General features: G+C 39.6%; 2 protein-coding genes across 3 annotated transcripts in view; both read left to right on the top strand.

The window, feature by feature from the left end:
• The first annotated feature begins 7,996 nt into the window (after positions 1 to 7,996).
• TMCC3 (transmembrane and coiled-coil domain family 3) lies at positions 7,997 to 119,779 on the top strand. 2 transcript variants are annotated; one of them, XM_058805108.1, is made up of 5 exons: positions 7,997 to 8,123; positions 8,408 to 8,482; positions 109,303 to 110,201; positions 111,678 to 111,813; positions 114,476 to 119,779. In XM_058805108.1, exons 1-5 carry the CDS (start codon positions 8,094 to 8,096, stop codon positions 114,776 to 114,778), a joined length of 1,443 nt encoding a protein of 480 aa, XP_058661091.1. In that variant the 5' UTR covers positions 7,997 to 8,093; the 3' UTR covers positions 114,779 to 119,779. The 2 variants fall into 2 exon arrangements, with proteins under 2 accessions (XP_058661091.1, XP_058661092.1); XM_058805109.1 differs by lacking the exons at positions 7,997 to 8,123; positions 8,408 to 8,482 and adding an exon at positions 74,905 to 75,126.
• An 11,384-nt stretch (positions 119,780 to 131,163) lies between these two features.
• Positions 131,164 to 144,179, top strand: part of CEP83 (centrosomal protein 83) — a 19,652-nt gene continuing 6,636 nt past the window's right edge. The window contains exons 1-11 of the mRNA XM_058805407.1: positions 131,164 to 131,386; positions 131,745 to 131,895; positions 133,112 to 133,204; positions 133,479 to 133,610; positions 136,015 to 136,266; positions 137,523 to 137,654; positions 139,317 to 139,431; positions 140,874 to 141,018; positions 141,150 to 141,299; positions 141,950 to 142,025; positions 143,140 to 143,297. Of these exons, the coding sequence (XP_058661390.1) occupies positions 131,238 to 131,386; positions 131,745 to 131,895; positions 133,112 to 133,204; positions 133,479 to 133,610; positions 136,015 to 136,266; positions 137,523 to 137,654; positions 139,317 to 139,431; positions 140,874 to 141,018; positions 141,150 to 141,299; positions 141,950 to 142,025; positions 143,140 to 143,297 (1,553 nt within the window). The 5' untranslated portion in view covers positions 131,164 to 131,237. The remainder of the gene's footprint in view (positions 131,387 to 131,744; positions 131,896 to 133,111; positions 133,205 to 133,478; positions 133,611 to 136,014; positions 136,267 to 137,522; positions 137,655 to 139,316; positions 139,432 to 140,873; positions 141,019 to 141,149; positions 141,300 to 141,949; positions 142,026 to 143,139; positions 143,298 to 144,179) is intronic.

Raw genomic sequence — 144,179 nt, forward strand, 5'->3', positions numbered from 1 at the left:
AACATGGGCTGGTCAATTTGTAAAATGTTTGGTTATCCCTCAGACTTTGGCTGTGTGTCTTACAGAGAGTGTGTTGCCTCACAAGTACTGTTGTGTACTTCTGTGTTTGGGGTAAACACATGGGATTGAATTCATATTGGGAGCTTCTGTGTAGTCCTCACCAGTGTCTAGAAAATGAGGTATGTGAATTCACATGCTGAACTTACTCTGTTTAAGTATCCTGCATTGCTACAACAGACTAAGAATTAGCATCTGCATGTCACATTTTTGTAGTAGTAGTTTAAACCAGTTGAGCTGTGTATGATTTGCCTTCTGGACTTTTCCTCTTGCTAAAAACAGGTGATGATTAGTGCCCAGTGTAAGTTAGACATGAGTTAAATGTTGTTCAGCTAAACAGCTTGAATAAACAGTGCCATTTTGCATGCCTGTTTGGAGCACAGAAAATGAATCTGCTTCCAAAGCTGAATCCCTACCACTGGATTTGTGGGTTTCTAGAAGTTTCTGACCTAAAGCCCAGTTTACTGTATAGTTACCATAATCATGCTATCCAGCCACGAGCATGTAAACTGCACAGATTCTATTTGGGAATTACATTGTGGAAATACAGACAGATCTGTTTAATGAGGTATAAAACCTGTTTTGTAGGAAATGTATAAATTTCACTTATCCATGAGACACAAAGAATGAAGGATAATTTTGATAATCAAGCTTTCTGAATATGGCAGGAATATTCAATATTCAATAGGAGCATTAAGAGTCATGACCTCATCTGGGATGACACAAAACTTGTATAATCAAAGTGCTTCTGTATTGGATTCAAAGGATTTAATAGTGTTTAATGTTTGGGCTCCAGTTTGGTAACTGTTGTTAGTATCCAACTCAAAAAGATCAAGCAGGTCCAGGAGCTTCTCCCTGCCATTGCTAGTATTCAGTTAGCTATGACTGGGGACAGAAGAGGAGAATTTGGTAGCCTACTTCTTAAAGAGAGCCAGTGTGCCATTCCATAGTGTACTTGCAGACTTAAAAAAAAAAATCTTGCTTTCTCTAAAAGTTGTATTTTAAAGTTTTAAAGATAAATCTCTTTTTTGTTAAGGTTCAAAGCTCAGAATGTTTTGAAATGTTTTTCTTGCTCATTTAGAGAAAATCCCACTTAATTTGAATTAATTACTGCTCCTATGGTGATATTTGAAATAAAGACTATCTTGGATGATCAAAATAGGAAAAAAAATAGACTAAAACTCATCATATGAACTTTACTGGTAGAATTTTATTAACTCTGAATTCTGATATTCACAAGTTCATCCATCCTCCTGTCTCCCACTATTGTTGTCTTTTGGTTTTTAAATCAAAAGGTTTTTCAGCCAACTGCAGTTGAAATAAACTTCCCATTACCTTGCCAGAATGGTAGGGATCAGCTCAAAGTCATCTGAGTCACTGCACTCTGATGGGATCTGTGTTTACATTCTTGACATGAAATAGTCTATTCTCCCATTTGAAATGCAAGTAAGGTAATAATAAGTGAGAACATCCTCGTGTAGATATGTGTGGACAGTTGTGGTGTCTCTCCAGCTGTTTAACTGCTGTGCATTGTGCCAGACTGTGTATTGAGTGTGTCTTCTGCTCCATGGGCAGAGGGAATGTATGACTCCAAAGAGATGCATCAATGAATAGATGTTTGTCTGTCAGCACACAGCCTGGGTCAGCTCCTGGCCATTGCACATCCTGAAGTCAGCTGTAGGCAGATGCTGGTTTATCATTCTGCCACGTGGTTAACTTGGAATGGGGTCTGTGGCCTGTCCATCACCTCACTGGCTTTTTGAACACTTTGGTTCGTTGGTTGAAAGGGTGCCAGTGCAAGGTCACTACTGGGATGCAAAGCTAGATCAAAAGTACCTGCAAGAAAGAAAATATCTAAAGCTGAGCTCAGGTAGTTCTGCTATCTCTTCCTATGTGTTCTTCTGCATAGCATGTGGTAGCTGGAGGTGGGTGAGCCATACTTTGTGGTAGAGACTGCAAAAATAACAGTGGTTTAAAGACCTTGCATTGTTCACAGCAAAGGACTGCCTGAAAGCTGAGGAGTTCTTTGCAGGGCAGGAGACTGGCTGGATACGGAAGATCAAGGGGGACCTGAACTCATGGCCTTGTTATTTTCAGATCAGTTAGGCTCTTACAGGACAACCCAACAGAAGGTTCTGCAGTTGGTGAGCATTTACTTTCTGACCCATTTCTTTTTCTTGTGCTATGTAAAACTGATACTGTACCCTGGCACAAAAACAGCAGCTGGTTCTCTGTGCCCATGGGATTTGGAGATTCAGGAGGGTCCTTATTTTTGCATTCAGGAAGTTTGTTAAGAATCACACATCACACTCCTACTATTCTCTCAGACTGACATAGTCTCCTTTCTGTAGGTGGCTTTATGTCCCTTTCACCATTCATTTCAAATGGTGGCCAGGTCTAATATAGCAGCAAATCAATAGACACAGGGTGTCTCTGTAGTTCATTTTACCATATCCACTAGGAACTTCCTGCAACTCCACTTGCAAAGACTGCATTTATCGGACAGCTTGTCCTGTACATTAGATGTGAACTAGAAAATAACTTGTCAGAAGTGGCTTTGTTGGCTCTTGCCATGCTCAGAGAAAGAGCAGAATCTTTATGGTCTTACATGTCAAAGGTTGTATAAAGAGAAGACAGGTTACACACAAAAACATAAATTTTGAAATGGGTGTTGCAGTGCTTGAACAAAGTATCTGAGACATTTTGGTTTTCAGAACAAAACGTAGCAATTTCTGAGAAAATAATACATGTGAAAGTACAAATGCCAATGATCTATGCTTCACTGTATCACTGCAGTTTCTGTAGAATGACTTGATTCACTTAAATTAAAAGTGAGAACTCTGTGGAGTTTTGTAGAGCATAGAAAATGTCAGGGGAAATTTTCTCAGGTAATGTTTTAAAGCAGTGCCACCTTATGGTTCATTTCAGAACAGGGATGTTTGGTGTCCCACCCTTGCAAAACACTGCATGCATCTGGCTAGGCTTTCTAACTTTCTTAAATGGTCACTGTCTGTGTTTCTGATGGGGGGGGTGATGGACTATACCTTTCACTATCAGGACTAATTACAGAGAAAAAAATGGGATTATTGGCTTGCTTCTCAAAGAAGAGCTGTTCCTTCTGTACAACTACTCAGCACATTGCTCTCACAGGCAAAAAAATCTTCCTTCAAGCCCATTCCTCCTAGATTCCTTGTATGACTGCCTAAGGCTCCTCTTTTTGCTGAAATGTTGCATTCTGACCCAATGGCACAATCTAACATCTTGGTAGCTGCAGCCCATATTCATCATATCTAGTCCTGCTGTCCTGTCATTCAAGCCATGGTAAATAATTGCTGGCTGGTCAAGAGCTTTGAAGTTCTGCCATCACTGCTCACATAAACTGAGGATCCCTAAGCAGGGTAGGTTTCATGGGTCTGATGTGACTGTGCATCCCAGGAAGATGATCTCAGAAAAATCCTTGCAGGAAAAACTGGTCCTCTCGGTCTCTTCCTGCTCCTGTTCCAGCTTGTGGCAGGAGTAGCTGCTGTTTGGATGCCAAAAGCTTGGCAGAGCTACTTGGTTCTGTGGCTGCTCTGAATTCCTTCTGAAGTCAATTACGTATTGACGTATGCTCCTGTGTTAATTACAGCTACTGCTGCAGCTTGGTGACCTCTTTTGTCTGCAGTAGCCATAACAGTTTGCAAATAATTCTGGTTAGCCTGTGAGAGAAATACCACTAAATTACAGGAGAAAAAATTCTGGAGATACTTTAATTAAATTTTAGGTATAAAACTAGCAGTTTCTTCCAACAACTGCAATGCAGAATTCCCAGAAGTGGTATTAAGAAATATAGGTTTCTTTGCTGCCCTGCTGAAAGCAGAGAAGTCTATTTCTTGTGGAAATTGCTATTTGAGCTGGAATGAGAAGTGACCCAGAGATGGGTGTGTTGGAAGCAGCTGGGACTGATGTTCAGCTGTTCCTGCTCTGCTGCTCAGTGCAGTTCACACAACCATCACCACCACCATCCCCAGTGTTAGCCCAGCACTGATTGCAATGGGGTTAAAATCAACCAGGAGCCATTAATTAAGCTTTGACTCTCTCTGTTGAACTAGTTTATACATATGCAGACTGTTCTTCTTTCTTTTAGGCAAACAGACACAATGCAGCATCTTTATTGAGCATTGTGCAGAGATGGCCAGCCCAGCATGGCTGTTAAATTCCCTCAGATTCTAGCAGCAATCCCATTTATTGTAGAAGACAATAAAGCTTAGTAGTGAAAATCACATCATTAATATTAGCTTAAATATAACTGTTGCTATAAATTTATCTTGTTCACAAAGGTGTGTATATCAAGGCCCGTGGCTACAGAGAATGCTGTGGAAACTCAGTTTCCTATGGTCTTGAGCCTTTTCATTCATAGCTTTTAAAAACTAAATTAAACTACTATTTTCTGGATTTGCCATGTATCCTATACAGTTCCCATACTTTTTTTTACAGCCTTTGTTCTGTCAAATATTTCCACAGTTATGTGCAGCCTGTCTCATTGAAGTTAATTGGCCAACAAAATCGAAACCTTGGTATCCCTCACTCTGTTTTTACAAAATACACATCATATTTGAGTTCATCATATTTGATATCTCCAGTATTTGTCTGATTGGCCTGAAATCAGCATTAGAAGTTTGTTACATACATATAAACAGACTGATCCTGGAAATCTGATTTTCATAGGGAGCTAGGCTAACTAAATCTAGTCAAAAGTATGGAAATTACAGCCAATGTAAGACTACAAACCTGAAAACTGAAAATACGGTGGTAGAAGAAGAGAGTCCAAAATGCAGCTGATGCTACATGAGCTGCCTTGGAAGATCATGTGAACCCTTTCCATCACTACCCTCCCTCCATGATTCAAGGAGTACTGCAGTGTTTCCTTCTGAATGGCTGAACTCCCAGACTTGTGCCAGGTTCCCCTTGGGAACAGACGGGCACAGCTTTGCTGGCCGCAGCTTCAGTGCCAGCAGCATGCTGAACGCCAGCTGAAGGTGAGCACAGTTTGGAACAAATGTACCTTCAATTGTCTATTTTCATAACACTTGAGAAAACTGTGCTGCTCTGCCTCAGGGCATCCATAGCAACTTTAATACATGGTATTGCTTTGTCAGACCTGCCTGTGATTTACGCTTCTGCTTGACATTATTTCTCTTTAGTTGATATTTCCCTTTCATTGTAATAAAGCTTTTTTTTTTTCATCTAACAGTGACTATATGTGTTATACAAAAGTGAGAGAACTCAGTGACATGGAACTTAATCATGTTTCCCCCTGCCCTTGATATAATCTTTCAACAGCATCATCACTTTCAACAGTATATTCACACTCCAATGCACGATGGGTTTCTTGGTGTGACACAAACTACTAGATACCAAAATTATATATATTTGGGGAAAAAAGTAACTACAGCACTTATAGCAGTTTCTGGTAATTTCAGTACAGATTGAGGTGACTTCAGACACATATGGTAAGTCATAAAAAGCTTCTGAAATATCTAAACATGTCCATGACTGTGTACAGTCGTCCATGACAAGCTGGTGTGCTGATTGCATGGGCTGGATGCCAGAGCTCCCTGCTCAACCAGGAAACCTTACTCAGCTAAACAGGACTCTGTGACTCTCAGGTGTATAGTGCTGATTATGCTCAGCAGCACATTTGCATTTATGCACTCTCACACTGCATTATTAGATGAATTCAATGGTTTTACTTCTCCAATTCTTTGAAAAAAAAGGGGTTTAACTTTTAGGGAAAAAAGTTGACTTCCAAAAATGAGTATATTCTCATTAGAAGTGTGATAATAATGGCGTAATTATTATAGCTTTGTTTTGAAGTCTCATTTGACTTATAATTTTAAGAGTGTAAATTTGTTTTATGTAGTTTTGAGACAGCAGTTACTGGTGTGGCTTTTGTTTTTTATAAACATGTTTTATGGAGACAGAAGGTTATTTTATATAGTATTTCCTACCTTTAGCATTATGTTGCTGAAATTGAGAGACCAAGAAACAAGATTTTCAAAGATTCTGCCAGATTCTTTAATTCCAGGTTTTCCTATATGAAAGAAAACATGTAGAGTGTTCAGGATAATACAAGTAGAGAAAGTGGGTTTTAGTTTGCTACTGAGGAGAGATTTCCTGTGGCTCTACAACTTCCTGTATTCAGGAAGGCTTATAGTTGTAGAACGATTAATATTGCTGACAAGACACAACATTCCATGGGGTTTTCTGGTGGTGGTGTTCTGTCTTTTCTCTTTCTTCCTATTTTTTCTTCCATCAGAAAGAGAAGCCTTTTATCCCACTTGTTTGTTTTAACAATTCCTGGCATCTAAGTATGGTCTCAGGTATAAAAGAATAACACAGTAGTTTTCCAGCCCTCTCCTTGCTATTCATGGTCAGGTATGAAGATGGGCTGACCTTTACTTGCCTTCAGCATATCTGAGTGCCAGCCTCAAAGGCTTGCTTACACTTGTGTACAAGATCTCACTCTATGTGTATGTGGGTGTTGGTTTATTTCTCTATATTAGAAAATCTCTCAGCTTTGTGTGAGGTGAGGAGACTGAAAACCATGCAATGTCTTGCTAGGGCTTTTCTATATCTGCCAAAGCAATGTAGTTTGTGACACCCAGATGTGACAATGTTCACAGGGGTCCGAGGATGAGGGAAGAGACCAGACCAAGATCTGACTCCATGTTTCAGAAGGCTTGATTTATTATTTTATGATATATATTCTATTAAAACTATACTAAAAGAATAGAGGAAAGGATTTCATCAGAAGGCTAGCTAAGAATAGAAAAAGAAGGAATGAATAACAAAGGCTTGTGTCTTGGACAGAAAGTCTGAGCCAGCTGACTGTGATTGGCCATTAATTAGAAACAACCACATGAGACCAATCACAGATCCACCTGTTGCATTCCACAGCAGCAGATAACCATTGTTTACATGTTGTTCCTGAGGCCTCACAGCTTCTCAGGAGGAAAAATCCTAAGGAAAGGATTTTTCAGAAAATATCATGGCTACACCGAGACTCTGATCTGTTTCTAATAGCAGCAGCAGTATAAAACTTGGCAAAATTTTATACTGCTTACTTTTTAATGCATTTACCACCTTTGTATTGTCTTTACATTTTTAACAGAGGATTGGATTTTGGAAAATTCTATCTGTATCATAAAAAGAATAGTGCTGATTTTATCATACTTTTTACCTCAAAGGTGCACAAATGTACAAGAATTTGCACAAAGGGATTAAACATGCAGCACAGAAAATGATGTGTTATCCATGCTTCTCATATGAGGGAATTTTTGTCACACCTCTTGGTGCATCCCCTGGAAAATTATTGTAGATGCTACAAGCTGTGCAGCAGAAGAGGTTCCTCTAATGGGCATGGGTAATTAGTATTATGTCAGCCTTCATGCTGTATGGATCCTGCTGCAGGATCAATGTGTGAATCTGGGTGAGCTGGAAGTGGCATGGGGTCTAAAACATAATATAATGCATTGTCTTGCAGTTTGTTGTTCGGGGCTCTGCAGTAAATTCTGCCACTGGAATACTCATCGCCTGGTTTTGTCTTTCTTCAAAGCCCTGCTATGCTCTAGAGGAGTGCATTAGGATGGAGAGCTTTGGGTAGTTGAGCTTTTAGCCTTCTGCTCTGTTGCATCCTTCCAACGTGTGCTGCAAGAGGAAAAGAAAAATAATTGTTAATGAGGGAAATCTTACTTGGAGCTGGGCTCCCTGCAAGGGACACGTGAGCCCCATCTCCTTGCAGAAACCAAGCCTGTCATGTCCTCTACCCTAGATTCTCTGAATACAAGTAGACCAAGCTGCCACAGGCTCTGTATCTGCAGTTGTGATCAGCCCCGTTTATTCTTGTACATTCTGTTTTCTCAGGTTTAGGTTCTGAACAGCTGTTGCGCTCTGAATCCAAAGCTTCCAGAAAGCCATGAGGTACCTGATGACTTCAGTGGGCTCTAGAGCTGCTCTCAAATCCTAACTTCACTGCTTCTAGATGATTAGATGAAATGGATAAATCAGCAAGATCTCCACGCAAGGTACAACACGAGTCCTTCTGCTTTACCTGTTCTGAGAGTTATTGCCCCCCTCAGATTAAGGGATGCTGTTTTATACCAAAATTAGTCTGTGATGTAATACTTTAATATAATCTCCTACTTTGTATAGATGGATACAGCACACACTCTGTGTGGATATATAATTACAGCAAGACCTTGGCTACTCAAAGACTCGCAGAAGTGAAACAGAGTAGTTTGTTCTGCCATCTCTAGTGTGGTTTCAGAGTAGGCCCTTACAGGGACAAGGGCTCATGGTGTTCTTACAGGCAGGCTCCTTGTGGACCTTCAGGAGACAGGCTCTCTGCATCAACTTTTCTGGGAACACTGCAGCTGGCAGACAGGTAGGTCCCTGTCAGGTTTAACATGCTTAAAGGGGGAAATAGAGTGCAGGAGTGCATGTAGGCTGCCAGAAGACACCAGTACCTTCAGCTGGCCAGGAGTGTTTTCTAAGACTTGGGGAGCTTTGAAAGGCAGCTGGAATACTGGGAAACTCATGGAGCAGGCAGTTTTGCCTGTATCAGTTGAGGTCAGTTCAGGCAGGTGCTGCATTTTGACTTTCAGAAAAATTCACCTCCTCAAGCTCTTGCCAAGTGTGTAGCTCACCTGGGCTCACCATGTTGCTTACAGACACTTGCTAGACATGTTTTTAAGGACAGATGACAATATTCAGAGATGTGAATATAGATTTTATTTGAAATTGCTATGAATTTGTAAATTCATGATTTTTTGAACTTTATGAAAATAACAAAATCACATTTATTTGACACAACAATAAGGATGCACAGAGAAACCTGTGTGTTGTGCTTATAAAGAGACCAGAAACTAATCAGATTCACTGTAACCATCCCCTTTTCAGAAGAGGTAGAACATGAGTGTAACTGTACAGCTTTGCCCTTGAAACGGAAAAGATTAGCAAATATTTGGTTTATTCTTTTTCAAAATCTTATCCAGTAGCACAGAATAAACCAGAAGTTTTTTATGGGGAAATGCAGTGCCATTCTCTAGATTTAGCAGTGGGATTGTATTATGTATTTATGACAATTGTAGCTGTGGTCTCTTCAGATCCATGTTGAGACCTCATATCAAGGCTGTGTGACTAAGGAGTTCAGAAACATCTCCTCTACCAGCAGCAAGAAGGATTGAGTTTTGAGCCAAATTCTGTTTCTTCCAGTGTTTACTGAAAGTCTGGGCTCTGGATCTTGTCTGATACTCAGATCTCAGTTAGTGAAGACCATACCCAGGCTCTGCCACCTGCTGAGCCTGCATTGCTCAGTGAGTTAGGGAGAAAGCTGATCTGTGTGGGTGTCTGTGCTGACACCAGCAGCCCTGGGCACCCACCATGCCTGCCACCTGTCTCCAGCGCTGCCCAACTGCCCAGCTTGGTCCTTCAGCATGGGGCATCCCTGTGCCAAAGTGCATGTGGCAAACTAATCTCCAGTGGGCTTCTCCACTCTCACAATCCACCACCCCCATGACTGAGAGGGAGGTGCTTGGGGGAGCATCAGCTGCCTGAGGCAGCAAGAGGATGCCACTGTGGACCCAAGAAGACTCCAAAGTATGCCTTTGGGAGGTGTAACAACCTTCATCTGGCATGCAGTCCCACAGCCACAAGTCTGCTTCATCAGAAGAAACACTCTTCGGGTCTTGTCATTATACCCCAAAGAGGGGCTGCTGGTCTGCAATCACCACAGCCCCCAATCCACAGAGCATCCTGAGGGCTCTTCCAGGACTTCCAGGGGGGCCATTGCAGTTTTCTGAGAATCATTTGCCCTTCCTCTTCTGCAAAAAAGAATGCCACTTAATGGATTCTGCAAGACATTTTGGCATATTTTAATGCAAAGCAGTCTGCAGAAATAGAAGATCTGTTTACATTTAGCTAATGCTAAAACTGGGTATTTCAGTTTCACTTTGATGATGATTACAGGACTGAAGGTATGACAGAATAAATCTCCAAAGATCATCCAGTTCAAAGATGTATACTGTTGTATACTGAACAGTTTACATCTTGTGAAATATTTGTTGATTGTGATTGTTTCTGAACTGGTCTCTCCAAGCTGTAGATCTAATCTCGCTTTAAGAGCATAAGGGTAAATGATTCTTTTCATCTACTCTTGCAGTTTAAAAGAGGATGCTTCACAGTTGCTCTTTGATCTGATTTCAAGGTCTGCCACAATGCAGAATTATTTTTTTTCCTACCTCTGCTGAGGACTCATGAGAGTTTTTTCAGCTATTGTTGCTTCATTTGAACAAAATAACAACACAACCTTGAGGTCCAGCATTCTTTTCTGGAAACTATTCAAAGTCCATTAAATCATTAAATAAATCAGCACCTAGTAACAGATTTCTTAGGATATGTATGGATGCAATCTGATTCAGTAATAAACAACTTGGCAATGTGTATATTGCCAGATATTTTTTCTGTGCTACAGGATGGCAGGGCCAGCTCAACATCTGAGGCTTTTGATTGTTGGAGTTACAGGTTGGCAGCGATTTTAATTTTCTATAGTTCAAAATGTTTTTGCATGATCTGGAAAGAAGAGGAGGATCCTGCTGAATCAAGTTCCTATTGTGTTATAACACTGGCTTGATAAGAAGTCCTCCTGTTGTGATGGTGCAGTGCCTGTTTGGGTGCTGCTAGTTACCTACCAGCTGGCTTGAAGTGAAGTGGTTGATATGTCTCCTTGTTTACCATTGGTAATCAAGTGTTTAAGATCTTCAGAAGGTAAAGAGCTAGAAAAAGGCAAAAAGGTGTCAAAGATTTGTCCCTTCCCCTCCACTTTTCCTTTGGCTGAAGAATTTCACTTTGGGCACCAGCAGTGACCAGTCTGTCTGGGAAGAAGTGATTGCCAGGCTTGGGTCATGACATGGATCTGGTAGCTGACAGCACCATGAGCTGAGCTCACGTGTACCCCAACCTATCTCTGTGACCCACAAGGCACTCATCTGGTTTCACTGTCTCTCTTCCCCCACAGGAGGAGAAAAAACAACCCTTATCTTTGAAGGAGGGCTGGGAGGCTGCCCTCATTAGTGTTGGGAAAGACCCATGAAATACAAATCAAAATACCATTTGTTGTCTTTCACATTAGAATAACTCACAGTCAGAATTTCCTTCTAAAGAGGACAGCAGTTTGTTTAAAGATGTGGTTCACAGTGATGTTCTTACCATGGTTTTAAAAGCACTTGCTTGTTCCTGTTGCGATATTTCTCAGAGTGGTTTAGTGAACAAGAAAGAGGAAGCTCTGAAAGCAGCTGTTTAAAAACTGCCATCAAAGGCACAAAATAATTTGAAAACCAGACAGGCTCTGCTACTCTTTGCTAGCACCTTGTATAGCAATAAACCTAATTGCTACAACTGTGGCAAATAAAACTATGATTTCTGTGTGCCTCTAACACAATAATTCTTTCCCAAATGGTGTCTGAGAGGAGCTGAAGCATTTTATTTCTCTGTACTATATGACTTAAATAGACCTTTTTTAATAGGAAAGGTGATGGCTTCCATTCATGTATTTATCTGGGGACTATTTATTTGGTGTGTTATATCAAATGATCTAGAAGTAAGAGGTCAAACCCCTGAAGATACAGTACAGTATTCACCACAAAAATATGGGAAGAAAATAAAGTATGTACCTTAGCATGGTTTTTATACCAGATGAAATATTATTTCCATTTACAGGCACAAGAACTAGTTTTATGTTTGTGCAACATTATCAATCCACAACAATGGGCAAATGCAAACATAAGACTGGGTGAAAGAGAAGGGAAGGGGGATGTTGCAGTGGACTGGCATCCTTCCTCATGACACCAGGAGTGCACATCAGTTCGAGTTGTTGCTGAGGGTTGGTACTGCCTCTGATTATCTGCTGCCAGTTTACCTTAGTTTTTGTCCTTCATGGAATAAAACATAAAGTGAAGTTAATCAAATCTTTAGAGATATAAAGTGGACAGATTTTCTTCCAAGAGATAAAGCAGACTTGGTGGCCCTATCACATCCATAAGAATGAAACATTGGTCAGATTTTTTGATCTGACAATCCATGGTATAATTGCTTTTCTAGTCACCTTATTTTATTTTAATTAACATTAAAGTTTTAAACAATAATATATGATATTGTTGAGAAGACTTTGAATTTTTTGTTTTGCTAGGAATACTTGTTTTCACTTTGTAAATTCTCATGGGGGAGGGGGGAAAATATCGATCAATTTTTCACTTACTAAGGCCATCAAGTGCTACAACAGTGATTATTCCTCTTCTTATCTCAAACAGTAAAAGTTGATACAGGAACAAATTTTAGAGAGTTTTGTGACAGGTGAAGTCTCTCAGTGTCTTTCAGTATCAGTGGCCAGAGCTGGATGTTTTGAAAATCATGCCTGGGTTTCTGAAGAGCCTTTGCATGACAGCATTAGGCAGAAACCATCTAAGAAAATCAAGATGCACCATGTTCCTGAGATGAGTGTGTCAGCTGCATCACTTTGTTTTCAGCTCTTCACATTGTGTCAGCGGTTTCACTTCCTTGAGGTGAGCACTTTTCAGAAGCTACTGCCTTTGTAATGCAAGTGAATCCATTAAAACTAATTTTAAATGAGCATCCAAAATGACATTCCATCTTCAAAGGTAGAGCTCTGGTCTTCCATCAGTGCTTTAACCACAGGCCTGATGCTTTGGAGCAGCTCCTCCCTTTCCTGCAGAAATCAAGGGAATAAGGTTTCCTTTAGAAAAATGTCATACCAAAATGTTCCTGGTTACTGCAGTCCTGTGTTGTTAACCACTGTGTGTACACTGATAGGAGAGTCCATAAATAGCTTTTGTGGTATTGTGTGGCCAAGCATGCTGCAGTGGAAATGCTGTAATAGCAGAGGGGAAGGAAAGAGTGTTGCCTTATCTGGTGTGCAACACATGCAGGCAAGCCCTTAGCTGTTTTTCCCTTGTAATTTACATATCTCCTGAGTGTTGAGAGTCACACAATTTCAGTCTTCAATTCTAATTAAGGTGAAGGAAAAAAGGATAACATGAATAACACCATCAAGTCTCTCAGCAATAGACTGTATAACATAAGGTAATGTTTTCTTCTTGCTGACAGCCAGAAAATAAAAGATATCAGGAAAGGTCTAAATAGAATGTATTATCTTCTTAAGTAAATTCTCTAAGCATTTTAAATGACTGAAGGTAAAAAAATTAATTCACCTGTAGCCTTTCTTTTTTCTAAAACCTTTTTAAACGCCTTACTTTTGAACTGTATTGTTCATTTTGGTAATTGCTCCCAGAGTCTTGGTATAAACTCTACAAGTACTAAGAAAGGTCCAAACTGTACCTTGGAGAGGACCACTGTGAGAGACTGATCATGGTACAGGGCAGTGTCAATTACAGGAATGTTTCTGTATCACTGGAGATAAAGCTGTATACTTTTAAGCCACTTTGATCCAGGGTTATGTGGGTAAGAATACAGCTCTTAAAACTGGCTGTTTTAAGCTGAAAATACAAGTTTAATAGACATTAAACATGTATATACGTATAAGTTCCAAGACATGTGCAGAGGATATTCTGAACATTCACCTTAAGGACTGAATTCCTCATTCCATCGCCTTCTATAGGTTGGGTTTTTTCATGTCTATGTGTAGTGAGTGACAGTGTTTCATACTGAATTTACCCAGAGCAACACAGTCCAGACTTAGATAAAGTCCTTAGGCAGTCTAGATTTGTTACCCTGCTTGTTGTGGAACATTGTTTCTGTTTTTAGACAAGCAGGTACTGATCTAGACAAAGCAGAACCCATCAAATGTAGTGTTTTTAAGTAAATTTGTACCATAGGGGCTGAAAAGGGGAAAGTATTTTTTTTTCAGTGCATCCACATTGAATTGTCATGTCTTGAAGAACTCCCAGATTCTACTGATAAATAGCACCTTCATCACCCTTCATCCTCTCTGCAACAACAAACACAACACTTTTCTGGGTGCCAGGTAACGTTGCTGTGAAGGAAGCTCAAGGAGTGAAGGGTGCTCGCTGTCATCTCTCTAAACTACAACCAGGTGGCAGCGTGCCTCAGGACATTGCTGATGCAGCTGGATCTAGCTGGCCATTGGCTGTCTGTTCTCTAGGACATCGTGGGGATATGTATACTCTGCATCTGCTGCTGAAAAAGCACCCGTAGGCACTCAGGAGTCATGAGAAGAGGTGCCATTGATTATCTGTCTGTGGTACAATAATGGCTGTACAAGGACGTGCTGTAAGTCTCTTGTGGCAATCAGTATCTGATGCTAGACCACAAATTTAAGCATCAGGCTGCACAGGTGTGTGTATGCAGGTACAGATAGGTACATATGGAAGGGGTCACTGCTGCTATAGCCCTCATCAGTGTTGTTAGGGGAGTGTCCTGAGCCAAAACCTACATCCAAGCTGCCATTCTTACCTGCTATTGATTCTCACAGCCTCCTAAAAGGAGGTTTCCACATTTTAGCCCCTTTATACTCTCGTCCTCTAGGCCATCACTGCCAACAAGTACCACAGTTAAACTGGGACACACAACGGGGTAGCTTTTAACCACAGGCAGCTGGGGCACTTGTTAGAGGCAATAGATAAACGTGGATGGTGGAGAAAAGTTTGTTTAATTGGGTGCTAAAGCTGTTGTTCTGTCTGCACTAAATTAGACCACCAGGAATCCTAATGCTGCATGTTCCCTGACTGCTGGGAAGAACTGATTTAAATGCCACTGAGAGGCCCTCACACAGATTTCAGTGTCTGAGATCTCAGAGCATCTTAGTGTCATGTCACATTTGTTCCTCTCATCCATTGCTTACTTTCCCCACTTGCTTACCTCTGCTCATAAAGGAGATTTTCCCATATCCTCAGCTGAAGTCCCACGTATGGTTCTGCATGTACCAGCAAGGATGCACCAAGCATGGGGACTTCTGCCTCTGTGTGGAAAGATCTCAGGGTAGGAATGGGCATGTTTGTACCTGTGTGTGTGCAGACCACGAGCAGTGCCCAGTACTCCACAGGAAAGGAGAGGAGGAGATCATCATGTTGCTTTCTTAACAGCACATGTTGTCTCACGTGCATGGCATATGGATTGCTCTGCCACCCCAGCTACCTCAAGACACAGCCACCAATGTAGCACAACAATCTTCAAGAACTGCTTTGGTTTCATAGTGGGCACAGATTACTGGGGTGAGGTATCCCATAGACCTCAGAACAAAAAGGACTCTGATCACAGCCCCCAAAAGGGCTTCTTCATGCTTCTTTCTCAGCTTCCTTGCACCTCGGGGTCGTCTTCCCTGGCTCCTGAAAATTCATTTCTTTTCAGTGGGGTGCCTGAAGCATCTGCTCTGCTGCCCTTCACATGCAGTTACCCTTGGCAATGCTGACTGCAAGTGAGAAGCTTAGAACTGGCTCTTTATTACAGTGTCTTGTACATACTATGACAGATGAAAGTCTGGAAAGCTACCTGAGGCTGACACCCAGGTGTGTAAACGCTAGAGAGGTGAAAAGTACAGAAATGTCTGCACCCTTCCTGAAGAGATGTCTTCACCTGTGTTTTTCAGAGACTAAAGTGGTAGGCTGCTTTTTGTACTCGGATTGACTTTGCTTGGCTACATGTAGTCCAGAAATGTAGCACTTGAGAAAACTGGGGAAAAATAGTAATTTGAAAACAAGATAAAAAGGCATGATTTTAAGAATTGTAAATTGGAGTGCAAATATGCCTTTTATCTCTTAGAGATACCATCTTCATATTCTTTTGGAATAAATTTTGCTTGGGGTTTTTTTGTTGTTGTTTGTTGCTATATGAGCTTTTTGCTGTTTATTGCATCTATGGGATCTTGATTTACAGCTGTGTGGGAAAGTAGCAGTGACTCTTGGTCAAAGCAAGGTTCCTCTCTGTGGTATTTTTGCCTTTACTTCTTCTTAGGGTCAAAACATCTTCTTTCCACTGGAACTACATTCTTGTGTTAGTTTCCAGCCTAATTCTGTCCTTGGAATGAATTTAGCTATTCTTTTGCAGTCAATACAAAAACTTATTTCTTCTGTTATTTTTGTTGAGATTGCTGTATTTATTTTTCCTCTAGGACAGCACATGGACAGACACAAACTTCTCAAAAGTACCTTTGGAATGAAACAAGCTTAAACTGATGACTCAGTCACACAGCTTTTCTGATATTTCTAAAGATCTTTCTCCTTAGGAAGGGGTTCTGTGGCTTCAGAAGTAATGATTGCAGAATTGGATTCAGGCTTCAATTTTTTGCAAGGTTATAAAGGGATTATTAACAGCTGCATCTGCTAGTTGTAAATTCTGTCACAGAAGTTTGGGATTTGGCCATAAAAGTGAAAATTTCCTTTGCTAGAGTTATCTGAGGGATCCAGCCCTGGCTGGGAAAAAGGTGAGGTGGGAGCAAAAGGTTGGTTTCATGTTTACCTGAATATTTCAGTAGTTTGCTCTAAAGGATGCAAAGCAGAATTAAAGATGTCCCTCATTCCTCTGGGAAGATCAGATGGCAAAAATGCTGCTTAATTGTTCTCAAGAGAGGTGGTTGGTTGGTGAGTATTGATTCACTATGGAGCATTTGTCTTGAATTTTGATTTGTATCTGGCCCAGTAAGAAAAATAATTGGATTTGTCATTGGTAGATGATAAGAATATGCCATCCTTGACTGAAACAAATATCTGTGACCTGTTTGGGAAGATGGAGAAATCAATCACTAAGTGACAAGTCCTGTGTTTGGTAGCCCCAGAATGCATTTCACTGCTTGAAACTGCTTGCATAACAGCAGGGAGTAGACTCCAGCTCTGAGGTTTAAAGTGTTTACTCTGTGAAAATCCTCTGAGTTCAATTTTCTTCAGATATTTATGATCCAGTGAAAATTAAATTGTGGTAGAAGGTTTATGAAGCATGAACATACACGTAAGAGAATGCACACAGTTGGATATTCACATCTGCACATTTTCCATTAAAATCCTGACTGCCTACTCGGGGGAAAAAAGGATTAGCTCAGAATTACACAACTGAATTTAGTTACTTGAAGTAATTAGGACAGTGTATGTGGCTTGTGAAGGGGCCACAAGGGTGACTTTTTGTATAGAATCATAGCTTCTAACTTATTAAAAGATGAAGTGTATAAAGTGCCTCCCTTGTTTTAATGATCTGCTGGGACTAGGGACTAAAGCAACTCGTGGAACTGGAATTACAACTACTGCTCTGCAGTATGATAGTGATTCAAAAAGAACTTTAGAAATAATATTTTGAGTCTATCAGCTTACCAGCTACTTTGGAGATTGTGTACAGCTGTGGAAGAGGGGGCACACTGCTCTGCAGTGGCTTGCATAGAATGGGGTATGAAGGGGCTAAGAACATATAGTTCCATTTTCAGTAGTGTTTGTCTACTTTTTCACAGAGAGAAAACAATTTAGTCCTTTGTAGCAATAGGTCCTTTCGGAAATAGAGAAGTCCAGGACTAAGCCTACCTTCTGTCCTTTTCTACTTGTGGGATAATATGTGGTGGTTATCTGTAGTAATATCTGGGGATGTTGCAGTTTAGAAAGATTTACTTTTACCAAGTTGTATTAAAAGTTTGTTGAGTGGTGGGTGCTTTTTTTGGTTGGTGTGTTTTTTGGGTTTTTTAAAATTATTTTTTAATACTGTGTGAAAGATGCTGTACATACAATACATAGAATGGTAGCAGAAGATAAACTGGCCTGGAGACATAGAAATGCTAATTTTGGGCTAAATTGCTAGCATATACTTTGTAGTAGACAAAAATTGCAGAGAAGTAATTTCCTGGCATTCAAGCATATATCTGAGAACACCTGTTATTATAATTCCAGCTTTATGTTCCAAGTGAATAGAACTCAATAAATATTACATTTTGTTCTCATTTTCTGTATACAGACTTCAGTTTCAATTTACATATGCTGTGGAGTGTTTTTCTGCTTCCTCTGCTTGTTGTTCTATATATTGTCATGTACATAGCAACACCTTGAATGGCTTTGCTATCTCTCTGAGACATACTGTATGAGGGGATGTATTCCCCAGATTTATACTCCCTGTGTTGATTGTTTTACTCTGTGAAGAAATCCAGCAAACCTAAAGCAGGATATTACATTTCATGTTAAAGATTACGACAGACAGGTGACAGACATACAGAGCCTGCTTGTTCCATGCTTGGTGATACTTGTGTCTTTGGTCAGAAAATCAAAATATCATAAAATATTTTATGAGGTCTAAATATCATATGTTCAGCCCATTCTGTGCCTCTGAGTGCCTTGATCTAGCAATCTGTGTAGTGCTGTCACAGGCTGGGAGCCTAAGTTAAGGCATGTCTTGATTTGCATATGGTACAGATGGATAAAAATATTTGCAAGTTGGTATTGCTGTATTTTCCCCCATTCCTGCTGTTTCTGGTTGTTTGTGAATTGTACTTTCCTACCACTTCAAGTAATCCTTAGTAATGCTAATATTAGTAGGTTTAATAGCAACCAAATAAGATATTATTTTAAAACTGGATTTTAGTTTCTACAGTCACATCATAACTTTGCAATTGTGACAGGGAGGGGTAAAATACTGATTTGTTAGGTGTGTGAAAAAGAACTTTTGTTTATCTTGTGTTTTAAAAATGGGCATAATTAAATCATTGCTAACCAAGAAAACAAATTATAAGTGCTTTCACTGAAGTATTTAATTTGCAGTGTTCATTTGCAAAAACCCAGGGATAATGGGGATTGATCCTGTGGTGGGTGCATAATTTAATGCTTCTGGTGCATGCAGCACTCTCATCCTAATGACTTTCAAATGATGGAAAAAATGAGTTGTATTCATCTGCCATCGCCTGAGAATCTTGCTTGCATGTATCAAATGGTGCAATCAGTTGAGAGGACTGATGGAAACTGACAGCACATAATGTCATTCCAGTGAATCTGTGCACTGCCAGCAGGTTATTACTGAGTTTCTTTCAACACCTGTAGATTTTGCACTTTGATTTTCCTGCTTTGTAGTCTTTCAAACTCTCCCTCCCAAACCCCTATCCTCTTATGCAGACACAGACTGGTCTGTGATTGACGTCTTGCTGTTTTGAGAGGGAGAGTTGCAGAATGGCTCTCACAGACTGAGAAAAGATCCAAAATGGAGGGAGATTCTTTGGTTATGTAGCTACCATACCATACATGCCACATGACTGGCCATGATTTGATTAATGGGGTGGAGAACTAGGGAGAAAAGGAGTGAGAAGCCTTGTGGTCACCCCCTTTCTCCTGTGCTCTATGGAGCAAAAATATTCAGTCTGTAGCTATAAAATCAGAAATTAAGTCATTTTGTCCAGTTGATCAGAAGTTTACTGCTGGCAATTGCATATTAAATATGCTGTTTTGTGATGAAGATTGAAAACCTTTTGTTTGGCCTCCATGGCAAACTGAAGGAGAGATGGCTTGTGCTTGTCCTCCAGCCCAAGCCCGTTGACAACTATGGACTTGGAGATGGGGATGCCTTTGTAAGCACAGTCCATTCTCAAGGCTAAAATGATTCTGCTTCTCTTACCAGGCAGCAATATCTGAAGCAAACAGAAAAGGGCTCCTGAGCCAGGAGATATCTTGTATGACATGTATTCAGACAGAAATTGCTGTGACCTCTGGGTTACCTTTGCTTATGTAAGGCAGGGGATGGCAGAGCAGGAGGAGGGAGACTGCTGCCAGCCCCAGGGAGCAGTGTGGGCCGGGCATACTCTGCTTCCAGTAAATTAAAAACCTTCCTGAGACAGTGCCGAGTGGCCTTAACGTCCTACTGGCATTGACATAACATCATATCTGGTCATCACAGCATTTATGCTGTCTGGTCAGAGACTAACTTATCTTCTTCAGACATTTCTATAGCATTTCCTCAGCCTGAGGAACTGAGATTCCTGAACCAACAATCCATTTCCTCTGAAGATACAGTGTTTCTAAACACTTAGTGAGTTGAAACATTGATCTGTGGAGTATCACACAGTAGGAAAGTATTATGGGTATTTGATGGATCTTCTAAGTTTTTTGCTTGAGTCCAACAAGCATAGGCCCCCGTGAATTTCCATGCTGCTTCAAGACATCTGTTGCTTTTAATTTTTTGGGAGATTTTGTATGTTTGGTTCATATTAGCACAAAAGGAAAAGAAATGCTTTTACTTCTGTTGGAGCTCTTTTGGGTGCTAGAGTTGCCCATGAGCACATTTAGACTCCAGGACTCTCAGGTGCCAGGACTTCTTCAATTAGCAGGGACTGTCTTCTGCCACTGGCTTTTTTCTGCTCTGTCTCTCTAAGTATGCCACTCTTGCCTCTCCTTTTCCTTCTTAACTGATTTTTTTTCTCCCTGTCACTTTGTAGTAGAAGTTGTAATGTTGCTGGACCACTGCTGTGCCTCTCTGTCCTTTCTTTATCAATCAAGTCATGTGGAACAGAGAGAATGCCTTGAAGGTCACTGCCTCCCCTTTGTTCTGCCTATATATTGAAATAAAGGGTGTAGGCAGGAAGGAAATTAGCGGTGCCCCCTTTTTTAGGGGGCACCTCAGCCTAAAAAGCTGCACCTCAGTTCTAGTTCTGTTGCTGGCAGTCCCATTTATAACTTTCATTTCCCCACAAGAGCAGTGCTGTGTGATTGTTAAAGGAACTGGGATTCTATAAAACAAAATTTCCCATGCTGCGATATGGAAAATATCATCTGACCCATCTGTGATGCAGAATGAGTAATGTGAATGGAAATCATGTGGAAGTTGTAACATGGTGAGGGATCCTGAGCAGTGGCAGAGAACTGAAGCATGAAAATCCTAATCGAAACACAACAACCTGTTATTTCTCTCATTACATTTAATTGTCAGGGTTCTTTTTTGTTCACCCTGCTGTAGTGGTTTCAGAGAAGTGTAGTGCCCAGGCTTGGTGCAGTATTCTTTCAGAAGCATCAATATCTACAGGTGAAACAACTGTCTATAGATTCCAAGGTGAAGTTTGTTTTGGAGTCACTGTTTGTCTGTCACTTGTTTTTCCAACAGCATGGCACATATGTATTTCTGATGCTGTCTAATCTCCACATCTACCCATTTCCATGTTGCCTTTGTGCAACTGATACATTGCACATACAATATGTTCATATGGTATTATAATCTTATTTCAAGCCCATTTCAGTAAATTTAGACTTCTAAATCTGCCCTCCCATGTACTTGTAGTCTCTTCCAGACACTGTCTGTCCTGTGCATGTTTTCTGTCTCGGTGTCAGTCAAGCCCTAAGTGAGTATCACACAATACAGCCTTTCTGTTTGGCAGCAAACCTCTGAGAAGGACATTCTGGTTTTATATTGTGAAAGAGCATAAAAAAGTTGTGTATTCATTTAAGGTGTAGAGCATCTCTGACTTCTGTCATACAGAAAGTCCTTTTGTCCTGTCATAGGAGGAAGAGTGGCACAATCTGCCTCTGATAAATCCACATTAATTTTTTCCTAACTCTCTGTGACCTACTGGGTGTTTGCAAAGAGAGAGCCTATTTCCTCTCCTGTTTCCTGTGAGCTGAAGTTCAACAGGGCCAGGCAATCTCTGATCAGTCAGCATTATTTGTTGCTCTCACAAAGGCAGAAAATCTTCTGATGAATGGAAGTTCCCACACAGAGTCTGTCTCTTATGTGGCAGTAACGATCATCTATTTAATTTCTATTTTCGCAGCATTTTTATAGACACTGTTGTCTATCTATACTTTTGATGGAAAATTTCTGTCAGACTTCCTTTCAATAATCACAGCTGAATATACAGTCCTTTATTTAGAGAATTACTATGGCAGTGGAAATTGTGGTAGTCTGCTTTCTGGAACAGTGGTAGTTAGAGAGCAGAGTTCTGTCTCTGACACAAAAGCATTGATCAGCCTGTAGCTTTACTACTGGGAGATGGAGGTACATCAGCCCAAATTCACTCCAAAGAATCTGAAGCTTTTAAATGACAACTCATTTCTCTTTGCACAGAATATAGAGAGTGTCTGGGATGAACTTGGGCAACAGGGAGCAAGTAAATGCACTTTGAATTTAATTATTTACTGCAGGAATTGATGCAGTCACTTAACCTCCTGCAAAAAACATGGGGACCTCACTAAAAGTAGAATGGCTGAGAAGGACTCCTTTTGGTTACAATTGTGATACCCAAAATGCTGAGATTAAAGAGAGGTTGATGAGGCAACTAATTTAGGTTGTGATACAAATTGCACTAAAATTAATGCAGGGGCTGCAACTTCAAGAGAGCTGAACTGAGCTCTAAGAGAGAAAAGAATTCACTAAACACAGAATCAGAGACTATGCTGAGTTGGAAGGGACCCACAAGGACCATTGAGTCCAGCTCCTGACCCTACACAGGACCATCCCCAAGAGTCACACCATGTGTCCAAACCCTTCTTGAGCTCTGTCAGGCTGATGCTGTGACCACTTCCCCGGGGAGCCTGTCCCAGTGCCCAGTTCACTGGGTGTGAACCTTTTTCTAATATCCAACCTAAACCTCCCCTGACACAGCTTCAGGCCATTCTCTCGAATCCTGTCACGGATCACCACAGAGGAGAGACCAGTTCCTGTTGGAACTGCCCCTCCTGTTCCCTTCTCAAGAAGGCTGCAGCGAGGTCTCCCCTCAGCCTCCTCTTCTCCAGGCTGAGCAGACCAAGTGACCTCAGCCGCTTCTCATCCGGCTTCCCATCAAAGCCTTCACCATTTCATTGCCCTCCTTTGGATACTCTTGAGTAGTTTAATCACAAGACACTACAGAATATTTTACTTGCTGTTTAAAAGTTTTATTTAGTTTAAAAATTTTAAGTCTTTTTCTTAAATAAAAATCTTCCTATAGCTAGTCTGATTACAGCAGAGGAGGAGTTAATGAAAGCTTCCTCTGTTCTCATCTTTCCTCCAAATTTTCAGTTTAAGATTTTTTTCTATATCTGAACCTGTCCAAATATAATGTCTTTTGACCTTTACCTTTGTTATTTTTCACATTAATATCTTGTTCAATTTCAGCTTGCTAGTTTTGGGGGAGAGATGAATTAAAATCAGAGGAGCTGATGCCTCTGTGTCCCCCTCCTGCTCAAAGCAGGTTTTGTTAGAGCAGGTAGCTTGGGCAGACCAATGTTGGGTCTTGAGTATCTCCAACGATGGGAGTTCCATGGCCTTTCTGGGAGTCCCATCCCACTGCCTGGCCAAAAGAGATCTCTGTTGAGCAGATGACATCCAAAACAGCTCTGAAAGCACTGTCATGATCTTGGTGGATGGACGAGTATCCTGGGTTTCCACTAGGAACAAGCAGGTATTCATAATTCTAGAGAGACCTTACGTGCAATAGATACTCCATCCTTCCCAGGGTTTTTCTTTATAGCCTCAATTGAGGTTTAACTGGTATGTACACAAAGTGGTCTTGGTGGAATTTTTCCAACAGTGAGATAAAGTGATCAAGCTGAGGCTAGGTTATCTCCCATTCAGTTTTTCTAGCTAGATTTCTTTGTTGGCTGCTACAGAGCTTGCTGTTAAGGAGCTTGCTATTGCTCCTTTGGATCAGTGAAGAAGATTCCACCAGATCTTTTGGTGGATGTGGAGCTATCTGAGCTGACTGCTGAGTTCTTTACCTTGAACCAGTCAGTGTCACTTCTGTGAGAGTGTTTGATACTGATTTGGTGGAAAGCCAAGTGTGCAGAGGGGAAAATCACCTCCTGTAGCGTTCCAGCAAATATTTGGGACTGAAAACTGCCATGGTACTGGCCTCCATCCCTGCTGACCTGCAAAGAACAGTTTGAGGAGACCAGAAAAGCCCAGAGGAATGGTAAGGTCTAGGACTAGAATTAAAGGTGACTCTCTTTTTTGCTGATCCCCTAGGGCTTGCTTCTTACAAGATTTGCCCTGCTGATTTCTTGAGGCTGGTCACACTTTGCAGAGATGGGATGACAGGTAGCTGTCTTCTCCCTTCCCTGCAGCTCATGCTTGGAGGGATGGGGGCTGCTTTTTTCCTCCTGGAGCCTCTTGTAGATATGTCAGTAAACCACATGCATTATGTTATGGGAAATATTAAATGCTGCAACTTTCTTAAAAGATTAATTTTTTCCCCTTGGTAAACATTATATGAATATTAAATAAAATATTAGCTCAACAAGTTGCATGTATTACTAGCAGCTCTCACAGGGGTGCTCATTACACTGCTGATTTTAAAGGGTCTTGTTTTTGAAATGGTAAAAGTTACTTCTTGTATTTAAATACCATTAGTAGTTTCTCAATCTCTGGGATAATATTAGTATTGAGACCCATAAACCAGAGGAAAAAGAACTTTAAAAGCATGCAATCTAGCATCTCTTGGTTTTTTTTTTTTTTTTAAATCAAGGTTTTTAATCCTGAGGGATTCTTAGTTTTTAAAAATACTGAAATTCTGCTTTGACTAGACTTGCTCTGCAGCCTTGTACTTTCTATAGCCATTAAAACCAGCCTCAGTTTTGGTCGTAAAACATGAATGTTAATAATGCTAATTAACTTTTGGCATGGCAAAATGGCAAGATTATTAAAATTTTTTAGTTTTGTGTCCCTGTGTTGACTGATTGGATTGTTTGGATGTCATTAGACTACTTATTTATAGCAAGAGTATGAACAATGCACTGTAAGCAGGGGAAGTTATTCCTGGCTGCTTAGCTAGAAGTTCAAATGTTAATTTTTGTTAGTGTTTAAATTGAATGAAAGCATAATTTTGTTCAATTCTTCAGTATTCCAAAGAAATCGATTACACAAGAGCAATTGAGGCAACAACCTTAATCTCTCCTTTTATTATACAAGTTGACAGTGCCAGTATTAGCCTGCAGTCTTCCTGACTTGTTTATGAATGTTGTACATCGCTTTGCAGTCACTTAATAAAATTAAATTTCCTGAACTGGAGAAAAACTGTTCAATTATTTTTAGAATAAGAGCCCAGATATTCACAGCATGGAGATAACAGTCATATTTTATAAAAAAAATATCCTCAGTTGAAGGATATATTTTGCAAAAGATGCCCTAATGGAGATAGTGTTTAATCTTTCTGTTTTCTCTGGATTTGATGCAACACACACGCACCATTACCACCCCTGCCCTCTTAACCACCCCATGTATTAAAAACCCAATACTTCCTGACAGGAAAAATAATTAGGAGCAATCCTTCTCTCCTACCAGGGATCTTTCTTACAGACTGATGTTCTTTCTGCACCAGAACTCAATAAAACAACTTTTTTTTTTTTCAGTCTAGTTCAAGAACTTGACCATTTGTATTGATTTTTACCTTGAGAACTGTGTGTAAAACTTGGGATCAGCTAGGGAATTTGTTCTGTTGGATCGTTCTGTCATGATTTAATAGCTGTGTAGCTCTTCTAGCCTCTGTGAATGGAGCCTGCGAAATCTCCAGGGTCTTTGTACAGTCTTCATGACTATGGTGTTTATTAGAAATGGTGTTTGGCTGCTCAGCAGCCTGTGACTGAGATAAAAACAGAGTGTCAGCCCCTGTAGTATCGTTTTGGTTTTGTATCTCCTATTTCTACCCTAGCAGCCAGGGCAATGCTCATGCCTGGAACTTTTCTAGTCCCTGCAGTTTTCTGCCCTTCCAGGTTCAAAGTGTATTTTAGGTCTGGCTTCAAGCCCAGCATCTAAGACTAAAGGACTACTCCTGGGTTTTTCAGTGACTGAAGGAGGACATTGATTTAATGATTCTGGTTTGCTAGATGTATGGGGACATTGCTGCATGTTAGAAGTTAAAGATAGGTTTTAAGTTTGGGTGGGGTTTTTTGGAGTTACATTTCTGAAGGTTGCCTGCTGGTAATAGGTGGACATGGAGATCTAAGTTCTATATGAGTAAACTGAAGAAGACTGGTACTATCATTGATGGGTTTGGTATTAACTGGCAGTTGTCTCAAGCATTCTGCAATGTTAATATGCACCTGACAGAAAACAGTGCAGAGAATATATTTACAAGAAAAACAGCTAAAATTATTTCTAAAATGGAAATTCAATAAAGTGGAAAACATTGAATGAACTAGTGAGCTAAGCACTACTGGTATGTTTTAGGTGTCTCTCAAATTTTCCTCATTAGAGGGCTATGGTTTGGTGTGGGTTTGTGATCAGAATGCCAAGCAGTGCCGTCAGAAAGCAGATGAAAAATCTTTAAATCTGCTTTTAAAGCATGCAGAGAGAGGTACAACAAAATTGTCCTCCTTTGCTGTATCTGTAATAAATAATAAAACCAGAACGGGGCAGGATGATAAAAGAACTAAATGAATGTTGCTAATGAATGCCTATGTATAGACTTAAAATAATTTGGTGGAAACAAGTTCAGAGGTTTACTTTGGCTGCTATTTTGCAGTTCAGACTGGCTGATGAATACAATAGTCTTGCTGGCCTTAATATTCATTAATTCAAATCATGTCAGTCATTATCTGTTCTTTTTACTCTTCTTTTTTTAGAACAGGTGCTTGTGTATTTGATCAGTTCTTACTGAGGTGGCTCTGTTTGATTTCTCAGTATAATTGCAGTTTGTGCACATCCACAAGTAGTGTTTTTGAGTTTTGCTTTTTATTGTTTCTTTTTCCAGTAAATCAGTCATAGAAGAAAATGTGGAGTCATCTGAGGGGAAGATCTAAGTAGCCTGCTGAGCTATCTTCAAATCAGATATCTAGCAGACTGGCCTGGAAAAAACAACACCATCTGGATATGGAAAGAACCCTTAAGATGTTTTTGCATCACAGAAGGTTATTGACAGGGTAAATGTGCATCAGTGAAAACCTGCCAGAAATCTGTGAGCTGGTCCATGTGCTTTCCAGCAGCAGTGGGTGTTAAAACTTCCTGGACTAACAGCCTGCAGCTGTACTTTAATTAGCTCCCCGTGAATTTCAGTTCCTAGATGATAGGACTACTTGGGGAAAAAAAAACCCCTTGTTTGATTTATTATTTTCAGTTCCCTGTATGGATCTCTCCCAAAAGTTTTTAATTGTCAGTAGATGAAACATAGTGTTTTATCCAATCTAAAGTAGTGATAGCTTACAGAGTATGTGTTTAGCCATCTAAAAAGATCAGCTTTTTAACTAAAACTGTTCTTAAAGCCAAAAGACTAAAATTTCTGCTCATGACAGTTACCAGACTTTTCCATAGCAGGTGTTAAAACCTCCACTAAGGAATAAGCCTTTGGAGAGTTGCATTCCACCACTAACCTAGTAGAAGCACAGAAGATACTTTAGGTTAGCATGGCAAAGGCAGTGGGTATCACATTTAGCCTGATTACTTATTCAGGATGGATAGCTATTACTTACATGAAGATGCTTGGAAATGGGCTTTGGAATAAAGGGCAACTAGAATAATGTGTCTGCTTTTAGCTAGAACCAGCTGCCTCATCAAGTCCACTCCTGTGATCACTGCTTGTTACTCATTTTAAGGTATAAATCAGTATTTCAGCCCCAGTACAGCTAGTAGGACTGGTTTTTTCAGAGGCTCTCTCTCCAGGCCTGGAGGAAAAAAATTGATCTCATCCCTCTGATTGTAAGAAAAATTGTATTGCATCCTGCTATTCATCTGCACACTCTCAGCACACTTCAACAACTGTCTTGGATTTGGGGAGCTGTAAAGGATGCTTTCAGTGTGTTCTGTTAAGCAGAACTATTTCCAGGAGCTGACCCAGTCTAAATCAAAATGTGGTGAAAGTGAAGTTGAAAGAAAAATGGCTTAAAAGCCAGCCTGTGCTGTAATCACTCGGTGAACCTTTCCCCTCTCATTTGAGTTCATTATCCAGACCTGAGGAAGCTTAAAATCAGACTGAGTGCAGATGTTATCAAATACGACTCTGTATTCAGAGCTCTGTGCCGCCTCCTGACTCTGCTCCATTTTTAGCTTTGGAATAATGTAGCACTCGCATGATTTATTACACAAAACATTCTGGCAGCAGAAAGGATCAAGAGTAGGTGGAGCTGTTATAGCTGTTATCTAATTCCTTTTGAATGTTAGAGAGTATTAAATTTAAAAAAAAAGGGTTTTTTATGTGTGCTCCAGGGTTTCCATTTTGTGTTGAAAAGGAGTAGGTTATCTAATAGCTAGTTGACCCTCCCTAAACAAGGTAAGATCCTAATGCTGGAAATCAAAAGCAAGAATTCCCAGTAATTCAGGAGGGGCAGGGGGTTTAACTCCCTTAAGTGTGACTACAAAAGAAACTTCTCTGGAGAGCAGCCTGGACATGTCCCTTACCAGCCTGTGCCTGCTGTTGAGAGATCAGAGGTGGTACTGGAGGAAAACAGGCACTCCCTCCTGCGTCTCCTCCTGGTGTGTGACTCCCACAGCAGACTCTCCTGGATCTCCCAGGATTGTGGTGTGAGGAAGGAGGAGGTAGGTGGGGACAAACTTGTACCTTTTCAAGAAGCCTCTGCAGGCTGCAGTGAATAAATAACAGCTAAACATGGGAGCATGGGAAGTACTAGCAGCTGTTAAAAACCTCATGTTCAAGCACAGCATTGTTTTTTCCCTGTTGAGAAAATTGGTTTTTTCCCAACTCGTGTTGAATGATGCAATGGGCCACTTGTGATGAGGACAGGGAACAGTCATAGCCCTAATCCATATCTGTGGGTTAGGCAGTGGGACCTAGGAGAGGGAAGTGCCACCATCTGAAATCTCCTCAGCAATGAGATACCACTGCAGCCCCTGTCCTGCTTCCTGTCCTCTTGTGTTGGATTTGGTGGCTTCTTGAGGAGACCATGTATAACAGCAATGAGCTGTGTACAGTGCAAGTGCCAAACATGGCATAGACACCTGACAAAAGAGGAGTGTGAGGTAGGAGGCAGCATGAGCTTTGCTGTGTCCTCATGGTTCAACTCCTGCAAGCCACAGCACCTCTTGGATGTAGCTAATGCAGAGAGCGGGAAAGAACTGGCTATGAATAATGGATTTAGAATATTTTGGGAAAATAGCACTATAAAAAAATCAAAAAAGATGAGCTGGAGGTTGCATTGCATCAGTAAATCTTGCTCTGCAGTGCAGAAGCAATGAAGATTGTGTTATTCTTTTGTTTCATCAGAAAGTGTGTTAATAAAATTATTTGGTTTATTCTTTTGCTCATTCTGCTAGCCTGAGAACAAGACATGGGAAGCTTTAGGCATCTCCAATCTGCAAGCACTCTTGTCTGTTCAACTTTCAGCTTGATTGTGTGTGACTGTGTAGGGAATAGGAACAAAGGCTTCCTTTTTCCTTTGTTTGCCTTAGTAACCTTGCAATGAAAAGTCAAACCAGTTTACATATTTTTATAGGATTTTAATGTAGTTTATATAGGACATAATTGGAAGAAGAGTAAACCTAGGTTCTCCTTGCAGTTTCTGGTCCCTGCAGGGTCTCCAGCCTGTTCAGTGATATTCAGCTATTAAAATTCATCCTGGAAACATTGCCCACATATCTTTGGTCAGAAAAAGCAGCCTTCAGAAACACTGTAAGCACCTCAAGCCCTCCTGCACCTTCTGTCCATCCTAGACAGACGGGGTGAGTGCATGCTCATGCAGTGCAAGAGGCTTTGTATTCATGAAAGAGGAGGAGTCATCATCTAGTTTTGAGGAAGGCTCTCAGGCTATCTTTAGCAGACAGACGACTGCTGGGTTGCACTTATAGAAATAGCAACAACCTTCTTGTCTGACTTCAGTGTTGTTGAGGTCCCTGCTGCTCAGCTGATGCTTTCATGTCTTTCCAGGGATAATTCCTACAGCTGCTGCACGAAGTCAGAAACCATCTACCTCTCCATATTAATGGTACCTACTTAACCCTTCTCACCTTGTTGGGAGAAATTTTTCGCTCTGGATTGCTTAAGGAACAATGTTGGCTTCCTGAGTAAAACTTGAATGTATTTAGATAGTGCTGTTATTTGCTTTTCCAGCCAGGACTAGGTGGTCAGCTATGGTGGCTATGAGTAAAGGTGTTTTCCAGATGCTCAAGCACTGTAGCTTGAATGATGTCTTCTGTCATCTTCAGTTCCACAACAGCAAGCTGTGCTGTGCATATGCTAAACAAGTAGTAGTCAGCCTGCAGAGGTAACTGTTAACGTGGGATGGAGTATTTGTATCCTAAATGTCAAGAGTTTGGCAGTAATAACTACCAGTGATTAATTAGGTGACATGAGCTGTATGTGATAATCTCAGTATTTACTGGAGTTGTTGTACTTTTGAAGTTTATGAATGATCAGAAAATAGGTTAATCAGTATTTTCATAGTTCTTGTTTGCAGCTCTTACTGTAACCACCACTGTAGTCGTGTCATTCAATGTTAAGTAGTCATGCAAAGAGCAGGGAGTTGGTCTTAATGATCCTTTTGGGTCTCTTCCAACTTGATATTCTGTGATTTTTACATAATTTACAATTGTCCTTCGTTTTGGAAAAACAGGGAAAGACTTGTATTTGCAGTGTTCCAAATATATTTGTCATGTTCCTCACCCATCTCTTGTTTTGCAGGGGATAGTTTTAGTTTTCATTGGTCAAGTTAGCAGTTGATTCAGCTAATGACTTTAATATCATATGCTTGTGAAAAGTCGGCCGGGAGATCACTTTCTCTGTTGCTGACTCAAATGGCCACATACAGAATTCAGTGTTATGAATGTGTTGTATACATTTATGAACAGTCTTTGCCTGTTTTAGCAAGTATTAATTTTTAAAGTAAATTTAATCACTAAAAGTTGTCTTCCTCCTTTCTTTAGTCATATGGTTTTCTTTTCTGATATAATAGCCAGGCTACTCTATACTGTAAGTGTATTCTTATTGTATTGACTATAAGAGAAGGCAACAGATTTTTTCAAAACAAGACTTTCTTCTGGATTTAGTGACTCTTTAGTTTCTGAATAGCAGTTGGGAATGCAATAGCCTGCCTTTTCAATGGTGCAGTTCTTTTGCAAAATAGAAGACATGACCTGGAATGAAAGTGGAATAAGCTTTATTTCTCATAATTATTCCCTGACTGTGTGGTCATCTGTAACAAATATATTTTGTGGCTAGGGGAGGGGAAGGCTGATTTCTGTAAAGCAAACTTAATTAGGAATGGGAAGTGTTTGCGTGAGCAGCATATGCATGGAGAGGACAGAAAAGAGCTGACATTCAGCTGGGAAAACTGAATTGGGAAACCATACCAGAAGTAGAAAGCAAACAGACAAGCACAATAATTTTTTTTAATTGTATTTTTGGTCATGGGGTTTTTTTGTTGTTGTTGTTGTTGTTTGCTGTTTTGGTTTTTTTAATGTGCTAAGCAGCACAGTGTTGGGAGTTGGGCAACCCAGTGGGAATTCCTGCTTTCTTGTGGTGTATCTTGGGACTGACTGCCTGGCCCAGGGTACTCCTTGCCTAACTACAGGTATCTGAATCTTAAACAGGGACAGCCCAGCTCAGTCACCTAATAGCCAATGGCAATCAAAGGGTTTTAAATACACAAAACCCAGCATGTAGTGATGTAAATAAGACAATTTACAATCAATTTAAAAATATTATTTATAGCCTTTAAATGGTGTAGAAAAACACATACAAGATAGCTCAAATGATGAGGTAAAGGCAATGTGTATGACTGGTTTTCTTTTGGAACTGCAGGATATTTTTCTTAATATTGGTATCTAAGCATCAGGCTCCAGCTTATTGGTGAAAACCTCAGAGGGTACTTTGAAAGAAGGCTTTCTGCTAATGCTTTAACTGTGACCTTCCTTCTCCATGGTGGGGTCCCCAGGGAACATTTCCTCCCTGTTAGATATTGCTGTCATTAGTCTCTGTTGATATGTTAGCAAAATAGATGTTGCTCCTGACAGTCTGGGGCTGTGCAGTGTCTGTACAGGTTGGAGTCTGGTGGGATCTGTCCCTGAAATACAGTGCAGTGCTGTACTTTGGAGCACACAGAGAGGCCCAAAGACAAACTCATTTTTGTTGGTTCATTTATCATCTTTCATAAACTGGGGTATTTATTGACTGTTGTTTGTTGAGCACATTGTAATGGTATTTTGCACTTTTTCCTACACTTTTATTTCTTCAAATGCAGCTCTCCTATGGTGCCACACAGGACAGTGTCCTGACAGGTCCAGATGGTCCTGTCAGAAGACTGCAGAAAGCTCGGTTTCCACAAAATGATATATCATCATGCCCTTGTTTTAAAGATAGCCACTCAGGGATTAAATGCATGGGCTTCAGTATCTTAGACCAGCTTGTGTTCTAGTGACTTTCATTCTTATTCAGTGTATCAGTAGGAATAACCTGGGAAATCAGTTCCAGGAGATGGCTGTGTGCTGTGGTTTAGTAGTTTTCACTGTGTGTGCCTGTGGGCTGGAACACAGTGAGACTTGGGCCTGCCTTCCATCTTTCATCCACTCATGTGTATGTAGCTCCCTATCTGTATAAGGATCTCAGGACAAGAGGAAATTGCCTCAGGTTGCATCAGGGTTGTCAACGTGGCAGTGCCAGGGTAATGGTTGGGCTTGATAATCTTGGAGGTCTTTTCCAGACAAAATGATTCTGTGATTCTAAGAGTAGAGGTAGTGCACTGCAGTTGTAGTAAGGGGTCTTTATTAAGCATTGTGGATGATGTGCTAGGGCTCTCCTACATCTGCCATACAAGAGAGAATGCTGCAAGGTCTCAGTTCTTTCTTAGGTCATCCATTCATTTTCTTTGTAGAAGGAGATTTAAGAAATGGTGTCTTAAATCCACAGAAAGAGATCATTAACCATAATAGTGAAAAATGCAGCATATGTGTTAAAAACATATAGGTAAAGGGAGGCCCTGAAATCCTTGGAGAGAAACTAATCTGACTTGTATTTGAACTTTTAAGTAATCCATTGTAATGCCATCATCATAGCAAGTATCAGTGAGCAGTTTCTCTTGACTTCCTCTGACTTAACATGGTTAATCTTGAGAACACTGAGACTGTAGCATTTGCTTCCAGTTCAGTTTTGTCCACCACTCCATCTGAAAGGCAGCAGCTCCTATCTGGCTTTGGAGCCTTGTCCAGAAAACTATACATCTGTTCATACCTCTGGGAGATCAAGGTATACTGGGTTATTCTCTAGCCTTCTACTACCCAAAAGTGAGATTAATGTAATTATTTAAGTCACAAATAACAACATACTGGAAATTTTACCTTCTCCTTGCACTTATGCCCCTTGGAAAATCTGTGTTGAAGAGTGAATTACATTTATGAAAGTAAGAGGTTGGAACACAAAGCATGAGCTGCCTGCCCAGAAAGGCCAGGAATTGATTCTTGCATTTATCTTAGAGGGGTAAAAAAAAAAAAATATCCTGAATGGAGGCCAATCTTAGTGCAAATCATAATCAGGCCTGGGGTTTGCTTCTTCTATAAACTCCTGAGGTCACTGTTTGTTCATGAGGCTCAGAAGAAGTCATCTCTCCACTGCAGGGATTCCTGAGTAACTTCTGTGTCTCATATGGTGCAGGAGATCAGAGCTGTGTGTTGTAGTGTTTCCTGACCTAAAATGTCTGTGCTTCAGTGAACAGGAAAACACCAAAAACTGGAGCAGTTGTTTGTCAGAAAGGCCAATGGACTGCCTCAGCACCGAGTTTAACACAAACCCTTGTCATGTCAATTAGTGTTGGGTTCACCAGGGGCTGCAGTATTAACCAGACCTTTGTTGTGCTGTTGTTTCTTTATACAGTTAATAACACCAAATCCCACAACATTGTTCACTCCATTATTAATGGCTTTCATTGCTAAACAATTTTTAGCCTTGTCAGAAAATACCTGAGAAAAAGAAAGTAATCCTCTGGCAGATAAATGTGAATGCTTAAACAGGACTTTCACCACAGCAGTTTCTTACTGTCTTCATTGTTGCCTACTTTGAGTACATGTAGGGAAATACCTCTGCTTGACTGTGTCCTGGCTTCTGCCATCTTCTTGTGACAGAGGATGAGCAGGACTCCTGAGGAAGAATGTTCTTTTTTTTCTGTTAGGACAGGAAAAAAGTACATAAGACTGAAATGATGAAGTTTCTACCTCTGACACCCACTTGCATATGTAGCTGTCTTCTGGAAAATGAAAAACCTAATGGTGTTAACCACTTAGGCCTTGTGAATTTACACCAGTCCTAAGCTATAGAAAACGCTGCTTTCTTCTTGTTTTCTGGTTACAGGCTTCAGGCAGTGTTGCATGTAGTTGAGATGACTTGGCCAACTGATTGTAGCACTTGTTAAACAGAGAGGCAGAAAGAGAGAAGTTTGTAAGAGGAATGGAGTCTGCCTTTTGGAGAAGCAGGATTTAGTTGATGTTGCTAATAATAGTGATTTTTTGCATTCCTTGTCCCTGAAAAAATTTCTCTGCAGTTTTCATTATTTGAAACAATAGAAACAGAAAAGTATGGGCACTTGTGATCCTTCCAGACTATCCATCCTGATGGTACTTTAATCCTTTTGTGCCTTCTAGATAAACAATTTCTAGAAGGTAGTGGTAACTGTATGCACTTATAATTTATCAATATGACAGATGCTATGGAAGTGTTCAGACTACATTAAAAATCTCCTGTTTCTAGAATAGACTCAGATTATGGGGTTTTTGTTTAGTTTGGATTTTTTTATCTGTGGTAACACATGAAGGTACCCAAAACCTTGAAGACATTTGATTGGATTTTTTTCTTTTAAATACCAAATTATATAAAGTGGCTTACTTCCTGTTTTTTCTCAGTTTTATGACTCTTGCTTTTAGAGATAGGTGTGTCTGTGTGTAGTGGCGTGGGCTGGGTATCATTACCTCCAAAAACCACCTCTGCCACACACCCTTCCTTTCACGCACTGCTAAGCCGAAAGCTACGCACCGCTACTTGGCATGGAAAATAACAGCATACATGGCCCGAGGATAAAAAGAATCATATTTTTTCAAAATTTGGAATGAAGATTAAAGCATTTTGGTTGCTTTCTTATGTCTTTTCCAGACTGGATTCCATGTTATGATCCTTTTGCTTTACAAACTGGTAGATTTTAGGTTAGAGATGTTAAGAGATAGAGAAAGGCTGCTGGATCACATTCTTCATCACTGTGAGTTCACTGTGAATTATCCTATGGTATTTGTGATTCTTTTCACATTGCTTTAGCAAAGAAGCCTTCATCAGCTGCCTAAGGAAAGCATCCCACATTTTGAGAGCACTTTCTTCTTCCCCAAGGCTCATGCTCCCTCTCAGTTGGAACCCTCATTCATAGTTACATCCTGTGCTGACAGATTGTACTACATCTCATTTGGAAAACCTGAGTTGACTTTTGAGGACATGATATTATTGCATCTCCATGGAGTTTGTTTCTAGGTTTTATCCCCGTCCTTTTCTCAGGCTAGCAGAGGTCAGGGTCTGCCCTTGCTGTTTAAAAAAAGCAGTTGCCTTGTGCATTGGAGAGAGGGTGAGTTCTGCTTTGGTTTTCCAGCAGTACTTGCCAGAAATGAAAACCTGTGCACCAGCTATGATGCTTTCCTCTTGCGTTTCCATTTTCTGGGCTGGGTGAAATCCTAGCAGCACAGAGGGGAGAAGAAGAGATTGCACTCCCAACTAAATGGCCTGCATTCCTTCTAACAGTAGAAATAACTTTTGCTGTTACCATTGCTAATTTTAATATAAATATGACTTCTACTTGCATGTTTTAAAGAGCAGCAGTAGGATCAGGCATTAGGCCACAGCTCTGCAAAGAGAGCCACTAGATTGTGTTTTGTGTTCAATGCACTGTGCAGAGTGTCTTGCCCTAGACTGGAAATGCCACTGTGTTGTAACTAATAAGTAATAAGATCTAACTATAATTGTTTCATTACTTGAAGAGTCAGACCCTTTACTGAGGGGTTTGCTAATTGACAAACATGTTGTTCAGCTCTGCATTTTCATTAAGAATTCTGCACCAGGCTTCTCTGTATCTTTGTACTGAGAGTACTTTGTACTTAGACTCAAAGTTATTACTCGTCATAATTAAAAAAAAAAAATTAGACAAGTAAGTTGGACTTCTGAGCTTAATACCTTGTTTTAAGATTCTCTTCACTGCTGTAAGCAAGATAATGAGGGATTTCCCATGTTGGGTGCAGCCTGTGTCTCTAGGTGACAGGAGAGGCACAAGGCAAGGGGAGGGTGGAACAGGGATCAGCAAAGCTTGGCTTTGACTTGACAATCCTTGCAGGCACACAACTGCTCTGAGTGTGTTGGTACTTTCTGCCTTGGCCACCTGAGACCACCCTGCTTGTGCCAGGGACATGCTCTAGAGCACTGAGAAGTTAGTTTTAGACTTAAACACAGCCATAATAGTCTGAAAATGGACATTCCCTTCCTGGTCCTTACACACATTTCTGGTGATGGGCGATGTCTGGGGCAGGTTGTTTCTCTCCCAGTTTCTAAAGAACTTGGAAATACTAATTTTCCACTGTCTTTCTATGTTCCATAGAATCACAGAGTGGTTTCCACTAGACCACATTTCTCAGAGGTTCATCCAGTCAGCCCTTGAGCACTTTCAGGGAATGGGCAAGGATTTGTTTTCCTCCCACAGATGTTCTTTCAGGGAATGTAGAACAGTTTCTGCATTTTACTGGGTATAGTAATTGCTTCTCCTTTGCAAAATTACACTTAACACCAATGTCCTCTTGTGGAGCTGTAAGACATGTCAACCCTTCAGCAATGCACTTTTCAAGAGTTTTCCTCATGAGTAAGAGGGGCAGTGAGTCTGCCTGAAATGCTAGGCTTGCATATGGAATGTGCTGTATTAATTTCAGGTTCCAGAAATTATTTTGAACAGATTGGAAATTTTTTTTTCCTGTTTTTTGACAGAGGAGCATTACTTTTCTACATGATCTTTTTCCATTCACTGTTTTTCTCCCATTCTGATCCTAGATTTGTATCTCTTTACATTTATTAATTGGAGTAAGTAGACACTGATTTGGTGGGTTAGTCTCTGCTATTAGTGTAACCTGACTCTCCAACAGAGATAGGATAGCATAGAATATTGTTTTTCACCTAGGAGATGTGAAGTGGAATGAAATGAGAGTAAATGATGCCTTGTGGTATTTGTATTCCATAAATCACATTTCTTACTCTGCTAGCCGTGAGTCCCCTCATGTGTTGAGAGATGATTGCTGCAGGCAATTTTGAATGTGATTTGAGGGCAGGCTATAGCCCAAGTCCTAACCACAGCTGAGGGAACACCACAATCTCTTCTAACACTGGTCTTGGCATACAAGAAAAACATCACAATGTTAATTTTTTTCCTGTTTCAGCAGTAGATAGGACCACATAAATAATTTCTGCTTATGAGAATTTCCATACTAAATGAATGCAAACAAAGTCCCACAGATTCAAGAATATTTGCAGGACAGTGCTCAAAAGGAAAATGGCTCTGGCTTCACTTACAAGATGCAGACATTCTACTTTGTAACAGAAAAAAAGGCTTTAATTGAAGCGTGACTTTCATGAACAAGTTCTGATTTTGTTTTTAATATGTGCCACTGTGCTCAATGAGGGGAGAAGATTTTCCACAAGCATAATTTAAATGTAGTATTTTAAATTCATGTAATGGAAAAAGGCCTATTAAATGTAGTACAGAAACAGCCAGTAGGCATGTTTCAAAATTTAGTGGGCACAGGAAGGGAGGGTAAGGTTAGCATGTCTTCATTATTTATCTACTTTTTCATCTTATGACTAGCTTGAACTATACTATATTTCCTTTCTAATTTTTTGGAGTGCAGGTGTAGTTACATTCTGTACAAGTGACATTTTGGGGCAAATAGCAGAATTGCTGATGTCAACTGTATGAAAACTGATACTGATCCAAAGAAAATGGCTTTCCTCATTCATCTTATATTGATTCTTGAGCTGTTGGATGTACTGAGATCCCATTTCAGATCTTCTGTAGGAGAGCTAAAACCTTTCAAGTTTGGCATTGTTATTTTTCCACTGACAGGTGATATGTTCATCTGATGATGCTGATCTGGATACTGGGCCAGAAGTTATGAGAGCTGGAATAGTGTTGGAAGGATTTATAATAATAATAAGTTTACAACACCTTAAAGGTCAGAGTGGAGATAATTCTGAATATCTGACTTGGGCTGAATTGTTTGTCTAGAATTTCAGGGTGGAAAGAGGGTTAGTCTATTTTGAGGGCAATATTAAAGCAAATAGTTTGGTCCTCTCTGTTTGCTGGACTTTGACAGTAGGCCGGTGGGCAGCTAAGACCTGGTCTCTTTTGAGGAAAAAGAATAAAACTTTGTGTAATACGTGACAAAAATAGTTTTTGTTCTTGTAAGAAACAAAGGATGTGGCATGTGACTGTCATTGCTTTCCTTCCTATCTGACAGGCTTGGGGAAGGGATTTGGCTCCCAAATTTGCCTTCAGACTCCCCTCTGCTCTAAACATGAATTCAGAAACACAAATATCCATTCACTCCTTGTCCTTTGCTGGCCTTTGTGTTAAGAAATTACCCACGTAGTGCTGGTGAATCTCTGTTCCTATGGGGGCAGCTGGAGATGCTGTCTGAGAGACACAGCAGGCTGTGCTTGTGTGCCTAGCCTGAAAGGGGGAGGGCAAAGATGCCTTTTCTTTGGGCATACAGTTACCTCTAGACTGGGTTTGAATGCAAAATGTGGATGGGTGGGAGCCTTAATTCTGGGAAAAGCTTAAGCATAAAAAAATGTTTGAACAACTTAGGTCAAAGCTAACAATCACCAAGACTTTCCAAATATAAAAGAAGGGAATTCAGTAGGCCAGACTACTCCGGCTTTCCAGAGAACTTTCTGTCTCCTTAGAAAATTGGTGTAGAAGAAATGAGTAATCCAACTGGAAAACATATTGATTAAAGATGCATTTTAAATGTATTAAGTGTTATGAAAGTATGAAGTTCTGTGCAAAATGAAACCAAAATTGGTGGATAATATGGCACTGTTATTTGTGTATCTCAATTTCCCTCCTCTAAAATCATACCCTGCAATTTTCTAATGCATTTGTGATAACTTTAGAAAAGCTTGAGAACTGTGGGATTCTGATGATCCCACAGTAATGCCCTTGCAGAAATGCAAGGTACAGGGCCTGGAAAGTGACATTATAATATAAGAAAAAATGCAAGGTACAGGGGCTGGAAAGTGACATAAAATAAGAAAAACACAGCTGGAATGTTCAATGGATAATAATGGCAAATGCCATTTTCTTCATTCAGGTGAATGCAATAATTTGTTTTAACTGTTTTCCTTTTTTCCATATCCTTCAGCATCCACCAAAAATACTGCTTTGGGTGGTATCCTCTGACTGAGTTCTGTGCAAGAGTAAGCAGAAGTCCAGGACTTTTTTTTTTTCTGGGATGCATGGCAGGTCCTGCTCATCTAGACAAAAGCAAGTGGCTTTTCAACACAGATTTTGTCTTGCTGCTCCTGAGAGTGAGAATGGCAGGGAGGAGTATGGACAGCCAGAAAAAAAGTATAATTCAGGATATGCTTCTTCCTGGGTGCAGCCAAGCATTGTAGAAGCTTCCTTGTTTCAGGATGTGATTTCTTGCTTCCTTCTTGCCCTTTGATTTTCCTCTTGCTCCTCCTTTGAGAGGACTAACTGTTCTCTTGTGTTTCAGGAGCACCCTCTTTCCCTAGTTTCCTGGCAAATGCACTTTGCCATTCTCTCCCATCTTTGATTGACATTCAAGGTCTATTCAAGTCTCCTTTTTCATTCTCACTCCTCCCTTGCAGGGTCTCTGCCTGCCCATAGTACTCCCAGCTCTGTTCCCCTCCTCTCCTGTGCAGGGAGTGCTAAAGGGCACTTTTAAACCTTTCCTGTCTGTGCATGTCATGTCACCATGATTCAGTGCATGGTGATGCAGCATTGCTCTAATTACACAGCACTCTGACCTGTGCTTGCTGAAGCTCTGTTGGTAGTTAATGAACAGCTCTGGGAAGATGATCCCTGTTGTGGCAGGTGAATCTGTATTATGAATTATTAACTGTGCTTTTGTGTTAGCCTTCCTGATCCTGTAAATAGAGGTCTAGCATTGTGGAGCCCAGTGTTGGGCGCCGAAAATTACTGAGTAGTCTTATTTATAAGTGCTTTGGCACTGATTTTCATATCAAGGGCTATTAAAAGTAATTAGGTACTGCAGCTTTGTTAATTGTTTGAGAGGTTCTCCTTGCATCTCAGTATGAGGCTGATGTGATGCAGCTATCTTCTTGATAGTATCCAAGAGTGTTTTGTCTTTGAGTACATCTTGTTCTGGCTCATTTCAGAAATCTGCTCTTAGCTCCAAGGTCTGCAATTGGTCTGCAATCTGTTGGCCTGTAATTAGTACCAGTATTAAGTGCTATTACTCCACTGATCTGAACTGCTGGCTATTTTTAGATATGACATTGTTCAGGGTTTTGTTGCACAGCTTATTTCTCTCATCATCAATCAACAGGATGCTGAGTATAAAATCACTGCTGTTTTTTACAATAGTTAGTGCAGACATGGAGATACCAGTTAGCTGGTATTTACACAAACTTATCTTTAGGTGGAGACTGTGGTCCAGTCCCAGGCTGAAGGGCTCTGCTCTGTATCTCCTTCTGGAAGCTTGAAATGCTAAGTTCTTGCCTTGCCTGTGGGCCAGGGAGTGGATCTGCAGTTAATCTGCAGCAAAATCAGATACTAGGCGTGCAAACAAGTCATGTAGGTAACATCCACCATAATGGAAACTGTGAAATCCATGTCAGTGAACTAAATACTCTTAAAGTCTCATTGAGAAGGAGCCAAGCTTATGTCTTATGGAGGGTCAACAACAGGAAGCCTGATTTAATGAAAATTTCTGTAGAAACTAGGACATGTGCTGTGTCTGAATCCTACAGCTAATGTATGAGTTTTCTCAACCTATATCTTCTCTTTGAATAGTGAAACTTTAGCCCCCTGGTGGCAGTAGTATCACTGAGTCCCAGTTAATATTAATCCCAGATTGTGCAGCCTTTCTAAAGTGACAGCTTCATATTTCAAAGATCTTTGAATGCCATTAAGTTATTTTCACAAATGAAGCTATTTTGTCTCTTTCTTTCTCAGCACTATCATGAAAGAGAACTTGCTTTCTTTTACACCTCTAGGTATACAAGATTCACTGAATCCTGTGAAGAAAAACCATGTAGCTATTGAAGATACAGTCCTTGATTCTGAAGGAGAAACTTTTAGTACTTTAAAACCCAGAGAGAGACTAGTCTACTTATAGATGCAGGTTGAATGAGAGGTAATTAAATCTAAATTAGAAACTTTGGCAGTTTTCATCTGCGATTTTAGAATCTTAGAAATACTTACATAAGGAAGAAAAGGATGAGGGAACAGAACTAGAAAAACAGAAGTCGGGAGATTACCTACAATATGGATATTTGCTGCCTATGCATACTAAGCAAGTCATCACAAAGTAAGATAGAAATAGGATCAGAAAACAAATGGGAATTCACCCTAAAATAAACTAGGTTTGGGGAGAAATTTTCATAGAAAGAGAAATGCTTGAAATGTTTTATTTTGAAAAAATTCTGGGAGTGAGACCATGGTGTTGACCAGTTATGATGTTGCAATAAATTTTAATTATTTTTAATATTTGATAGCATTCAGAGGTGTCAACAATAAATGAGGAGGCTTTTTCTATGAAATGTGTTATTATTTTACCTACACTGGCTGGCTAATTTTTGCTTAAATCTCAGGAGTATTATGAAAATTCATTAATTCCTGTGAAAAGCTGTTTTTTAGAACAGTTAGGGCAGATTTATGAAGATAGCAGTTAGCCAGTATTTATGGCTGAACATTGTGATGCTCACTCATAAGAGCCAAATGTATTCTAAGAGATCTGGTGCAAATGCAGGCAGGACCCTCCTGAGCACCTCCAGTTACAGTCTCATTTCTCTGGGTGTAGACATGAGCCTCCTCCATGGGTAAATGAGACACTTATACCTCTGCTGAAAGTGTCCTGTGGTCACTCACAGAGGCCTGCATTGCTGATGTGGTTGTTCACCAGAATGAAAAACTGCCTTTCTTCAACAAGGAACTGAAGCTCACAGAACAGAAACCTTTATGAGGTCAGTTTTCCACTCTGGTTACTGAGCTCTCTGCCTTCCACAGGAAAGCAGAAGAGAAACCCTCCTACAAAACATGGCAAATATCTAAATTGAGCTTTTTTGAGTTAGCTTTGGAAATATATCTTCTCTTTGGGGAAATAAATAACTTATTATTAATCTTGTTAGGAAACACTGCTGCAGATCATCTCTTTTTAGTGTTTCATTTCTAAATTGCATAAATGTGAAATTTCTAGGCCTCAGTGAGATGTCTCAGTAGTTAATATAACTTCTTACTTACCCTACTGCACAGCTTGCTTTCCATGTGTACTGAATCTACCATCTTCTTTCCAAATTTCTGGAAGCTGGGTACACCAGCTAGGGTATGCGTATATGTGTGAACACAATATATATGTACCCCAGCTGTCAGATATTTCCATACCTCATGCTCCCTCATCCCCATCTTGAGTTGCAGCTGATTTGGCTTGTATCAACAATAGTGTGGGCAGCAGGACCAGGGTCAGGCAGGGGCACTGATCACCCCTTGCACCTGGCACTGGTGAGGCCATACCTCAGATCCTGTGTCCCATTCTGGGCTCCTCACTGCTGGACATTGAGGTGCTGGGCATGTCCAGAGAAAGGTAATGGAGCTGGTGAAGTCTGGAGCACAAATATCATGTGGAGTGGCTGTGGGAGCTGGGATTGTTTAATCTGGAGAAAAGGAGGCTCAGGGGACACCTTATCGCTCCCTAAGACCACCTGAAAGAAGGGTGTAGCCAGGTGGGGACTGACCTCTTCAAAGTAAGTAGCAATAGGTTCAGAGGAAACAACTTCAAGTTGCACCAGAGGAGGTTTAGATTGGATATTACAAAAAATGTCTTCAATGAAAGGGTTGTCAAACACTGGAACAACCTGCTCAGGGAAATTGTTGGAGGTATTTAGAAGACATGTAGATATGGCACTTTGGGAGAGGGTTTAGTGGTGCACATGCAGTGTTGGTTCAATGGTTGGACTTTATGATATTAAAGGTCTTTTCTAATCTAAATTAACTCTATGATTCTGTGATACAGTGTAGATAAATAACTCTATGATTCTGTGATATTTGTTCCATTTAATCTCCTTGTGTGTGTGCTTGGGAGGGCTGAAGGACAAGGAGAAGTTCATGGGTATCACGTGTGCATCCTGTCCTGCTTCCACCTGTTCGAGATAGTGCACAGGGCAGACACCTCTCCTGCCACATTCCTGCTGTGACTCTGCTTTGAACATTCAAAGTAATTTTGTGCCAGATCTTATATTTTGGGGTCTTGGCTTTCTTAGGCATTCTTAGGTGCCATGAGAAGGTGCTGTGTATGAGGAAAGCAAGAGCCTACTGGAGTGTTTTAGAAAATGAAGGGCTGGTGGCTCAATTCTGGTCCTCTAAGCTGCAGAATTGAGTACTGGGTATGGCAAGTCAGTCTTTGTTCTGTGACAAAATACAATTTGGGGATTAATATTGTGCAGGGAGACAACTCCAGCTGCTTCTAATTTCCTTACTAGGAGCCCATCTGTCTAGCTGCCAGGATGTGATAAAGTTGTATCACTAGTTGCATTGATTCATATTCTCTTTTTCTAATGATGCATAGAGATCTACTGCCCATATGTTCTTTCCAGTGAGTGTATCTGCCTTTCATACAGTCTCTCTTGAAGGATTATTGGGAAATGGATAGGACTCCTGCAAGCAGACTGCTAATCTGTGAAGAGATCCTGAGGAGGGAGCTGGGAAATTGTTTCCCTTCCCCATGGTCTTGTGTGATATATGTGCATTTGAGTTCTCCCTAAATGGGTTGTCACTTCTTTTTTTATTTCTTCATTAAAAGATGTGTCACGCATGTCTTCTTCCTATTTCTTCTGGCTAATATGCAACTGAGCAAGTTCTTCAGTATCATGTCAACCCTAGAAAATAATGTATTGGCTAATTCTCAGTGCAGATAAAAAAAGGCTTGGGAAAAAGATATTGAATATGCTTGTCCCATTTACATGAGAGCAGTGGCTGCATTCCCGGGCCACTGGGGCCTCAGTTAAACTCTGAAATATGGCAAAGAATCAGCATCTGCTCATTCATGTATTTATTTCATTTGAGTTCACTTGCTACCATTTGCTGTTACTTCCACATTAGAGATGTTTGCAATGAATTGTATTCTGAGTTGCTCCTTAGTTGTTCCACTAAGGACTAAGCAATCTACAACACTGTCAAATGGAGCATCTCACTTCAATCATATTATACTGTGTTTTGCTTTCTTACTGAAGGATCTTGACTCTTCGTTCGGGTTTTAAAATGCTGATGTTAATCCTAAATGGACTAGGATCCCCAGGGTGAGAGAGGAATTCTCTCTCAGACCATAATCTACAGGCAAAACATAAATGTGCTTAAGCTCGTTGTTTTTATTGTTCAAAAGAATAACTGGCCGGATCTGCTGGACCATTGGCTTGCAGTGGCTAGAGCAAGATGGTGTATGATGGGCTCCAGATGTGGTGTTTATCAGTGAGGCTGCTCACCACCCTCACACAGCCTTGTCTTCTGGCTTCAATAACCTGATTGCTAGATTAGAAAAAGGCTTCATTACACGTGAGACTTTTAGTGTGCTTGTTTTAACTGGGCACATTGGCATGTTAACAAGTAGCAGGACTTTATGTACAGAAGTGGAAAGTTAGCATTCTTTCCTTAGTTTCCCATGCCTAAGAAGAACCATGACACAGAACTTACCTTTTACAATACTTGGACTCTGAGTATTTATTAATTCATATGAAACTTCTTTATGTGAAAATGTTCTCCCTTTTTCTGAGCAAATATTTTAAAAAGCTTAATTATTCCCTGATTTTGTTTTTCCAGAGTTCTTACCAGGATAGAATCAAAGAATAAATTTCAGTGGCAGTGTTGTTATGGTTATATGTGGTTTCCAGTCAAGTAAGAGATGACAGGACACTCACTTAGTAGGCTGGTTGGTCTGTTTTAAAAGAATTGAATTACTGTCTGAGGCACATCAAGCATATCAATAAATACCATTGCTGTCTGCAAATATTTATGGAGTTTGGTTAACTTGCTCTTAGTTGGTTTTGGTTTGTTTTTGTTTTGGGTTTGATTTTGGTTTCTTTTTGGTTTGTTTTTTGTGTTTGTTTTCTGTATTTATTCCTTGTACTTAATGAAGTAAGCAGACTACTTAAAGGCACACCATGTGGATCACACTGGTAGTTCACTAACTAGTTATGATCACAGCTAAGGGCATTAGTGAAAAGAGTAGTAACACCTACAGCATAGAGTGTACTTCATAACTTGTCTCCACGAAAATAAATCTCTTTATCTTTTTTGTCTCCTTCCCTTCCCTCTCCCCTCCAATGCTGAGGATGCACTTTTTAATATTACTTTCAAATTTTCTGTTTATGAGCTGTTGTTGTTCCTGAACAACAGGAACAACAGCAGCCAACAGCTCATACAGAATTTTTCTCATACAGAATCGTTTGTGTCCTGCTCATTCCCCTGTACGAAGCCATTTCCTAACTCTGCAGGTTAGGTCCTGACCACCTGGGCAGGCTTCAGGTGGCAGCTGATCCCCAGGGAACTGTGACAGATATAGAATGTCCAAGAAATATCTGTGAAGGGAAGGGGAAATGTCCTAAGGACAGAACAACACCTTGCAAGAAACCTAAGAATAAATAGAATCAACATAGCATAGCAAAGATACCAAATAACAAATTGGGCAGGACGGAAACTTCTTTTTGAGTTTTATATTCTCAGAGTATAATTCTATCAAATGACAGAATGTCTCAGGCTGAGTGGAAATGCCTTTGCTGCCTGTTATTCTGTGGGAAATCCACTGACCTCTGGTGAACATTTTCTGGCCAGCTCATGTTTGCCACTCCTTGCTGCCCTACCTGTGAGTCAGGAGTTCACAGTCCACTATTGGCATTTCACATCATCCAAGTAAATTTAGCAGGCTTTAAGTTGCTTGATCTTATCCAGACCATTCAACAGCTGAACATAGAGGTCATAAGCTTCATTTTCTCAATGCATCAGGTTTCTCTTTACACAGATGTCAATAGATACCAGCAATGTGTTGAAACATGTGCAGGAAGGTATTTCTGCAAGAGATGAGCTTAGCTGCTCATCTGTAGAGGCTGTGCACTTCAGCTAGTCCAGCTAGGAGAAAAAAAAGTGCAATGGAATCAGGTATTTTTGTAGATGATTCTAAATGAACAGAATTGTACCAGGCAGGAACCCAGGGCAGTGTCCTTGCTCACATCCCCAACACTCTGGGTGACTCCCCAGTGCTTCCTCTGAAAGCTGCTTCTGTCACCTCCTGCTGCACTTGTTCAGCTGTGCTCAGGGTTTCTCAATGCTTGATTGGAGAGGTGCAAGCCACCCCTCCAGAATCCCTGAGCTGTCACTCATAAAAACCTTTCTGACCAAAGCATTTCTCTGCAGAGCTTTGCCATTAAAGGTTCAACAGCCTTTGGCCTTCCCCAGTCTGGGATGGGAGGAGGGAGGAATGCATACATCTCTGTCAACAAACATCTGTCATACTTGTTGGTCCCCAGGGGAGCACTGTGTCCCTTTAGCTCCTTCATGTTTTTTTACATTGATGTCAAGTTTGGATTTTCTGGGTTTTCTTTTAATCCACTAACTAACTAACTAACTAACTAAATAACTAAATAACTTAACCAACTTAACTATTTGGTCATAAAGGGAAGTGATACTACTGTCCTCCCACTGGTTTTGTGGAAGGTATAGAAGTTTCTTCTGAATTTATCTGGAAGATTGAACAATTCCAGCCATAAATGCTTTAACCTGATTGCTTTACACACACCTGACTTTATTAAATTCAATAAAAACTTTCCAGATTATCAATTGATTAAAAAATGATTAATTTTACCCTTTTCTCATCATTGTTATGGAGACACTACTCTGGAAATATGAAAAGTATGTGCATCTGTCAAAATTACAGTTTTATTAGAAAGGTTGAGTATTATCTGTTAAAACAGGAGATTTGTGAAGTGGACGCTCATTAGAAACTCAGGAGCATTTACTGAAAGGTTAAATAAACTGGGGCACACTATGTATTTCCCTTTCCCCCCTGCTCTCTCCTGACTGGTAGAAGAGATGGATGTTATTTCCCAGACAGGTGTATCTTGTAGATTAATCCCTTTAGAAATATTTTAGAATAGAATTGTGGCTTACCGTGTCTAAAATAGCTATTTTTCATAAATATGCAAGAGCCTGCTTCCATCTTTGCTAAAGAGGTTTTCTAGTGTCTATTATGGTGATGCTAAAAGCTATTTTCATTTAAATGAGGCAGTTTGTATAATGACCAGAGAGCAAGAAAACCAAAACAATGTGCCATTAATACACACCCCAGACACCTTCATATGGTCTAAAGATATTTTAAGGATCTAGTTTGATTTGACATCTTTTAATTAGAAGCTTAATATTGATCTGTTTTCATGCCACACTTAACTTGAGCTGTTACTAATGAATTCCCTAAACAGATTTTTGTGCAAGTTGTTTCTACCCAATGGCTAGGAGCAGGGGAGTGCTGTGGAACTAGACAAGCAGTTGCAATAATAATGTCTGGGACTCATTGCCTCTTAGGGCTTGACTTTGTCAATTGCTTTGTTTTCATCAGCTTCACTGATTTTATTTTTTTTTTACCAGAATCAGAGCCAGCAAATATGTAAGCAATCAAGTAGGTTTGCTTTTGAAAAGCATCATCTATTGGTCATGTTCAGCCTGTGCTGAGGCAGTGCTATCTTTGGGCTGCTGTAGGGAGAGTCCAGTTCCTGCTGTAGTTGAACTTCATGATTTGAGTGAATTGTTTCTGCCAAGACACTCCACAATATTAATTAATTTTTAGCTGCATCAAAGTTTGGGGCCAGGATGTACAACTTTTCAATGCTGCATTTAGCTGTATTACGTCTTCTCTGCCAATTTTTGTACATAGCAGCCACAAATCAGACCTTCCTAAGTAAAGGGATTAAAAACAATGACTTTTTTCTCCTTGCCCTCAGTTTTATGAGGTGTCACATCACATTCATGACAGTTTTTAGCTTATAATCACAAATTTACACTATTAAAGAGTATAGAAGCTGAGAATCTCACTTTGTTTTATCATTGCAGGACTGGGAGCTTTGAGAAACACTAAATGTCAGGAAATTTGGCTAAAATCATGCTATTTGCTAGGGCTGTGATGGGACAGTAGAGCCCTCCCTTGGTTCCACATGGAGGCCTGCAGAAAGGCCTTGCACACCTCTCCCAGTGATACCAAGGGGCCAAAGTCTCTCAAGTGATTGAGGCCTCCTGACCCAAGAACACAAGCCAGAAGTGACAAACAAGTAAATGTCCTTAAGGAAACACACCCTGTGAGCGTGTTCCCCTTGGAAAGGCTGGGCAGGATCCCAGCCATGGCTTCCTCTCATCTCTCTATTAGCTAGCTGTCCATGGATGGGGAGTTGAGGAAACCACCTACTTCTCAGCTGTACACAACCCCTGCCAAAAATGGATTACTCAGCCCATGTGCAGCTGCACTGTGGAGACAGCTGGTGCCATGAGAACTCTTACTCTAGGTGTAGGAAAGGTCGTGGTCTGGCCTTTTGTCTGAACAGAAGTGCAGTGTTTATCTGCCCTTCAAGAATACAGAAGAAAGTAGTATCTGAATGTCCTCTCTGGTAGTGAGCATAGAGATTTATTTGTTCTTCATGGAGAAATGTTAGGAAAACAGTGTTTACAAGGCAGAGATCCTGGTGGCATTCAGAGTTCTCACCTGCTTGTTGGTGTGGCAGCAGTCTGATTTATGGGGGCACAAGAATAAAACCTAAAATTAGTAATAGTTTTTTGTAGTTGCACACTCTGACCCACTCAAGATTTCATAGCTGCCTACAATAAAGAATTAAAACCAAAGGTATTTTGTTAACGTTGTATTATTCTTATGCAGTGGCCAAATAGGAGACTGATTTATTAGAGAAAATGTCAAGAGTGAAATGACTCCTGCATTCCACAGAAATAAAGAAGAATGTTGTTGTCTTTTTAATTTCCATGTTTGCATCACACTTGAAATTGGTATTTCCTAATATGATTTAAATAGGCCGCAAATATTCTTATCTGATTTTAAAAACCTGATTATTTTATCCCAAGAAAGAGCTGTGCATCATTTGAATGACACACGTTTCAGGGGCTGCCTGGATTCTGCTGGAAAGTCATTACACTAAGGATGAGCAATGGCATACATTAGAGACTCATGCACTCTCTCTACTCTAGCATTATAAGTATATGCAAGAACTCTGCCACAGCCTTTGATGCTGAACTTCAGTCTAGATCCAGTTCTTGAGGATCCTGACAGTTTTATGTTAAGAATTACTCAGCCTGACACATTGCTGAGCCTCTTTTCTGTAGTCTAATGCTGTGCAGGGTGCTCCTACCCTGGGGGAAATGTGAAGGCAGTTGCCTAAAGAGCATGTGTGTGATAAAGCCATTTCCTTTATTGCCATTGCAGTCTCACTTCCTTAATTTAGATGCATACAGGTGGAAATTGACAGCATTGTGTGCAGAGCTCAAATGTACTCTCTTCAATCAACCAAGCTAAGACTTAATGACTCGTGCTAAAAAACACAGCCCCAACAACCAGGTATCTGTCAGGTGAGGTATTTTGGTTATGATGTCCTCTTTGGCTCTATGAGGCATGTGGAGCCCACAAGCTGTGTTCTGGAGTTAGGAGAAGTTGAGAAATGAGCATTTCGAGTCAGTTGTGTTGACTATTCGGAAAGTTTGGTTCTGCACCCCCGATGACACTTCAGCTGCGTACCATACCAGCTCTCTCACTTATCACAAGGTACGTGCTGTTCTGTGACTCTCCATCGACACTCAGCTTGCCAGCAAGCAGCTACTGCGCGGTGCTTGTGGAAGTGATTTTCTAGAGGGGAAGATGTCAAAGAGAAGAGGCACAAACTGCACTTGACATGCAAAAAGGGCTTGAAAGGAAGAGGCTGATCATTGTCTTCTGCTTCTGTGCTGTCAGATGTGCCTGCTTTGATGTTAGTTGTTTTGGTTTTTTCTAAGCTACTGGATCGGTAGAGTGATGAAGGCTTTAATATTACCAAGAAACTGGGAAGATCTGGGCCTCTGCTGAGATTTGCAGGAGGTATTGTATTAGGTATGTGTCTGGAAGATATTTTTGTGGTGAACTGTCTGTTCTTCATATTGGATCCAGTAGGAATGCTTGGAGAAGACAGTTGAATCTGTGAAGATTAAAGAAAGTCAAAGGGAAAAGGGAGAATTGGGCAAAATAATGGGAGATGTATCAGTCTGAATGAAGCTGCTTTTTCTCCAAAAATTAGGTGTCTTCAGGTAAAATGAGGAATCCCATACCAAATGTGTTACAGGTAACTGTTTATTTTTGATATATTTTATCTGACATGGATTGTTTTTAAAGGGTCTGGAAAAGTTTTCTTTCTATTCTCTAAGTTTTGCTCAAAAATGGGTATAGCCAATGACATTTGTGTAACAGTTTCTTTGTTTCCCTTGAAAAAAATAGGAAAATAGGTGTTTCTCCTTGTGGATTTGATTTGGTCACAGTGGGTGCAAGCCAATGCTCCTTGAGGCTGGTTATTTTGCTAGAAGGGCAAATACTCATCTATGGATTTCATCAGATTAAGATACTGGGAAAACCTGGAGTACTACAATCAGGTGAAGGATGCTGGTTGTCTCCATATCCATGCCTAATTTAAAGACTCAGGCAATTGATAAGCTGGTGACAACAGTCATTTCAGCAATGCAGATTCCAGTTATGACTAGAATAATTAATGTCTAAGTGTGATATCAGAGAGGTGCTTTGTGTTTGTGTCAGAGTCTTGTTACCAGGTGACACTGGGCTGCTCTGGTGGTAAACTTTCCTCCTGTAGCAGCAATCCCCAGCATGTGGCACAAAAGTAGCCAGAGATGGACAGTGGGTTTGTGGGCCCTGAGGTGCCTGAGGAAACAAGTGGGAACAGGCTGAAAGCAAGTTTAGCTGCTGGGGAACCCCTTGTAGCAGCCATTTGGCTGCTTCTGAGGGATGGGTCAGATAGAACTGATAGAGGTAATCTTTCAGCTCCCCACAGATCTCCATCTATATTTGCCTTTTTTTGGTGGCAGTTCAGGTAAAGGAAATCCCTTTGTGTATGTAAGAGTTTTGACATCTGAGTGAGGAGCCTTGCAAATGCTCTGTTTCCAAAGGACTGCTTTGTATACTCCAGCCTTCTGCAGATCAGCTAAAATCTATCAGTCTATTTTGCCTACATATTGCTGCCTTTCTTCATGCCTGGGAGGGAGTTTTTACTAGATAAGAACCCAAGTCACAGACTCAAAGACATGCAGCTGAATTTTGTCATTGACTCATCACATGCCTATTGATAATCCATCTGCAAATAAGTGTCTGTAATTTGGGGTGTCTCATCTAAAGACCTCATTTTTCAGTGCTAAAAATGAGACTAATGCAGATAACACAAGGATATTGAGATTAAATGCTCACTGTATCTAACTATTGAAGAGCTGTTTGCAGGTGTAGTGTGCTTTTTAATGGCTAATAAGTGTTATTTAACAATACTTTCAGCCCTAAGAATTCCACCGTTCCAAATCAAGCTTTTATTCCATTCTAACTTCTTCACAGAGATTTGTTTTCCAGTTATGACTGTGTAACTTGCCACATGCTCTCATCTGACCCACTTATTAACTCTTGACAGTGAATGGAATTTAGTCTCATCTGTCTCAGTAGCTCAGATGTTCTATTGCACACAGTTAATGTAGTAAATCCTCACTTTACCAGAGCAGTTGTCCCATATGAAGCAGTTGAGGGCTGAGAGCCCTACTCAGTAAGCAGGGGTGGAAGTTTAAAAACCAGTCTGTGCCATATGCAGCAGGAAGCTTTCTCAACTGTTGGAAAAGGGACTTGATTGATTGACTGACTGCTCAGGCAATGGATCACCCTTTGCAGATATCACAGAGATGCAGAGAGCCTTTCTTCAGAGAAAGCACCTTCTTGTCAGTTCAGATTATCCCATAATGGCTTGTGCTTCATCTCTGCTTATACCAAGACACAGTGAACTAGGATAACACAGGATTTTCCTTATTCTTGGTTTCACTGGCTGGAGATAAGTTCCTTATTCATTTACTTAGAACAAGTGACAGAGCAGTCTGTGGAAAGTAGCCCAAAAATGCTGATCATTATCTGTAATTTTCCTGTACTGTTTATCAGCGTTTCATAGAAGTTATTTCCTTTGTGGGACAGTTTCATGCCTTGCTAATTTCTAATGTGTATCTTGCTGCATCTTCAAAGGTACAATTTTAGCAGAGATTTCTACAAAATCCTTCTCATTTCCCAAATTTTATAATATTCAGTATACTTTGGTGTGAATGTCATTAGGCTTTTGAATCTATCAATCTGCTGTGTTGCCTCTTAATTTTCTAGAAATACTCAGTTCCCTATACCAATTCATGATTGATGATACTTCTGCAGCCTGGCAGAATCCAATTACTTGGTTTAGCAAAACTTCACTTTTCGAGGGGTCACACTGAAAGCACATACTGTCAGAAGGAGTTTGGGGCACTTCCCTATTTCCTTCTCCTTGCAGATACTTTAGTGTTTCAGCATTCATTGAGCTGTGCTGAAACCCTGTCTCTGTAAGAAAAATTCCTACTCCAACTTTCCCCATGCAAAGCTGACACAGAACACTTGCCATTATTCCTTTCATCCTCCTGCCAGGTTTATTTTTCAGTTCTGTCTGAATGTTGTCTGATGTTTCTGCAATGGCATGGGTGCTTTGGAGTAAACAAGATTTGTTCATATTTCTCCAGGATAACTTACCTGTAAAAAAAATAAACCATTGTTTGAAAAAGTTAATTGCACTTAGTCTAAAACACACCAGCTGTCTCATTTCAGAGCTGGAGATGTGTCTGAGCCCCTTGCTCTGCTCAATGTCAAAGGCTATTCCTAGTGAGCCCCTCTAGAAAAGCATATCTGTATGCTCAGATCTGATACTAGTCAAATTTCTTAGTAGTTCTGAATGATGGTGACTGAAAAGCTAGAACCTCATGAACCTAAATGTCCTCGTATCATGGATAGTGCTGCCAGATGTACCCTTAAATCCAGTAACAGAATTTCTTTGTTCACAGATGAAAGCACACCTGCATAAATCCTCTCACACTTTCCTCCCTACCTGCCCACCTTGAAATTCTAAGTAGGAGGAATCAGGAGAAACACTTTGTTGGATTTCCAGTAAATCTTGGCTGTGCATGCATGATGCAATTCTATGTCAGGCCAGACCGTAGCTGTATTATGTCTCCCTGATTAAAAAACAGACTGCTGTATCAATAAGCTACTGCCTATCATGATGTCAGTCTGCACAATGCCATTGATTTGGCAGACTTTTAACCTGAAGAATTATAACCTTTTTCTGCTTGATCACTTTATTAAATCCAGATTGATCTTTCATCCAAAATGTCAAGGAGCCTGCCAGCAGCTTAGCAATTAATGAGAATAATGACCTGCTGTAAAACAAACAGCAGTGAATTAAAAGTACAGGTCATGTCTGCATTTGCCAACAAGATAGTTTTTTTCACCTGTTCTTGGTGCTCTTCTTTTAAAAAAACAGTAAAGACAGTCTGTTAATTAAATTTGAACTCAGGTTCCTTTTCAGTGCTCAGAATTTTGTCTCATAAATAGGGACAGCATATATTTAGTCTGCTGTAGCAATTCTGGCCGTAAGATTTTTTACTGCGTTCTTTGAAGATTTCTGCCCCTGCTGCTAGGATTGCTTGACTAATCATATAGAGCAGTTGCAGATCTGCTTAAATCATAGCTGGAAAGACCACATCATTGCTGGGAAAGACCAGAACTGATACCAGTTTACATTAATATGCCACAGATGTACAACATTGTCTTCCCTAGAAGCTGACCCAGTCCTGTAAGGAGGGAGACAGATATTTAAATGGGCAGATTGTCAGAAGAGAAAATTATTTTAAGCTTTTTTAAGCTCATCTACTAATGAGTCAGAGCTTTAATTCCCAATGAATTAAACAGATAATCTGAGAGAGTTTTATTCTTAAGCTGTTGAGGGCTAAATTCTTAAAAATACTCAAGTTATTTTGATGGTAGAACTGAAGCCCCTGAATCACTCAGACTTTGCAGTGTTGGACCCAAAACACTGTACTTGCATTAAAAATTTGATAAAACTCAGACACTATCTGTAAAAAATATTCCGTCAAAAAAAGTGCATTCTCCAAGTGAATGTACTATTTCTACTTCACATTTTTAGTCAAAAGGAATTTAAAGATTAAACACTTTACGTTTTTGGACAAACATGGAAGTGAAACTTTTAGCAAAATTTTTCAGCACTTTTATGTTCCTTTTGTGTTGACACAGGCCACCGGTCAGATCTTATCTGCATAAAAGATAAGAAAGATCCCTATTATAGTACCAGAGAAAATGAGTGAAAGTACAATTTTAGTCAGAGGCAAAACTCTTGCTTAGTTTAGTGGAATCAGACTTTCCCTAGTGTGTTTAAGAATATTAGTTCTTTGCAAAATAATTTTTGCCCTTAGAATAAAATGCCAGAAAATCTCCCACATACATGAGGAAAAACAGTCACTGTACTAGCATAAGCCTGTAAGCACCACTGGAGGCATTATTGCTTGAACAATGTGGGTTTATTAGCTTGCACTATTCAACATCTGAAGATACACTGCTTGTTTCTCTTATGTGCAATAATATCAACGCCAAAATAATTAATATATGTTAGATCCTATGGGGGAGAGCCTTGGAGCTCCTTGCATGCAAGCTGCAGCTTCTTGCTTGTTCTCCAAGAGGGCACATTAAAAGGCCTTTTTCGCTTGTTTTTGGGGTGCTGGGCCTTTCCTGTGTTATCATCTCAGACCTTCCAGGTGGTGGCACTGTCAGCATAACCCTTGGCTCCCAGCTCTTCTCCCCATCCCTCACTCCTGTTGCCTCTCTTGTGGTGCAGGGGACAAAAGCTGAGACACTTTTAACACACAGCTTCTTGGTCAGTGCCTTCATACCAGTTCAGAACGATCGCAGAATGGTTTGGGTTGGAAGGGATCTTAAAAATCATCTGGTTCCACCCAGCCCTCCTGCCATGAGCAGGGACATCTTGTATTTAGAGCAGGTTTCTCAGAGCCTCGTCCAGCCTGGTCTCTTCCAGGGATGGAGAGTCTACAGCTTCTCTGGGCAGCCTGTTCCAGCGTCTCACCATCCTCATAAAGAATTTCTTCCCAGTATCTTGCCATCTCTAAATCTAAGAAGGAATTAGGAAGATGTTATTTTCTAGGGATGTAATGGTCAATAGGTGTTTGCTGGCCCACTTTAGCTCGTGTGCTGTCCCAGCTGTGAGGGGTTTGTGATCATCTTTGAATTTCAGATGGTACTTTTCATGCTGCTTGTATCTGTTAAAATGCTGTATGTTTTGTGCTCTGAGACATTTCCTGACTACTCAGTAGAAATATCTGATTAATTAGATATCATTAGGTTAAATATAGTTAAATACAGAAACACAGGTAATTGCTTCAAGGATGATGCTTGCATAAATAATTTTTTCCTGTTGTTTTTCTTTCTCCCTAGTTCAGCTGTTGAAATATAACCTGTTCTTTGTTTTGCCATGGAAAGACCCCATACAACAAGGAGACATAGCTAGAAATCAATCATGCACAAATATTGTCCAATAAAAGTGTGAGAAAATGAGGAAAATAGTTTTTTCACTAACTTTTTGAAATCTAGTAAAGGGACCTGAGCCTGGAAAAGTTCAAACTTGGCCATTTACCATAGAAATAGAACACTGAAAAAAGGGTACTTCTAGCAAGGAATTTCTGTAATTTCTCTTTGTATAGTGTAAACCTGCTTCTCCTGAATAGATAGGATTTTGGAGATGTCCAGCAGTGATTTATGCCTAGTTTGTACCTTAGTGCATGGGGCTTTCAATCCAATTGGGTTTATCTGGTATGTTGTATTTAAGTGGTGTCTGTTTCTCCTAATTTTTAACTCCTAATTTTTTATTCACATAAGCATGGTCAAAGGTATGCCAAAAGAAATATCCACATTTGGATTGAAATGGTCCATTAATATGAAAGACCAAGATATATCAGCATCATTTGTATTCTTGCATATGCTAAATAATTGTGTTTTCAGAGTGGGTATATTATGGCATTCTGATTCTGAAATAAGTACAAGCCTCAGCTATAGCTGAATTATTAGTTGCAGCGATTTAGCTCTGCCAGAAATGTGAATATATAGACTGTTAACATGGTGTGGGGCAGCAGTGGTGAAGATAAATCTGTGGCTGTGCTGATTATTCACCTTTCCAGACAGCAACATTCATCTTTTTGTCAGTATTTGCACCCATCCACCTCTGTAAAACTGGGAAACACTATTAAAATAAAATCCTTGTTTTCAGTATTGTTGTAATTGAAACCATTGTATTATTTAGTTTTCTGAGATCTTGTGTGTCACAACTGTGCTCATACACCCTGATGTCCTAATGCTTTCAGTGATATTCAGTGCTGTGCTTGGTAGGACTAAAATGTGCCAAAAGCAGTTTGTTTGATTATTCTGAATATTTTGCTAACTATTTGGTTTCTTTGGTTTTCCTCAAAATGGTTAGCACTTACAGCTTCTTTTTTTTTTTGTCTGAAAATTTGAAAATTGTAGTGCAAATAACTAAAATAGGAATTCAAATAGGCTTAAGTACTTCATTTGGAAACATTTGCAATAGACTCAGTCATAGGTGATAATCTGAGCAACAAGTATTCTTTCTAGTCACCACCAGAAATGATGGTAAAATTACCTTATCATATAGGACAAGGTTTTTTTTTTTTCTTATTTTTCCCTAATTAAGCAGAATTTATATTTTTTTCCTCTTTACCACTGAATTTATTAACATTTTTCTGCATTAAAGTGAGTAGATGTTCAGCTGTAGCTTTAACCCAGAGAATTTATGTTAATCATCAATGAATTACATGGTAGTGATTGAATTTATCAGAGTATTATTCTAGGACAGCAAGTGTCATAGCTTTTTTTCCTTTCACTTTTCTGTAATGAAGGATAAGAGGGATATCTGCAGGTTGCAATAGTATTGAAGCTGTAGCCATATGCTCTTTGGGGGTTTTAATGAGTAGGTTACCATCAAGTTAATTTTCAAGTTTGCCTTCTGCAATTCTGATTCAGTAAACTGCTTAAGTGATGCTGTGGACTGGGGCAGTCCCTAATGTCTGACTGCAAATCTGAGTGCCAGATTCTCCATACCACCAGCAGTACCTACAATAGGCAAAGTCATGAATGGCTTTCAAAATGTCATTGTTTGTCTGTGTAACTATTTATTGATTGATTTTGAACCACTGAGTGCAGACATGGATTTCTAATGACAACACTGAGACATTTGTATCATTAGCTTGATGTTAATGTGCAGTGCAAGAAGCTATAATAATAGTCACAAATTACAGATTTTTTTCAATGAATTTGAGGGATAAAATGTGGTGTGTACCCAAAATAAGAAACACCAGCCATATGAAGCCCAGGTTCTAGCCTGCACTTGCTTTTCTGAGATGCATTGATGGTGCTGATGGGTAGCAGCAATATCTGAAGAGTGTAATGGTAGCTGTGCAGCTTTGAGGGCAGGCTGCACCCAGCCCCTTTGAGAAGGGGTGCCCTGGGTATGAGCAGCAGCACGAGGCTGCTGGGGTTGCTGTTTGTGGGCTCATGTGCTGTGGGTTTCAGGTGTGCTCAGGACAGACCTTAGGCATCTTATATATGGGCTGCTGAAACACGGAATTGGTGGAAAATATCCTTGGAGGTGCAGCTGGGTCCATGGCTAATGGATTTGGAGCAGCATCCCAGGTGTTTACATGTGATTCAGTGGATTGCACAATGCCTTTTGCAGTTTTCTTCTTGAGTAGGAACACAGCTAAAGTGTCAGAAGTAGCTACTTCATTTGGTCATTGCACTATGATACACTGGATTTCTCACTGCAGTGGATAAAGACCAGCTGGGACTACAGAAACATTGCAAACAACTGCACAAAGTAATAAGCAGTTCTCAATTTGCAGTCTATAACAATTTTTCTTCTGCTTGATTGTTTCTTGGGTTATTGGCCCACTGAAAATTAAATAAGATTTTTCTTTGACACAAGTAGTTTACCTTAGATGAGGCAATGCTAACTGAAGAGAAAAGCCTAAGTTCTGTTTATGGTCTATTATCTGTGGTGGCATTTTTATTCCACAAAATGGGGAAGCCACTCAAAATTCTAGTTGCAACTAGATTAACTCTTTGTCAAAAATATTATTTTCTGGGAGGGGTCTAATTTATGCATTCTTACTACTTTGCTGACTAGCAGTAGTTCAAAATAAAGAACATTTTGGCAGAAATTTAATCATTACATGTGGTTGTGAATGCCCATTGCTCAGAGAAAATTGTCCCTGTAATTGTGCTACCATTTTAACTGGTATTTTAATTATGGGTCTTCTGCTTATCAGGGTGAATCCAGGGACCATTTGTTGTGCACCTGAATCCACTGACTAAAATGTTGGAAAAATAAACTCTGTGTAAAATGTAAGAGAGTTATTTAAAATAATGAAATAGTTCCAAGTGCCAAACATGTGAAATCAAAGCAAAAGTGAGTCAGCTTGTTGTGACTGTGGGAGCAGCAGGTGAGGTGGGGACTCTGTGACCTACTTTGCTGCTCTGGTCTATTGGTGTTAGTCATCCCAGAGGCCAAACCCCAAAATTTCACATCTGTTGGTATTGTTACTCAGTGATAGTAACAATAATAGTGATAGTAAAAGAAAGTCCATTTCAAGCACATCTGTGATTTCTCATACTGTGATTCACTATACCTGACTAGACTTGTTCTATAAGGTTAGCATGTTGTTAGCCTTCATATATTTCATCCCTGTTTTTTAAGTAATTTTTGTTCTGCAGTGTCAAATAGTCTAAGCCTTCAAGAAAACTTTTATGGTAGTAGAATTCAGTAGTCATGTAAGGAAAAATCTAGCTAAGACTAAGCCTGTAGGTATTTTATTTAATTTTTGATATTAAATTATCTGAGCTACCTTGTACCATAGGCCTTCTTTCTTGGCAGACTTAGAGTTCAGCCTTGTGAAGGAACCATAGCAAAGGTTAAGAAAAATGAGCATCCAACACGCATAAGAGGAATTTTATTACAGCAGTGGTGGGTGGAAATGAGGTTAACTGTGTTGACTGTGTTACTGTGAGCCAAAGATCAGACACCAGTTTCTGTTGTCAGGGTTCAAACTCAGTTATAGAGCTGTGCCTTCAGCTGTCCTTAATTACCTTGTTGAGGTAATAAAAAAGGGAGAGTCTTAAAAACACCTTGTCATTGCTGGGCAAGGAATTGCTGGATTATTTAGAAGTTGAGACTGATGTCTCTGTGTGTACGTGCATGCTTCAGATCTGTGCTATTGTGTTTATGGAGTTTTAAATAAGATGACTTAAATAGGTCTTGAGACAGTTTAAAATCTTGGCTGAATTATACAGATTACTCAACTGCTGAGGAACCTGGGTGCCCCCCAGGCCATCTAAACTGTACTGCACGATGCAGATAAATGGTTTACAGGCCAGCAGTAATGTTCTCAGAACTCATTGCTCCTTCTCAGTTTTACAGCAGAGGGTTCATAGGGGCATCAAAACATCTTTCACCAAGTTGTAGACTTGTGTGTTTGCTGTGCTGCCACATTCTTCGTTGTCCTGCAGCTCTCAGCAAGATGGTTCTTCCTGGGCTGTGGTGGGCACAGGGCCCAGGACAGGCACACTAGGAGGTGATGCCTCAAAGCTTTCTCCATGACAGGCATCTGTCTTCTGCCATGCCCCAGGTCATGTAAGGAAAGGATCAGGAGATTATGTTACAGCTGTTGGGAAGGATGGCACAGTCCACTGGCAGAGCTAACCAGCCTGTGACAGGGCCACTCAGTTCGCACCTCCCCATGTGGCGCATCCTCCAGCTCCGGCTGCTGGAGCCTGCAGCCCCTGAGTGCCACTGTGCAGCCCCAAGTGCAGCCCCAAAGTGCAGCCCCCGAGTGCCGCTGTGCGCCCTGTGCAGCCCCGAGTGCAGCCCCGAGTGCCGCTGTGCGCCCTGTGCAGCCCCACTGCCACCCCCAGAGCTGTCCCCTCTGCAGGGCAGCCGAAAGTCACCCTTGGTGTGCCATGGGCTGCTGCCGTTGCTCATGGGCTTCTCTCAGCAGTCCAGGGAGTTCAAAACAGCCACGATTGTGTACCACAGAACCACTGCCCGCGTTTTCCTTCTCTCTTCTCTTGCTCCCCCCCATACTACTGCTGCCTCCTCTGTGCTCTTCCATGTCCTATCACTTTCTTCCCCCCCATACTTCCAGATGATTGTACAAGACATGAGTTAAAAATAGTTTCCAGAGGAGAAACATGTTTGCAACAGTGGAAGCTAATGTAAACAAAACCCAATAGAATGGTTTTCTGGTTCACAGTTTTATTAATATCTTTAGCTTTAAAGGGATTTGAGATTTTTGTGAGGTAAATGACCTGTTGCAGGCTACACAGACATTTCAAGTTAAAAAAACAATTTAAGGCATAATAAAGCCTTCATGCATACTCCTGTTGCTTGGAATTGGAAAGGTTACTGAAGATTTCCTTTCCTGTTGCTATGCATTTTATTTTCATTGTTGGGAAGCGTAGATGAAGGTGAAGGTAGCAGCTATTTCAGGAGGCTGCCTGTGAAGCAGAAAAGTGTTTTAGATACCTTTTTCCATTCTTGTTCCCCCGTGCACAAAAGCAGATGCCAAGTACCACATGCTCCCCTATTTTGTCTGTCAGGAGCTTACGTAGGATTCATCTCTGTTTTTGTGTAGAGGCTTCTAGGGGAGTCTCAGATGCCAAGCTGAGCTGGTTCCTCTGTCACCATCCTCGTGTCCATTTTGTCAAAATGCACCTGGAGAAGCATCACCAAATTGTATGTGCCCAGGTAGCTTTCTATGACAGTCCCTGGGGTCCTGTAATGTGAAAATGTTTGAAAAACATAGCAGCAGTAAGATGGAGATACCTGTGGTGCACCTTTTTTCCCCCTGAGATAAAGGAAAAAAAAGCAAGTTTTGCTGGGCCTATATCCAAGGTAGCTAGTGTTAGAAAAGAAGTCTGCAAGCAGATTTAAACAGATAAAAACTGCTTAAAATTTTTATCATATCTTATCAGTGGAGGCAACAATGTCTCTCAGCAGAGTTTTCATCCACTCCATGAGTGGATAAAGCAGGATGTGCACCTGCAGGGCAATTCCCTGAGTACGTGGTAGGTGAGATCTGCCACCCCAGTCCCCTCATTTTCTGCTCTGGCTAGCAGAAAGATAAGATGTGTAACTCCAGAGCAAATAAAGCCATGTCAAACTGAAGGTTTGGTGTCCCTTGCCTGGGATAAAAAAGCACAGGGTTTTTTTACCAGAACTGTAGCCAAAATGTGCACTATACACTGGTTTTAATTTTTTAGGCTTCCAGTGATTGATATACATTGAGAAATACATTTTCACAAATATAAGCAGATTGTTTACATTGAGTCTTTCATCTCAGAGCAAACTTAAAGTATGGCATCTTTACATTACAGCATGCCAACAGCTGGGGTAGATTATTTCAGGCAAGCTTTTGTGTCTTGCAGTATCACCTACACAGCAGATTTCTTAGCTTTGTTCCTATGTTTAGCCTCAGTTATAACTTTCTCAATGCCCACATTTTTAAGTTCCCTCTAAAACTGGCTGCTGCCACAAAATAACCCCATTTCTGTTATAAGAATAACATTTAAATGACATGGCATGGCCAAAACCAATCTGGGCTGACAAGAATTTCCATCAGTACACAGCTGAGGCATCAGCCTTCAGCTGAAGAGTCCAGTTAACAACACCAATCTTTCTTGCAATTTATTTCAAGTTCAGCTGTCTCAGGCATCCGTCTGCTGTCTTCCGTCTTTTAGAGAAGTTGACAGAAATGAAATTAGTGGTAAATTGTCTGGGGAGTGAAATTCCTTCTGTTCTGACAGTGCAAAAACACATGACAATATACCTGGTGGTGCTATGGAGGCCAGCACAGTGGTCAGGAGTTTCTGCTCTGAGGAGGGTATGATTGTGGATATGTTTAGCAGTATCACTTAGATGCATTTATTTAGGTTATACTAAACCCCAAATGCTTCAAAGAATTTATATATGTAATAAAAATATCCTTCAGGCTTTATTTGAAAGATCCATGTATGTTTCAAATCTTTCAAGTAAATCACAAAATCTAAGGGTGTAGAAAGATTGAGGTTGAATGTTAATAAAAGATTGCAGCAGGAGGTAGGCCTTTCAAACTCCCTGGTTATCGTGTTAGTACTGAGACCATGTCTGAAAGTTAATTCTGCTGTGGGTTTTTTTTCCTCTGTTGTTTTGCTAGTGCCTCACCCTGATACTCTCCAGATCTCTCTTGAGAAAAGACAGATTAAAAATGATGTGAAAAGACCAAGTAGATTATCCTGGAAAAGTTAAGTTTTAACAAATGGTGCTTGTACTATAGCCCTGAGTGATGGATAATTTAGTAAAATATCAGTGTGCCTTTGAAATAACATTATGGAAGAGCCATTGGCCATAATTTAAGTCAATTGCCTGTATGTGTGCATTCCTAAATTCTCAAAAATAGTTTCCATGTTCTAACCATGTGCCACATGATCTGAGAAGGTCATCAGATTCTTCAGTGTGTAAGTGTCTGAAGGGAGGGTGTGAGGAGGATGGAGCCACACTCTTCTCAGTGTGCCAAACAATAGGACAAGAGGCAATGGGCAGAACCTGATGCACAGGAAATCCCACCTGAACATGAGGAAGAACTTCTTCACTGTCCATGTGAGTGGGCACTGGAACAGGCTGCCCACATAGGCTGTGGAGCCTCCCTCACTGGAGATACTCAGAAGCCATTTCAATACAATCATGAGTCGTGCTCTAGCAGACCCTGCTTGAACAGGGACGATGGACTGGATGACTTCCAGGGGTCCCATCCAATCTTAGCCATTCTGTAATTCAATACTTGCATTAATACATTGGTGTCTTTGCAAATCTACATGAAATTTGAAGTCCATAAAATTAGTCCTGAGTATCCATTGCAGCAGGTATCTCACCTACGCAGTAAGTTCTGCCTTAGCTGCTTCAGAGACTGATGCTGACCAGTACTGCTGACAGCATGATCTAAAAGATCTAACTAAATTGTGATGTGTCAGGGGTAGAAATCACCACTTTTCAAAGCAGCAGCCCTATATGCTGATCAAATCCTAGATGATCAAAATAATTTTAATTACTGTTGTTAAATTTAAATCAGGAAGATAACATACATACAGAAACCTAGAGACATGTTTCTGAAATTTCTTACAGGGAACAAACTGTTGTCATGGATATAAACCTTAGGAAGATTTTCTGCACTTATTCAATTAAATCCTACTAAATGGAATTAGGGAAAGCCAGCTAGAACAAATTATGTATTTCTTCCCTCCTCCTGAGACACTGTTCTGATAGAAGTACTCCTGCTAGCTTGCAGCCCAGTTAAACACATCGTCTGCTCAGTCTTAAAACTGCAAGACTTCATATTTCTGATTCAATAACTGATGCTATTGCATATTCTTTATTTTGTATGTAGCTATCTGTATATGTATTGGTGTGTTTATGTGCACACATATAATTTATGTATATAAATTCTAGCTTGATGCACACAAGTAAATGTAACTGAGAGCTCCATATCTAACATTCAGAAGTATCCAAGTGCCACGGAACTTGTAGTGAAAAGCATTTCAAATTTACTAGTGGATGAAAACGGGATTTTAATGCACATTTGCAGCAGGACTGTGGTAAACTAGAGCCACATTCAAAGCTGTGACTGCTTTGAATGGTTCTGCAGAGCATTAGAAGCACTTACTCATTCCAAGCACTTACTCATTCCAATTACCAATCTTTTTTCCTTGCTTTAATGCCTGCCCACAATTTATAGAATTAAAACCCATTGGCCACACCACAAGTAATTTGAAAGGGTCGTTAGTTGTTGAAAATTGATAATGTTCACAAAAATCTAAGGGTTTATCACAACTCCATCACATTTTAAAAATCTTTTGCAATAATTGATTACTAAAAATCAGCTCAAAAACCTCTCCAATCAACCTGTAACAAGCAGAATGAGTCCACTTACTTTTTTCCTTTTGGGTAGAAATGTACCAAGATTGGTACATCCTTTCTCAAAGGAACTCTTTGCTTTCTTCCCACTGCCCTGTTTTACTGTCCATCCAACAGAGTACCCAGCCAACAGCTGCTCAGCCTTTTGGAAGACTGAAGTGAGGGCTGCATGATGTAGGTGTTCCCCCTGCCCACCGTGCAGTGCCACATGTAAACTGCTCACTCTACCTGTGAAATGCTGTAAGCACTGGGGAGGCATAAATTAATAATGTGTGTTTATACATATGCATGCCTGCAGAATATCTGATGAACAAAGAGAAGGGAGCTTGAGCAGTATATTTTTAACCTCAAAGTTTTCTGTCTAGTGTTATTCTTCTTTCTGATTTTGCAGGACAATATGAGGATGTCGATGACAGGCATGAAGGGATTTGTTTGCTGAAGTGGCATTCCCAACTGCTGAGGAAGATTGGGAAGCTAGGAGAGTGGGAGATGCTGGTGTGCGTGTATTTGGTGACACAATGTTTGTATGCATGCAGGTCTAGAAGTTACAAAAGGAAACAAAATCACAGAATCTTCTGAGTTGGAAGGGAGCCACAGGACTCTTCTAGTCCAGCTCTTAAGTGGATGGCCCATATGGGGATGGCACCTGTGACCTTGTCATTATTACCACCACACTCTGACAACAGGGTCAGGAGGGTTATGACAAGAAATTCTGGGGGAATCAAGTCAAAAAAAGGTTTGTCACAATGCAAACAAGCTGCAGTAAGTTCATCTCTGTGCATGCCAGGAGGACGTAAAAAGCTGTCTGTAAATACAGAACACACCTTGTGGGGAGAAAACCTGATGAACTGGGATCAGTTAATCTCTTCTGGTTTTAAATTCCTGTATGATTTTGATAGATGGCTGAAGATGTCATGCTGAGAGTTACTGAACATTTGTTTGTTTTTATTCTCATCTTAAGAAGATTATTCACTTCAAGCTATTTAAATGCTTAGGGACATTGTTTAACTTGTTAATGTTTATTTGCTGCTGTCCCCATTCACTACAGAGGAATACAAGGATTCCCTGCTGATTTAGTTTAATTTATCTGCTTCTTTTCTCTATCAGTGAAGCTGAATTGTGTACACATACACCCTCATTTCATACTATTGGATGCCTTAGAAAAATAAATACATTCTAGTTCTGGAGACTGACATATGAAGTTCAGATAACTAAAGGAAATTTATCAGTAGCAAAGTTACCAGTATCAAAGAGAAAAGTTTGTAGAGATTTAGTGAAACATCTCCTGGAGATGACTCATTCTTGGAGAAGATGAGCATATTTCTGCTGGGTCAGCTATTTAGTTATATAGAAAGTTTTATTTCTCTTTTCCTGAAAACCAGATGATTGTTTATGTATGGTGCTTTATCTCCACAGATGTTCTAATGCCACATTTGCATTTTTGGTCCTTCAAGCAGTTCTGCTAGTTTTCATCTTTCCCTCATCTTAGTTTCAGCAGCTGGTATTATGATATTCAGATATAATTGCTGATCTCAGCTCTACCCGAAAATTCATACTGAAGCTTTCTGCTAGGTTTTTGCTTGGATGAAGCTGCTTGTTATTTTTCCAAAGACTAACTAATTCAAGCTGTTATTGAAATTCTATTAGGAAAAAAAAAAAAAAAGGAAAATAGTTCATTTTGAAGGTTAAATAGTTCATTTTGGGGTGCCCATGATTTTACAAATTTTCATAAGTAATAGGCTGACTTAAGATTTGACTCTGTGTCTTTTACATTAAGAGTCTTTGGATACATGTGTACCCTTTGTACACAATTAAATCTTTGTCAGCTAAAGATGCAATACATGATTAGCTTTTTTTAAACTGCTGATGTCTTCTGTGTTCTGCCTTCTGCCCCCAAGCATGATTCCCTGCCCACTTTCCTGAGTCAACACCACAGCTTGAGTAGATGTGCCAGTAGATGATGAGGGAGCTAATAAAACTCAGACATATGTATTTTCACAATGTAATAATTTATTTTGTTTTGACAGAAATAGCTATCACCTGCACCAGCTCTCAGTGCAGCTCACTGTTGTTGAATCTAAATTACAAGCCAGCTTTAAAGGATAAGATTCTAGACTAAACACAGGCATTAAGGGTACATCTCTCTGCCCTGATATTACCTGCATGTGTAGCATTGCAGGCTACTGGCCATCAGTTCTACGTACTAACTGAAGCTGTGTCATCCAAGCAGTCAGTGGTTTTTCTTGCAGCTAAACTACATAGTCTGAATACTCCTCTGCCCAAGTTACTGCTGTGGACAGCTTGCATGGGCTGCTTCCACACTGATATCACCAACCAGCCATTTCTTTTTATGGCCCTGAGGCCTTGGATACCTTCCCATGCCCATAAATCCGAGGACGCTGATGTCAGCTGGTGGCTGTGCTGGGGGGGCCCCACCTGGGACTGGGATCATCCTTCACCTGGGAAAGGGGCGTGTGGAGAGCACCCTTTTGTACCTGCTGGCTGCTGCTGGCTGGGCACTCGGCAGGGCTGCAGGTGTGTCACCAGCACGGCTTTGCTCACCAGCTAAGGCAGAACCTGAGCCCTTCAGCTCAAGCAAATCCTCAAGCCATGCCTAGAGGTGCAGTGTAATGAAACAGAACTGCTGAAAATGGTAGGTTATTTTTGTGAAAACTTGTGGTAGAAATGAAAAATAATTTTTACTATTAGTTATTAGTTATTAGTAAAATAATTTTTACTGTTAGTTTTCAAACTGGACAAGGTTTATGATCTGATATCTCAAAGGAAAGAAGATGTGAGAAAATGAACTGTTTAGAAAAAAATACAACCTTTTATTGTAAGAAATGCCAGATTCTGGGGAGTGTAAATGAAGAATACAGTCTGTTGTTTTGTGGTTGTATCAGACCTCTGATTGAAATGCTGAAAATCATTGGAATTAGTAAGGGTCCGAAATGCAAAGTAGAATCTGTCAGGTCCCATGTGTTTGTGATACCACTTTTTTCTTTTGTCTTAACTTACGTAATAGGACTTTTTCTTGGCTGTGCTACTTTGTTGTAACTTTTGTGTGCCTGCGCCCCAGAAATCTTAATTACTATTGATATATACCTTGTTGTTTTTATGGTCTTTATACTGCTATTAGCTTATATATTGCACCAATACTTTCTTCTGAGACTCCTAATTAAGAAGTGTTTCAAAACGTACGTGAGGTAATCTGTATTAGCACAATGAACAAGCAGGAATATGAAATTTCTCCCCATACAATACTTAAAATAAAGTTGTTGATAAGGTTGTGTATATGTGTGGGACATAAATAGACGAACACAAATAAATTTAAGGGAACCTTGTAAAAGAACACTGGTAGGCCTATAACAGTTTTTTCCTCTCTTTTGATATTTAAGTGTTTGTCTGTGAGATTCTTGTTGATAACATCATGCCTTTATACTGTCTGGGCTTGAAAATTCTGGTATCTGTAAAATTGTGAGCCTGAGGTGGTTACAAATCAGAAGTGGGGAGCTACTTGTAGCTGAAGCAAAGGCAAGTGCTTTGCAACCCTCCATATCAGACCAACCCAAACCCAGCTGCCAAAACTGGTTTTGTTGGGTTTTTTTTTAAGGCAAGAAGAGAGGCAGCTTCATTTTTCAGTGACACTTGAGGCCAGCTGATGAAGAGTTTATTGATGGGCACTGGAAGGGAAGGGAATTTCAGATTATTCCAGCCCCAAAGCAGCCTGTCTCTGCAGGGTGTCTTGTGTCCTGTCAGATGTCTGTGGACATTGAGGTTCTCTTTCCTTTTGTTGGCTTAGGATTGATTTATGTATAAATGCTTTGTAGACATAGCTATATTGGTAAATAAAAAGAAATCCTACCCTCCATACATATAATTCTAGTAAGAAAAGATTGGTTACAGTTATGCTGGGCATAAAGGCAATAATTTTGTTCCAGAAAATTGCATTGCTATATAGCAGAATAGGAATTTTTATTAGGAGACGTTGTGTCTTTTCTGTTCTCTAGTGATCTCATGCTGTAATGTTTTTCAGTAATGGAAGTTCAGGGGGAACTCCTCCTAAAATAAAAGGACTCTACTGTGTCAATACAGCTTCCAAAAATATTGCAGAATAAGCTGCTGCTGATATATTCTTGCTCAGCTCAGGTCCCATGGATAAGACAATGGTACTGTGTGGTATCTCATATAATTCATTGGTTGTATAAGAATAAAGCAGAAGACTTCAGTTTGTGAAAGACGTTCCCCCAAATTTTGTAATGAATAATACCTTACTAAATCATGATTTTAAAGGCCCCAAAGAATTATTATGAATATTGTTTAAAAAACACATTTAGTTGTTTAAAGTTTTATAGTAATAACACAAAAGTGGCTTCTTGACATATTACTGTATTTAGATATGTAAAGGGAGTGTGTTGCTAGATACTTAAAAAAATGGCTGATACTCATCTACTTAGCATAACAGAAATATCTATGCTATGCTCTGGAGTTTTTTGTTTGCAATTTCATGCCTTTAAAATATTTGTTGTTAAAATCAGGCGCTTGGAAAATTTCCACAGTTAGATAATTGTAGGTGATCATCTTTTACATTCGTGAGGGAATTTGAACTTCATGTCCTTGTAACTTGCATCTCTGTAGATAGAGTCACTATAATAAAACTCAAATAAAACTCAAAGGGCTGTGTTGCAACAACTCTCACCAGGACAAGGTGTAGGCTTACATGTATAATCATTAATTTTTCTGTCCTCTCATAACCCATCTGTGTTTTCTGGTTGACTGGCGAGCGAGTCCTAATTCTGCATTTGACTTTGTCGATTGATATGGAAATAATTGATGTCACACATTTAGCATGACATAACTTATACAGAGCCACCACCATGCAATGTACCTCATAGATGAATAAAAATTGGCAGGTTCCTATCCAGCACTGTCTGCTATCTGTGTGCAGCCCTCAGCCACAAACTGAGCTGGGATTCTGTGCAGCTATGGCCATAGAGCAGTAGAGTGAAAGCTGCAGTGTATTAACTTACAGAGCCTTTAGGAGCTCAGATGTCACCTACCCGGCTACATGCCACCTCAGGGGGACTGCAGGCGCTGCTGCTCGCAGAGTGGGTTAGGGTGGCACATTCCAAGAGCAATTCTTGTGCTCATGGGCTGTGTCTAGTGTCCTTGTTTTAATTTGAGATAAAACGTTGCCCTGATATAACCACCAGAATATGAAGTAATAGGAGATTCAGACTGATTGTCTTCTGGCAACAGCCTGAATGGTTTGGATGCAAGTTCATATTTGTGTTTTGGAAGGGAGTACACCTTTATGTGCCAGCAGGCTGCAGCTGTTGGTCCTGCATGCCTTGTGACAATGTCAAAGTGGCTGATTTGGGACTAAGAGGCTGCATACATTCAGTCTCAGGCAGCCACAAATCACATACTATGAGGCAGAAGAAAATTTGTAAGCTGATGAGCAGCAACCATTCATGTTGCTAGAGGGAGAATTCTCTACTTGCCTGTGCAACATGGACTATCTTTAACATAAATAGCTGGGCTCCAGGCGAGTTTTGGGTATACAGAACAGTTGGCATTTCAGTCTGCTACAAAGGTGGCTCTTACTCACAGCATTTGAAATGCAAAACACTTCCACCATCTAGTAGGTACTGTTTGCACTATCGCTGTCACTCAGCAGCAGCAGTGAGGAATTATGTAGCTGAATTTTCCTAGCTTGTATGAGAATGAGGAAAGGCCTGGAAATTGCCTGGAAATTCATCACACAGCAAGGGACACACAATAGTATGCAGGGAAAAGGAGAAAGAATGAGAACTTCTGTTACCCTGAACTGGAATTTTTTACTTGCTTCTCTGTACTTCACTCCCTATAAGTTCATCTCACTAATACATAAAAGTCTTTGTTTTGCAGTTTCTTGCTGTGTAGAAAATGTATACTCACTAAGTTTCTAGAGCTATTCTATTGTGAAAGCAGATAAAACATTTGGGACTATTGTGATAGCGATAAAACATTTCTTAATCAGAAAAGGACATTTCTTAATCAGGAGGAAAGGGGTTAATTAAAAATTTTATTTTGATATCTGAAAGTTTATCAACATCTTCTGAACGCTTGTCAGAGCTTGGCAATACAATCTGCAAGTCTTGGTGCGATCCCATGGTAGTTTGTGCTGGGTACAAACCAGCAGAGTATCTCCTTTGTTGTGAGTGTGAAAGGCTCATGCTTTGGCAGAGGAACTGGGAACTGTGACAGTGCACTCAGGGCTAACTGCAAGACCAATGCCACTCAGCACTATCCCACTTGACCTCAGACTTGGAAATGACTAACAGTCTCTTTTCACGTAGACCCTTTCCCTGGAGACTGGCTGATGAAAGCTTTTGGAAAAAGATTTGGAGGACAAGTTAAAAAGTCTCTCAAAAGAAGTCCCAGTATCCTGTTTAGAGTACAGATGTTACCATTGTGGGAAAAGGGATCTTTGTCTTCTTCCTGATTGTACCTTTGCCAACATACCTTTGATATCAGATATTTAATTTCCCCCCATGAACATTAGAACACAACATTCAATAATAGCACTTTTAATTCTGGAGTTCAAGGTTCTCCACATGAGAAAGGTGTGCCATGCTTCCCCTTTTGCAGATAGGGTAGTAGAAGTCCAAAGAATAAAAGTAAATTGCCAAGACTCAGATTCATGATAAAACTGGAAAGAGAATGGGGCCAAACCTTGAGCCAGTCCCCAAATGAAAGAATTTCCATATTTTCCACCTTTACAAAGGTCTTTTTGGGTCTTTTTTGTTACTTCCCAGTATGTGTGCGTGACACCATCTAGGGGATTGTATTGTGTGGGAGTTGGATTTTGTTAGGCAATCCTAAAAGTGCACTGGCACTTCTGGTCCCACCATGGCCTATGCATAAGTCAGCATGGAAAATTTATAGGTTGTAGGTGGGAGTGGTATGTCTGCTGTGCAAGCATTACACATAGTCATGGGACAAAAAATGGATGGCAAAGATGCAGTCTCTGAAGAGAAGAGTGAGACAGGAATCATCTTGAGAAAGCTCAGGCTCCAGCTGATAGGCCTCCTTTGGACAGTGCCTCTGCTGCACCTCCAGAGATTTCATTTTCCTAAAACATGGCAATACAGGCAACTGCAGTATTGATGTCTGTCCCTCTGAAAACCAAATAGTCATGAATACTCTTGTACAGTGATCATAAGTCTTTACTAGACCTTCTGCTCCTAATAGGCATCGCTCTTTGAAAGGTCACTTTAATAAGGTAGGCAAAATTATGTAAATACCAAGAGTTGAGCATTGTGGATCAAGCCAGCATGCTGAACTGAGGAGAAGGACTGGAAAAGAATGGGCACTGACTGCTGGGCACTCAGTGAGGGATTTTGAGGCATTTGAACTTTAAAACTGGCAAAATGGACAGCTGGAATGATTTGACATTTTATCATTAATTTAAGCAACAGAAATTAATGTTTAAAATGTTTTTGGAGAAGAACAAAAGATAAGAGAATGAAACTGGACTACCATTTCTATCTAAGTCACTGTGAGTCCAGCTCATGCTCTTGCTGCTATCTGGAAGAATTTGCTTTAGTGGAGTTAAGGTTTAGTAGAGAGCAGGTGCAGTGTGTGGGAAGAACATTTATTTAAACTCTGTGGGCTTTTAAAAATGAGAGTGAGAGAAGTACCCAGTGAAGCTCTCAGTAGTACTGTGCTGTGCAGTATTCTGCCACGTTCAGGACGTCACGTCTCTGCTTTGGAGTGAGGAAGGAGAGCTGTACAAACCAGCTGTGTGTGCAAGAGAAGGGCAGGTGGTCTTTGTCAACCAAGCCAAATAAAATGCATTCTGCAAATGTGCCATAGGAAAAGAACCTGCTCCCGCTCCAGCTAGGAAGGACATAGTGGCCCACGTGTGAGAAGGAAAGATAAAGGCGGAAAAGAGCAGCCTTTGGTCAGAGAATTGCATTGCACCACAGTTTGACATAAGTTCTGAAGACACAGATGATTTAAGTCCAACATTTGAAAAGAACCATTTGTGTAGATGTTGCACCTGCAGACACTGTCAAAATTACAATGAATTACAATGGCTTCTAATTCAGCTTGTGTGGAAGGACTCTCCTGACCCATGGGACAGATGTCTCCACCCAAGCAGCTGTTTGTCCTCCACTATACCTTGCTGCTGTGTGCAGCAGTTGTTCCCAATGGACTGGCCTGCTGTCCTGTGGTCACAGCTCCTCCAGGAACCACCCAGTGCCAGGGCCTTTCACTGTTGGCACAGGAGCTGGAGCTGCTGTTTCTGGTATGCACCACTGAGAGCAGTGCCCAAGCAACAGATCCACAGGCTTGCTTGGAAGGTGACTAATGCAACACTGGGGCCTTACAAACCAGCTATACTATGTTCTCTTCTTAGAGGCTACATCAGGACAGAGCTTTCTTTGTAAATATAGTAGTCTGCATGTTGATACTACCTCTAAATATATATTGCATATTCCTGCCTCTTTTTATCTTCAAGAGAAGTTTCACCATTTTGTGGCTAGTCTGCTGGTACTATTTAAGTAAGGCTGATATGTAAATAAAACTCTTAAACTTTTGAATAACATATGATTTATAGTAAGCCTTCTATTACTGAAACATCAAGCAGTTGCAGTGTTTTATGTGTCCCTATTCCAACTGCTTACCCTTTCTGTGCTTTGATCAACTATATCTGGCAAGACTTTAAAAAAACCCTGAAAGTTTCTGAGGAAATAAGGGTATTTCATCCTAGGTGCTGAAAACCACACATTCCTGTTCGGAAATGTCCAATTATTTCTTCAGTGAAAACCCCAAGCCCCACAAAATTTGCCTATTTAATTTGTTACTCACCTTTACCTCCAGAGTTCCTCACTCTCTGGCATATGAATTAATGTTCATGTCTGAGCTGAAGGGCTGAAAAAACAGTTTCTATTTCTGCTTTTTTCCCAGCAGCCTTTTAACTTCAGCTAACTCATTCAGCTTCATAAGAAGTATAGGAAGGGTGGCAAGTCACCATCTGTGTGCAGTATCTAGTGTTAGTTTGGTACTTTGAATACTGCATTAGGAAAATAGTGCTTCCTTTAGTAAACCCACTCATTGTTTACTTTGGGATAACTTTGTTAAAACTGGTATTAGAGTTGAAGATGAAACACCTGCCAAGAGGGTGAGGTCTTGTAGTATTTCTTTTTATTTTAGAATTCCAGGTCTTTTATTTATGAAGACCTCATTGCTTTAAAACACTATCGAGGTCCTCATGTCAAATAATTAACCTCTGACAGTACTGTTATGTTGGAACATATGATTCCAATAAAACAAACAAATGGCAACAGGGAAACATTTTTTAAAGCTGCAAGGTCCTCCTAGGGTAGTTAACTATGTTGATATTTAAGTATGTTTATATACCCACATGCCTTGGGACTGTTGCTGTCTCCAGCTAGAGAAAAAAAGCAGTGTGAGTTGTGCATGAGCATGAGAGCAACTGTACCTAAAAGGTGAAATCCTGCTGCTCCTGCAAGAGTTGGCCTGAAGGAACTCCAGATTTACTTGTGTAATTAGCGGTGGTAACTCAACAAGTCTGTTTATTTCAGAAAGGAAAAGAAATACATTTCCTCTACTACTTACTGATTATAAAACAATATTTTACTTGCACTTTTCAAAGGGTTAAAATGTGTTAAGTGTCACTTAAATGCATTACTCAGCATAGAAAGTCTGAAGAGAAATGTGAAGATCAGTCAGAAGCTCCACTCAACTCTTAGGAATTTAAGTGCATGGTATACACATGCCCTGGAAAACAAGTTTTCCTTGAGCGTTCAGAAGTATGGTTTGAAGCTCCCCTGTACCAGGATATTGAAGGATTTATCTCACATAGGTAATGTGCAGAAAATGGGGCTGAATTGGTTGTTCTGCTGCTCTACGGAACACTTTGGAAAATTCAAGCTCTGATTATTTAGTTGGTTTGACAGAATGTTGACACAATTTTATTGTGGAAACTTCTAGGTATCAAGGGCTTTCAAGCAGCAGTGTTGTTGTTGTTGTTTGGTTCCTTAGGCTGCCGAAGTCAAAACCTTACAAGTGAGTCTGCCCAAAACTGACAACACAATGCTTCTGGTTTCTGCCTTTCTTTCCCCTTTGGACTTTTGAACCATTAGGTTCACAATATGCTGTGCTTTGTGAGGTTTCACTGTGGCCACAGGGTTTAGGTTTGTTTTAAGGCAAGTCGAGATTGCTTGATGGTGACTCCCTCCAAGACCTGGATCGGACCCAAAGCAGCGGCAGTCAGCAGGAGGAACTGTCATCCCTCTGTCCAGCCATTTCTCTGGGATATCATCGTGTCCCAGCTCCGCTATCCCCTCAGGCAGGACGGCATTGAAAATTAAACAAACGAAGGGACTTCTGGCCCAGTCCCTCTGGCTAAGCTCTCTCCCACCTTCATCCCCTCGCAGGCGTCCTTCCTTTCTCGAAGGAGGGGGACACCCCAGCCGGGGCCCCTCAGGGCCCGTGCGGCGGGACCCGGAGCGCGGAGGGGCCGACCCGGCCGTGTGGGGCTGGGGAGCGGGCGGGGCGGGGCCCTGCGGGCGGGGCGTGCCCGGCGCTCCCGCGCGGCGGCGGCGGCCCCGCACCCGCTCCCTATCCCGCTCGGTCCCGCGGCCGCGGGGCTGGTGCTTGGGCGGCCCTGGGCGGCACCGCGCCCGCCGTGGGGCAGCGGGCAGAGCAGCAGCGCAAACACTCGCACAAGCATGCCGGGCAGCGACACGGCGCTCGCCGTGGACAGGACGTACTCGGACCCGGAGCGGCACCGGCGCCGCAAGACGAGGGTAAGGCGCGGGGGAGACAGCCGGCGGCGCCGGGGCTGCCTGGGGGATTGGGGTGCCCAGCTCTGACAGGCAGCCGCCAACCTGCAGCACTTTCCCCGTGAGGTCTCCGCGTTTCCTAGGATGACGATCTAAAGGGAAGCTTTTTTCCTGTGTGATTCTTTCACGTTCATGCTCTGAACACTTTTTGGTATAGGAAAATGAAATGAAACTGGATATTGACTTAATAGAAACCAATGTTCGAGGTATCCCCGCAATCGAAACCGGAGGGATACAAGTGTAATAGAGAACTTACTCACCAGAGTCAACAGTGCCGATGATTTAATGCCGTGACTCTCTCTCGATCACAGTGGTGAATGCTGGGGCTTGGTTCTGTTTCTCGAGGTTTGTTTAATAAACTCTGGAGCAGGTGATTGTATCTGGCAGCAGAGATTATTATGGTTCCTTTTATGAAGTTAAAAGAGGGCTGTGGCAGGAATGGAACTTGACAAAAAGTGCACCTGTGTGTTGTAGGGATAAAGTAAGAACATAATATATATCCATGATGTATGGCTTTATGAAATAGTTATTCTTAGTCTCCTGGCAAGTTCATCTTTATTTTTGTGTTTTGTTCATATGGTATATATATAAACATAAACATGTGTAGGCAAAGCTGTGATCCTTTAATGTATTTAGTGGCTTTTATGGTAAGTGTCTGTTGATGAAGGCACTTAGCTTTTTAGTTTAAAGTTCTTACCTAAATGTTCAGTTCAAAAGCGTGTAAAAAGTGGCTTTTTCTTCCCATGCACTGCAGGAAAGGAAAATCGAGATTGCTCTAGCTGACTTGGGATATTGGCAGAAATTCTGTTTTCTGTGCTGAGATTCTGGGTCTGACAACAAATGAACTTTATGGTTTGAAGTGTAAGAATCAACTATTTGTGAGGCAAGATCTTTTCTGGGAGGTGACTGGAGTGAAGGTTTTGGGTTTTGGGTGTTTTATTTTCCAGTACTGCGCATTAGCAGCATTCTCCATCCCTCCTGCCCATTAATTCACAGTGATGAAAAGGAGATGGTGTGATTCAGATTGCTTCAGAATAATGAAATATTTTTAAAATAGGTAACCCTATACGCTGTAGTATTACTACTGGAATCTACAATGCTCTTCACACTGTAAGGTGGTCACACATGCTAGTCATATTGGAGTTAACAGTGTTATGCATTTCCTGTGTTCTTCTCTGTAGAAAGTTGAACTAATTAGTTTCTCTTTCATTGATCTTGCTGTAAGAATAGTGACTACCTACCTAAGTGTGGCCATGGAGAAAAGTTGCATATCTTCATAATTTTTGGCATATTTGAAGGTTAAACTTTACTCTCTACTCTAGTTGTTTTATTTAAAAGTATAAAGTATCATGACTAATGCTGTGTTGTTTATTGTACTTGTGTATTGACATTAAAAAAAAAAATCTCATGTTTAAGGGGATTTTAAAATAGCATTGGTCTTCTGTCTGATTTTGGATTTCTTTTAATCAGAATTAGTGTCATCTTCCCTTCCTGTGACCATGAGGGCTGGAAATAGAACTCTGTACAAGTTTAGAGTTGTATGTAATTGTGATGCTCCAGGGTTTGGGCTTTACAAGTTGTGTCAAATATCACAGAACTTGTAAAGTAATTGCTAGGTATGGTAGCAGCATGTTATGTCTTCCAGATGATGGTAAGGCCTTGTATTTAATCTGTTTGTGCTTAGTTCAGACAAATTGAAATTTTTCCTGGGTAAATTGCCTGGATAACTTCAATGTTTCTCTTACTGCCTTAGCCATAGGGGTAGAAATGGTCACGCACTGGAGCGGCAAGAACTGGTACTATTATGTAGAAAAAAGCAAGAAATTAGAATGCTGGTTTTTAGTTAGAGACTGAACAAAAATCTTCAGAGCAGCTGAAGTTAAAGCTGCTATTCTAGAACATGGATGGAGAAGAATAATGCAGTGCATGGACAAACAATACAGAGCTGGTGGTGGGGTTCTCAGGAGCCTGAGCAGACTAGGGAGGCTTGCTGTGTGAGGAATGCCTTGGAGCTGGATTTGGTAGCAGGATAGGACATGTTGTAAGTAAGGTGAGATCCATTTAATAAAGTCTGGGGAAAAGAGAGGTCCTTAAAGTAGAAGCTGCATCTCCTAGTCTGTATAAAATAGGCTACTCAGTCCAGTTTTTAGGTGGTGGGTGTTAAAGGAATTCTCCAGCCTATAGGTTACTGCACGTCTTCCAAGCCCAGCTAAGGAATTTCCTTATGAGAAAGTGACACCTTTTCATTGGACAGGTAAAATGACAGTTCCAGAATTGCTGTTGTGTATACTGTAGGAAGGCATCATTAAATTTAGTTTGTAGAAGTGCTGGAACAATTTACTGTAAATACAGCCTTCAGAGTTTATAAATGTAGAGTCCAAGGGGATTGAAACATTTTTGCTGCAGCCAAAAAGCTTCTTCAGTGTATTGCAACAGATCTGCTCAATACCTTCTTCTTTGAGGCTGTTTGAAGTATAAGATATTGTGGGTTCTGCTAATAATTCTCCATATGTCACATTTTGTGTGACGTTCCCCGTGGCTGAACGAGAGGAAATACTTTATTTAGGTATAGTTGGATCATTCTTAACTTAGGAGAGTCACTGCTGCTGCTGAAGGCCAAATATTTTGAAGGAGAGGCTGTTCTCTCTTGGATGTTCTCTTCCTTGGATGAATCATGAGGGAGTCCAGCTATGCCATGCACAGCAGTGCTGAGTGGGGTGTAAAACCACTATTACATGAAGTGTAATGGAATTAGTGCCTTACAGTTCTGCTTTTATGTGGTGGGTATAGATTTATAGCCATGTAGTTGCCTTAGTTCTGGAAAGTCATCCATCTCCAGATTAGGAAGGGTGCCCTTCCAGGAGACTTTGCCTGCCTCTCCTTGCCAATAGTATCTGGTCGCTATAATCTGGATTACTGCAGATCTCTCCGGTGGTGCAGGTGAAATCCACGGACAGTACAGCCATGCAAAACATTTCCTGTCTTCTCTGCTAATGCCAGTTGCTGCAGCTTCACTGTGCTTTACAACCACTCCTGCAATGCTTCAAAACAAATCTTTGAAAAACATTCAAAATCAGGACCTAAGATATGAAGTAGAACAATTTGGGAACAGGAGTTGCATTTTTATTTGTCATGAACAAAGTACTGCTCTTGCTGGAATGTAACTGGCGGGATAGTTTAAAAAAGTGTTGTAGTGTTTTCTTAAGGGATTTGATTTTTCAGTAAGCATTGTGGAAGACTAGGGTGTTCAGATTCTGGCCACACTATATTTCTTGACCAGTAAGTCCATGCAGAGGTCTATCCAATTGCAATAGTTCACATTCCTGAAGCTCAGACTAGCCTGGCTATGCTAACCCATGCCTCACTGTGCTGACTTTTACTTCAAGAGCACTGTGTCAGGACTGCCTTTCAAGGCTCTGTAAGGGTCTGTTAAAGCTATCTTTTTTCTTTTTTAATCTGTTGATCAGGACATTGCTCTTCACTCTTGATGTCTTACCCATTACTGAACAAGAACCCTCTGCATTTCATCAGGACTATAAATTTATATGTATGGCTTTGGAGGAGAAAAGTCCTTTTCCAGTACAACTAAAACACATAAATTCCTTGACTGCAACCCATCAGCAGTCTATGTAGAAGTCTGCTTGCTTTTAGCAAGTACCAGATGCGTTTGAGAAGTCCCAATAAGCACATTGGAGCTTATTCAGAACTTTCTCTTTATTAGTGGAAAACAGAATTGTAAGAAGCCTTCCTTTATCTGAAACAAACACACAAACCTTACCTGAAACAGGTGTGGTTTGCTTATTAATGAATAGAGAAACTAATTTCAAGCTTCTTGTTCTTTCAGCCTTAGTGATACTAGCAGCAGAATCAGTGGGGTTTTTTTTATTATTTAATTCTTATGTGATCATGCATATAAAAGGCTTACACCAAAAAAAAAGCCCAGAAATTCACTTCCTTTCTACTGATGAAAAAGCATTCTGTGGAATGTCTCTTCTCATTTTCAGTGTCTCTCTTATGATCCCTCCCATTGATCTTGTCTATAGGCAAGGCAGACTTTAATAATCCCTCCTCATATGTGTGTCTTTCTAAGCCTCTAATCACTTTCATCATCTGTCCTTGAATTCCCTTTATTTCTTAAAATCTTCAGTAGGTTTGGAGGAAATGACATAAAGGAACCTAAAAGGATTAAAAACAAATAACCCCAAGTAGAATACTCCACCAAAACAAACAAAGCAAACAAATCGAACAACAAAACCCCACCAAGTCTAACCAAAACAAAAAACCACTCCACCCACAGTTTTAGGAGATGGGGAGATTTATTCTCCTGGTGTTCTTTTAAATACAAAGATCACTGTGGAAGACATGCCTGTGCTGGGCTCTTTTAACCTGTAAACAAACCTCCCAATATTTTGTGCTCTAAGACCTTACACACGCTTTTCCCCACAGTTCCCTCAGGTTTGGACATAAGACAGAAATAATTTCATGAGACAGTTTTACTAGGACCTCCAAGCTTTGGTTTTAAATCCACAGTGTAATTAGAAGTGTGTGAGACCTGTTAAAAGGTAGCCTGCATGATCCAGGGGAGCTGGAAATAAGAAAGACTGACTATTTTGTTAGAACTGAAGAAAAGCCTGTTTTGTTAATTTAAAACAGTAAACTGTTTATTATTTTGTCCATTTAGAACTGTTTAAGAAATTTCTTACTTTTTTATTCCCTAGTGCCAGAAAGGAATATTAGAAAGTTTCCAAAGTTGGGTTTTTTGTTTTTTGTTTTTTTTCATTTTGGGATTAAATACACCTAAAAGCTAAAGGACAATGTTAGGTCAAATGAAACAAAAGGGAAGTTGTTTCTGTGCAGCTTAGTTTAGCATTGCTGTGCTCCCCTGATCCTGCAAGGTGAACCTCTTTTGTAGACTTGTAGGCTATAAAGGTTGTGTTCTCATCCGCTTCATCTTTTCCCTAACCCAATAAGACAGTTTTAAACAGTAAGTAGAATGGAGGATGCATCTTCTTTCTAAGGTTTAAACTGATTTAAAGTTTGGAATCTTTATACTTAGGCCTTTCATAAGTTTTGGTTGTCACCAGGAGAATTCACATCTCTGAAGACTGTAGAGAGTTTCCTTTGCTGTGCTGTTGATCATCCTCATTGCAGTGGATGGTATTGCTTACAGGACTGGGGAATTCTTATCACCTTTTAAATGTTAGGTATATGTATAAAAAAAAGTCCCTGGGGGAAAATTGCCAGCCTTCTGATTTGCTTTCCTTTCGAAGGACGTATAATTGTTCTTCAGTCGGGTTGCCAGCAGTGGTGCTGGGGGATGGCACGAGCTCCAGATCCCTGCCTTGCTTGTTGTCATCATCTCCCTAGGTAAGGCTTTCACTAGGCACCATCTAGGTCTGCACAGGGGCTGAGCCTTCAAGGTTTTGGTGGGTTTGACATCTAATCTGGTCCAAATTAAAAAGATTCCTGCTGCACATTGTCCCATTTTGGTTCTTTTGGGAACATTAGCAAGTATGCAGCTTTCATCTTCACCCCCACAGTAAGTATGATTTTTGGGAAGGACTTGTGTGGGAGATGAATTTCTATGTAGTGCTGAGGAATGGTGAAACATAATTCTCCCTTTCCACTTATGTATCCAGATGGAGAAACTTTACAAAAGAGCATTGCAGTATTTACTACTGAAAGTTTTCTGTTCTTCCCTTACTCTGAAAGAGGGAGGATTAATATGCAAGACAAAAATCAACCTGCTGATCTAAAGCCTTCACATATGGGACCAAGAATGTACTGGAATGTCTTGAACCTTACCAGACACTCAGCAAGTGAGAACTCCTCTAAAGAATTTGTTCCTCTAGAAAGCTGAAATTAGGCTTTTTGTTTTCAAAAAAAAAAAAATACAGAAAAAAAAAGCTTAATATTGAGAGCTTGCTCACTTCATTATTGTCCTGTTTAGGGGTTGCAACTGGATAAAATTTCAGAGAGCAGAAGTTTTGGAAACCACTGGTACTAACATTTTCTTACTTACCTCTGTATTGGACAGTGTGTTTCAATGGACCTTTGATATAAAGTATTTAGCATCAATTCTTGATAATTCTCTGTTAACCTTTATTAGTAGTAGGTATATTTTCCTTGGCTTTTCCTATTTGTGTACAGTTTGTGTAACAGTTGCCTTCCTTGTAAATATTTGTTTCAGTATCTCTGGATGAAGAAGTTATGCTGGGGATGCAAAGAATTGAGTGTACTATTGAATTAAAATGAATATGTGATTCAGGTAGTGCTGAATTATTTGGAAACTTCTGATTAACATCAGGGGCCTATGGAATCAATCTGAGATGAATTAGAACAGACTTATGGAAACTTCTCTGTATATTAACTCTTCTTTACAGGATGGGAGATGTTGCTTCCAGTTGATATTACAGTTTCCTTTAGCTTAAACTAGGATGGTGTAGGTGGGTTTTTAATTTTGTTTTTGCTTTGTAAATAAATGATCTTGTAGTGGGTTTGGCTAAAAATTTATGGAAACCTGTTTAGTTTCCTGGCAAAACTGTGATAAAAAGAGCAGCCACTCTGTGTGCATCTAAGAACTGCAGCAATTAAACACTCTAATTATCTATGTAATGTGATTTTTTTTTTCTTTTTTTTTCTTTTTGGTTGAAGTTAGTAGAAGTATGGCTTTCAAAAAGGCTACAACATTATTGGCTTCTCAAGCACTAAATAAGATTTTTTTTTTTAAATTGACTTGCTCCTCCTGTTTAAAGCAAGCCTTTTCATCATGATGAAAATTGGTGTTTTAAAGACAGGGAAGATGGCAATGCTCTGGAGTTAATTTATGTGTACAACAGGTTTTGATTTATAAGGTTAGAAAAAGCATTAAGCAGAGCTCGTGGAAGTATAAGACTTCCCTGCTTAAATAAACAAACTAAACCTGATATTGCCTACTGCCACCTAAAAAGCAAGTAACAGTTTACAGGAAATGTGAGGAGTCAGGGTTTTGGGGTCTTGGGATTATAGAATATAAGGGAATTTCTAAGTGGGCTTTAAGATAGACTACAAGAATTATGTTACAAGAAAAGAAGCCTTGTTAGGGTAAGTTAATTTAGCAGGTTTCTCTGGTTTTACTGCATTCACTGCCTTTATTCCAAGTTATTCCAGTACATGTAATACAGAAATTAGAATTCAGCTAGTGCTAATTGTTCAAATGCAAAATTATATAAATATGCAGAAAATGTGCTGCTTTATACCAGCATGTCTGTACAGGTGAGTGATGTGCAAAGATCAAACTGACAGACCAATTACAACTGACTCTAAACATTTTTCTAATTCAGGGCAGTAGAGCTTAATGTACTTTAAATTTGCTGAGGACTTGCTAAGATTCACTGCTTCACCCTCACTTCCTAGGAAATTAATTAATTCATATGAAATGGGAGCTGGCTGTGGGACTGCAGTGGGCACTGACTGTGTTTGGGATTATTTTTGTCAAGAAGCTTTGGTTGAAGGTTGCAAGGACAGGTGGAAGCTTTGGAACAGAGTAGGATCAAACCCAGTGCTAGTCTGAAAGAGGCATTTAGTGTTAGAAGAATTAAATTAACAGAGCTTGTTAGTAAGAGCTGCCTAGGTCAGGTGTGAGGACCTTTCTTACCCAAGAAAGACTGAAGAAGACTTGACTGTTCACTCATTCACAGCTGCCTCTCCAGTCTGCAGCACAAGCTCTCAGCAGCTTTGGACATGTTCAGGGCAATAGCAAGGAATGGAGAAGATAGCAGGAAACATGATGGAGAGAGGAACAGAGGTGGGATTTCATGTGCTTAGCCTGAAATGGATTTGCTGCTCACAACAGAGCCCCCTCCAAAGGCCAGGTGTAATTTTCTTTTCCCCCTTCTTTAGTCCACACAGATGACTTGAAAATAAAATGTTTCAGTATTTGATATTACTTCAGCTACTGATACATGTGTGTTATATGGGATTGTGTGGCTCTTACTATGTTAGGAATCTTTGTTTTACTAGAGCTTTTGGCAGGAGTAACATAATCCTGTGTCATGGCTGTCCCTGATACGTTTTGTCAGAGTAGTAAAGTGTCTCTTCACTTCATCAGGTTTCTAATTTCTTTCTTCTCCCATGCCTATCCAGGGAAAGAGCCTATCTTTTTTCATTCCTCTCTCCTGACATACCTTTAGGAAGAAATCTGACTACATCTTGTCACCTGTATCGAGTCCTTTTTTGGAGCAAATTACAGAGTTTCACCTTGATGAACAAAAGAAGAATTACAGCCTTCTCCTAAAATAAGAGTTAAAAAGATATTCTTTATTGTCTCTTTTAAAGCCAGATAGTAAATGTCAGCAGGCTGATTCAAGCTGCCAGGCTTTGGGTCTGCTAAAATGGGTCCACAGAAGGTTTACAGCAAGTTTGCCACACTCCTGTGTTGTTGTCCTGGCCAGCTTTCTGTGCAGGTCTCTGCAGTGGCACTCTTTCTTCACACTGAAGAATTGATGCCATGGGTGACAAGGCCCTTGTGATACACAGCACCATCACGGGCAGGCGGTGCTGGTTCTGCTGCCTGTGGTCTATACAAGAGTTGTGCTCCTCCTGACCTGGGCAAGAGATTTAGATTTAACAGAGGCATGGGAAGGCTGGGGATGAGAGAGAGAGCAAAAGCATTTATAAACAAGACCTGAGGAAGATTTAACAAAAGGGTAATTGTGAAGACAGTGAAAAGTTTGGCAATCAGTGAGAGAGTCTCCTCTGCTTGCCAATAGTTACATGAAGAAATTCTGAGATTGTCCTTGTTGGCTCTTGCATGTTTTGTTCCCATAAACTGTATGGATGTGGTTAAGAGTAATTTGTCTTGGGAAGGACCAAGGAGCATTACTGTCTGTAAGAGCTAGATGTATATTGCTACTCATAAAAGGAAGTGGGCCATTGTCAGGTTATTCCTTTGTGTCTTTCCAGTGTTAACTCTTATGGTATCCTCTCTCTAGTGCAGAGAGAGATCCTATTGAGCAAATCTTCTGTTGCTGATATTTAAAAAACTGGTTTAAATGCTTTTCTACCTGCGGGACATCATTGTGTCTTTCAGCATAAATTTAATGTAGAAAAATGTGCACCCATAGCTTTTATGAGCTTTTGTTTTTGCCTCCAAGGAACTCTGTTTCTCTTTTTTCACCAGATAACCAGAAGGGCATCAACAGCAGCTGAGTTCAGGAGGGTGAATTAGACAGGACCTATGACCTAACAAAGCTTGATCTGAAAATGATAGAGGGAAATCTTTGGTGACCTCCGTAAAACTTGGTGTCAGACTTTGGTTTGTATTTGTTGATGCCAGAAGCTATGATATTTTTTGGGACTTGGGAAGCTGGGCTTTGAATGCAGTAAATTACAAATTGTTCTTTCAAAAGGTGTTTTGACCTACGTTGCCACTTTTCATGCAGATTTTAGGTGGGACTTCTTGGTTTTTAGTGACTATGTATATTACACTGTAGCGTATATGCAAACTGCTCTTTAATTTTGAGGAATTTCTCTTGCAATGAAGATACACCCACTTGTGGTGTTTTGGAACAAGTAGCCCAAACCTTGTTTTTTGTTTGGACTTGACAGAGTCAGCTAGAATAATCTGTGTGTGTACAGTGCCATTATGCAGTGTGGCACTTAATGTCAGAGAAGGATAAAGTTCAGTGAGTTCCTTGAAGAAAATCTATGTTTTGAAATGAAGTCTAGGGCAGTGGTGACAACTATAGCCTAAGGCTCTGGTGACATGGGTTCAGGCTACTGTGACAGCTCTCAGCCCTTGTGTAGTGGTGGGAGTCATTTAACCTCTCTAAGAGAATGTGGTTTCTCCCAGCATGCACAGGAGGGAGGATAAATACTGTGAAGGATACATATTTGAGAATCATTAGCCATCCAAGTGGATACTTAAGGAAAAACCACCTCCTACTGGTTTTGGACTTTTAAAAATATACAGTGAATGCATGTTCCTGCTTTCTCCATCAAATAGCTTTTAAGACTATCTGTTGCAGGTGCTTCTTCCCCCCAAATAGTGCAAGTCTTGTGTAACTGAAACTGGGCATTTTCTCTTAAGGCAGTTGCACACCCTTTGTAGTTGAGAGTTGGAAAGCAATTGCAGTGATCTGTCTAATCTCTGTTGATTTTGAAGAAGCTCATTCTACATCACTTAAAGCTGCATACCTGAAGCTGGCTGAGACTAAATCTAGTCTAAATAGCTGTGGCAGTGAATATTGCAAACACTGCATAAAAGATGCAACTTTCACTTTTTTTCATGCATTATAGAACTAGATGTATGTACTGAACATCTAGACATCTGTGCCAAATTGCTGAGTGGGACTTAAAGTTCTTTTAGGCAGAAAAGCAAAAGAATATTCTGGCTCTCTCTCTTACATAGTGCATTCTTAAATTACTGATTCTTCATTTCACTTATGCATAATTGTTTTAGGAAAACTTAAAAAATAACCACTGTCTTTTTGCCAGCTTTGTCATTCTGCAAAAAAATCATTGGTCTCTGATTGTTCAGAAATTTGGCAGTACAGGACGTTACCTTACCTTTCCCATTGCTTTTTTTATATGTAAAGGAAGAAAGGTGAAAAAATAGCAATTTGTGACTTGGAAAGAAGGAGAGGACACTTGAATTTATCTTATTGTTACTGCAAGAATATCTGATCTTGGGAAAAGAAAGGCCAATGATTATTTTATAGACTCCCTTATAAGATGGCTTTAAAATGTCTCTGTCATGGTTTAACCCCTGGCAGCCACCAAGCCCCAGGCAGCCACTTGTTCACTCCCCCTCCAGTGGGAGAGAATCAGAAGGATGAAAGCTGGAAAACTGACGGGCTGAGATAAGGACAGTTCAGTAGGGGAAGCAAAAGCTGCGCAAAGGCAAAGCAAAACAAGGAATTAATTCACTTCTTCCAATTGACAGATCAGTGTTCAACCATCTTCAGGAGAGCAGAGCCCCACCAGTTACTTGGGAGGACATATGCCATCACTCTGAATGGCTCCCCTCTTCCTCCTTCTTTCCCTTCCCTTTATATAGTGACTGTGATGCCATGTGGAATGGAATATCCCTGTGGTCACTTGGGGACAGCTGTCCTTGCTGTGTCTCCTTCCAACTTCTCATGCAACCCCAGCCTTGTTGCCAGTACAGAAAGCAGAAGAGGCCTTGGCTCTGTGTAAACCCTGCTCAGCAATAACAAAAACATTTCTATAATATGAACCCTGTGTTCAGCACAAATCTAAAGCAGAGCCCCATACCAGCCAACTGAAGAAAATTAACTTTATCCCAGCCAAAACCTGCACAGTCATATAGAGTTAAATTTACTTTATTTATATCCCGTGCACATTGCAATAAGTCCTCTAATTTCTATTTTTAAGAGGAAATTTTTCTGTCTGATTGCATCCACTATAATTTGCTAATCTTCGGGGTGTGAACTTCTCATGGTTTAGTGAGACAAAATTGTAATAGCTGTGTCTGAATTCTTATTTCAAATTTATCACTCTGTCTTTCTATTTATGGCCAAGTATGTTGCTTATGATGTGGCTGTTTTGGTGACTAACAGTATGATGGACAGATAAATACATGCTTTAGTGAAGGTAGAGTTAGTGACTTGGAAATGAAAAGAAATTCTTCTTCCAGTATTATTTTGATCAGTCTCATGTCATAATATACTGAACCATTGTATCAGTGTGGTTTAAGGTTGGACAGCAGCTTGGAAATATTTTCTTTGAACTGAGCTTCTGAAATTCCATTGTAAGGAGCAGTGAAATTTCCATAGATTTTGTTAGCCAACACATGAAGCAATATCTTTAATTACTTTAACAATTACTCTTTGCTAAATTTGGGGAAGCTTTGATTTTAGAGTGTAATGCCTTGTACCATTCACTGCTGTTATTAACATAATATCAAGATCCAGTTCTGAGGCTAATATCGAGTTCTGTGATAAACTTGCATCATTCTCTAAATGTTTTTTCTTCTTGGAGCAAACAGGTCAATCTGTTGTCATTATCTTTGCAAGAACAATAGGATTTAGGAAACTGTCATGTTAACAAAGGTACAAAGTGTCGTCCACTCAACAGCTCATTTCCCAGTGCAAAAAACCCCCTGGCATTTTCACAACAGATGTGCTTTTTTTTTTTTTATTTTGAATAGTGAATGCTCAGAAGTATTCCTTAGGCTAACACTATGCTGAGCTTTCTTCTGTCAGCACTACATGCACCATAGGCAATTCAATTTTTGAGGCTTCTGGCTAGAATCATGGTGTTACATGCAACAGTAGAATCCATTTAGCCACTGAAATACTGACATTTTGAATAAAAATACGTGTGTTATAATTCACACTGGCCAGGGAGTCCCAAAAGAGGATATGTCCTGAGCAAGTATCAGTGTGGTAACTCACAGATGAACAACTATTAACAGCAACTTCCTCATCTTACCTCTGTTCTGCCAATTTTGTCTTTTCATAATGATGTTGACAAACTACAATATCTATACAAATTTTCCCAGCGATGGAAAACTGCAGGAACTGGTATGAAATGTAGGTCCCAGAGGAAAAAAAATAATAGCATTCTACATATTTCACATAATTTAGCAATATTTTCTCCCACAAACAAAACATTGGAGGAAAAGATTAGTCAGATTTTCTAAAATAAATACAGTATTCATCCTTCCATTCTGTTCGTGCTCATTTTTGTAAAAGGAAAAAAAGGTTGCATGCAAATAAAATATGGAAAGGGTATAAATATTTTATGTGTTTGCAATGTATGTCACTTATGTGCCAATAACAAGAAGAAGCAGTTGGGTGTAGAAGAAGATCTAACTGCAGGTAAAGAGAGTAAATCAAGATAAAATTTTTATTCATGGTAGTTTTCAAATTACTTTCCAAACCTGAGGAACAGCAAAAATGCATTACTCCCTTGGAAAGGAAGCCTATTAAGTTTATTAATGTAATTCAATGTTAGGAGCAAGGAATTTCCTTTAAGTCCTTTGTTTCTCTCCTGGAAATTATTTTTCATGTTTCCTGGGGCTTTTTTATCATTCAGATTTGTTTAAGAATTATATTCTACCTAGTAAATATGACAGGAGAGTAGAGGCTTCAAAGGTAATGAGCCCAGACATGTTGTGAAAATGATTTTCATGTGTCCTCACCAGGCGCCTATCCATTCTTGAAGGGAGTGGAAGTCAGGGACAATTTTCCTGTTATCCACTGGCTGGCATACCAGTCCATCAGCAGGCAGACAGTTGAAGATTATCCAGAGATATGCTTTCTTGCCCATTTGTTGGGCCAGAAGGGTTTTGCAAGGCACACTGTTGAAGTTGAAGCCATTATAAAGGACAATTAAGGACACTGGAGCAGGCAGAAAATACTCTCTAGCATTTTGGGTGCATAAAAGAATCTGAGGAATGAGGTGAGGAGATCTGGGAAGGTGCTGCTGGTATTGTTGCTTTAAGAAATAAATCTAAAGTCCATATGTTACCACATGGTGTTGTTTTTCCTGAACTAGTGTTTCTGTGGGATTGTGAGGGGTTATACAGCATACTGTCCCTGCCTCTTCTTCTCTAGCAATTGACATGTTCAAGCTGAGCTAGGGCTCAGATCTCTGAGTGGTGCCTATTCATATTCACCCACTGATCAGCTGTAGTGTGCCCTCTGATCACAGAATTGTGGACTGGCTTGGTTTGGAAGGGACCTTGAAGATCACCTACTTCCAGCCCTCCTGCCACAGGCAGGGAACCTTTCGCTAGCCCAGGTTGCTCAATGCCCTCTGCAGCCTGGCCTTGCAGTGCCTCTGCCTGCCATGGAGCTCTGCCAGAAAAGGCAGCTTTATACTCTGATTTGAATAAAGCTTCCATATCATCAGGGTAGTGATGAATTGACAAAAAGATATTAATAGTAAAAACTCAATTAATGGTCTTCCCAAAGTGCATAGGTGAAGGTGTTCTACAGTCCAACATGAGACATCTTCAGTGTCTCAGGTTGGACTGTAGAAACAAAGAGCATTCCTTAGGAACATTGGGAGGGCATGTTTGATTTGGGTATAATATCCCAAGCAACTCTTGTGCTTTTAGCAGCAAACAGGTGGCCAGAGAAAGCACTGTGAAGGGAGCACTGTAGGTGCCTTCAGAATGAGACAGTGGGCCTTTGGGAAGGCAGAACATGTCCAGTGAAGAAGCAGATATTGACAGCAGAGCTCTTTGTTCAGGTGTAGTGCTTGCTGTTACTCAGTGCTTCCTGCTGCAGCTGATGGTCAGCATTAATCTGTATCCACCCCATTTTCATGTGCCCCTTTTCTTACCAAGTCATTGCTCTCTTCATTGAGAACAGGAGCTGTAGGAAGTGCTTGTGTGGATACGCTTAGACTGTGCCTTTGAAATTTTAGCTGGATTGGTTCATTCACTGAAGACTAGTGTTAACTAAATTTGGCCATATGTTTCATCTTGTAGGGGCATAAATGGAAAATTCTTGTCAATTTTAAATTCTGTATTCATTGCTGTCTAGTGATTTGTTTGATTTGGGCTTTTTTTCTGCCAGTGGATGTACTTAATTCTGTTTGTCAGTGTTTCAATGTCTTCCAGAGCATGGTATAATGATGTTCCTGATAATTTTTTTGAGCATCTGGATTCATCCATGCTTGTCAACACAAATAGCAATTGATGTTGGTTAAATATTTGAAATGCCTTTCTGCACTGCTTACCTGCCAGACAGTGTGGAAGAATGGCCTTTACTGAAGTAACTCTGGTTGCTGCTTCTGAAACTCTCGATCTAGAGGTCTTGAGAGAATTCTGGGCTTTTCAGTATGCTTCATTCCTGTGCATGACATTCATACTTCATTTTCATGACCACTGAAGCAAGAAAATCGTGGCCTTCATAAAAAATTTAAAATTTTGCTTTTTTTTGGTATGGATTGTTATGTGGTATCTTACCAAATATTAAATGTTTTAACAGCTTGCCTATACTTCATGCATTTTCAATAAAAAAATAAAATACAACTGAATACATTTTGGACTTTGCTGCATACAAGGCTGGATACTACAGGTAATTTTTTAGCTCTGGTTCAGTTTTTGCTTGCCAAACTTAAGACATCTCTATTAGATTCATAATCAGAAGAATTGAAGCTTCAGGCAAAGAAAGAACATTTATGTTTTTGAGAATTTTCCTATTACCTTTTCCAGTATAGAGCAGGCTTGTCCAATAAGATGTACCAAAGGATGTAACCTATTTTGTGCAGTTACTTGCTGTGCTCTGTCTAATTGATTAAAATCTCTTGCATGCGTATATTTAATAGAAAAAATAAAATCAGTAGAGTTATAAAAGAAAGTGAAGTGCTCAACCAGAACAGTTAAAATTCTTGTAACCACCAGCTTGGATTCTTAAATGTGTAAATGTACACAGAGGATCTCAGCAGTTACAGGCTGTCATGGCTTGATTCCAACCTAGAGTGCCATTACCTCTCTTCAGCGCTAAATTATTCAGGTATATAGGCCAGTTCAGTCTACCATGATTTTAGAGGTAGCTAGATGTCACTGAGTGTGTTATGTGTTTGCTGAAGATGTAAGAACAATGTATGAAAACCAGGTTGTGCCTGCAGTCCATTTAAATGCTCTAGCTTGCATGCAGAACTGTTTTCCAGGTTATTGTCAATATTAAGTAGTTATGGATGTTTTTTGGATAAGCTTAATTCAGGTCATGGCTGGTGGAGCATTACAGCACATTTGCTGTTTTAATGGGAGAGATGTGTGGCTTGGACACTGCTGGTTAATAATGTACTGAAAAAAATGGTCCAAAATACTTTTTTTACAGGAAAAGGACAAATACTAGACTTAACACGTGCTGTGGAAGTGCTGCAGCAGAAGTGAGTTGCTGCTGAACTAAAGGAAAGGAGTCTGTTGGAGACCTTGAGTATTCCCTACTATCTTGTTTGCTGAGCTCCGCAGGAACCTGCCTTTCTGAAGTGTGTCCTCTGTGCCTCCTGAGGCTGCTTGGTCCCAGCACTGTTTGGGGTCAAGACAGCAAGTTTAGTGCTTAAGAATAAAAAAAGCACGCCCAAGAATGCAAGGCAATGTGCTAGCGTGTCCTCCTGCATTTCTTCAAAACACATCTGTGGTGTGAGGCCTCAAAAGCTTTTCCCTTCCTGGGGCATGTCCTCGCTGTCTTACTATCTTTTGTAATGTCTCCACAAATCTTGGGGCCCAGGAGCCCTAATTCTTCTGGAGAGGCAGAGGAATGTCATTGTCTTAGCTGTCACTTTTGTGGTTGGGATGTCTGCCTTGAAGCTGTGAGTTTGGACATGTCTTAAGCTGAAAATAGCCTAAAATCCAGCTGTTTGTTTCTTGATGGACAGTCTTGGCTGATAAGTAAGCCTACTTCCCCCACGCCTTTTGCTTGAAGGCACATATGACTGAACATGTAATTCATCTATGATTAAGTATTTCCTTTCCACTGATTTCTGCAGTGAAGTCATGATATGTTTTGCATCTGAATTGATTCACCTGCAAATTGATTGTGGTACCAGTGCCCTCATTAGTGGACTATTATGGAGTCATTGCAAAGGAATCTGGAGGAAAGGAACAAATTATTCAGGAACACACATTTTAAAATATGTGAAATAAAGGAAAAAGAAATCAGGAAATGACTAAATGTATCTCACTTGGCAAAGTGACATTTATTTTAGTACAAAGTCTTCAGACTACCTGCAGTAGTTCTCTTGTAGGTTGTTTAGAATCATGGCTCTGTTTCAATCAGCTAAAAATACTTTTGAAGTATTACTTACCATCTTTCCAATCTTTGTTATTTGACTGTCACAAAAGAGAAACAAAAAAAGATGTTGGTAATTTTTTTTCATTATATACGTATCAGGTCCTTTAATTTTCATTTTGTTTTCATTATATAGGTATACAGTCTTTTAACGTATTCTATTAATTTCTGTAAACTTTAAACAAATTTAAAGTTTGGCCAAAAAAAAGGGAAGTATATTTTATACTACAATTGCAATAATGTCCTTGTCCCACAGTATCTATAGCATGGTGCAATGGTAGCTTAAAGAAGGTGTTTTTGCTTGACAGGCAAATGGCAGCCTGGATAGCCTCAAAAGCAGATTGTGTCTGATAATAAGTTAGCACTTAAACTTTTGGTACTGGCCTGTGTTTTTTGGGTTTTGTTTGTTTTGGTTTTATATATGATCCCTTTCATACTTTGTTTTGTTTCTGGGAAGCAAATATCCATACACAAGAGCCTAGAGAGGAAAGTTTCTTCAGGCTGGTGAGGATTGCTGCGTGGCTGAGCTTGTTCCACGGCTTTTGGAGTTGCTTGTTCTGCTTTTGCATTGGCTCATATTCCATTGCTGCAGTTTGCTTACTGTTAGACTCCTAGAGCTGCTGTTCCTCTCCTTGTAAAGTTATGTAACCTAAAGAGTGTCTTTACATTTGATAAGGCATCATTTGAGAGACTAAGAATGACCTACTGGAAAGATTGTGCTTGGATAGGGAGATTATTTTCTTCAAATTTCCCAGTGTCAATGGATACTGATATGATTTACAGAAAGTTGTCCCACGAGTGAGAAATTACCTGGTTCTGTTAGAGTGTTGGATCCTAGCTTCAAAACCCCTTGTCTCTGAGGTGAGAAAAATCTAAATTGAGTCAACAAATTTTAGGAGTAGGTAGATCACACAGAAGTTCTGGGTGGAGGGGAAGGTACCTATTACAAGGTATGTTAATAGAAAAGTGGGAGGGAAGCAGTTACAGAGAAGGAAGTGAGAAGTGAAGAGTTCACAAAAAAGTAGATAGATAGAGGAAGGAGGGAAAGGCTAAGGGTAAAGCCTGAGCTCATGTGAGGCAAAAACTCACATGAGCTTCTGCTCACATGAATAAAATTCAAAACCTTTTGTTTAGCCAATAAGCTGCGATTTGAAGCAAAGTCCCTCTATGTGGCATCCTCCCATCCTTGAAGAAGGAGCAGAACGGTTCCTGCAGTGTCTTCCCTGATCTAAACACTTAGAAAAATTCCAGGCCTTCCTGCTTCACCCAAAATAGTGACTAGTTCAGCTTTCACCTGTTGAAGTGGCTCCCATCATCACTCATGGATGCCAGCCATGTCATGCGTAAAATACAAGTGAAGACATAAGAGCCTAGGTTATGATTTTGAGGTAGCAGAATCACCATGTGCAAGGTATTAGATTCCTGTGGTATCAGACTGGGGATGAAATTTCACCTGAAGGGGCTGCAGGAGCTGTGTGGCATCTAAATGTAAGCACAGATCAAGTATCTGTGGTTGTCAAAGACACACTTTATTTACTTTTGGCCCATCATGAGTCCTTGGATGTTTCAGCATGGAAGAAGTTGTGGAACTTGCTCATCTGTGGACAGGTGATTACAAAGTTGTCTTAAGAATTTATGCTGAATTGGACTCTCCCCACCCCCAAAGCACGTTCAGGAGGAAATACTGACCAAAAAGGAAATAAGTAAATCATGTTGTAATACTTGGAAGTTATAATCAGTTTGAAGTAACAATGTGATGATTAGATTTCGTTATTTTCATCTCTAGCTCATATTGCCTGTCAGTGTGTCTACGTGCTTTGGGGGTGGGGAGAGAGTCTAATTCCTTGGAACAGATCACTGAATACACCTGGAATGACTATCTCAAAGCAGGCTTTGAGATACAGTTTGTCACTGGAGCTTCTCTTGCAACTACTAGAGTTTTTCTAGGATTTGCCTTTCTGCAGATCAGAAGTACAGCTGAAATCATTGTAGCAGGCTGTGCCAGAGACAGATATCTAGAACTACCAGTTACAACTTTTAAATTCCACTGGGAACAATGTTAACTCTTCAAAAGGGGATCATAGACTCAAAATACCCCAACTCTGAAGATACTACTCTAAAAATATTTTGACCTCGCTAGACTTGTTCACTGTAATACTGGCAGGCTGCCAGGTCTGTGGGAGGGATTTTATGTACATTCATATGTAGTAGTCTCTTAGAAGACCAATCTGTTAGTGAATCTGCTAACTCCCTTAGATTGCCTTTGAGTTACACTGGGAGATTTTGTCTGACAGCACGATAACTGCTTGTAGTTGGATCTCAGCATTCAAAGCAGCAACATAATTTCCCTGGTTGGTGCTATGTGCAAGGAAACTATAAACCTTCTGAAACAATGCTTTTTCCAATAAGTACTTCCAGGATAATTCCTTTCCTTTCCCTTCAGATAACAGTAAAACTTTAAGAAACTTGTGATCAGTTCTGACACAAGTTTCATACATTAGATAGTCAAATATCACAATATTGTGATATTTTAAACATAGTAAGAACTTCTATTATGTTACCTTATATAATCCAGAAGTCATCCAGAGAATTTGAAAGAGCCGTGTTAAAATGGTATAAATTTTTTTTATTTTACCACATCATAAGTGTTTTCAGTTATTTCCATATTCCTAATCCCCACCCCAGCTCTGCACTCTAAACAAAGATGCATTCACAGTATTGTGCATTAATCTTTTAAGACTTGTATTGGGAAGTTCATACCAGAAAGTAAACATCGCTTTTATTACACTAAAGGGATCTAAACCAACTCTTCAGTGAAAAGCTAAATAAATGAAAAATAATTGGTTTTACTAGTCTCTTTTTAGTTTATTTTACTAGTCTATTGTTAATTATTTTTAGTAGTATTTTAAACTCTTCAATGTTCTTGTGAGTGTTACTTGGATATACTACTCTATAGTGGGCCCAGCTGTGGGTAAGCAGCTGAAAATTTTGAACATATATCTGGATTTATTTTGGTGAATCCTTGGCTTTCAGCTAGCAAACAGCCCTAACAGAACAGGCTTTTCAATATATTATATCAAATAGCTTTCAAACTATATGAATATTGTCTAAATATTGTTAAATTATGCAGAGGAACATAACACCTGGTGTATTTATTTCTGTACTGACCTTTATTTTTATAACACTCTTGTTAAAGCAGTAAATGAACAAGAAAGATAAAAAGCGCGTAAAAAGCCTACAGACCAAATGGGATGAATAATGATGTACGTTGATGTCAGTTCATTCCATAAAGTTAAAATGTTGCAGTGTTTCCTGGTTAGTACCAGAAGCATATGCAGGGACAGACTTAAAATCTACATTTGGAGAGCAGAGCTGTAGAAGCTGTGATTTGCTCTTTCCATTGTGAGAGGTCAGAGTTCCACACAGTCATATTTGCATGGAAGGTTTTCTTCCAGTGCAAATCACTGCAATTCATTAAAGTTTCCCAGAGCATTCAATGAATGTATGCATATCTAAAAAGTTCCTCTCTAGCTGAAATAGAATAAAAGACATTCAGGCCATTTTGAGTTGCTGAATAGTTAGATAATTTTGGATTTCATTTACCACCTGCATTTTTTTTCCCCTCAAACTTCTATTTTATTATAAGTAATATTAAGTCTACAGGAGCTAATTTTCAAGGTCAATTTCTGCCCAAATTTATATGTTTCTTCCACTTGCTTACCTGCAGGAAGACTGCTTTGATTGTAACATAAACACCAAGAACTAGTGGACTTAGGCTGAAGTAGCTTTCTTTGCAGTTTGCATTATGATTTCTTGAAGTGATTTATGTGTTTCTCAAAGCTGTCAAGTAACTGACTACAGAAAGTGAGAGTATTTGTCTGTCTGTTTCTTTAGGAAGAGGGTCTGGAAAATGATTTTTTGACATGTTACACTGTTTAGAATATTAACTCACTGTGTGTAATTAGGCTAACATCATATGGCATAATCTCATAAGAGGCATGTTTTTGAGGGTTTAGTAACGGATATAGACCTTCATCTGTCTGTTGCAACCTCTAAAAATCTGATTTATAAATGGTGCTTTATTTAGATTTAAATTATTCTAAGCATATGAGCAGGAGAGATAAAGATAAAAAATATTTAGGCAATTTTCTAATGCCTTGATCAAAATGAGCACTGGGGTTTGGGTTTTGCTTTGCTTTTCCACTGTCATGGAATGAGATCTCTTCTGTTGAATGTTTGGCTGTTTACACCAGGGTTCTGGAGCCTGTAGCCAAGCACAGCTCCCTGCTCAGGTACAGAGCTCTGGCTCAGGGCAGAGCCAGTAACTGTGGTCAGACTCCAAGGACAGCATGGCTCTTATCTGCTTCCTTTCCCACTGAACTGTGCTTCGTTCCTTTTTATCTGTGCTGTTGCTATGACTGAGTATGGTAATATGTTTATAAGTGTTTTACATCAAACCATGTGATTAAGCATATCCTCTTGACTGTCTGGATAGAAACTTAGGAGAGGAAAAAAAAAGAATCAATTTAGAAAGTTCAAAGGGGAGGGAGGGAGGGAGGGAGGCAGGCAGGTTAGGAGCAGAGTATTGATTTCAGTTTCATTCTAATCAAATAATATTGGTGAATGGGCCTCTAACATCACCACAACTCTAAAAATAGAAAAATCTAATATGAGTTTAATATGTAGGAACTGGCATTAAGAGAAAATTGGCAACTAGCATTTATGTCTATGCTTCTGAACAAACCCTGTATGTTTAGTTTGAATGTAAGATCGACACATGCCATTTTCGGTTGATAATTTTTCTAAAACACTCTGAATTAAGATTAGAAACTGCTTTAAAAAGACCATCAGGTGTATTGCTGTAATTAGTGTATATTGTATTATGGTGTAATAAAATCATATGGAGAACTTCTGTATCCTGCTTTAAATTGTTCTGTTGTGCTGTAATCAAGGAACGTGAGGAACAAACTTAGGTTGGGCAGCCTGTTGCTTCACACAAAAATTCACAAGGAGATAAGAGCAACAGTTTGACCATTGCTTGACAGAGGCTCTCCCAGTTCCCTGTGGTTAGGTAAGAGAGGCAATGGCTTTCAACAAGCTGAAAATAACTCTTAAAAATGCTCTGAAACATCTTCTATTGTTTTCATACACTTGGCATGGAAGTTGACGGGTGAGCTCTGTGACTCAGTTTGTGGGACATGTAAGTCATGGATGCGAGTGTGCGACAACTCAACCAAGCAGAAAAGCAACAGCTTTTCTCCTATGTTCTCCCATTCCTGAGCTCCTGTTTCAGAAATGCTGCCCTGGGCTAGCTATTATGGATTACAGCTGTATAAGAATGTGAAGTACCTATGTGCTTAATGACGTTTTTGTTAGATATTATAATAAGTATGTTAATAACTTGTTAGCATCTCTGCTTAGACCATATTAAGTAGCTTTACGTTTCTTCATCGCACACAAAGCTTGCCAGCAGTGCTGAAAGAGATTCTTGAGTAAAACAGAGGTGTGTTCTAATACCTAACTTGAAGATGGTGGGGTTTATCTTACGTGTTTATAGCAGTTCACTTACCCATCATTGTGGATTTAATAATGGATGTTACTGAAGATGCAGCAGTTCTATTTTAAGATTGTATTTTAATAATTAATATCAGTTGTTGTGTCAAGTATCCATGTAAACTGAAATGTATGGATTCCATAAAATCATGTGCTTTAGGGTTCACAGTATCCAGACTAAACATTCATTATTTGTGTCATGTAATATAAATTATCACTACTATTAAAAACAAATGTTCTGGGATAGTCTTAAGAGCTTTATAGAGAAGATACATGAAATTTAGCTGTATTAATGCACAGATTGGCAATTTCTGTAAATCTTGGTGAGTATTCTACCAGGTTAAATGTATCCCAGATAAAAACCATGGTTAAACTGATTTAAGATTAAAAGATGAAGGTGCTACTGTTGGTTGAGCAAAAGCAAAAAGAGGAAAGATACAAGAAAGAAAAAAGTATAAGCGAAGAGTATGAATAAGCACATAATTGTTAATGTAGATACTATTCTGTAGCAAGCTGTACTTTTTTTTTTAATGTAAAGTTAACTGCACTACAATATTCTGATGAAAATATTAAAGTTTCCTCTTCCAAAAAATCTTAGTGGTTCTCAATGAGAAGAATCGACAAGTTTTGTCTTTAGAGTCTAAATTGTGGCATCTGGCCATATAAACATCTTGGTCAAGTAAACTACCCTGAACTTTAATCATGTTTCTACCAATGTTATTTGAAGAGTAATTTTATAATTTCCTGAGACACATATCCCTATGAAACATTTCTGTATTGCTTTATTCAAGTAAATAAATAATCCCTGTGACACCATCACATCCTTTGTAGTGCTGGAATGAAATACCTCAGATGATGATGTTGAGATCCAAATTAAATTGTGACTCTAAAAGCATTATCAAAGTTTTAACCCCCTCTTGTCCTCGGCAGAGTTTGAACAAAATAAAAAAACCTAAGAGCCTTGAATACGAAGGATATGAGTCTAAAACACTTATCCAAAGGCAAGAAAATGCAGTAGGAGCAATACAGGCTGCTCCATCTTTGCTTAGTGAGTCTCACTGTCGCTGGTGCCTTGTTGGTGTTGCCTTTTCAGCCCTGCTATCTCCTGAGATAGGTCTTTACTACATCTGTGCCAAATTGAATGATATTTTGCATAAACATATTAATGAAACAAAGGTAATCAATTTACATGAAACAGATCTATAATATTTTATATATCATCTCAATACAACAGCAGGTAAGAAGAGCAGGTTTAATTTTCCTGAATTAAATTACTTTTATATTAGCAACATGGTTTTAACAGATTAAGAAATATCAAATGGAAAACAATTTTTCCTACTGAATCTATTCTGTTTTAAGCAATTAAATGTGCTGTGCAACTGAACAGTTTCTGAGCACTTTCCATTAGCCTGCTAAACAAAGTCACTACTGTTTCTTGCCTGTGCTTCTCATCTTGCAGTCCTGCCTCTGAGAATGGTTTTTGTGTTGGATGGCAGAGAGAAAGGAGTGGGGGTTTTGTTTGGTTTTGGATTGGTTTGTTTATTTATTTAGTTTATAAGCAATGAATTTATGACTAAAATTTCATGCATAATACGCATTCTGCTGTATATTTACCCTACGTGAGGAGATGTTCAACAAATGCTCCCTGTAGTTACGAGTAGGGGGCAGTGAGCTTTGTAATGAGCTTTTAGAAATCAGCAGGACTTCCTTCTGCAGGAGTTTCACTCTACCCTTGACATTTTAGTTCTGGCAAAACAGAAATAAATGTATCTTCAGTTTGCAAACATCTCTTAGGGGAAAAGTCTGCTTTGAATTGCTAGTACTACCATGGCAAAACATAATGGCATCTTCAAAATAACATCAAAGGATTTGTACCATACAGTAAAAACATAGTGAGTCCTTATTAAAGGCAGTTGTTTAAAAATAGTGGAGGTTTTTTGTCCATAAAACTTTTTAAAACTGAGATTTGACACTCTCATTGCAACTAGTATGGTGACATAAGAATAATAATTTACCCTAGTTTATCTTCCCAAATCATCTGAATTGATTTCTCTAAGTAATTCAGTTTAATAAAACTCACTGACTGGGGATGTGCTCTCAGAATATGAATATTTTAATACTAGATAAAGATTTTACTGTAGAGTTTTATTTCTCACTAATTGGGTGAATCTCATTGATGTTCTTTTCAGTTAGCAAGTGTTTTGAATTTTGGGTTTTTGATTAATAGATGTTATGTTATTTATGGAACTTGTCTACAACAGAGTTTCTTTCATGGATTGAGATTTTTGTGTGCTGTGTATTAGTATTTGAAGTGTACATTGAAAGGAAAAATGGAGTATAAAGATGACTCATGACTATGTACAAATAGTGGATTAATTCTGTAACATCAATACAACAGTCTTAGCTGAATTTTGTTCAGAGAGAATAGACTGACAGAAAAGTTTCTTAATAGTTTTTGAAAGACCTACCTCCAACCTCTTATGGGAGTGGTTCATGCTAGTACCTGCTCACAAACATTTAAAAAGATTATATGAGAAATTCAGCATCATGTGCACAAGAGAAGATGTTTCTAGAGGATGCACAAAGCACTGGCTGAAGTACTGCTTGGATGTATTGTTACAATGTGCACAGGGAAACTCTTTAAAGAAGAGGATTCAGAGACATCTGCTGAAGAGGCACACTCATCTTCATAAAGTGTTTGGGTCTTTTTACTGGAAAAGTTATCTTTTCTTGGGAATTCAGATTTGATTGTAACTATTTGAGTTGATTGTTAGGGTGTAACCTTAAAACACCATGCCAAGAGCAGGTTCTCCAGAAGGTGCACAGCAGCTGAAACACTGCATGGATATGAGATTTTCTGAGGGCTAGTACTTACTTATAATAGCAATAACTTTATGTATATTTTACAAAATGTTTTTAAAAGCATATCTTTATACATGTATATTTATATAAATAACAAGATAGTAAACATACAAGTAATGTTTGAATATTTTCTCCTCAATGAGAACAACTACAGATCTATTCATAAATGGAAAGCATCACTTGTGACACACTTTAATGGCAGAGTCACAGCATAGTTTCTGCTTTTCAAAACAATATTATTTATATTACCTTGAGGGACAACATTTCGTTTTCTTCCAGGAGGAAGTTATGCAAAGAGCAGGAAAATGTGGTTCTGTTACGTAATGCTTTATATTGCCTCTTCAGTGAAAAGAAAAGAAAATGGTTTTGCTAATTTAAAAATAAATGTAAATAACAAAATGCTTTAAAGTTGTGTTTTTGTGATCCACAGGAGGTTAAATCCATTGCCTCTGCAGAGAATTTTGGTTCTTAATGCACTGCAATTAGGATGTTTTCTCCAGAGTTAAGTCAGAGCACTGTTAATCAGTTGTGTACAGTGGCTTAAAATACCATTATTGCAGCAGCGGTATTGAATAATAAATGACCTGCATAATATGTATCTGTGTGATTCAAATTTTAATTTTCTTTATTTTGCCCAATGAAAGAAGGAATTTTTTGAAGTAGTCTTTTAAATAAAACTTTTCCTCTTTCTTTTCTGGGCTTCTTTCTTTTCTTTTTTGGTTGTTGTGGGGTGGGGTTTTTTTGTTTTTGTTTGGTTTTTGTGGGTGTTTTTTGTTTTGTTTTGTTTTTTGTTTGAATTTTTTTTAAAATTTATTTCAGTTTTTTATAGGTCATGAAGTATGGCCAGAGTTTTTGATTATTGGTGGCTCAATCTTCATGCAGTTCTCTGCCTTTAGGGTTATTTGTGGTTTGGGTACAAATACAAGCCTTGGATATTAGGTGTGGAGCCAAAATATGCACTCATATGTCTAATGTGGCAAATAGTGAAAGTGTATATAAGTAATGAAAGTTTGATAAAGTGAAGTTGCTTTGTCTAGAGATACACTAGTTATTGTGGAGAGGTAAATAAGCTGCTTAGTCATGCAATGTAGTGAAGACCTTTTGATTAATCCCTTTATATAAAAAATGAACTAGAACTCCTGGGTATAGGCAGCACTGCTGTTGTAACAGACATGTATTTTTGAGATTTGACTTTATCAGCACAGCAGGGAGAGATGCAGGGCAGGGGGAAAAGGAAGAAGCAGGCAGGCTCTTTTAAGTAAGCAGCTCAGTTCATGTACAGGACAAGATGTGATTGTTTATATACTCAGGATGTGCTGCTGCTGCATCAATGCAAATGAAAAGATCCTAAGCCTGATGGAGCTATTGTTCTCTTGTTTATAAACAGAACTTTTGCCATGGTTTAAAGAAACAAAATCCCCAAGTCTTGAGTCTTTTGCCTGTGATGGCCAGTCTATATGGATTTAGAGTGTTTTGTCTCTCAGTGGTAATACTTTCAAAATTCCCTGCTACTATAAAGACTTAATGTTCCTGTGACAAAATAGGTCCTATGCAATGTTGCCTGCTCAAAGCAATAAAAGTCATTAATTAGATAGACTAAAATCAGCATTGAGCTGTGGGGTTGATTTTTGTAGGTGGGTAAATTACATCTTTAAAATTTCCTTAGAGTTGTCTTTGTTTTGGGGCAAAGGAGGACTTGGATGGTTGTTGATTGTGAAGTTAGATGTGGGAGTTATTTCTCTGTAACTGAAGGAGAGAAACTTCATAGTATTTCCTGGAATTCTCTCGTATGATTGTACAGTTCCAGGAGCTGGGATTTCAGAAAATGCTTACACCATCTGAATAGCAATGAAATTAAGAGCTGACTGTGAAACAGAAAGAACCAGGTGGAGGGAGAAGGTGACCTGCTGCAACTTTATCAGTGTGGAATAATTTGTGAGGAGAAGTTAGACAATGCAGTGATACTCTAAATCACAAGTGATGAGCGATCAGAAGCATATGCTGTAACTATGAGAAGTGATTAGTCATAGCAGGTATGTAGCTGGCTTTTTATCAAATTCTCATTCATGGAAAAGGATTTATAATTGAAAATGTGTAGCTGGCTGACTTTTCACAGAATGCTTCACAGTAGTCTGAAAAATTTCGTTATTGCCATCTATTCAGATATCTTTTGAAAAAGAAAGCTTAATACTGAATGGGAGGGGAAGAAAAAAATCCATAAAAGCTGGGAAGAAGGAAGGGACAGCACCTATTAGAAACACTAAAAGTGAGTAGAACAATTAATCTAGAAGAGATACAAAATGACTGGCCTCACTCTTCCAAACTGTCACCCCCCCTGTTTTCTAGTGGTGGTACTTTGAGGGATTTGTGTCGTGGGAAAGGCACTCTCCTTCACAGGGAATAGGAGTGCAGGCTTCTAACAAGCACTGCTTGATGGAGCCACCCTTTGAGCACCTGGAGCTCCCAAGCAGTTCCTGATGTTGCTGTGTAAACCTGAGAGAGAAGGAACATGCATGTAAATTACATTTCTTTTGATCTGAGTTAGGAGAAGGTATTTTATGGACTTGTTTTTAATTAATGGTGCTTATCTAGAGAGGAGGACTGATTTGAAGCAAAATAGTTAAGCAAGGGCTGTGGAATCTACCTTCTGCCTGCTTAAGAAATGTAAGCTTAGTAAATGTGAGTATTGGTTCATAACTGTATTTTTTTCTCTAGCTAGGACAGTGATTTTTATTCTTTTCTTCTTCACATGACTGCTGGACAGTAAATGGGAAGTAACTTGCTTACTTTCATAGAGGCATGTTGTTTTCAGATTTCAGTGTCTAGGCACAGAAGCTGTTTGTATTGGAACCAGTGTGCTTATGTCAGTTTTGTGCTGCCAAAAAATTGGCACTGGACTGAGTGTGAGTTATGGTACTGGAGAATTTTCAGTGGATGTTCTTGGGTTCTGAAGGAGCTGGTGTTACCAGTGAAGGAGAAAACTGCCTCATCCCCCCATTGTTCTCTTCTCCCATTGGTCTAATTTGAAATAGTACCATATTTAAATACTTATCTACACACAAGCTGTGACCTGGAAAATTTGGCTTTAGTTTAGTCCTTTAAATAGAAATTAGAGAAAAGGTTCTTTCTGGGGTATTTCTGGTTTGAAATGAGCATGCCTGTAGGATTTGAGGAAAAACAAATTTGGGGTGAAGTTGACTTGGAGTTTGGATCGCAGTTTATGCACAAGTACTTGGCCTTGACCAGATTAGATGAAGAGAGTAAAAGCTGTATTTCTAGTCACACCAGAACTTCAGTGCATGTGCTTTCTTGCAATTGCTTTCTGCAGAGTTTGTTTTATAGCATTTTCAACTTTGAATATTTTTTTTTTAATTTTGGGGGTATTTTTCATTTAAACAAAAATTGCAAGTACATGTATCTCTTTCTTCAGGTGCCTATATTTAAGAGTCTCAACCCTGTGGTGCTAATGAATTAAAATGGAGGGAAAGATAGGTGATCAAACTGATGCTGAGAAGGACTGGATTCAACAGCTGATGTCTTGCCTAGGATGCTTAGTAGTTTAGTCTATATCTGAGGTCTTGCTGCAGTATCTTAGTAGAAAAGCTGAATTTTTATAATTACTAGACTGTGTTGGCATAGTGCAGAAAATGCTCAAAAGGATTCAAATCTCTGCAGCCTACTCTTTCCCTGTATGATGCCTTACTCATGGAATGGCCTTGAAGTTTCCCAGCCTTTGAATACTGAAGAGCAGATTCTTGCCAAAGGGTATCTGGGATTACCTTTGACTTCTACCTGGAATAAACGTCTATGGTGTGTTAGTGAGATGCCTTACAGCTTCAATGCTTTTTTGAGGGGAGGTGGAGAGTAAATAGGTTATAGAGGAATTGATGATGATGAAAGAAACACCCTCAGTTATTTGACTCCATCAGCATTTGCCAGGTGGTGTCAGACAAATCTCCCAGGATCTTCCATTACCCCAGTAAAAAGTAGAAACACATTTTGCTGACTCCCTCCATTCCCATATACTCTCAACTCTCTGCATGATAATTAGCATGGTATTCTCACTGTAGGTACTTCTAGATATTAAGTAGCTCTGTAAAGAAACACAAGCAGAAGGTGTTTTGCTGTAACATACTGTACAAAAATGTTGGGGGCTGATTTAACATAACTTAAAATGGTTTATGATTATTTAGTTCTAATTTAAGATGTCCATGAAGGATTCTCATGTGGATTTTAGAAGGAACAGTGAACTTGAAAGAGATGGTGAAAGTCTCTCCCCAAATACATTTTTGCTTTGGAATATACTGAAAACTTACTAAAACTCCCTCTGCATGTTCTTTTACCCATTGGAACACCTGTGCTTCTGGCATATGCATATTTCTGATAAAAAGAGAATTGTTCCTGAAGACTTTTGTTGGTATTACCAATTCTAAGAGCTGTGAAGCTGCCTTAATCCTATTTTGTATGCCTCTTATGGGATTCTGTTTCTAAGCATTCATCAGAAACTCTTTCAAGATAGACTTAAATTGTCATCATAAGCTTTTGTTTAGCTTGACTGGTGGTGGTAATGAGGGTTTTTAGAGAAAGAACAAGAAGGAAACACCTGTAAACTGAGCCTATTAAAAAAGTAGATCATTTTGTGTCTTCATGGTTTGTTTCTGTTAGTGAGGCAAGCCAAAGGAGCAGGCTTTCTGGAGCCTGATGCATATATGCACCTGTCTTGTAAATGCTTTTTATTCTCTATGCTTTTTAAAGATACTTTTTAAAAGAGCATAAAAGAAATCTATGACTTAAAGAGTAGAGTTCAGTTTGGTACCTTTAACATAGAGGGCTTATGTCTCACTTGTTAGTGGAGAGCCATTGGCACAGTCAGTGGAACCCAGCATGGCATTCATCTGAGCAGCCATGGGATGTGGGTCGCACTAGGGTGGGCTGCATGCTCTTTGTGCTCTATTCACTATGGATTTTTTCTCCCAGATGGATCCCACTCAGGATCTATGGGGAAGAAATAAGATCTTCTAGGTCTGCATTATATTTTCCAGTAGGAAGATTCAATGACCAATCTCTATAGGCCATTAAACACAATATTTTCACCTGTTCAGCAGATCCTGTCAATGTAGAATCTCTTTCCAACAGTCTTGCCTGTGGTATTGGGGAACATGGGTCCTACTGTGCTCTGGGCTCATTGACAGCATGGCCTGCAAGTCTGACCTTGGTGCTGCTTTTGCAGACGGTTAGTGAAGAAACATGTGCATCATTGTGATGCCAAGGAAATCCCTACCCTTGCTTCCATGAGTAGGTTTTCAAATCACTATTGTTCACTGAATGGTTCTTTTTGAATAGCAGGCTCCCTGTTACCCAGCCCTCCACTTTACATTTAAGACAGCAAGTAAACCTGACAATTCATGTGCAGTGAAGGGTTCCCAGCATTGCACTTGTGTTCATTGCACCAAGAAGTGATTTTGTTGTCCCTTCTGAAACTCTGGACATGGATAGCATGGTCAGGCAGCTGGAGATCTTCTTGGCTCTCTGGAAAAAGGGAGGCTGGGGCTTTATCTCTGAGAGTTACCTATCTCATCATCTGTGGTGCTGTTCTTAAGAGCTCATGTTCACTGTTCTTGAAAGCTTGTATTTCAGCAGCACAAACATTACTGTTAGTTCTCAACTGGGTTGTAGTGAAGTGTGTGTGTGAGCTGCTCCATAAAGTGCAGTGGTCTCCCTCCAAGGCCCAGGTGTCTTTTTTCAGGCTAACATCAGTTATGGCTATCCCAGGACCATATGTAAATTGTTTTTTTCGCCTGTTTTTTCCTAGAAGACAAATTGAGGGCATGTCTCTAGTATTTCCTCAGACTATGGGCTAGTGCTTTGACTTCCTGTCTACCTAGTGGTACCACATGTTTCAGGACTGCTGCTTCTCATCTACTGCTACTGCTCAGCTTCCTATTAATTGCCATTATATGAGATATGTAGGAGGATTCTTTTCTCTTCAAGTGCTTCTCACTTCCAAAAGGATGGCTCATCCATTTTAACTGTTGGGCCTGCTACTGTATGTAAACATATTTTTCTCTTTGCAACCACAGTGAAAATCTTTAAAAAATAAAATTAAAAACCCGTCTCTCAACAACTTCTTTGTTATTAATAGCTTGGTGGCCCTGTGAGGTGCGGGGGACCCAGGAGTCACAGCAGGAACAATGTCAGGGATGGCATTCCTCATTTCTTCCCGTAGCACAGCTGGGAGAGCACTCACACAGTTTGAAGGAGATGCCATTCATTCTCCTGCGCTGGGAGGATTTCAGCCTGCATCCCAGCAGAGGGCACCAGTACCTGCAGGGATGAGGAAGCATCTCATCATCTCAACTCCTACTGGCAGTCTTGTGCTCGGTGTAAAGAATGAGGCATTCAATACAGCAGGAATTCTTCTCATCACAGGATGAGACTTGCAGCATGAAGCATTTGGGGTAGGATTTGAAGATGGAAATCTGATGTTTGGGTTAGTGTTAGTGCTGAGTTATAGAACAATCACAAATGGATCATCAAGGTAGAAGAAAGGTGAAAGGCCACTTGTCTAGACATACCTGACTCTCCCGCTGTCTGCTTGCTTCTGATTTAAAATAAACAAGCCAAAAACCCCAAAAAACCGTAAACCCCACTAAACTCTATCAACCAGCCCCCTACCTAAAAAAGAAATAACTCCACCCCACATTACACATCCCCTCCCAACAGAAAGGCATATTGCATCAGCAGAGGATTGCAAGAGCCTCTTGAAAGAGGGTTGCTTGACCCAGCCTTGCAGCATGATGGCAGAGGACACCTGCCATTTTATCCAAATACAATCAGAAACAAAGATATATTGGATATGACTTTTTTGTACTCTTAGTGAGCTCTCAATCCAGTAAGTAAAACTGCTAGCAGTGTTTTGGGACTTTCAACAGTTATTTTCTAAACTTTCCTGAATTTGGACTGTAGCTGTGATTGGTTTAATTCAGGAGCAGACTTGCCCCACACTAACAGATTTCCTCATGTCCAAAAGCATGGCAGCATTCAGCAGATGTATTCCTTCAAGGCTATTGTTCTTTTTATCTGTATTGCTTTCGTGACCTTGAAGTTTCAGGAAGGCAGAGAAGGCTGACCAATGGAGAGCCTGTGAGGGAGGGGACATAAGGGAAAAGGGATCTGGTTTGGGCTTGTATCCAATTATTACAATACTATTTCTAGACTGTTTTTTACTGAGGAAGTAAACATTGCTGTGTAAAGGTTAGATATAGACCCACCCATTCCTGGAAGTTATGTACAACTTGTTCTGAGTGACATCAGTGATGGATCTGTTTTGTGTGTGTATACAATTCTGTGACTAATAACAGTATCATTTTGTGCCAAAGCTTATTTAAAAATGTCTTCGGTTGTTTCAAGAATTTCTTGTTAATTCTTGTTGTATACTGAGCAGTTGGATCAATGCCAATTGTTTCTAACAAACTGGTAAAGTGTAGATCTGTTGGGCCACAACAATGGTTTAATCCCTGGGATACAGTCTGAGTCTTAAAGGTCATCATTAACCAATATTCTCCAAAAGAAATTGTCAACTCCAGACTTTCAATATGCATTTTTCAAGTGCTTTTTTTTATAGATATTGGTGAATGTGAATTTTTATGTTAGCTGGTTTGTGCCCTGAGTGGTGCAGTAGCAAAAGAAAAATCAAGAAAAATCTCCACTGTAATCCTTGGTAATCTATAAGGAAAATAATATAAATAAATAAATAATATAAAGTAGTAGAAATGAAAAGAGATTTTCACTAAGGGATTGTCAAGAGATACTTTAATATAGCTTCTGCCTTGTTTCTGCAATGGTCTTGTCTGAGGAATTATATTGGCTCCCCTGGTATCAAAGCTCTGGAAACCCATTATGGCTGGAGCATTTGTTAAGCAGTCTCTGCAGACATGACATTGTGGCAGCTGCAATGAAATGCACTTTCTTTGTCACACAGGCTAAACCAAGATGATAATAAAGATAAAGCTATTTTGTTTAGATCATTCTTCTCATGCTTTCCCCATAACTTTGAGTTTATATAAGGAAATACTTTCAATGTTTTGTATCAGACTATCTTGCCTTTCTGTTGAGAAAGATAAAATGATCTGTTGTGGTCAGTGTTGTGACTGAGTTGCCTAATTGTTTTTGTTGTGTTTCCAGAGAGCATTTAAGGTGTACAGATCTTATACTTGACTGAATGCAGTTTTCTTTCCTGAGTTTCTGCCTGTAAATCCCACTCAGTGAACTTCCTAGTAAAACAGAATTAGCACAGCAGATCGAGTTGTTGAGCACCCTTATCAAGCTGGAAAGTCAAATACAGGCCAATTCTTCCTCTGTACTCTCTGCTTTAAAAAACAACAGTTGCTTCCAGCTTGCAGCATACACTAGATTTTCAAGAGCTTTCTTTCAGCTAGTTCTGCAAAAACTTGGAATTGTGGAAGGAATTTAAATTGGGATATATCAGAAAAAGGCATTAAATCTGGGAAAATATACTGAACAGTACATTTTATATAGCACTGCTGTAGACGGAAAGATCTGGTTACATCTCCATTGGTGTTTGACCACTTTTAAGAGAAAAAACTGAGTGATTATCAGCCATGGTCTCTTTGAAACTCCTAATAATAAACAACACATTTAGGAACCTTTTCTAACTAGGTGTTATTCTCGTTTTGTGACAAACTGTAAGTGATTCTATAACCTATTCTGAATTATTTTCTCTCTAATTCATCTTTATTTTAAGAGAGACAAGCAGTTCCTTAGACTGTTTATTAACTTGTAGAAGTCAAAAAAATGCTGCTTAATTTCAAAGAAAACTTCATTATGCTTTGCTAATATAAGCTACTTTATACTGTATACTTGATATAATTATATGTGGAAAAGTAAACTGGATGTTGGATTTTAAAAAATAGAATTCAAATTCCATTTACCTCTTTTTCTTTTCTCTCAGGTGGAAAGACATGACATGAATACCCTGAGTCTACCACTTAACATCCGTCGTGGAGGTTCTGATACCAACCTGAACTTTGATGTACCAGATGGGGTCCTAGAGTTTCACAAAGTCAAACTCAATGCAGATAGCTTGAAACAGAAAATCCTTAAGGTTACAGAACAAATCAAGGTTGAACAAACAGCTCGAGATGGAAACGTGGCTGAGTATTTGAAACTGGTGAACAGTGCAGACAAGCAGCAGGCTGGGCGCATCAAGCAAGTCTTTGAGAAAAAGAACCAGAAATCTGCCCACTCCATTGCCCAGCTGCAGAAGAAATTGGAACAGTATCACAAAAAGCTCAAGGATATTGAACAAAATGGATCTTCCAAAGCTACCAAGGATACTTCCAAAGATAACTTGAAAGACGTTCAGCATGGAAAGTCTCGTAGCACTGGGCACGGAGCAGAGAGCAGCAAGTCGGGTGTGCCGGGTGTATCTCTGACACCCCCTGTCTTTGTTTTCAGCAAGTCCAGAGAGTTTGCCAATCTGATCCGAAACAAATTTGGTAGTGCAGACAACATTGCTCATCTGAAAAATACCCTGGATGAATTTCGGCCAGAAACGAGTTCTAGAACCTATGGGGGCAGTGCCACCATTGTTGCCAAACCAAAATATGTTAGTGATGATGAATGCTCAAGTGGGACCTCTGGATCAGCAGACAGCAATGGGAATACTTCCTTTAGTCCTGCTGTGGCAAGCACCCTGGACAGCCAAGGAAAGCTTTCCATGATTTTGGAGGAACTAAGGGAAATCAAGGAGACACAGTCTCAATTAGCTGATGATATTGAGAATTTAAAAACCCAATTTAAAAGAGACTATGGCTTTATTTCTCAGATGCTACAAGAGGAAAGATTTAGGTATTTTCTTTTTTAACTGTTCTCTTGAAATGACTTTTGAATGGGTATAGAAACTATTTGGAAAGTGTGTGTGTGTGTGTGTGAGAGAGAGAGAGAGATTTCAGAAGCAAGAGGAAAAAATAATTCCAATCAATATCTAGTACCAACATGTTTAATTCCTTCCAACAACTGAAAATACACACAGAATATTTATATTTTCTAGCAAATGGTGTAGTGCCCTTTGCTTTTTGTCAGAGGCTGGTCAGAAGACTCTCTCCTCTGTCATAGCTTTTATGTGAATTATGTGAGTACTGCGTATAGGAGATGCCGATGGTTTTGTAGCTGGTGGAAGGATTCTATCTAATGTGACTCAAAAAAGCTAATCAGTCTGTGGTGTAGCAGAAATGACTGATAAGTATACGCTGGACTCCTGGGTACCTTGTCCAAATACTTCTCACACACTTTGCTATCTCCTGGATGCAATGTCACCTTTTACCCTGGTGTAACACACACTGGGAGATGTATTTTGAAGGGCTGTAGCACAACTTCATCTTGCATTTGTTACATGACAATTAATTCCTTTATCATCCTCTGTGAGAAGTGGATGATATGTTGTACAGAGGGCTTTCACCTGCTGTACCTATATCCCATTTTTCCTATGGCTTGTTAAGGTGACAGTCAATTCTTGAAGTCTTTACTATGCCAGTGGGCAAAATCTTGGTATGAAGGGCAATATTTCATGTCTCCCTTGCGTATAGTTCTTGAAATACAATAAAAGACTTGATATCATGTGGTAATATAGGGAGGAAAGAACAATGAAAGGCCTGCTGAGCTTCTGACTTGGTTTCAGGAGAAGGCAGAGTGGCCTTTTCTGACAGCTTTCTGCCAGTAAAATCTCAAGCCTCCTGCTACCCATTTCTCGACAATTTTGCCTCCATCATTTTTGTGCTGACTGCAGTGTTTGCCTGTTTGTGTGTTAAATCAAGTGACAAACTCACAAAAAAATTCTAGTTTGCTGGCGGTTTACTTGAACTACTTTACCATGTAGAAACATGCCAGAACAGACTGTACATAAATGGCAGAACCCTGCAGTTGTGTATGAGAGAGAACATATTTTTCCTGTCATTACTGGTGAGCTATTAACTGGCTCAAACTTACTTATGAAGCCATATCTTCTTGGCTAAATGAAGAGTGAAAAATGTGAGTTGGATATCCTTAGGCACTGTTTATATTTCATATAATTTGCCAGTGATGTACAAATATTTGCTTTTTAGCACCTACTGCCAGCAAGAAACACTCAGAAAAGGCTTTCTGATTGCTGAATAAGTGTTTGTGGAAAGTTTGCAAAGTTTTTACTGATTTCTATATGTGCTTTGTAATGCCAGTCAGATGAATTCACCATGTGCTGAGAAATTACCTTTTAAAATGTGCAATTGTTTTCATGATTTGCATTACTTGAATAGAAGGCACTAAATTTAGACTTCTTTTCCTAATAAGATATGAAAGATTGGAGGACCAGTTAAATGACCTCACTGACCTTCATCAACATGAGACAGCAAACTTGAAACAAGAGCTAGCCAGCATAGAGGAGAAGGTGGCGTATCAGGCCTACGAGCGATCACGAGATGTTCAGGTACTTATTTTCCTTATCCTAATCTAATAACATTTTGTGGAGATCTTGTACCATGAAACACTTGCATTTTTCTGCATATTTTAAAATAAGGAATATGGGAAAATATGCAAGCTTTGAACATGTTTGTAAGCTTAACATATTTTCTATGTTTTAAGGGGAAAACTCAGCACATTGAATCAGTGGCAGTCTCCATTTGTTTCTCTGGATTTGAGATTTTTTTTCTGCTGAAACTGATGACATGGCCCAGGCAGAGTTGTGGTGGAAGAGTGGCCTGTTTTAATTTCTTTCAGAGAGGAGGAAGGAATCAAGTCTCATTGTATTGTATGACACAACACTTCTGACAATGTCCTGACATAAACTTCTTGCTCAGCTTAGGGTAAAAACTCAGAGAAATAGACTCGTAGATTTGCCAGTTATAATTAAAGAGTTTTAAGCCATAGTCACAACAACCTCTATAATCAAAGCTGTGGGGTGTTTTCACCTTAGTGATCAGTCGTAGTCATGTCTGACTTCAATCAAAAACCAGTATTAATGTCTACAAGTATGTCCTGACAGCATACTTGAATATTTAATACAACACAAGCACTTACATAATGCATAATATTTCCACTCAAAGTCTGAGGAAGTGGTGAAAAGTGGTGAAAACACAGTTGTGCCTTACCTATTCATGAAAAACTGAGGAATGCTCAAAGACTGTCTTTTACCATTGGCTCACATGGTAAAAGAACCTAAAACCTGACCTGTATGCACCTGTGCTCACATTTCCAAACAGAGAGAGTGCAGGCAGCAGGATGATCACAGTTTCCTAAATGTTAATTAGGAAGCTCCTGGGAACAGAGTGGGAAAGGGATGGTACTGAATCTAAACATATCATAGGTTTCATTGTAGGTTTAAACAAGAGAGGTGTCTCACAGATTTAAAGAAAAGAGCACTCCTTTCTGTGAAGGCATCTTGAGGATGTAAAAATGTAATGAAACCTGAGTTATCCAACAGAGGGGCTGTGAAATATTCCCTAAGTCATTAGCAGAATCCTGGAGGGGTGTCAGAGACTTTTAAAAGACTCCTGGAAGGGTGTCAGAGACTCCTTAATGAAGTGCTATGTTGACACAGCCTTGTTTCTTTTATCTCTGAACAGTTGGGCCCATTTAAATCTGTCTGGGGCTTTGGAAAATTAGCTAAAATAGAGTAAAAGGATTTAAGCTCTGGATATTTTGAGTAACAGCCCAGCTGTCACTAAAGGATGTGCAGATAGTTTTAAAGACATGTTCAGCCTCTCAATGCAGAGCTGCAGGTATCAGACTTTTGCAGCTGGACTTCTTCTAAAGCAGCACAAGACAAATTGAGGATAACTTACAGTCCGAGTGGAAGAAAGACCAGGGAAGTTCATTAGTGTGTAGTGGAGAACATGCCTGAACCATAACAGCCTTTGTGCCGCCCATGAGGAACTGTAATGACAATCTGCTATTTTGTTACTACTTCCTAGAGCAGTGAAGGGAAGCAGCCTTGTGTAAGGCACTGTGCCACACTTTCTGTGGTGACCTTGGTGCCTGTCCAGTCCCTTGGTAAGCCAGTCCAGCTTGCTGAAACAATGAAGGACTGACCCAGCAAGGGATAGCTGATAACTCTCTGGGTGTTTATGCACTGAGGTTTGGTTTGAAACAGCTTACTGTGTGAGCAGGTGAACCAGCTTGCTAGTGCAAGGAAAATACCTGGAGTGTGAGAGTGTGCAAGAAAGTAGGGATGCTGGAGCGTTGGTTTTCTTTGTCACACAGTGGTAAAAGATTCTGTCAAGTTGATCAATCTCATGAAATTATAGCTCTGCACCACGTTGTGCAGTGATGCCCAAATCCCAACTCCTGCAAAAAGCTGGCATTTTGGCAAGTAAGGGAAGCAGTTGGAAGTTTTTCTGTTTTGCTTTGGGAGGGTTTAAGCATGGGAGTAAGTGTCTTTAGGAAGCATTTTAGTCAAAGACCACTTTTAATCTGTTCTCAAGCAGAAGAGAAAGGTCTGCTTTCTTTAGAACAAATTGTGAAGCCGAATAGATCATGTGGGAGAGAATCCCATAAAAGCATCTCCACAGGTTGTTCCACTGTCTTCACACTGACAGTGGGAGAAGGCCAGATCTCACAGAGAGCTCAAGCCCAATACTGTAGGATGGGTAGCTTTGAGAGCAAAATCAATGTAGACCACAGAGGCAGTGTAAACTAAGTGCTGCTACATGTTGCAAAGTAGAGTTAATTAGTATCACAGCAAGCCCAGCCTAATCTTTTCTATAGAATATACAAAGAAACTAATTTTCTTGTTGTTTTGATGCAGTGATAGTTGCTATGGCAACAGCTTTACTAGTACTTTATATCAGCAGTATATATAGGAAACAGCTGTCATGAACATTAAAGTTATGATACTTTTTCTTGAGCATGAAAAAAGAACAAACCTACATTTTGGACAGTGTTGTTAGCCTTGATTATGCCTGAGCAAACAGTGACACACTCATTCAGAGTGTGTGTGTATTTATTCTTTTAAAAGTTGGTGGTTCATTGAAATTTTGGCAGTCAATAATAAATTACACTTCTAATCTAGCTGATGGATGGCTCTGCTGCTAAAATGTGAAGAACCACTGAAGGGAAATATGGCTGCCCTAATTCTTGTTTTCTCTCTCCAGGAAGCCTTGGAATCATGCCAGACCCGAGTTTCCAAACTGGAGCTCCATCAGCAAGAACAGCAAGCACAGCAGTCTGAAACAGTTAATGCCAAAGTGCTCCTGGGGAAGTGTATAAATGTTATCCTGGCCTTCATGACTGTCATCTTAGTCTGTGTTTCTACTATTGCAAAGTTCATTGCTCCTATGATGAAGAGCCGCTTTCATATCATCTGCACTTTCTTTGCAGTGACGCTGCTGGCAATATTTTGTAAAAACTGGGATCATATCATTTGTGCTATAGAAAGAATGATTATACCAAGATGAAACTATTGGACTGGCTGGTCTTCTATTTTTTCTTTTTTTTTTCTTTCTTTTTCCCTTTTTTCTTCCCTTCCCTGTTTTTTAAGCACTGTGTGTATACAAATTCTGGTGTAAATATATAAAAGTATACTTGTTGGCAGTCAGTTGCCTGTTCAATCTGATTTTGTCTAACTGGCTGTATCTGTGATGAACTGCTCACTTAAGTCAGTCTTCTGCCTTAATCCAAAAGGTTTTCCACTTTCCAAACCCATACCCACAAAACATGGTATGATGGGCTGGGAGGGATCCCAGCAACTGCAAGTGTCAGGTGCGTTTTTTACTAGGCTGGAGTGCAAAGAGTGTGATCAAGAGGGAGTGCCATAATGTGTATCTGCTCTGCTAGACTGATAGTTAATTTTCCCTCTGAATCCAACTAGAATGATAAACCAAATCATGCAGTCATGTGTATTGATAGTTCTAGATTCTAAACATGGGATTTTGAGTTTTCAAGACTAACAAAACTTGATGCTTCTGCTAGTTACTTTTTGCACAGAGTTTATTGTTTGTACATGAGACCAGTGATGACTACTGACCACAGTTAGCAGTTGTTCTGTCCTGGCACTGTTCCTTATTGCATTTGGGAAACACATATATGTGGCATAAGACTTCCAAAGATGGCCTGAATTGAATTATAACATCCCCAGGCAACTTTGTAAAGGAGTTAAGAAGCAAGTAAGTGGTAGATAAGTTGTCACCCACACCAAAGCGCTCACTTTTTCAAGCCCTGCAACCTGCACAGGAAAGAAGTACAGGGAACAGCAACATTGAGGTTAGCCTCTGTTAGCACTGAATTGTTGGGGTGTTCTGACTGAAGGCAAAAAATACAGGTGGTGGGACCCTGGGTACAGTGGATTTCTTTTTTCTGTCTGATTAAAGAATGTGGCAGAAACATGAGAGAACAGCTTCTTAGGGGGAGCAGGGAGTTAAACTTCTGTAAATATAGGAACTGTAGACACTCTCAACAAACATTCCTGAAAATAATGTATTAACATGCAGTATCACTACTAGGAGACAGGGTTGGGTTTGTTTTCCCACTGGAATTTATTTTGCTTGATTTAATAAGTGCAAAAAAATTTCCCTGAAACCAGCTTGGCTTTCAGCCATGATGTAAAACAAGATCTTTATTAAAACAAACAAACAAACAAACAAAAAGCACAAAACCACCACAACTAGAATTCTTCTCCAGTCTCCATTAAGTGAAAAAACAGTGTCTCCAATTATTTGATGTTCAGTGTTAGTAACTGTGAAAATAATTGTCATTACATATTTTCTTTTCAGTTGCAGTATTTTTTATGCTGGTATTATGGGAGGGAGGGCATAGTTTGATGTGTATATTTCTTTTTAATCAAGTGCAATAGTTGGTGTAGAATTTGTGAAGACTTTATTCTCAGGAGAGGGAGTGGGTGAGGAGAAGGCAGGGGAGAAATCTGACATTTTACCACAGTCAGATAAACAGTGAATAATTACTATTTGTGGCTTCAAGAACTAAGGAAAGGACAGAATTAACTTAATAAATAATGATATAACTCAATGTTTAGAAAATTCAATTAAAATACTTATACATATTTAAAGAATTCTTTATATGTCCTAAGTCTTTGCACAGAGAATCAGGAAGGACTGTGCTGGTTTGCAGTCACTGGAAATGGATCAGATTGGGCACACCCATCTTATCTTAACCCAGCCCTACCTCATCTCAAGTGGGAAGTGGAGTGGAAACCAAAACCAAACAAACAAGAGCCCAAACAAGACCAAAAACTGGTTCTGATCCTAAGAATGCTGTGACTCTTCATGGTGTTTTCTTGCCGTCTCTATTATAATCTCCGTTCTTCTCTTCAGCTTGCACAGCCAACTTCTGCATTGGCCTCTTGAAAGAATAGTTAGTTTAGCATTTTGTTAAATGGGTTCAGAAAGGTAGACATGCAAGAAAGGAATACCATGGGTTAATAATGTTCACATAAGAAAAACTCCTTTACCTATTGCATGATTATACATTTATATAATCCTGCCATTGCTATTTGATGTAGTTGAAATGTTACATCAGGCAGCCTCAAGGACAGGCAGGAAAAAGGTTTTATTTGTCTTATAAGAAAGGATGTTGGGGTGGTAAATCACATTCCCTTCACACCTGGGAATGTGAAGGCTTCTGCTCCAAGGGCATCTGGTTACAACTCTGGGAGATAACCTCAGTACAAAATGAAAGTAAAATCTAAAATTTATGTCTCTACAAAAGATTGCTCACTGTCTTGACAGAATCTGACAGGGCCTACATTGTAAATTGGAAACAGGAAGGCCTTGCACTTCAATCTTGGCTTTACATGTGGCAGAGGACATAGAAAAAGCTATAAAGGCTGCATAAGGTTAGTTATGTAAATTAAAATAACCTAATTGGTGAATGGGTGCATCTCTTTTCTAGGTTTTTTCCTCTGTTGGGTTGAAATCACTGAAGGATGTGACACATGTCAAGAAATAATAAAAAAATGTAAAAGTGAAGAGCAAAAGCCTGCTTTTGATGAAACTGTGGTCGTTTTGCACAGAGTGAGACTGTAGTGCCAGGAACTCTGCCATGTGGAAGGCCACCCAAGGAGGGAGGTCTCCCATCCTGCTTTCAGTGTCACATTTCCTACTGTGTGCTAACTACTGGTATGTGGTGACATCTTCCATGTGCCATGTTAGCTCACTAGACTGGAAGAAAAACCTGGTGAAAGAGGTGGATGGTTCTCCACATCTGGAGACTTGAAGGGCTGGTAAAAAGGTCTCATGAGTATGAAGCTGGGATTTTAAGGGAGATGAGACTTTTTCTTCTTGTTGCAGTGAATCATCAGCTGTCCCTAAAACTGGGCTCCAGGCAGACTCTCTGCAGATTGTTGGGGCAGCTTCAGTGTAGAAAAGTCCTTCCTAACTTTTTCCTAGAGGGAACAAACAGCCCCGGCATGTGGTGACAAGCTAGCCAGCTGTGCCCATACTCAGGATCAAGAGAAGGCAGGAGCCTGAGCTAGCCTGGGCTGATGCCTCTGCCCTTAGCTTCAGTATGGGCACCACTTTCCCCCTTTAGGCTGGGATTGTGTATTTTACATATTAGTGTGTGTATCTGGCCTGCAGTCTGAGCTTCCTGTGACAGTATGCCTAGGCCAACCCAAAGAACTGCAGTGCTCCTAATGAGAACTCCGCTCAGCTTCTCAATCAATTAACCATGTTCTGTCAGGATACCATTTGCTTTTATATTCTCATACAACACATCAGGCATTCTTAGGATACTCCTTACACCTACTCATCATGAGCCTCTAAAACACTCCCACTCAACAAAAAGTTGCCAGACAGTGTCTTTTCTGCTTGGTGCTGCTTGGCAGGCAAATATTTCATTTCACTTTGGTAGCAGTTCTCTGATGGAAAAGCTCTTCAATAAGTTGTTACTTCCTGTTCTATAGGCTTTTGGCAGCTTTTGTTTGGAGGTTTCTGGAGATTTAGTTTCTTATGAAAATTAGCACAATTTTCCTGATTTCTCCTATTTCAGCATTCAGTACTACATGAGGTTTCCTCTAAAAATTGTCTAATGGATCCTTCTGCTAGCTTCAACTCCATTGCTGTTGAAAGTCCAATTAGTGATTGGCAGGACTGATCGAGACCCAGTTTAAATTCCTTCCTATTTCTGCTTCACATTATATGCATTCATGCAACTTCTCATTTGATTGCACTCCTGTGATGTCTATTTGCTCTGAATTCTTAGAGAGGCACTAAAAAATTTCACTGCATTTTAGTTTAATATCAAAATGTTTGTGTTATGCAGTGCCTCTGCTGCAGGACATCTATCAGTATAGATCTGATGTCTGCACTTCAGGAAGGGTATTTAAAAGCCAATGGTTTTCTGTGAACACATAATGACTGCTTATCTGGGGAATAGCAATGCAAAAGGTGAATTTGCTGTAGGAAAGATACGTGATCCACTCACCCAGGAGTTGAAGCTAGACAAATCCAGTGTAAGCATAAGGTTCAGTTTTGCAATCATAAGGGTTGCCAGCTAATTATTAGCTACTGACTGACATAATAAACAAGGACTACAGCATTTGAAGTTGAATTAGTTCAGGCTTATGATTGATATGAAGTTAACTGCATAATAACAACTAGTGCTGTCTGAAATCAAAATCATTGAACAAGAAATTCAGGAACAAAACAAGAAAACACAGATGCTTGTAGTTAATTCAGAAGGTACAAGAGCCAATTTTCTTGTTTGGTTGTTTTTGTTTTGGGAAACCAAGTCCCTTTCCACTATGATTGAGACATTTTACTGCTGCATTCAATGATATAATGGAAGATAAACAGAGATTAATGTAATTTAACACTTTAATTTTGATAACAGAATTTAATCTCTTCTGAAAGTCCATCTAGAACTAACAATCAGGCAAATTTATTCTCTGCTATTTTTAATCAACCAAATATATATCTGCTTTCTTCATTCCCCATCATGCCAGAACACGGCCTTTAAGTACAGGAGATTATAACGGGCTTGTTTTCAGACAAACTTGGAATGGTCTCTCTGATGCTAGCCCTGCACAAAGTGTCAGACAATTTTACATGGCAACAGTGAAAGATTAAGAAAAGTTTTATTTTAGTCAATGAAATTGCTTATTTTCCCTGAGAAAGCCAACTGAGAGGATGCTGTATATAGGGACTGCCTGAGGCCAAGTCAAACAGTCTTGTACGGTTGATTTGCTGTACATTTAGCATATTAGGTTGTACTGTTGTTGGAAAGTTTTGCACAAAGCCATCTTTCCTTTTTACCCGGGGAACCTGGGTCTGGTAGTATCAAGGTGTACCAAAAATTGTCTGCTTTTATTGACTAAAGTTGTCTTGGTGTGTGACCTGCAATGTTTCTCACAGTATCTCCATTTTGTGCAGCACTGTGGAAAGATTCAACTATGAAAATGTAATTTTTGTGTATTTGGTTGTGTAGTCATGACTGCCTCTAAGGTGCCATTAACATTTTTTAAAATAAAAATATTTACATTTATTTGATGATGAATATTGTCTCTTAAACTTTCTGTCTGATCACTCAAACCCCTATGAGTTTTCCTTTGTCAGTACAAATTATTCAGTTGACAGTGATAAAGTTAATCCATGGAGCACAAGGCCCACTTTTAACATGCTGACAAGTCTGAGCATTCTGCTCTGCTGCAATTTTGACCAAAACCTGTTGAGTTTCACCTACAGTTGTGACATGGCAAAACTGTAAACATCAAACTGGGTATCATCATTGCTTTTATCCAAAACTTGTGTGAAAATTTGCCATGCAAATGTTGTGCTATTGTGCCAAGTGACTGGACTTATTTTGGATTTTTTTTTTTTTTGTTGAAAATTTAGAATTAGAAACTGAAGAAGTATTTTTATATTATTGTCAGAAACCTTGGTCATGTGTGCCAAAAAAATAACTTAGCTGATATAAAGCAAAACATTTGCCTTTATTATTTGTAAGGCAGAGGTCTTGTCAGCTGGCACTGGCAGCCACTGGCAATGATGTTATTTTTGTTCCATGAGTAGAGCAGAAACGGTGCCATAACAGATTGCTTTGCAATCACACTGTACTTCCTATTTTCTCCTATTTGATGAAATGGCACAGGCTGTGTCACCTGCAGACTTTCCTAGGTCTTGTCATGCTGAGTTTCACATGTGTTCCTGAAACTTGTTCTATATTAAGGCTAACTCCATTCACAAACAGCAGCTTCTCTCAGAACCACTAATGATTTTGTCCATTTCTGGCATGGGTTGAATAATCCCTGCTAACCAGGCAAACCAGACATAAAAAAATACACCTCACTCACCATCAGTTCTCACAGTTGTTCAAAACTCTGGCTTTGGAGAGTGCATAGCACACCCTGGTAACTGCTTTAACACCTAAAATTAGAAAGGCAGAGAGTAAAATACAACAGTTCTGTTTAACAGCACAGAAAGAGAAGTGTCACTTGTCACCAAGAGGCAGCCACTGTATTGTTAGTGATCACTGGATGAAACAAATAACCCTTACCAGCAGTGTACTCTGAAAATATTTTGTGTTGGTGCCCCAAATAACTGCAAGAACCAAAGTTGTGTGACTGTGCCAGAATCAGCTGAAGGCACCCAAGACTTCATCTGCTGTTATGCTGCAAGTCATTTTGCAACAACCAGAATTGCTCTGAACTAGCTGGCTGAGGCAGTGCTAGCAGAGCAGATTATAAACTTAGTGATAAATTCTTCCTGAAAGTGTGTGCTTATTTCTCTGCCTGTGCTGCTGCAGAAGGTGCAGCAGTGAAACAGCAGGTCCTGCCTCCCCCGGCAACTGGCACCGCACTGAAGTAATTGAAAGGAGAAGTTTCCACACTGTATCCCCTTCAGTTCCTGTGTGGACTGTGACTTAGGTGACAAATCATTAGTTTTGTGAAGTTGCCTAGTGGATCGATGCTATGTCACCTTTTATGTGTAGCTGACCAGATTCAGACAGAAGTAAAGTGGAGAGGCTGAACTACTGGACAGGCTGGTGCTAGACATTTGTGGGGTTCTGCAGGACCCCATCCCCTGCCCAGTTCTCTTCAACCTAATTAACATCTTGGATGCAGGATTCAAAGGAATACTAAATAAGTTGGCCAATGACACTAAATTGGGAGGAGCTGTCGACTCCTTTGAGGGCAGAGAAGCCCTGCAGAGAAGAGAAGCCCATCACCACAAATTAGAGATGGGCGATCACCAACCAAATGAAGCTTAACAAGGGAAAGTGCCAGACTGTGCCCCTGGGACAGGGCAGTCCTGGCTGTGTGTATAGAATGGGGAACGACTGGCAGCACTGCAGAAAGGGACCTGGGCTCCTGGTGGATGGCAAGCTGTACATGAGCCAGCAGTGCCCTGGCAGCCAGGAGGCACCAGACAGCCTGGGGTGTCCTGGGGGAATCAGGCACAGCATCACCAGCCAGGCAAGGGAGGGCATTGTCCCCTCTGCTCTGCACTGGGGTGGCCTCACTCGAGTGCTGGGGGCTGTTTTGGGTGCCACAGTATAAAACAGACAGTAAACTGTTAGAAAGCATCCAAAGAAGGGTCACTAGGATGGTGAAGGGGCTGGAAGGGCAGCCTTTGAGGATTGGCTGAGTTCACTTGGTCTGTTCAGCCTGGAGAAGAGTTTTCACTCATGACCAGCAACGAGACTTGAGGAAATGGCATGAAACTGAGTCAGTGTAGGTTTAAGTTGGATATCAGGAAAACATTTTTTTATTCAGAGCGTGGTTGAGACTGGAAGGGGTTCTTCAGGGAAGTGGTCACAGCACCAAGTCTGTCAGAGCTCACAAAACGTTTGGAACAAGCCCCTCAGATACATGGTGCAACTCTTAAGGCATCCTGTGCAGGGCCAGGAGTAGGACTCAATGACCTGATGAGAGTCTTCCAAGTCAGCATATTCTATGATTCTGTGATAACTTACACCTCAGGACAAGCTTGAAACTGGCCAATGCAAAACTTCTGAAAGAAACACAGACATGCTTGTGACAGAAACTTTAGGAATTGAGCTTGTATTTGATGTAGTCATGATCCCTTCAGCTGCTGAGTGTGTGGTTCTACCCACCTGTGTGTGTAAATTTGGAAAAACTCTTTAGTTATTGTGCCTAGAATGGAATCAATCTAATGGAAATGAAAGCACAGTCAGGACTGAAGCTGGTAATATATGAAAACAATATACATGGGAAGAAACCCTTGCAGCCTAAAAAATTCCTTTTATTTTTTTTTTCTGTTGAATACCATTTTAATGAGTTGGTACTGGTGAGGAGAACATCCTTTTCCTCTGTTATAGGCACTTGCTGATAAAGACAGAAGATGAGCATGAGATACTGTACATCCAGGCTGAACAGAAAAGGAGAGAACACAGTGCTTGTGTGGTCAGCAGTCCCATACAACTCATCTGAGTAATAGCTTGATAAACTGCTTTGGGCTTTGTACCCACTCATGTGCTCTAGGCTAAAAATTGTACTCTGGTCCTACTGAGCTTAATGGTAAAAAACCCTCTAAGTTTAATTGGGCAAGACTTATCATAGCACTAAGGGACTTAAAAGCAATTCTGTCTTTTGACTTTGTAATGCCGAAAATATTCATTTTCTCAGGCAATCTACCCACCACAGTGTATGGTTTTAAGTCTCTTCCACAAATAGCACACTACTTAGTCACAGACATCTCTGCCACAATTGTATGGGATGGTGAAACAATCTGGATGCTTTCAGGATCTGCTGACTCAGATGCTGAACAGAGCTTGTACTCCAACACTAATTCCCCACATATCCTGCCAGGCTGGATTCAGGTCAAGGTGACATAGACTAAGCATGGATTAAACTACAGGTACAACCAGCAGCGTGTGTACATAGCAACAAAACCTTCTCTCCAGATATGCCACAGGGCTACAGGAGCTTGAGGATTTGTCTAATCTAACAACTATTTTCAGCTTGCTCAACTAAGGCAGCAAAGAAGTCTAAATGAGCTTTCAAACTCAAAACTTCTTCTGACCATACTAGTCAGTATACTCCTCCAAAGACTGTATCTGCAAAATGGATTGAAATATTTTCCTGGGCTTCTCTACAAATTTTACAGCTCTTTATACTTTATTGCTTTCTGGGTGTGAGGATGAACCTTGCTGTTCTGTGAAATGTTGATCTACCCAGAACTAATATAATATGACAAAGAGTCACAAACAATCTCTAATAATGTTGATCAAAATCTGTAAGCTCTCTAAATGAAATCTCTTTACTTTTACTTGAGCCACAGTGAACTTCAAGTGCTCTTTAAAGAGATTTTCTTTAAAAATAAACTAGTGACACCTGTAGCTGCATAAATTTCTGTTTTTATAAAAATAAAATACTTGCCTGTGTTGTGGGAGATGTTTCAAAAAGAGAAGTTTGGAATAATCTTTTTTTTTGTGTAAGAGTGTTATACATGTTTCCTTTATGTACTGACTTAGAAGAGAAATCAAACAAACCAACTTCAGTATGTGGTTCCCCTCTCTCCCCAACAGAATCACTTCATATTTACTTCTCACTTATTTTCCCCCTGTATTTGTCCAGTAATATTTAAAGTCTTAATTTTCTAGCTGTTTCTGCGTCTTGCTGTCCAGATCCCTCTCTTGACTGACCATCTCTTCTCTTTTTGCTGTGTGCATTAGCCCCACTCCTACTCCTATAAGCTCTGCTTTCTATTCCTCCTTCCTTCAGCCATTTCCTCCTTGTGCCCTTGAAGTCCACCTTGATTCTTGCCTTTTCTCTCTTTCTGGGTATTCTGCAAGATTCCCATCTGAGTCACTAGAGCAGCTCTCCTTTGAAAGCCAGCAGGGGCAGGATGGTCACTGCGAGGAAGAAGAGCCCCATTACCACCCACACTTGAGAACCACTGGCCATCAGTGAGTAACTGGAATTATCTGACTCAGCCAATCTCAGAAGGAAACAAGAACACTTCTCTGATTAATGTGAAAAACGTGGAGGCAAAAATAAAGTAACACAATTTCCACCATCTTGAGTTATCCTCTTAGAAAAAGATTATGCATTGGAAATACTTACACAAGAATTATTCCTTGAATTAGCTGGCAAGAGACACCCAACCCTGTCTGTTGATTTTAGTTACCTAAATGATTTTAGATTTTGTAGCTTTTTTGCTGTGTCCCCCACAGGGCTCACACTGAGTGATCTGGATTCTTGGTGTCATGTCTTGTTTCTCACGTGAATGAATTGTTTTCCAATAGATTATAGCTATGTAATCCTGCTATGAACAGACACTAATAAAACAGACACTAATAAAGAGAAAGAATCTGTGCCATTCTACCATTCCTGTTAATACAGATGTAAAAGGGTGAAAGGCTTGTGTTTGGTCTTAGTTAATATTTGTAGAGCTGATAGTGAAAAAATAAAAAAATTAAAAAAAAAAGAAGCAAGTTGGATACAGAAAAGGAGAGTTTAACTTCATGACACCTTCTAGAAAGATTACTTTGCAGTGTAAAACTGGATTGATGGGTTTTAATGACCATATTTTTCATCAAAATTAGTTTTGAATAAAGATTACTTTTTAATTCATTGCAGTCATGTGGAGTCATTTATTTCCCTATAGGTGTACATTGGTATGGATGGAGTACTGTTGATATTTCACTTGTAGCACTGCAACAAGTGCAGCATACACGAAAACCTGCGCAGCGGTTTCCAGAGTCGGGCGGGCAGGAGCGCTGAGCTCCCGCCATTGCAGCTGAGCCCATCACGGATCCAAACCCTTCGTTAGCCGGCAGCCACCTCTGGGGAGCGACCGCAGCTGTCATCTCCCGTGCTGGCAATGTCACATTGCCCTCGCGGGTTTTTTGTCATTGTCACCTTTTCTTTGGCTATGTGTGTGTGTCATCACCAATACCCACCTTCTAATATACTAATTGAAAACAATATTAATCCTTATGAAAGCGCTGTTAGCTTTATTAGAGGAATGCCAATACCGATTCAATCTCTTGCTTCATTCAAAGTGATTTTAGAGGGACAATGAGGATCTTTACGAGAAGTCGGTGCTTACAGTATTTCAGCCGATCTTTGTGCGAAGCAGCGGCCCCGGAGCGCGGAGGGCGCCCTGACGGCGGCCCCGCCATTGCGGAGCCCGCCCGTCTCCCCGGCAACGCTCCCAGCGTGCCCCGCGCGGCGCGGGCCCGGCGGCGGCGCGGCCGGCGGGAGGTGAGAGGCGCCATTTTTAAATCGCTCGGGCCGGCGGCAGCCGCGCCTGGCTGGGCTGTGGCGGGGGTTCCGCTGTGCCAGGGGCATCCGGGGCGTGCGGGGCACCGGGCTGTAAGGGGGGAGCCGGGCTCCGATGGGGGCTGGGCTGACCGCGGCCCTTCTGCGTGCGTGGGGCCGCAGCTCTTGGCGGCCGGGCGGGGAGGTCCCTTGGCCCGTGCCCGGCGCCGCGCGTTCCCCCGGCCCGCGCCGTTGGTGACCGCGCAGCAGGGACGGGCGGGCCCAGCGCCGCTCTGTGCCCGCTGCTCCAGCCCCGGGAGCGGCTGCCGCGGCCTCTGCGGCCTGCCGCGCTCGCCATCGCCTTCAGGGGCAGGCGGAGCCCGCTCGCTGCTGGCTCTCGAGTGTTTCCGCTTGTCTGCTTTGCTTTCCACCAGCCATCCTCATCCTCAGTCACGTTCGCTCGGAGGAAAATTGCTATTTTTCTGTGCTTCTGGATATGTGTCAGCCGTGTTAGTGGTATTCCTCTGACCGAGCTCCTACGTCTAAAAGTAAAACAAAAGAAAAACAAAATCGCAAAAAGATCACAGTGACTTATGCAGCTCGCTTGGCCTCTCACTCGATCTTCGTCCACGTACTGTAGAGTATATATAAAATCATGTTTCTGCCTACAGGAGGTGTGGGATATGTATGACAATGTGAAACCTATGCCCTCCCTGAACATCTCGGTTTTTGAGTCAGCATGAAAGGGAAGTGATTTTTCAGAAGAGTTTTGTTTGCGGAATATAGCTTATGTGCAAAAATCCTGGGTAGAACTTTGAATGAAATTTTAGTGAGTGAAGGTTTATGTGTGTTTGAAGGCTTCTTCCATGAAAAATCATAGGAAAACATACATGGTGTTTGGAGACTGGCTGCTCTTGGCTACAGCTCAATTTAGAGGTGTAGTTCCCATTCAGAATTCAAATTGATCAGTAACTACTGTCAGTTTTGCTTGGTAGTGTGTGTGGGTAAAGCACAAATTTTAACCCTGAGTTAAGAGAGAACCTTGTTTGTTGTTTTTCACCTAATAAGTAACCAGATCTGAAGTGTAAGACAGAAACTGAGAGGGTGGTACCATGTGCAGTGTGTAGGGATGGATACTGCCATAATAATATGGTTAATGGTTGTTGAAACTTGTACCTTGAACGCTGCTGTGGAGGGAGTGAGAGTAGCTTGCATGAGCTTGGTGTCTTCTGAAATGCAGCTGTCATACAGATATTCTCCAGTATTGGTGCACAAAAGTGTTAAGCATTGATTTTCAGTGGATTCTCTGCAGCAACATCTGAACAGTGTCTGGGTTATGGAACTCTCTATAACAAAGGATTTCCTGTTTCTCTTTGGTTTTGCCTCCCTAGATTTTTTTAAGGTGATTGTGTTGACTGTTGCAGGTTGCTGATGACAGATCAGTAGAATATGGACTGTTAAAGTACAATGTGGTGTGCTGCCACATTTCTCGAAAGATATAGAAGGGGGTTGGGGTGTTTTTGGTTGCACACTTTGTGTTCATGGGAAGTCTGATCTCTTATGAGTGTGTTGCATAGTTGTTTAAGATAGGGTTTGTTTCACTGAATTGTGACCGTGTAAAATCTGGGCATCTAGTCCAAGGCTGTGATTTTGTGAACATCTGAGCTCTGTGCTGTGCCAGCTCTGTGCTCCTGAAAGGAGAAAGGCTTGCTCCTCCTCCTGTCTGTTTACTTGGCTCTTTGTTCCTTTCCCCTCGTCCGTACCAGCTGCCCACTTTCACTGATGATGTCGCTTGCTGGATTTTTCCATGAGCTCGTGTGACTCACTGACCTCACAGAAAAACTATTGAGTGTCTTCTGCTTGTTTGAGTGTGTTGGCTTCTTGAGTTAAAACTGTTCATGAAGGGGTCTGATGAATGACAAACACAGCAATGGGGACAAAGAAAGGAGGAGTGGAGCCCTCCCGTTCCTGGTGACAGCGAGCTCTTGTGTTGGATTACACTTTTGCGTTAGACCATTGTCTGGTCTTACTGTAGACTCTTGAGCAGGGATGGGAAGGGGTGGTGTTTGAAGAGCTGCTTTTTCAAGAGGCTGTGCTTTCCTTGAGTTTTTCACTCTTTCAGGCAAATAGTTCATTGTTTCAGAAGATCTTGGCTAATTGGATTAGAAAAAAAAAGAAAGAGCAAATAAAGAGGTCTGGAGATGCGAGAGAAGCAGGCAGAGGAATTAGACCATGAATTGTGCGAAGAAGCTCTTTGACTTTCACGTATTTTAATGAGAATTTTACTGCTTGAGCAAAACCCGGCACAAGGCTAAATACTGTCAGGTTTTTTGTTAGTTGCAAAATTATATTCATTGTATCATCTATCTGTTTCAAACTGTGTTCAGAGACAATAAATTTAAGTGTTTTAAGCGTGGCATGGAAAAGAGAGCCATGAGTGAGTTATGTATGGCACTTGGGAATTACCAGTACATGGTGCAGTCATGTCATTTGGTTATGCCAGGTGAACAAGAAGGAAGCCTTGGTGTTGTAAACAAAATGCCATAAAAATTCATATAAAGTAAAAAATCATATTGATATATAATATTTTTCTCTAAATGCAAGTATTCTCACTTTTAAAGAGCTTGCAGCACAGAAAAAGTTAAAATAATATCGCTGAAAAATCTTGCAAAAGAAAAGCCCTTTCGTGATGTGCAGCTATAAAGAGGAGAGATGTATGGTAGGTAATTCAGCAGTGTTTCCCTCTTTAGGAAGAGAAATAATTTGAGAAGAAAGGCAAAACAAAGGTGATTCTTGGGAATGTAATTTATTTACTTCACTTAGGTATTCTACAGTACTACCATTTTAGCTATAGAGTGTGCATTTCCTAGGTTTCAGGACTCTGCACCAATGCCTTAGTATTTATACCTATGGAAAGTTATGTTAAGGCTTCATAGTAGGAATTTGGGATGACTGATACAAATTTGCAGTTTGGTAGCTTGCTAAATAAGAAGGTGTAGAATTAAGTTTAAATATGATGGTGGGTGTAGTTTCTTTAAAGTATGTTTTATGCTTCTCCACTTCTTGAACACATCTCCAAGAGAGGAAGAACCTAGTGTTCTTTTAAAGTATTTCTCAGAAACTATGACTGTAGTGTTTGTGTAATTTTGAAGATTATTTAAGGCCTGTTCACTGACTGTGAGCAAGTATTGTCCACCATTAGCACAGAGATTCTGGTTGGTAATATACTTAAAGTATTGGTATCCCTAAATGTTGTTGACTATTAGCACTTTACTGCCAGAAATTATTTTGTGATGCGGGGAAAAGAACCCCAAAACAAGAGAAAACTTTTCTACATGTGAATAGGTTAAATATTACTAATTGCTCTTTGTGTTTTCGAGGAAAGAGCTCATGAAGTAATCAAATCTCTGTTTCACCGTTGTCACCAGGAATGCAAATCACGACATTTGCCGCTAGATGTCCCTGCAAGCCAAAAGAGTTTTGTTTCCTTAAATACAACAGGTTTTCGCAGTCTGGAGCATTGTTTTGTCAGCTGCAATTATCTCCCTCTCTTTTCTCCTTTTATCTTTTTAATGAAATCTTCATGCATATGAATACATGGCCAGGTGTGTGTCTTGCGTTGTAATTTGTGCACTTTTTGATAGTAACGAAAGCTGTGAGGAGAGAATATACTTCTCACCTGCAGCAGCTTGGAATAGAGAAGGAAAGGCTGTCTTCCAGTTTAGCTTTTGGCTGACATTGTCTGAGAAAACGTAGCGTTTCCTTGGTGTCTTTGACTTTATCTCCATTATGCCACTTCAAAAATACTTCTTACTTGAGTAAGCAGCAGGATTCAGATCTGACTTTAAATGCTGTGTTCCTAATTCTGAGCTTTGGCTTACAGTTTGATAGTTACATTTAGTATCTACAACATATGAAAGCAAAGTGCTGTTGCCTGATTGTTGGGGTTTTTTTGTCGTTTTGGTTTGTTCTTATTGTTTGTGTGGGGTTTTTGCTTGCTTTTAATAGTGATCATGTTAACCCTGTTGATATGCTTAGAAATTCTTGGGGACATTGAATTTTCTGTGTGCCAGAGCTTTCTCTCCTCTCACGTGATTTATTGTCTTTAGCATTACTGACCTGTTCTCCTCGTCCAGCTGTTGGTTTAACAATTGAAAATGTCTTTATATTGAGTTTGAAAATTGCTGTTGTCCTTTTCTCAACAGCCAACAAAATTCAGGGATGAAAAAGAGATTATATTGATTAGGAGGGTCTTCAAAACGTGTGTCATTGATGTTTGAAATTGGTTGTGCATTTAGGACAGCCACAGAGGAGAATGTTCCTTACTCTGATTTCTTCCTCTTCGTTCTCTCAGCAAATTTGGGTAAAGCGGAATACAAACTTTCTGTTGTTGCTTTACCTAGACTGATTTTATAAGTGGTGGATTTTTCTCTAACCTTTTCTCATTTTAGCAATGGAGGAAGGAAAAATGTCTTACATTTACACTTTCTTGACATTGTCATGTCTTAGTGGAATGGGGTTTTGTCCTGTATTGAAGACAGATTTTCATCTCACTTATAGTTCAGGGGTTTATAAAATCAAATTGAAGTGTTTAAGATACATTCATGAAAGAATGCTGTGGTAGAAAATATACATGCAACTGTGTATGTAAAGAAGGCAAGGTATTTGTAGTGATGGTAGGGATTTATCATTGTTTCTGTTTGAGTTTTACTTTATACAAACATACACTTTGCACACTGCAGACATGGACTTCTTAGGCATCAGTCCAGCTATGCAAAAAGCTAAAATGGCAGAGTAGTTGTTTTCAAGTCTTTGTAACTTCCCTAAAATTCAGCTACAGTCCTCCCTCCCCCAGATCCTGTGGAAGTGTCAGTAATGATCAGATTTATACCTATTTCTTCAAATATCAAAAAGCACTAATGAGGCATATTAGAATACTTCCTTATTTCTCAGGAACTCTTGATTTGCAGCTTTCTTCACACCATTCTGATATTTTCCCATTTTGCAAAAGTCTTTCTGGAAAGGTCACTAGCAACCACAAAATAAGCTTTGAAAATAAGGAAGTGACATATTTCAGAACTGAACTGTGGGCAGGTGTCTTCCAGGCTGTCCCTGATACCATAGTTCTTCGCCAGAGAGGGCTTGGTAGGAATTCAGTAGAGAATTATCTGCTTTTCTTCCAGCTGAAGTATTGGTGTGTTGATTAATACAGCATGTTAGGACAGTGTGACAGACTTTTTAATAAGTAGTAAGAAAAGCTGTGTGTCTGCTATCTGTGACCTCTGCTTGAACTCTGATTAAAAAGGCATAAATAGGGCATCATGGTTGGAGTCTCAATGTATAGCATAAGTAAAAATAACATGTCTTGTAATGTTTCAGATAGTAGTGCTTGTTCCTATTTTGTATTGACTCCAATGACCTTCATGTTTAAGTGTATTCTGTGCCACTGGAAGCACTATTACTTCTCTGCCCATGCAACCTGCCCTGAGAAGAGTTGCACTTCCAGTAAAGGTTTCTAATCTGTGTTAAAGCAGAACCAGGATTCTTCTGTACTTAAAGCAAAAGCAGTGTGTGAAACCTTTGAACTGTGAATGTACTTGAATGCTAATCACATGTCCTTGTATTTGTTCAGGTGTCTTGATCTTCTGAGATGCCAGTGTAACCAGTGGATGGTCTTGTAGATCAGTTATACATTAATTGTCTCCTCCATACTCATCGTGAGCAGTCCTCATAAGATGGATGCTTTGGGCAACCTCCTTCCCCTTGTGGGTGAAAGTGGTGAAGCAGCTAATTCACAGGAAATACTAAAACTTTTGATGGATGAAAAAATGCGAAGTGAGCACCACAAAGCAAATTACCAAACTCTAAGGGCAGAACATCTAAGGTACATCAATTTAAGCAAGTTTCTCTATTTGAGTTGTTAAAAGGGGAAGCTAAATGTTGGAAGGGATTTATTTGTATGTGTGAGATGTGTGTTAGCTATTCCTGTGTGTAAGGAGAGATTTTAAGAGATTTTTGTTCATATAGGAAAATAAGCAATTCGAAGTACCTTAAGACGTTGCAGGTGATGTTTCTGCAGCACTTTTTATGCTTATAACTGTGGGATAACTTTTCATTACAGAAAGATGATATTAATAGCTTAGTTCTTATTTGGTGTCCATATGTTTGCTCCTGTGTGTGAGTCTTTTGAGCTTTAAGGTCTAATTTTAAAAGGTGAATATAAAGTAAATTTTATCTTTCAGATTGCAAGAGGATTATACCAAATCACAAGATGAACTGAAAAGGTTGCTAGTTGAAAAAGAGACTGTACATGACAAATTTCAGCAGCTTCTTGCTGACTTTCAAGAGCAGTTGCTGGCTAAAACACAGGAGCTGGAACAAGTGAAGCAGCAGGTGAGATAATTTACTGGAAGGACTTGGGATGTATTTTTATCATGTAGTAGGACCATGCATATTTTTCTGTTCATGCAGCATGCATACCCAGCTTGGATATATTTCAGATGACTTGAAATTCTCCCAGTCCAAGTAATGGCTCTTCTCTGGAGTGACTATGGGTTGAAAATAGTGTTTCCTTGTTTAACTGAATCATCCAAATCCTGTTGTTAGGTGCTGTGTAAGGCTCTCAGTCTCTATCCATGCTTGCTCTGCTGTTAAGGGTAGAATCATCTGTCTTGGGGGGTAACTTAGGTGCCTAAATCTGTTAGGACAAGTGACTAGAAAGATAGATATTTTTCTTTGTGATGACAGCTTTCTTCTTTCTTTTCTTAAAAAAATCCCAAACCAAAATCAAGCAAAAAAACTCCTCAACATTGAAGATAACTTGGGTGACACTCTATGCAACTGCTTGTTTCCTTAAAGTAATGCAGGACATATTCTTAGGAAAAAAATATAATATCTAACCAAAGGATCCCAGACTCTGAATGGAGGAGATGTGCCTCAGTACCATATCTAGGACTAGTTTCCAGGGACTCCAGGGTACAGATAAGTGAAAGAAAATTAGAATAAATAAGACTATGTCACAGTTGTGGATGAAACTTTTTGTTTTAAACTATTTCTTGGTAGATAGTTTGTTGTGTGAACCCTATCAAGAAATTTTAACAAAATACCTTACAGAATCGAGCTTAAGGCCAGGAGTCTTTCCTGATGGTTTTTTCCATTTAAACCAGTATCCATGTACCTGTTGGAGAACACACATCTAATGTGTTTTGCAAATAATTGTTTGGTGTTGCTTGTTTTGATCTTTTTGGGTTGGTTCACTTACTGTTTCAGTTAGATATTAATTCTTTATCTTTCATGTGAGACTGCTTTTCCTTCCCTCATCCCCCACAAAGGAGATAAATCTCTTGGCAATTCAGCCTGAAATTTGTGTTGCTTCTATTGATAAATGCTGACATTCCAAATGCTTGTTATCTTCCCAGAATATTTTTAGTTCACTAATACTTTTTTGCTTTTGTAACTACTATTAAAATTTCTTTAGAAAAGCCTAGAAAATTAAGTAAAATTCCTAAAAACATATTTGAAATACCTTATTCCTGGCTATGTGACCGATCACAGTGTAAATAATATGAATGAATATGACTAATTATTTGTGATACTTTTCTGTTTTAAGGTGCTAACTCCTCAAAAATTAGAACGGTTAAAAGCAAAAATGTATGAGGAATTGGAGTCTCCTATGAGAGAGCGTTATCAGAAGCTAGAAAATGTAAGTCATAAGTATTGAAATTTTATTTCATTTAGAGTAGTGATTGCTGCTTTATAGTTGTTCCTAAAACCTTAGGAAATTAAAACTGAAAGGGGGAGCAAAGTATGGCATCATTTCTCTGGTACTGCTGTCCCAGGCAGGGAAGGTTGAAATCATGGAAGAGGGAGGAGGCAGCATTCAGTTAATCAAAGACAACTTGTGAAGCAATAGAAACATTGCATGGACATTTAAAGGAAATAAATTTGAAAACTTTAATTTTTTTTTTCTAATTTAGGAAGTAGAAAAATACAGAACACTATATAACAAACTTCGTTACGACCATACCTTTCTGAAATCAGAATTTGAGCATCAAAAGGAAGAACATGCACATATTTTAGAAGAGAAGAAAATAAAATATGAGACTGAGGTATGTAGAATATTTTAGTAGCATAGAAAGTATCTCTGACAAAGCTGCTTGAACATCGTGGAACTATTGGTGCTTGAAGGGTTGTCAGTTTGACTGCATTTCATGTTTGTTTCTATTCTCTTCATTCTCAAAGCACTTCTGTGACTTAGCCTAAGGCTGCCTCTATAGATTTGTTCAGTGATGGGTTGCAATATTTGTGCTATTAAAAGTAAGAATAACTTGCTTTCTGGTAAATGACGTTTGCTTAAAGCTGTTTTTAATCACATTTGTGATTTGTGACATGATGCTAATTTGAAATTAATTATCTGACTGACCAATGGAAGTTTAGGCTTTAAATTACTCATGTGGCAACTTATCAAGGAAGATATATTGTTAATAGCAGATAAGGGTATGTTTTGCAATGTACTTACCATGATGTTAGTTTGGATCAAGATAGTGATAATCAAAAGGATACTGAAAACTTTGATAACTTTATTTCATTTGTATTAGCTCCTGAAGAAACCATTTTTTTATTTCTTTGGACTTTCAAAAGTGTATGTAGCTAAATAAATTGTCAGCTTATTTATGTTTTAAATAGATACATCATTGTAAATGAGTTGCAGATGTCATTTGCATATCCATTTAAGTATTTGTCTGCAAGCATATATTCTAGGATGCCAGATTTGAATGTATTACTCCAAACATCAGACAAAAATCAAAGCAATCATCACTTGCAAAATCAATCCAAGTTTGCAAATGTAGTGCATTAAAAACAGAACAGTTGTCCTTCCTGGAGCTAAACCCACATGCTGCTTTACAGCCTGCCTCTCTCATGGGCTTGTTGAGTTTTTGCTAGTCCTGCAGCTAATTAGCACACTTACACAGAATGCAACTACCTTGAGCCCAGGGCACAGTGTGATCTGGTTTCTCTCAAAGATTTTTTAACATTCCATGTCATTTTGCACAAGGAGGCTATAAAAACATCCTGATTCTTAAATGATGGCTTGGGCATATAATGCAATTGAATCTCCTCATAAAAGGCATTTGGAGGGCTTTTGCTGCAGAAATCAGGTTTGTTCATAGAGAACACTGGTGAAACTTTTAAAAGGACTGCTGCAGATCAGAGTTTGGACTAATCTCCAAATATGGAGAGAATTCTTACATACCTTTCTTTCTTACTCTTCTGGTGTTGCTATTATATTCAGTCCATGTAACTTATTTTGAAGTGTAACAATCTATGAATTTATGTTTGTTAATTACAGTCTCCAGATTGGCTTGTACCTTTTGTAGTACTTTGTGAGAGAGAGTTGGGGTTTTTGTTGTTGTTGTTATTGGGTTTTGGTTTGGGTTTTTGTTTGTTTGTTTGTTTTTTGGTTTCTAGTCTGTCAGGGCCCAGTCATGTTGGCTGTCTGGAGTTATTAGCAGATTTGAGTTCTGTTGTAATTATAAAATAGAGGAATCATAAGAAGTTGGAAGAGACTCTTTATACTCCAAAATCTTGTTTAAAATATTGAAGTGTAATGAGATCAGATTGCTCAGGTCCATGTCCAGCCAAGTCTTGAACATCTGCAAGGATGGGGATTCCATTATTTTTCTGGGCAGACTCTTTCAGTATTTAACCATCTTCATGGTAAACTTTTTTCACAATACGTAGTTGGAACTTCACTTGTTCCGAATTGTGCCTGTTGCCTCTCCTTCCATCACTGTGCATCTTCTCTGAGCTGTGGCTTAGTTCCCTCAGCTTGTCCTTATATGTCATATTCCCCAACCCTCTGAACACCTTAGTGGCCATCTGGACTTGACACAAGCTCCAAGTATAGCTTTACCAGTCCTGGAAAGGGGACAAAGGATCGCTTCCCTGGATCTGCTAGTTATCCCTCTGCCAATCTGCCAGGGTTGGATTGGGTGCTCTGCTGACTGACCTTTAGCTTGTTGTCCACTAGGACCCCCGGATCCTTTTCCATGGAGATGCTGCCTCCCCTTGCTATGGGCCTGTACTGTTGCATTGGATTACTCCATCTCAGATGTGTGTCTTGCTCCTCTTATTGAAGAGGATCCAGTTCTGTCCATTCCTTCAGCTTGTCCAGATTCTTCTGGATAGCAGTTTTGCCTTCCAACAGATTGACCATTTCCCCCCAGTTTTGACACCCAGTTTGGTGTCAAACTCAAGCTTGCTGAAAGTGATTCCATGCCATCATCCAGCTTGCTAATGAGGACATCAACCAGTGTTGCACTCTGTAGTGTTCACAAAAAGACCACGCTAATAACAGGCATTCAGGTGGTCTTGCTTTGAATTTCCTACTCTAAGCAAATGAATGTTTAATGTCCACGGCTACTCTTTTCTGAATTGTTAACTACTGTAAATATTGCTGCCTGACACCTAACCAATGTAAGAACTTTTATTTTTCTGATTAACAACTATCAGATTGCAAGACTGGATAAAGATAAGGAAGAACTCCATAATCAGCTGCTTAGCATTGATCCCACAAGGGACAGTAAACGTGTGGAGGCACTTTCCAGAGAAAAGGCACAACTGTGCCAGAAATTAAAAGCCTTAGAAGCAGAAGTCGAAGAACTAAGAGCAGAAAGACACAACAGTGTTGTGCAAGCAGAAAATGTTCAAAGAGTACAAGCACGACAGTTAGCTGACATGCAGACTGTGATTCGATCTCTAGAGGTAAGATTTTCTGTTCTTATTTTGCCTCCCTGTAGAGTGCAGTAAGAATAGCACTTGGCCTGACAGAACTGTCACAGAAATCACTGATAATTTTGCCATTGACTCCACAATTTGAATTTCTACATTTCAGATTTAAAGTCAAATTGTAGTTGACTGGGAGTCATGCACTGCCAGTTCAACTTTGGAAAGTCTCTCAACTGAGAGACTATGCTGAATGATTATCCTTTCAAAACAAGCGAGTCATATCCATATTTGCAGTCAGTAAGAGGGTCATGTCAACCCTTGCCACTTGCTGGACTTAGAAACCAATATGTTAATAATCTGCTGCAGAAAATTCTTTATTCTTTTCAAGAATGTCACATGATGCACCCCTCTTTAGCCCCTTCATCATCTGTCATTGTCCTATGCCTCTTCTTGCTCCACCACATTACTGCAGTTGTTTAGTACTCAGCTGTTGCTCTCCTTAGTATTTCTGGACTGTTGCACTTTTCCCAAGATTCTACTGTATTCCTCCACATCTTCTGTCAGTCCTTGCTACCGCTCTAGGCAGTGAGCCTCTTCATCTAGATTTTTTGCACAGTTGCAGCATGCAGATAGATGGTTCTTTTTTTTTTTTTTTTTTTGTTACTATTATCAGTGCTGTATACTTCAGTTATAAAATGCTCTGATCTCAACTTAAAAAGTGCTGTAATCTTCTTAGACAGCTTTAAAGAGAGCCCTGCTTAAAACAGAAGTGTTTAGAAAAAGCAAGGTGAAATCATGTATTAGATTATCTTTTTGATGTTCACTAAAGATCAGGGTCTTGTCTTGTAAAGATCAGAGTCTATAATGCAGAAATTGCATTTTATTTCCTCTCCAGGATGTTAATTTTTCCATCAGTATAACTGCATAGGCCAGCATATTACACTTTGTGAACACTAATTGTAGTTATACTGTTTATAGCCCAGTAATTTAGTGGTGAGCACACCTGCTGCCTCCTAAGTAAGTCAGATTACATCACTCCTTATCAAGGAGGATTGAAGATGGCAGTGATTCTGTGTTGGAGGTGTTAGTAAAAATAGTTGTGCCTTTCCAGTAAAATTCAAGACCCTTGTTGTATTGGAATATATGATAGAACAAAGTTGAATATTTATATGTAATACTATATATTATAATGAGACAGTAATATCTGAAAGCCCAGATCAGCTAAAGGTTTCAAATGAGTAACAAGAAGCAACCCAGCTCCAAAAATCCTAAAAATACTTCCTTCATTCAAGGCAGAAAAGAAGTCTGCTGAACTGCAGGTTGATCGCATTGAGAAAGAGCTGCAGATGAGTCATGAGCAAAACATTCTCTTAACTAGCAAACTCCACAAAGCTGAACGAGAAGTCAATTCCTTAGCTGCTCAAGTAAGTACTTTTATGGTGTCTAAAATATATTTTTCACATTCTTTTATGTTTTTCTGCTTATATTTTAGACTAAAAGTTACAATGTCATCTGCTGTGACTTAAAATAGATATGGAATTTTTCCCTCAATTCCAGTTGAAAGACAAAGAATATATGACTTTACAGGAGATATGTCATACCTGGAAGTCTCTCTAAAGATTGAGGTTATGTTGTTACTATTCCTTCTTCTAGATCTTTTTCCTGAACAGAACAAGACTTGTGAAGTGGTATCTTTATATTCATGTTTTCAATGTTCATGAAAGCAGTCAGCCTAAAACTGATCTTTCTATCTTTTTTTTTTCTTTTTCTGGAGGTCTTAAAAACTATCCTCTGAATGGGCTGTGTTAGCTACAGGAAGCAAGCTGCATTGGAATTACTTGTGGAGATTTAGGTTAGATTAGAAGCAGAGTAATCACGTTAGCATAGCTTTTTTCTTTGGTTAATGCCAGCATAGCTTGTACAGAAACATTTCAGTACAGAATTACATCACAGCATTTTAAGTTGACCATTGTCTTAAAACATACTTGAGTGACTTTGTTGTGTTGGCACCAGGTCTTAGAGGTTTCGTTTTATGATTGTATGCTTTTCCTTTTTTTTCTTTGAGATCTTTTTACAGTGCATATTTGAGTGCTAAGTATTTAATTTTGGTGATTCATTAAAATAAGTTTTAATTTACCACAGGAATAAGGTGTAGCTATACTGCTATTTAAAGCCTCTTTATGTAATATACCCTACTTGGCCCCCATGAATGCTCAATAGGAAGGGAAAACTTCTGGTAAAGATTTTTCAGTCATTTCCCAGAATATATAGAATATTGTTACAGTCTTTATTTTTGTATCAACTGGTCTTTTCTGCTCCCCTCCAGAAGCAGGAGAAAATAAAATATTACAGTCATGTTTCTCAAAGGGAGGAAAATAAAAGCTTTATTATAGTAACCTCCACCTGCTTCTGCTCCCACTCAAACCTATTCCTGAGCACAGGTGCATGTTTGTCCTCTGGATCTTCTGCCTTAAAAAAGCCACCTTAAATCTTTTCAAGTTGCCCTGAATGTTATCAACTTGATATATAAGCAACTAAATCTTCCATGTAGTTACTTAATAAGCTACTGTGTCATTCTTAACCTTTTGCCACTTGTATATGCAAGCAGGTTGTAATTACATTTGTCATTGTGAATGGATTTTTCATTATAAGTGCTTTTCTCCAGATATTTAATTCGCATTGACCATGTAATTACTGCGTTCAAATGCCTAAACTATAGAAAGTTTCCATGCAAGCAGTAATTTTCATTGATTTGATGTTCTTAAGGCTCCTACTTTTATGAGGCCATTTGATATGTCTGTAGAGCAGTATTTGATTTAAAATGCACTTCAAGACTATGCAGACCTGGATTTTGAGAAATTGAGTAGCACTCCAGGAGGCCAGGGAGACTATAAGTAGTTACCAAATTGAAATTACTTGGGGAAGTAGTTGATATTCTGGCTTTGGATATCACTGTTTTGATTTACTTGTGGAGATTCAATTTAATTTTATTTTAGCTTGATTCTGAGGTATCTTTAGTCAGAAGTAAAGTAAATATACATAAATTTATTATAGTTAATTTGACATTGGTTTTTACTAACTCATAGGTAAAAGAACTTAAACATTCACATAAGTTGGAGGTAACAAATGTCAAACTGGAGGCAGCAAGAACAAAGAGTGAAGTAGAAAGAGAGAGAAACAAGATTCAAAGTGAAATGGATGGTAAAGTATGAAATTATTTTGTAATTATTTCATCTATTTACTTCAATTAGAATAATACAACTGTTTTTTTGTCTGAATGCTCCCCAGCAGTCTTCAGCTTCTACTTCTGGTCTAGGTGATAGATCTAACAATTCATTTGGTATTTGAAATAATTGTGTTATTTCACTTGCTCTGCCAGGCAAAGAACAATTGAGAGCAGTTTTTCATTTATGTAAATTAGTGCATTTGTGACACAATTTGAGCATAATCTGTTTCAAATTATGTACTTCATATGGTTATTTTTTTCTATTATTGGTAAATTCTCAAGTCTTTCATACTCTGCTTGAAACCGTATCGTGCCACAGAGCTTCAGTGGTTGGGTTTTTTGATTCTGTGTCTGTGGAATTGATACCAATTCCGTAAGGCTGCCACATGAAACAAAATACAACACCTAGCTCATTCTTTGAAGGGAACAGGCATTGCTGTAAGCTACCTGATGCAGCTGAGTATCTAGGCAACTTGAAATAGCTTTCTAGAGTGAAAAGGCCAAAGCTTTCTAGTACTAGTTGTGTTTAAATCACACAACTACACAATTACACCGTTTTAAAGAGAACTGTCCTCATTGATTGGCCATAGCTCCAAAACAGTACATTTGTCTTCCTGAAATAGTTGTTTCTGTTCACTTGCTTTAATAGTAAGTTCGCTAAGAGCAATGAAAAAGTGGTGTTTTCTGTATTGACAATATGCTTACAGTGTATTGCAAACTAGAAATGTTGGCTCTGTGAAATATGAAACTGAATACAGACAAGATTTAAGTTAACCTGAACCAACTGTGGAATTCCATTTGCATTGCTGAATTAGCTGAATAACCAGGAGTCACTGTTAGAGCATGTTGGGTTATTTGTCAGTGAATACAGGTGTCAGTTACAAGATTTTAGTTTGTATAATTTTTCCCTGCCTATGAAGTCATGGTTCTAGAAATGTCTCATTTGGTAATATAGGTGGATTAAAATTGAGATTTGTTGTTGCCCAGTTACTGGTTTCAATGACAACCAGTTTCTGTTTACTGTAAGCTTTTTCCGAAAATGAAAATTTTCTTGCTTGACCTTTGCATAGCTGTTATGGAACAGACACAAATGCTTTGTATAAATTGCTGTGGAGTTTAAATCTGTAATAATATTAACTGTTTAATTACTATCATTTATTAAAGTAAGAAACTCTCATAGACAGTTATTCCAGTGTAATGGTTACTTTTCAAAAGTTTTGGAAATATAACTGTTATACTTAGAAAGGTCTCTTCTTGTTTTCTTGTGTTTTGTTTTTTTCTCCTTCCCCCATTAATTCTGTCATTTGAATTGAGATTTTTAGTTCCCTTTTGTGAATTTATAAAGTCATTTGAATATAGGTTCCTAGGAGGTTCTTACCAATAATGACATGTTTAACTTTTTTAATGTATAATGCAGGGTTGCTGTCTGACAAGGAAATTCTTACTGCAGCTGTTGAGCGACATAAAGTGCTCTTAGTGGAAAAGGATCGGGAGCTAATTCGTAAAGTGCAAGCTGCCAAAGAGGAAGTTTTTGACAATATTGCAGCCTTACAGAATGAAAAGTATGTCTACTGATTGCCTCCTCAGTTTCTAAAAGAGGATGGTTTTGTGATTCTTTTAAAAATATCACTCTGAACTAAACACTTCTGACATTTTCTAGTGATTCTTGTGTGTATGTTGAATAATGTTTTAGGTTAGAACTCGAAAACAGACTAGCTGATCTAGAAAAGATGAAACTGGAACAAGATTCTTGGAGGCAGTCTGAAAAGGATCAGTATGAAGAGAAACTACGTGCTGTGCAGATGGCAGAAGAATCTAGCAAAAAGGAACTTCAGCGTTTGCGGTAGTGTGACTTTTCTAATCTAATCTTAGCACAGATTTCTCATTTTCCCTCCTTAATGTCTTTACAGTAGACAGTATGAAAGCTTACTATTCATAGAGACAGAAGTCTTCATAATGAAGTGTTCACTGGTGTAGATTAAACAGGATTATCTTTTGCACTACGTAAAAAAGAGTGCAGAATTAAAAATTAACTGTTTGAGATGGTGACCCTTTTCGTCCAAACCTTTAAGTGTTATTTTCAATGACCCTTTTGAAGTAATAATTTGGCAATACAACTTTGTTAAAACTAGTTTAGTGCTGGCTGCTGACATAGCCCCAGTGTTAGAGTAAATAATTTCTCATTCCACAATGGCACCATAGCAGAAATTGGCAATCTGAGACCGAATATGATATCTCGGAGTTGGTTATTATGGTTGGGAGTTTACTTAGCTTACTAAAATTGAAGGTTAGCATGATAAAATTAATCATACTCCAAAAGTCTTATTCCTATGTGAATTCCAAGAATGAATAGAAATATATTTTCAGTGCTTTTTTAGTTAAATATTTATTAGCCTTTCAAATAATGCTATTTATTTGTCAGGCTGATTTGTCCTAATTTATAGCATTGGAATTTTGATTAGATAAAAATAAGGATGTCTTACACAATTTTAGATTAAAAATTCAACAGCAAGCTATGCAGACAAAAGAGCTGGAAGAAAAGAAATGTGAAAATGCTGATCTGAAACAGGTAAGGTTTTATTGCATTTTAATGTTTTATAAAGAAATACATTCTTTCCTGTAGTTACCATGTCCTGCGTTTGAAGATTAGATTGAATTTTTAAGGCTTTTTTTTTTTCCCCTGGAGGGATGAAATGTGTACTTCAGATATTTAAAGGAGAAGTGTTCAGAAATCAGTTGTGCTTTCCTGGACCTCTATAAATGGATTACAGTTTTTTGCTTCATGTGTTTTGTGGGTAACAGGGATTTCAAAGCTGAATGTTTATAGACTGGTATATTGAATATGGTTATGCACTATTTAACTGGAGATTCAGTTGCCATGGAGACTTATAAATTGTTTCTAGGTAATGCTTTGCATTTACACTGCGTCTCTCATCTAAGGTTCTTCAAGTGTTTAACAGATGTTTCATAAATGAACAACTAGTGTAAAGATGTATATTTCTATTGCATAGTCAATTGATGGCAGTGTTGAAAACCAAACCTATTTTTTTTAACTCCTGCTTGCCTGTGATGTTATTTAGTAGGTAATAACAATAGCTGTGCATCAAAGTACTCTGCAAGCTGTGTGCACTAGAAGTTTGAGACACTTATTTTTTCCTCCAGAAATCAGAAATTGGGGGATCTAAGTGTCCATGTGAGGGGAGGAAAAGGAAAGGGAAATGATCATTTGTGTATGCTGGCTGCAGAGGTTGGACTTTTCAGTGCTTCCTTGTTTTGTGAACTGATTGGTACACTCCTGTTGGCTGTAACACTCAGTATGTTATGGAACAGAAGAGCCTGGAAAGCTCCACAGCTCTGCTGCTAAATATTTCGTGGTCCTCGAGTTCTGTTCAGGCCTGGGGCTGAAGTGTTGGATTTCTGAAGTTCTGGGGGACACTTCAGTGGCAGAAGCATCCTGCCTATCTTTCTCATTTTAACTACAACAGAAACCCTTTATCTTGTAGTGATTTACTGTAAAGCTTCTGGAGAAAGTGTTGAGTAAAGAGAAAAGAAACGAGTAAAAAAGGCTAATGAAAAGCTAAAGCTAGTTGGTGTCTCCATTTTGCATTGTCTCAGTATCTCAAATCAGTTGCTGGTTATTTGCATATCTTCTGAAATAGAAAAATTCTTTTTTGTTTTGGCAGCAAATAAATGATATCCGACTCCAGCTTGCCTCACTTTCTCAATCAGAAAAAGATTTGCTGGAATCTAATCAAAAGTTGAAGGAAATAATAGAGAGATTGAAACAAGAATGTCAACATGCAAGGGCTCAGGCAGAGAAAGCTCAACTGGAAACAGAGAAGTAATTTTTTTCTTTTGGCTTTATTTTTCATGCTGCTTGTGTTCTTCTCATATGGATTACTTAACTGTGGATTGTAGATTCTGAATAAAGTCAGAAGGTTAAAATGATCAGGAAATATTGAACAGTTGTAAAAAATGGCTGTACATTCTGTGGGCATAGCATGTATAAAAGCTTTCCTCATGTCAGCTTTAAAAACAGAGGAGTTTGTTTCCATTGGTTTCCATTTGTATCTGTTAAAATTAATTATTGATTATTGAGATACACTTCTTGCATAAATTGAAATTCTACTTGACTGAAGAGGGCGTCAAACTTCTATAGGTATAAATGGATCTAGAGTTTCAGAGAGTTCTTTTAAGAGTGTTTAAGCTGTATGTGTGAAAAGAGCATTCAAGCATTGTATTATGCATGATAAGGTTACACAGTCCCAGTCAGTATATGTGTGAATACTTCTTTCCCTTTCCCACTAGCTACTTTTAGCTGATATGAAGTAAGTAAAAGCTTATAAAATATCTTCTAGTTCCTCTCATCAAAATTAAAAATAATCACTTTCCTTTTTTTGCACAAGCTTGACCACATGTCAACAAAGTATGACAATAAATGATGAAGGAAGCCAAATTTTATTCAGATTCCATACAGAAATGAACACCTTCCTGGAATTTAAAGATCAGTTTGTCAGTCTGAAATGGTTTTTCAGAATTTACTAGTTTAGTAACCCAGTATTTGTCAAACTAGTACTGGATTATTGTGTGGTGGGTGCTTCAGAAAGTCGGTGTCCCAGATTAAATGCAACATTTCCAAAGGATATTATGTAACTTTTGTTTTAACATCTCTTTTCCTATTAATTGGTGCTGCAATTGCTATGTTGTCATTAGTTTAAGTAGT

The sequence above is a fragment of the Ammospiza caudacuta genome, chromosome 5 (assembly GCF_027887145.1).
Source record: "Ammospiza caudacuta isolate bAmmCau1 chromosome 5, bAmmCau1.pri, whole genome shotgun sequence".
Taxonomy (NCBI): domain Eukaryota; kingdom Metazoa; phylum Chordata; class Aves; order Passeriformes; family Passerellidae; genus Ammospiza; species Ammospiza caudacuta.

Coding starts and splice junctions, on each gene's coding strand:
- TMCC3 (XM_058805108.1), top strand. CDS start 8,094: ATGGATAAATCAGCAAGATCTCCACGCAAG. Junction 8,124..8,407: donor CAGCAAGATCTCCACGCAAG/GTACAACACGAG, acceptor GTGTTCTTACAG/GCAGGCTCCTTGTGGACCTT. Junction 111,814..114,475: donor AGCGATCACGAGATGTTCAG/GTACTTATTTTC, acceptor TTCTCTCTCCAG/GAAGCCTTGGAATCATGCCA.